This window comes from Leucopleurus acutus, assembly GCF_964270905.1.
Source record: "Leucopleurus acutus genome assembly, chromosome: 19".
Lineage (NCBI taxonomy): Eukaryota > Metazoa > Chordata > Mammalia > Artiodactyla > Delphinidae > Leucopleurus > Leucopleurus acutus.
In genome coordinates this window covers 18,430,226-18,571,145 of record NC_139161.1, presented here as the reverse complement: position 1 = coordinate 18,571,145, position 140,920 = coordinate 18,430,226, and the positions used below count along the sequence as shown (strand labels likewise).

At 47.9% G+C, this 140,920-nt stretch overlaps 3 protein-coding genes across 7 annotated transcripts; 1 reads left to right on the top strand and 2 right to left on the bottom strand.

Annotated features, from left to right (window-relative positions):
* The first annotated feature begins 31,533 nt into the window (after positions 1-31,533).
* On the top strand, positions 31,534-60,022 carry DHX8 (DEAH-box helicase 8). The gene is made up of 23 exons (XM_082860487.1): positions 31,534-31,756; positions 36,073-36,158; positions 36,660-36,732; positions 37,149-37,234; positions 37,921-38,030; positions 38,418-38,759; positions 39,139-39,283; positions 39,377-39,580; positions 40,272-40,359; positions 42,174-42,271; positions 43,233-43,380; positions 44,398-44,579; positions 45,757-45,951; positions 46,257-46,442; positions 46,568-46,778; positions 47,325-47,506; positions 49,737-49,877; positions 52,904-53,059; positions 55,429-55,566; positions 56,053-56,181; positions 56,360-56,556; positions 57,035-57,214; positions 58,068-60,022. Exons 1-23 carry the CDS (start codon positions 31,609-31,611, stop codon positions 58,285-58,287), a joined length of 3,645 nt encoding a protein of 1,214 aa, XP_082716613.1. The 5' UTR covers positions 31,534-31,608; the 3' UTR covers positions 58,288-60,022.
* Positions 60,023-62,674: 2,652 nt separating this feature from the next.
* ETV4 (ETS variant transcription factor 4) lies at positions 62,675-76,908 on the bottom strand (the record flags this gene model as incomplete). Of its 5 annotated transcripts, XM_082860488.1 has the most annotated exons (13): positions 62,675-62,899; positions 63,194-63,295; positions 63,567-63,739; positions 63,896-63,964; positions 64,125-64,199; positions 66,030-66,307; positions 66,532-66,693; positions 67,167-67,293; positions 68,471-68,524; positions 75,675-75,722; positions 75,944-76,037; positions 76,214-76,356; positions 76,863-76,908. In XM_082860488.1, 13 exons carry the CDS (start codon positions 76,906-76,908, stop codon positions 62,675-62,677), a joined length of 1,596 nt encoding a protein of 531 aa, XP_082716614.1. The 5 variants fall into 5 exon arrangements, with proteins under 5 accessions (XP_082716614.1, XP_082716615.1, XP_082716617.1 ...); XM_082860489.1 differs by lacking the exon at positions 76,863-76,908 and having other exon boundaries at positions 66,532-66,699; positions 76,214-76,273; XM_082860491.1 differs by lacking the exon at positions 76,863-76,908 and having other exon boundaries at positions 64,140-64,199; positions 76,214-76,273.
* A 35,300-nt stretch (positions 76,909-112,208) lies between these two features.
* Positions 112,209-112,580, bottom strand: LOC309975617 (V-type proton ATPase subunit e 1-like; the record flags this gene model as incomplete). The annotated part of the gene is made up of 1 exon (XM_082860794.1): positions 112,209-112,580. The coding sequence occupies one exon, from the start codon at positions 112,578-112,580 to the stop codon at positions 112,209-112,211; it is 372 nt and encodes a 123-aa protein (XP_082716920.1).
* Between the last annotated feature and the right edge of the window lie 28,340 nt (positions 112,581-140,920).

The following is a 140,920-nucleotide window of genomic DNA, read 5'->3' as shown; positions in this document are numbered from 1 at the left end:
GACACCAAGTATGAGTGTACAGGTTGCCCACTGCACAATCCCAGGGGCACCATTCACATGGTGGTTAAATATGTGGGTTCTGAAACCAGACTACCTGAGTTCAAATGCCAGCTGGAAGACCTTGGAACTGTTGCTTATCTTCTGTGTACCTCAGTTTCCTCATTTGTAAAATGGGAGTAGTAATAGTCATATATTCATAATAATAATAATGTAAGAATAATCTCATAGGGTTATTCTTAGGATTGAATGAATTAATATATTTAGAATTTAGGGACTTCCCTGGTAGTGCAGTGGTTAAGAATCCGCCTGCCAATGCAAGGGACATGGGTTCAAGCCCTGGTCTGGGAAGATCTCACATGCCATGGAGTAACTAAGCCTGTGAGCCACAGCTACTAAGCCTGCGCTCTAGAGCGTGTGAGCCACAACTACTGATTCCACGTGCCACAACTACTGAAGCCCGCATGCCTAGAGCCTGTGCTCCACAACAAGAGAAGCCACCGCGGTGAAAATCCCGTGCACCGCAACGAGGAGTGGCCCCCACTCACCACAACTAGAGAAAGCCCGCACGCAGCAACGAAGACCCAATGCAACCAAAAGAAAAAAAAAAATTTAGAACAGTGCCTGGTACACGGTAAATGTTCAATTAATGTTGGGTGATTATTATTCTTTGAGATCTAACTTCCCTATCCACTAGGACGGAGGTTCTACTCTAAGATCAGGTTCTACTCCCTGATCTTGACCAGAGATGCCAGGATGCCTGCTCTCCCTGAGGCTTAACTTTTCCTGGTCCCACCTGTAATCGTATTGTAAACTCCCCTGTTGCTTGAGGTTGCCTGAGTTGGTTTTTGTAATCTGCAACCGAGTCTTAATAACTAAGACTGTGAGAAAAGACTCACCTGCATGAAACAACAGGATAATAATCCAAAATATGGATAATACAAAAGGGATTTCAATGAAGTGTGAGATGGCTTGGCTTAGAAAGTCCATGAATGCCACAGACAATGCCTAATCACAACTGAATGAAATTGCAGTTCAAACCACATCATGAAATAAATGGAATGCTGCTAGCTAGGATCTCATTCTCTAAGAAAACAGGCAGGACAAACAATCAGGACCAGTCTAGACACATGCCTGAAAAGTCAAGGGAAGAGACACTCTCCCTCAAAATCACCCCTACTGGCATCTGAAATTCCATCCTTAGAGATCCAGGCCTTTGTGTTGCAGGGAGTCTTCTTTGAAAATATGAATGTCCCTGGGAAGGGTCACTCAGAAAACTTGCTACACCGTACTGAGCATGTGTTTATTAAGTGGCTTCCTCCTTCATTTCCCTACCCGCAGCTGCAAATGGTGGCAGCCACAGAGAGCCGGAAGACGATGGCGGGGCAGGGTGTTGCAGAACAGACTCTCGCTCCAAAGAATTGCTGATGGTCTCATCAACCACATGTCTGCAGAGAGAGCGGTGGCCCTTAAGGGACTGGAAAGAATGTTCTGATTTGTTTCTGTCCTGCATGGTGAACAGCGGGAAAGATTGTAACTGTTCTCTTTGCCAAGGACAAATCTGATCTGACTGCTCTGAGGTGGAGGTGGGGAGGAGGGCTGGCTTTTGGCTCCCAGGAATGGTTGTTCATCAACCATTTCCTAAGTCAGTGGTTCTCAAATTTTGCTGCATATTACAATCACTTGGGAAGCTTTAAAAACTCTCAATATCCAGGTCACACCCCAGACCAATTAAATCAGAATGTCTGGGGGTAGTTGCCAGGCATCACAAATTCTTAAAGACCCCTCTCCCAGGGGGTTCCAAGGTATAGCCAAGTTTGGGAACCTGTCCAAAGTATTTAGTGTGTGAGGCACCTTACATAGCAGGTGAGAACTCGGTTCCTGCCCTTCAGGCATAATACTTTATTGTATTAAATCTGATTTAAAAGAAAAATTTTTTTCTGTGGGTGTAAAGTTCTAGAATTTTTTGTCAATATAATTCACATAACATAAAATTCACCTTTTTAAAGCACATAATTAAGTGGCTTTTAGTATATTTGCAAAGCTGTGCAACCATCACCACTAATTCCAGAACATTTTCATCATTCCCCAAAGAAACCCCATACCCATTAGTAGTTATTCCTCATTTATTCCTTTCCCGACCCCCCAGCAAACATGAATCTAGTCTCTGTCTCTGTGTATTTGTCTATTCTTGACATTTCATATAAATGGAATTACACAACATGTGGCCTTTTGTGTCAGGTTTATTTCTTTTTATTTTTTTAAGTTTTATTTTTTTTTTTGGTTGCGTTGGGTCTTCGTTGCTGCACGCAGGCTTTCTCTGGTTGCGGCAAGCGGGGGCTACTCTTCGTTGCGGTGCGCTGGCTTCTCATTGAGGTGGCTTCTCTTGTGGTGGAGCATGGGCTCCAGGCACATGGGTTTCAGTAGTGCAGCATGTGGGCTCAGCAGTTGTGGCATAAGGGCTTAGTTACTCCACAGCATGTGGGATCTTCCCAGACCAGGGATCGAACCTGTGTCCCCTGCATTGGCAGGCAGATTCTTAACCACCGCGCCACCAGAGAAATCTCTTGGTTTATTTCACTTGCTTAATGTTTTTGGGACTCATCCCTGTTGTAGCATGTATCACTACTTTATTCCTTTTTAAAAGCTGAATAATATTCCACTGTGTGGATGTACCACATTTCATTTATCCGGACATATACTTTCGTTCTCTTGGGCATATACCTAAGAGTGGAATTACTGGGTCATATGGTAACTCTATTTTTAATTTTTATGTTTAACTTTCTAAGGAACTGCCAGACTGTTCTCCAAAGTGGCTGTACCCTTTTACATTCCCATCAGCAATGTATGAGGGTTCCAATTTCTCCACCTCCTCACCAACAATTTTATTATTTGTCTTTTTGATCATAGCCATCCTAGTGAATAGTTATATGAATTTTAACACATATATAGATTTATATAACCACCACCACAATCAGGATACAGGATTGTTCCATCACTCCAAAAAGTTCCCTGTACTATCCCTTTATTCCACTCCTCTCCATACTTAACCCTTGGCAACCACTGATCGGTTCTCTCTCCCTATAGTTTTATCATCTGAGAATGTTATATAAATGACATCTACAGCATGGAACTTTGTGAGACTGGCTTCTTTCACTCAGTATAAACCCCTTTGAGATTCATCCAGGTTGTGTATGCCAAAAGTTTGTTCCTTTTTATTGTTGAGTAATATTCCATTGTCTGGATGGACTTGGTTTATTTATTCATTCAACCATTAAAAGACATTTGGGCTATTTCCAGTTTTTGGCAATTATGAACAGAGATGCTATAAATACACATATGCAGGTTTTTGTGTGGACATAAATATTCGTTTCTCCAGGGTACGTGCCCAGGAGTGGGACTACTGGGTCAATGTATATATGTTTAACTTAATAAGAAACTGACAAGCTATTTTCCAGAGTGGATGTTTCATTTTGCATCCTCACCAGCAATGTATGAGGGTTCCAGTTGTTCTACATCATTGCCAGAATTTGGTATTGTCAGTAGCTTTAATTTTAGTCATTCTAATAGGTAGGTAGTGATATCTCATTATAATTTAAATTTGCATTTCCCTAATGACTAATGATACTAAACAGCTTTTCATGTGATTATTTGGCATCCTTATATCCTCTTTGGTGAAGCATTGTTCATGTCGTTTACTCATTTTTTTTTTTTTTTTGGCGGTACGCGGGCCCCTCCCTGTTGTGGCCTCTCCCGTTGCGGAGCACAGGCTCCGGACGCGCAGGCTCAGCGGCCATGGCTCACGGGCCCAGCTGCTCCGCGGCATGTGGGATCCCCCCCGGACCGGGGCACGAACCCGCGTCCCCTGAATCGGCAGGCAGACTCTCAACCACTGCGCCACCAGGCAAGCCCCCTACTCATTGTTTAATTGAGTTGCCTATTTTCTTTTTTTCAGTTATAACAGTTTATATTATATTCTGAATACAAATCCTGTGTTGGGTATGTGATACGTAAATATTTTCTCCCAGTCTGTAGCTGAGACAGTACTTTTTTTTTTCTTTTTAGATGATGTTTTTATTTTTTAAAAATATTTATTTATTTGTTCATTTATTTATTTTGGCTGTGCTAGGTCTTAGTTGCGGCATGTGGAGTTTTTAGTTGCAGCATGTGGACTTTTAGTTGCAGATGCATGCAGGATCTAGTTCCCCCCCCAGGGATCGAACCCAGGACCCCTGCATTGAGAATGTGGAATCTTACCCACTGGACCACTAGGGAAGTCCCAGTACTTTTTTTTTAGATAGTATAACTGTTATTTTATTTTAATTTATTTTATTTGGCTGCACTGCATGGCATGTGGGATGTGGTATCTTAGTTCCCTCTCCAGGGACCGAACCCGTGCCCCCTGCAGTGAGCGTGGATTCTTAACCACTGAACTGCCAGGGAAGTCCTGAGACACAGTACTTTTTGTACATGTGTCTGACTAGAGAAAGGAATGGAACTGATATTTATTGAGTACCTACTGTGTGCTAGACATCATACTGGGTTCCTGGAGGAACAGGGGTATGAGTGAGACAGAGTCCCAGAGGTGGGTGTGGAGAGGTGAAGTTTGAACCACAAGCAAAGTCTGAGCCACTTGAGGGCACAGGGTGAGGCAGAAGAAGGAAATTGTAGTACTGAATGGTTAAAAGTGAAGGTTCTGAAGTCACTCTTTGGTTCTAGCTGCACCATTTGTCACCTGTGTAACCTTGGGCAGGTTACTAAGCTTCTTCATACCTCGGTTTCTTTATTTGAAAAATTAGGACAGTAATAGTGTCTACTTCAAAGGGTTGGGGGGAACTAAATGACATGTTGCAGGTGGTACGTGGTACACTCTCCATCAAGGTTATTGCTATTTCTTTTCGTAGCAGTCTTGTTCTGCGGCAATCAGTGAACTCCCTGGAGGAAGTGTCGTTTGAGCTTAGCCTCAAGGACGGGAAGGATTTCCGGAAGCTGAGATCGGGGCGGTAAGGAGGTAGAAGCCACTCTGGAACCACAGACTTTGTCTCAAAGCTTATATTTCTTGCCTCTTCCTCGTTCCATCCCTCCCTCTTCAGCCTGTAATCTCTTCTCCTGCAGGGTCTCTTTCTTTCCTTTCCCGACCTCCTCCTTTTTCCTTCTCACCCACTGGAGGCCTCCCTCTGGTGTCCTTGGCCTCCCAAGCTCGCTGACTGCTGGGTTAGGAGGTGCTGCTCTGGGGCTGCAAGGCCACCAGTGGCCCCTCGATGGGGACTCGGTGCCTGGTTCCAAAAGGAGGCCGGAGGCAGCATGGAGGATTCTTCCCCTGAAGCAAATGCCTCTGCTCAGGGAGAGATGGATTTAGTGCTGGGTCACCTTCCGTACAAATTATTGAGTCGTTTTCTGGGTGGACATCAGGCCTATGTTGGGACAACAGCTGTACCAGCTCCAGCTTGTTCAGTGAATAATTTACTGCCGGGGAATGGGAGCTCAATGAGCCAGGAGGCATATTTTGTGTGAACTTTGGGACACCTCTGACAGCCATTTGTATAATTTGTCCGGGAAGATCCTAAAGCTATCTGAATTCTAATGTTTTGTCTGCCGCACTGACCCTTGGATCCCTTTTATTCACATGGTTGGCTTTGATTTATATTTATTTTATTGTTTTGCTTTCTCTTCTGAGCTCATGACTGGAGTAGTGGTGAGTGTGGAAAATGGCTGTGTGTGAGGAATTATGTTCACGGGTGTCCCTATTCAAAGGAACCACCCAGCAGTCGTGTGGGTTTTCTCTGCTTTTGTTTAGAAGGAACCCATACTTGACTTATACCTCTGCTGTTACCATTTTTGGAATTCCTAAGAATTTATGAACAAGGAGACATCATTTTGTACTGGGCCCTGAAAATTATGTATCTGGTCCTGTGTGTGTGCCATGGTTCTTGATGCTGAACTTGAGTGACCCTCCAAGGCCATTCTGTCCCTTCTCCTGCCTCCTGGACCATCCTGAAATCCTGACTGTCGAAGACCTTCAGGGAGGCTATGGCAACTCTCTCTAAGAATCTTACAACCCTACCAGCAAAGATACCTTAAAACACACACAGAGATAAAGAAGTTGTTTTAAAATAAGTAATATATGGATTTATATCAAAATTCAAAAGGTATAGAAGGGGTACTGCTGTTTTCCCCTAGTTTTCTTGTTCTCCTTCTGCAGAAGCATGAGTTACCCATCTCTGGCCACCTTCCCAAGACAGTCTATGAACATATATGCACATATCTCCATATTTCTTTTTCTTTACCAGATGGTGGGATAACTTATACACTGTTTTGAACCTTCTTCTTTTCACCTAACTCTGCATCTTGGAAATAATTCCAAACCATCATATAAATTTGCCTTATTATTTTTTGGATGATGATTTCCCATTGTTTGGGTTTTCTATAATTTACTTAACAAGTCCCCTGTTGATGGACACTTAGGTTGTTTCTGAACTTTTGCTTCTATAAACAATGTTCTCAGAATAGGTTTGCCAGAGTTAGCATATTGAAATACAGGCTTTCCAGTTAAATTTCTTAAAAACAAATTTTTTTTTAAGAAATATTTTTGGCCATGCCACGCAGCATGTGGGATCTTAGTTCACTGACCAGGGATTGAACCCACGCCTCCTGCAGTGGAAGCGCAGAGTCTTAACCACTGGGCAACCAGGGAAGTCCCTCCAGTTAAATTTCAATTTCAGATGAACAGTGAACAATTTTTTAGTGTAAGGATATCCCATACTTCTTGGTTTTTTTAGTTTATTTTTTTATCGAAGTATAGTTGATTTACAATGTTGTATTAATTTCTTTTTTTTTAATTTTAATTTTATTTTTTGGCTGCGTTGTGTCTTCGTTGCTTCACGGGCTTTTTCTAGTTGCGGCGAGCGGGGGCTACTCTTCATTTCGGTGCGCGGGCTTCTCATTGTGGTGGCTCCTCTTGTTGCAGAGCACGGGCTGTAGGCACGCAGGCTTCAGTAGTTGCAGCACGCTGGCTCAGTAGTTGTGGCACAAGGGCTTAGTTGCTCCCCGGCATGTGGGATCTGTCCAGACCAGGGATCGAACCTGTGTCCTCTGCATTGGCAGACAATTCTTAACCACTGCGCCACCAGGGAAGTCCTACAATGTTGTATTAATTTCTGCCGTACAGCAAAGTGACTCATTTATACAAATATATACATTCTTTTTTATATTCTTTTCCATTATAGTTTATCCCAGGATATGGATATAGTTCCCTGTGTTATCTACTAACCCCAAACTCCCAGTCCATTCCTCCCCGGGAACATAGTTATACTAAATAATAGTTCAGTGTTTATCTGAAATTCAAATTTATCTGGGTAGCCTGTATTTTATTTGGCAACCCTATCCTAGAACAATGCGTAGCATATAGTAGATGCTCAGTAAAGATTTATTGGGTGAATGGATAAATGTTTCCTCTCTGGAACGAAAGCTCATGAGGGCAGCTATTTTGGCATGTTTCCTGCTGTATCTGCAATGTTTAATATTTATTTGCTCAACACATGGACAAGTGCTACAGTGAATGTCCTTGTGAATGCTTCATTTGGCCCATGAGAGAATATATTTGTAGGGTAAATTCATTCGTTTAAAAGTCCGATTCTGCCAAATTGCCCTCCACAGGCCTCTGATACCTCTTGGCTGGCTTGTCTAATTGTATTCCTGCTCATCACCTAAAGTCATTTAACCTTTGGGGAACTTCCCCCTTGAGGCTGCCTTAAATGGGGGTCAGAAAGGAATTAAAAGTGCTACCCCATTATACCACCCCTTTATGCCTCCTCCATCAATTCATGCCAAGAAATGATGAATTTTAGATGCAAATGGCAGGAGATAACATCTGGCCCTCAGGGCCCCCCTGGCTGTCTTGTCCCCGGAAGCACTGGGGGAGCTCGTGGGCCCTGCCAGCTCCCGGTGATGGATAGGTCATGTTGCTTGGGCTGTCCCAGAGGTGCTTTCAGGTTCGTGGTCCACCTGCCTCCCAGTCTTCCAATCTGTCACTGACACAGGACAATTTAATCATTGTAATGAGGCTGTCACAGTGCACATGCTGCCACCCCTGGCGGGAATGCCTGTTACACTTCCTCCCCCATCAGCCTGAGCACATGTGGTCTCTGTTTGCCAACCACCAAGATCTGGGAGGATCTGAGGTTCCATGCAGCAGAGGGACAGAGTGAACTAGGAATGGCCTTTTTTTTTTTTAAAATAAATTTATTTATTTATTTACTTACTTATTTCTTTATTGGCTGCGTTGGGTCTTCCGTTGCTGCGCATGGGCTTTCTCTAGTTGCGGCGAGCACGGGCTTCTCATTGCGGTGGCTTCTCTTATTGTGGAGCATGGGCTCTAGGCACGTGGGTTTCAGTAGTTGTGACACACGGGCTCTAGAGCGCAGGCTCAGTAGTTGTGGTGCACTGGCTTAGTTGCTCCGTGGCCTGTGGAGTCTTCCCGGGCCAGGGCTCGAACCCATGTCCCCTGCATTGGTAGGAGGATTCTTAACCACTGCGCCACCAGGGAAGTCCCAGGAATGGCCTCTTGAACTAGGACTCCGGGTGCTTGGATCTGGGTCTTTATTTCACCACTTCCTGTATATTGGCAGGGTGACCTTGGACAAGTTTCTTAACCTCTCTGAGCATCAGTTTCCTCTGCAGTAAAAAAGGGGCTAATAACTGCTACCTACTACCTCAAGGGTTTGTCATGAAATTCAAATCAATACTTTATGGGGGAAGGGGTGTGGAAATTGTGAAGTGTTCTATAAATATAAACTATTTTGAGGTTGAGAGTGTGGACAGCAGACGGTCTTGAGTGGTTTCTGAGTTATTATTATTATTATATTTTTATCAGCGTGGCTTCAAAAAATCTATCCAGGAGGGCTTAAAGGACAACCACGTGGAAGGTGGGAGTGGGGGCTTGCCCTTTAGAAAAAATTGTAAACAGTCGATATCAATCAACAGTCCGTATCAAAGCCAGGGATCAGGGCTGGCTGGTTACAGAAACGGGCGAAGCCTCTCTAAGCCGCCCCTTGGTGACCCCACTGTCTCCTCCCAGGGCAGGGAACTGGGGTGTCTGCTCCCTTGGCTTCTTGGGTTTTTCTACCTAGAAGACTCTTTCCAAGATTGTTCATCAGGCAGACAATAGCGACTCCACCAGCTTCTAGAAAACTACCATTTTGGGCTTCTTCCAAGTTCTCACCTTGGCACCTCTTGATCCATGGTGGATGGGAGTTCCTGCAATTTAAGAATCAAAGCCAATTTCTCAGCTCTCCCGGTAAGTGCAAGACAGCCTTCCCAGAAGTGGCTGGGGAGCAGAGGAAGTGCTGAGCCCTGGGGCGAGGGAGGCTGGATCATTCTTACACCACAATGAGTGTCAGGGCTATTGAAGTGAAGGCCCTGATCCACCCTGTCCCTGCTGTCAGCTCTTGGTCTGTGGCTCGGAACTCCTCTTTTTCCTCTGAAGTAAAAAGAAAGGTGGCAAATCACAGTGTGTGTGTGGGGGCGGGGGGGGGCGGCGGTGGAGAGAGATGCAAAAGGCATTACTGACCTGGCCCCTTACCTCTAGGACCAGTGAGCTTTGTTCTGGTGTGAAATGCCAGTGAGCTGCAAATGAAGAATAACTTCCAACATCTACTTCCAGTGTAAATTACCTCCAAAAAAATCTTCTTACACCTTTGTAGAGAAGCTGCCCTTGTAGAGATGGCTTTCTTTGCCAGTTGTTGGGTCTGACAGCTTCACACCCAGAGATGGGAAATACACAAGAATGAAAGTGGGTTTGTCTAGGCTGCTTGGGGGGTGGGGGGAATTCCCTAGGTGGAGAAAACAAATAGAACCAAGCAAAGCAGATCAAAACACAGCTTATCTCACACTGTTCCGCACCTGGGGGCAGATAAATTCTAAGCTGGCAACGGGGTGGGGGGTGGGGGGGTGGGGGTGGGGGTGGGGGTGGGGGGGACAGAGAAGTGAGAGGTGGCTGGCTCTTGGATTCGGGGGTGGTAGGGGGTAGGGTGGGGTGTGGTGTGAATCTAGTTATAACCAGTAGGGCACATTGCCCTGGGTGCCTCCCCTCCCACCAGTAAAAGAGTGGAAATGCATGTTGCAGAGGAAGTCTCCAAAGTTTAGAGAGGACTGATGGGCTCCTGGCCAGGAGGGTGGTGGCACACGAGTGTTTCCTCACCTGTATTCTCACTTCCCTGGGTGTTTCAGATTAGAAAGCTGGACATGTCCCTTTCAGGGTTCTGTCCCAGGCACAGGAAAAATGGGCCAGCGGAAGAAGGAAGTGAAAGCCTTCCCATCTCCTATCTCCATTCCCAGACCCAGTGTCCCAGGACTCCTGTGCCCAGCTAGTGTGGAAGTTTGGGAACCTGTGGATTTTTCCACAGAGTGTCAGTTCCCTTCTGCTTGGCTTTTAGCTCCACTGGCCTCCTTTCTGTTCCTGGAAGCCACCTTTCTGTCTTAGGGCCTATGCATCTGCTTTGCTCCCTGCCACGTTCTTGGAGAGACCTTCCCCTTCAGCTCAAAAGTCTCATCCTCAAGGAGGCTTCTCCAACACTTCTGGGATCTGGAACATAAGGTCCAGTGGGCAGGGATCCCTCAGTCAGGTTGTGCTCATTGATTTATCTCCAGCACCCAGCACAGTGCCTGGCCTGTCGTAGATGCTCATATATTTCGTTTGAAAGAACATTGAATGAATTATCCACCCTGCTTTGTATTTCCCATAGCCTGTTGCTGTCAAACGCCATCCTGTTCACTCATTTGTCTGTTTCCTTGTTTGTTGTCTGTCTCTCTGGCTAGATTAGAACCTCTGGGAGGGCAGGGACATTTCTGTCTTGTTTTCCAATGTCTATCATCAATGCCTGAATGACTGCCTGACACATAAAGGGTTCTAGATAAGCATTTGTTTAATGAATCCACAGGGGATCATGTTTTTCACAGACAAATGTGTCTGAATTAAAGACAACACCCTCCTTAGAAAAAAGGAGGAAAATTCTGAAGCACAGACAGACTGGGGTTGTGTTAAGACTGTTTCCACCATTCCAGAATCATTTCCTGTACTGAAGTGTGGGTTGTACGATTTCCTTGACAAACATTAAAAAAATTTAGCTTATATATCTATTGATCACCTACTGTGTGCCAGGCAGTATGCTAGGAACGTTCACATATGTTGTGCCTCAATAGAGAAATTCTGTCCAATAGACTAATATCACTTAAAATTTTGCTTCTTTTTAAGAAGTACAGAAACAGGGACTTCCGTGGCAGTCCAGTGGTTAAGACTCTGTGCTCCCAGTGCAGGCAGACACGGGTTAGCTCCCTGGTCAGGGAATTAAGATCCCGCATGCAGCAGGAGAAACAAACAAACAAAATAAACATCCATTTTATTGAGGGTTCTGGTTTATTGGTTCTTTATTGTTTGCTAGGCATTCAATGCCCTGGAGGATCACCTCCCAATCTATTGATACCTTTCCAAGTATCTGTCCCACTGCTTCCCTTAAGGTAGGCCAAGACCCAGCAAATTCAAAGTGCTCACAATTCTTGCTCTTTCCATCCTGTCTCCTGCATTTGCCTGTTCTGTTCCTGTCCCTGGGTTATTCCTTTTCTCATCTCCATGAGTAAGTTTTCTTACTTATCATTCAATGTCCACCTCCTCCAGGAAGCCTTCCCTTATATCACCTTGGATTTATGGTAGGGCATGCCTTGTCTTTCCCCTCTCAGTTATGTTAATGAGGTGACTTTTGGATGGCACCTAAGGATGGGGGCTGGTTGCCAAAAAGACCAACTAGGTGATCAGAGGGCTGGAACTTTCAGTCTCTCCCACCCCAACCTCGGGAGACAGGAGAGGGGCTGGAGTTTGAGTTCAATCACCAATGGCTGATGACTTAATCAATCATGTCTACATAGGGAAGCCTCTGTAAAAACACCAAAGGACTGAAGATTCAGAGAGGGTGGTGTGCTCAGAGAGCATGTCCTTCCCACCTGCCTTCCTCTATGCTCTCTCACCTGGCTGTTCCTGAGTTATATCCTTCTACAATAAATCTGTAATCTAGTAAGTAATATGTTTCTCAGAGTTCTGAGAGCCGTTCTAGCAAATTAATCAAACCCAAGGAGGGGGTCATTGGTACCTCTGATCCATAGCCGGTTGGTCAGAAGCACAGGTGACAACCTGGACTTGTAATTGGCAAGTGGGGTGGGGGGCAGACTTTTAGGACTGAGCCCTTAACCTGTGGGGTCTGACGCTGTCTCCAGATAGATAATGTCAGAATTGAATTCAATTGCAGGACTGCCAGCTGGTGTCAGAGAATTGCTCGACGGTGTGGGGAAAATAACCACCCATTGTAATTGGGTGCTGAATCCTAACCGCAATGTCTTTTGGAGGGACACAGTTCAACTCCGAACAACTGTCTTAACCTTTGTGATGTAAGCGCATCACTAGGACTGGCTTCCCTAGTACAGGAATAGACATTCCTTGGTATACTGGGGAGGGCGGGGGATTGGTTCCAGGACCTGCCAAGGATATCAAAATCTGAGTGGCTCGGGGCTTCCCTGGTGCCGCAGTGGTTAAGAATCCGCCTGCCAATGCAGGGGACACGGGTTCGAGCCCTGCCCCGGGAAGATCCCACATGCTGCGGAGCAACTAAGTCCATGTGCCACAACTTCTGAGCCTGTGCTCAAGAGCCCGCAAGCCACAACTACTGAGCCCATGTGACACAACTACTGAAGCCTGTGTGCCTAGAGCCTGTGCTCTGCAACAAGAGAAGCCACGACAATGAGAAGCCCGCGCACCGCAACGAAGAGTAGCCCCTGCTCGCCGCAACTAGAGAAAGCCTGTGTGCAGCAACGAAGACCCAATGCAGCCAGAAATAAAAACAAACAAATAAATAAATTAAAAAAAAAATCTGAGTGGCTCAAGTCTCTTATATAAAATAGTATAATACTGTACCTTGATAAACTAGAGTGTTTGGGAGTAGAGGAGGTTCTGAATAGTGGAGTTTTCTGGTTAAAGGAGGGTTACATTGTCCTGGTCCTGGTGATTCTAGAATAGTATAGTAAAGGTGTTTGGATTTTTCTTTTCTTTTTTTTTTTGGCCACGCCACGAGGCTTGCAAGATCTTAGTTCCCTGACCAGGGATTGAACCTGGGCCCTCATCAGTGAAAACGCTGAGTCCTAACCACTGGACCGCCAGGGAATTCTCTTGGTCGTATCTTGATTCAGGATCAACAGCAGTAGCAATGATGACTCTTGGCCAGCAATGATTGACATGTACAGCAAATGTACACAGGTGATTTGGGCCAAAACCAATTCTGCACCAAAGACTATGTCCGGACTTTACATTTGGGAAGAACTAAATATTGGCTTGTTCTGCTTTTGTAACTTTCACTTAGAAGGGAAGTACTGAAACAAACAAAATTCAGTTAAAGATCCAGGTTAGATTGCATCTGGTCAAAACAGATTTTATTGTACATTTGGATTATTATACTTTGATATTACACAACTTTGAATTACTAATAGTAAGTGACTGACATATATCATACTATCACACATGTCATACTATGTGCTAGGTACTATCCTGAGCTGTTTACATTCATTAACTCATTTAATCCTCACAACAATCCTATATAGGTACTTTGGTTATCTCCATTCTACAGATGAAAAAACTGAGCCTCAGAGAGGTTAAGTGACTTGTCCAAGGTTACACAGCTAGGAGATGACAGGATCAGAATTTGAATCCAGTTTCCAGAATTTGAATCCAGGCTCTACATTACGTTTTTCTGCCCATGGTGATACTTGTCCTGGTTTGCCTAGGACTTTTTGGATTTGGCACCAAAAATTCCACCTCCTGGGAACCCCTTCAGTCCCAGGCCACCCAGGATAGCTGGTCACCTTACTTCTGGCTCTCAAACATAGCTTTCCAAGGTCAGCTATTTTTTAGTAGAGCCATAATTACCTCTACCTGTGTGCCATTCAGTTCACTGATCGCTAATAAGATAGAGGGGTTATGAAAATGACCTTGTCAAGCTCTTGCTATTGAAGTAAAGTGGATAATATATGGAGAAAATCTGTGGAGAGGACAAAACAGGAGCCAAGGGAAATATTTCCAGATCAACGATAAATAATGACTGAGAGAGAATGGGATGGGCGAAGAGCTGGCTGTGACTGAGGCCAGGACACGGTTGGAAATACCTAAAATAATGAAGGTGACAATGGGGATGGTGGTGTTTCTCAACACCTGTTGAGTGCCTTGTGCCAGGTTCTGTGCTAATCACTTTACCGCTGTTACCTCATTTAGTCCTAACGGCAACCCAGTGAGATAGGCACTACTATTCTCCAACTTTACAGATGACAAAATTGAGGCCCAAAGAAGTTACATTAGGAGTGAAGCAGGTGGCTTCTGGGTGAGAAAGACGATGTGGACCTTGGCCTGTTCTTGGTTCAAAAGGTTTTTCAAAATATTTCCTACTTGGAATTTTTCCAGAATCTCTGAGGACAAAGCATTTTTTCCAGACCTGTATTCTGCTCAGATTCAAACTGGAAAACAGGAAAAGGACTGGTCCCTTTCGCTCACCAGATACTTCCCTGCAATCAGAAAACTCATACATGCAGAACTTGCCACTCATCTGTGGTTTTTCTGAGTTGGCCAGAGTCAGGCATCTCCTATGTGACTTGAGCAGACAACTGGGTGTTAAAGAGTGACTGATGAGGTCTGCGTGCCGCAGGAGAAGCTGCGGGGATGTCTGTGCTGGGACCCTCCTGAAGGGCCACTGCTTTATTTTATATACCTTGATTCATCATTCAACTGTCACCCCTGAGGGCTTGCAATTAATTTTCATTTGTCCTGGTCCTCTAAAAGAGGGTTACAAATGGCTCTCCTTCTGGTGTCCTACAAAGAATCTTTCCTTTTAAAATAGTACCCCGTTAATAGAGAGAAAAGATCTCTGTGGAGATGGGTAATACATGAAGGACTTTTTGCTTTGTTCTGAGGAGGGAGTGGCCCTAATTTGCCAAATCCCAGTGGCTGCCCTTGATTCTGCTTTCAGATAGAATGCATTAAAAAAAGGAGTAGGGACTGCCCTCGTGGCGTAGTGGTTAAGAATCCGCCTGCCAATGCAGGGGACACAGGATCGAGCCCTGGTCCAGGAAGATCCCACATGCCATGGAGCAACTAAGCCTGGGTGCCACAACTACTGACCCTGCGTTCTATAGCCCGCGAGCCACAACTACTGAAGTCCGTGTCCCTAGATCCCGTGCTCTGCAACAAGAGAAGCCACTGCGATGAGAAGCCTGCGCACCACAGAGAAGAGTAGCCCCCGCTCGCCACAACTAGAGAAAGCCTGCATTCAGTAACGAAGACTCAAAGCAGTCAAAAATAAATAAATTTAAAAAAGGCAGCTGTGCAAATTTGACAGATAATCACTAACAAAAGAATTGTTAAAAAAAAAAAAGGGGTAGGGCGGACTTTCCTGGCGGTCCAGTGGTTAAGACTCTACGCTTCCAGTGCAGGGGGCGTGGGTCCCATCCCTGATGGGGGAAATAAGATCCCACATGCTGCGCGGTGTAGCCAAAAAAAAAATAATAATAGTAAAAATAAAATAAAAATAAAATGTCTTAAAAAAAAAGAAGCAAAATGGTAAAAAAAAAAAAAGGAGTAGGGCAATGCAACTAGAGATTATCATACTAAGTGAAATAAGTCAGAAAGAGAAAGACAAATACCATATTGTATCACTTACATGTGAAATCTAAAATATGGCACAAATGAACCTATCTACAAAACAGGAAGAGACTCACTCACAGACATAGACAACAGACTTATAGTTGCCAAGCGGGAGAGGGGTGGTGGAGGGAAGGACTGGGAGTGCGGGATTAGCAGATGTAAACTATTACATGTAGGATCGATAAACAACAAGGTCCTACTGTATAGCACAGAGAACTATATTCAGTATCCTATGATAAACCATAATGGAAAGGAATTTTTTCTTTTTTTAACAGAGAGGTCTTTTATTTATTTATTTATTTTTGGCTGTGTTGGGTCTTCGTTGCTGTGCACGGGCTTTCTCTAGTTGCGGCGAGCGGAGGCTACTCTTCGCTGTGGTGCGTGGGCTTCTCATTGCGGTGGCTTGTTTTTGTTGCGGAGCACAGGCTCTAGGTGTGCGGGCTTCAGCAGTTGCAGCACTCGGGCTCAGTAGTTGTGGCTCGCGGGCTCTAGAGCACAGGCTCAGTAATTGTGGTGCATGGGCTTAGTTGCTCCGTGGCATCTTCCCGGACCAGGGCTCGAACCCACGTCCCTCTGCATTGGCAGGCGGATTCTTAACCACTGCGCCACCAGGGAAGTCCGGAAAAGAATATTTAAAAAAAAGAATGTGTGTATGTGTATGACTGAGTCACTTTGCTGTACAGCAGAGATTGCCACAACATTGTAAATCAACTCTACTTCAGTAAAAAAAGTAAAACAAAACAAACAAAAAAAAGGAGTAGGGGGATTCCCTGGTGGCACAGTGGTTGAGAGTCTGCCTGCCGATGCAGGGGACACGGGTTCGTGCCCCGGTGAGGGAAGATCCCACATGCCACGGAGAGGCTAGGCCTGTAAGCCATGGCTGCTGAGCCTGCGCGTCCGTAGCCTGTGCTCCGCAACAGGAGAGGCCACAACAATGAGAGACCTGCGTACCGCAAAAAAAAAAAAAGGAGTAGGGTGTTTGTTTTTGTGTTATTTTCTTGTTACCATATGCTTTAAAAAAAATAATAAATCCTGATTTAACAGATGTGCAAAGTGTGATTTAGTCAATCAGGTTGAATGGAAGGGTAGCTGTCTGCATGCATTCTGTTTTTTAAAAATTTTGATAAAATGTACATAACAAAATTTTCCAGTTCAGTGGCGTTAAGTACATTCACATTGTTGTGCAACAGTCACCTCCATCTATCCACATCTTTCAAAATTGAAACTCTGTATCCTTTAAACAATAACTCCCCATTTTTCACCTCCCACCTTTCTTTTTTTTTTTTTTGCGGTACGCGGGCCTCTCACTGTTGTGGCCTCTCCCGTTGCGGAGCACAGGCTCCAGACACGCAGGCTCAGCGGCCATGGCTCACGGGCCCAGCCGCTCTGCGGCATGTGGGATCTTCCCAGACCGGGGCACGAACCCGTGTCCCCTGCATCGGCAGGCGGACTCTCAACCACTGCGCCACCAGGGAAGGCCCCCACCTTTCTTTTGATAGTATGTGTTAGGATGGTCAGAAGAAGCATTAAAAATATGAATTTTTCTCCCTTAACTGACCCAGCTTTCTGCTCATCACTGTTTCTCAGAAGAAATGATTATACAACCACATGAATCATCTGCCTTAAACATTTCCCCTTTACAGCTGTGGGCAGGGACGGGGCCTTGGAGTCACAATTCCCTGAGGCCTATTAAGTTCAACTGGTAAGCTCCCTGGGTAATTAACAGTCCAGATAATAGTCAAATGGGACAGATGCTGGGCTGACATTATTTTGAAGAATGATTAGGGAATGGAATTTTTTTTTAAAAGTTAAAAAAAATTTAAACATAATAGATGCTCAATTATGAAAATTTCAAGCTTCATGGAAGGGTATAAAGAGAACATTAATTGTTCCTCCTTAGTTCTCTCTCCTGTTACTTGTGCTGCTTTCTGGATTAAATATGTAGAAAAGCATATGTTTTCAAGTATGTGTATATCCATCTGTATCATCTATTAATTTTTTTCTGGTTCTAAAAATGTGTTTGTTGTATCATCTATTCTTTAAGAAAGACCAATGGAATATTATTGTTCTTACAGCTCTGCCCCTTCACAACTGCCCTGTCTTCCCAGTACGGATGACTCATTTCCCTGGTGATGGGCATGAGGGTTGTTTGTAGTTTTTCACTAAGCAGTGTGGCAATGAACATTCTCATGCATTTAGTCATATAGTTTGCATACTTATGTGCACATGTCTATAGGATAAATTCCTAGAAACAAGATGTAAAAATTGGATGGCTATTGCCAACTACTGAAAGCTAAAAATTTAGGACAACTGTTGACCTCTTGAGAAGCTTGGTCAGTCCCTCGTGACTCTATATGCTGAAGAGATGCCCACCCAGTAAGTCAGTTAGGACCATCCAACTGAGGAAGATGCCGTGTGGTCGTAGCACCTGCATAATTTCAGGCGGGGTACTCCTAGCACTGAAAAGTTTCATCCTCGTTGTAAGTGGTCAATTTAGCTTTCTGATTTCTAAGTCAGTCTCTTGATGACTTTGGTGAATATCAATAAATTCTCTGGAGACTGCTCACCGATCTAAGGGGACCAATGCAATTTACAATTTATTTTCTTCCCTTGAGGTTTGAGATGATCAACCAAAGGGTAGCTGCACTGCTGAAGCATTTAGCCCCTACTGCTCAGTTGCTCTGCTGGATTGCTGGCTCGAAGGACCAAAATGCCCAGAGCTGCTCTGAGACCTGGGATAGGTCTGAGTTCTCATTTTCCCGAAAGCCCACGGGGATCCCAGGTTGATCTTGGCTGACCTGGAAGAATCTGCCCTAAGAAACTTTTATCTTCCTATGGGAATTATTCTATTTATTTCCTCAAGATTGGTCTGATTGGAATCTAGCCAGGATCTCTGATTGTCCAAGGCAGATCTGAGTTAGAGATTCTCACCCAACTGATTCTGCCTGGCAGAGGAACTGAAGCCTCTGGGGAGTCTGTGACAGATGTCTCCTAGCGGGTGTAGGAAGAGCTTTGGCAACTTCAGCTGAAGGAGAGTCCCCAAGTGACAGCAACGCCTCTGCCCCAATTTACATTTTGATCTAATTTCTGCATGTGATTTCTGAACTGATAGTCTTCTGGTGACAGGGAATAAAGCAATGACAGGCCTCAATCATCTTGCATGTGCTCAGCAGGAGAAATCATGTTTTCTGCTGCTAGGATTGTCTACTAACAGAAGGGCAGGATTTTCACCTCCACACGACTTAGGCAATGGAATGTCCTCCTGCCTCCTTGAATTAGCTTCACATGCCATTGAAAGTAGCAAAAAGGGATTGGGGCTGTGTGTATGGTCCATAAATCATTCGCTAGCTCCTGCGGTATTTTTTTTTTTTCCTTGAGCAATTTTTTTGTGTGTGTGTGCTCAAGGCATAGATTTCTGAAACAGATTGCTTGAGTAGCAAAACCTTTCAATGCAAGATCTAATTGTTTCTAGGGCCAGTAAACACTGCCTTAAGAACTTTCTTCAGGGCTGGCAGGCCTGAGAAGTGCCTCTCTCATGCAGTGGGGATCTAAGGTCTCCGAACTTGCAATACGTGAGTTCATGATGGGGTTAGAAATGTTCACAGTTGCAGATGTAGCTTCGTGTCGTGTAGTGCAGAGCAAGACAACCCAAGTTTAAGTGATTCCTCTGCCCGGGAAGAGTCACTTCATGCCTCTGAACCACATGTGTTCATTCCTCAAATGTTCACTGAGCATCAGTAGCACATGGAATCAATGAATGAATTTACTGAGCACCCACTATGCCCCTGGCACCGTGGTAGGTGTCTTTTTTCAGTTTTCCTCTCTAAAATGTAGGTAATACTGCACCTGCTCTCTATTCCTCCAGGGTTACTGTTGGACTCAAAACAAGATAACGTGTGGGAAAATACTTTGGAAGCAGCAAACCATGTAGAGCCCCGTTACCTTTACCTTTATTTCAGATTTTCTACTTCCTCTGTTTTCCCTTCCTATCCTTCCAAGTCTTGGGAGTTTGCCTGGGTGTGGCTTCAAGGGGCTGATAATTCACCGTGCCACCCAAGTCCAGTGTAGACACAGAGCTGGGAGTGTAGCATTTCCTTCCGAACCCATGCCCTTAGGCACATGTGTCATCTTGAAATCTACATCAGTGGGAACACCAGCTTCCCACACCCTGTGGGAGATGAGTTTGAATATGTGTGTGAATCATGTAAAGTTGAAGAGTTGGGTTCCGTGCCTTTGTGCTGTGCTGTCCCTTCCCACATTGTCAGAGACAAGATCTGAGTGATCAGGTGAACTTGATCTGTAGCAAAAAGAGCATGGGCTCAGGAGTCAGACCCTCCAATCCTGGCTTCTGCTCTGCCAGTTACTAATTGTATAGATGGCTTGACCCAGCTTAGGCAAAAAGGGAATCTAGTGGAAGGATCCTAAGACGTCAAGAATCAGGGATAACTGAAGTCAGGGACTTAAATGCCTCCAGGACACTTTTCTCTCTGGATTTTTTTTTTTCTCCCTACATGTTGGCTTTATTCTTTTAGCTCAGTGCTTTCCCCAGAGAGGGGATCATGGCTTCTGGTAGCTCTTGTGTCTTATGGATCATAACTTTACCATTAGAGTAGGCCTGGTCTCTTCCTTCAATTCCAGTGTCAAAAATTCTGGAGAAGAAATCTGATTGGCCTGGCTTGGGTCATGTGTCAGGTCCTAGACCAGTCAACTTTGACAAGGGGAGGGGCAGGAAGGGTCATGTAACAGAGACAAAACCATTCCCAGAGATTAGGAAATTCACTGTGAGTCTGATAGCTAACCTATTTATACAGTTACTTCATCTCTCTGAGCCTCAGTTTTCTAATATGTAAATGAGACTAATAATATGGTCCAGTGCCACAATGAGGTATACAGCTCTCACATTTTGACACCTTCACATTGCCCTTAGATTTAGCTAGCAGCAGGGGCTGAAAAATAATGAGATAAATCAGAAAACCTTTAATTTATTAATACAAAGAAATCTGGTGACATGCAATACTTACTTTCACGTATCAAAATATGTAAAGCAGAGACTTTTAAACTTAAATTTATTTCCTAGGCAAGACCTAAATTCTGGAATTCAGTATCTAATTAAACAATACCTTTAAAAATGGTAAATGAGGGACTTCCCTGGTGGTGCAGTGGTTAAGAATCCGCCTGCCAACACAGGGGACACAGGTTTGAGCCCTGGTCCAGGAAGATCCCACATGCTGCGGAGCAACTAAGCCCCTGAGCCACAACTACTGAAGCCCACGTGCTCTAGGACCTGTGCTTTGCAACAAGAGAAGCCACTGCAATGAGAAGTCCACGTACCACAACGAAGAGTAGCCCCCACTTGCCACAACTAGAGAAAGCCCGCGTACAGCAACGAAGACCCAATGCAGCCAAAAATAAATAAATAAATTTATTTTAAAAAACGGTAAATGAAACTGTGTGAATAATAAAAGATGCAAACCAATCTAAAGAGTATTATTACAGAACTGACAAAAAGACAAAAAACACTAGTGTAGGCATAAAAGAACATAATTGAACGTGAAATTTTTCTGTTTTACATAAACCAGGTTAAAACTAATAAAGGGAAAGGTAAAATGTAGAAAATTAAATGAATAGCTTTTTAAAATAAGTCAAAAATTCAAAACTGTATTAAACAAATACATTAATAATATATATCATTATATATACAACTTTTAACATACAAGAGTGTGTGCAATTAATGTCTGTCTTTTATATTTATACCCAAAGCTGAATGATACCCAAAGATCATGTTCCCATGTGCTGTGGAGGAAGAAAGGTCTCCTTTGAGCTGGGATAATAACTTGAGCATCAGACGGCTTTTTGATCACAAACCCAGCTGAAATTTACAGGTAGCTGTGAATGACTAGGTGAGGCAAATGGGGGCAATATGGTTCTTGGAAAGAATTGAAGGGTATAGTTCAAGGCTTAAACCACCCCTGCTCAAATTTTCTTCTAAAAAGCAGCAGAAATTAGAGGCCCCATCATTTGAGACCTGGCCAAATTGCCTTGCTGCCTGTCTCCCCACTTCCCTGTTTCTTGCAGTTCCTACCTACCTCCTGCGGTTGTGATGATGATGATTAAAGTATCTAGCCATGTGCCTATGTAGGTACTCAAAGCATAATGATTCTCTTTTACATACGGCTCAAAAAAAAATCTTTAAAAAATCATAGGTACATAAAAAGGTTGGCTATAGACATTCATTGTAAGAGCAGGTCACATGGCTCAAATATTGACCACAGCACCCTCTGATTTGTTTGAAATTTGCTGAGAGGATGCCTTAGTGATTTTTCATCTGATTTGAGCAAGCTCAATTTGAAAAATATCTCAGTATTCTAAAGGCTTCTTGGTCTATAAAGAATCAGGCAGGCAAGAGCATGTTTGGATGAAGATTCACATTTCATCCATGAAACTATATAAAATGCTTATATTTTATCTAGTATTACACAGACACATGATATAATTATACTACATGGTATGCCAAAAGCTCAGAATAGCAGAACACTTATTTAAATTATAGTTTAGAATTTCTCAAATCACTACCTTTTCCTAAGAAGTCCATGTCCTCATGACATTGTCAGCCCAATTTAAAAAATAAGCAGGAAATCTAGTTTATCATTTGAATGCGCAGTCTCCATCATACAGCAGAACATCTAGCCATGTGGCTTTCGGCAAACCACTTGATCTCTTCAACTTGAAAAACATTTTCATGCCTACCACGTGCAAGGCTTTGGGATGGACTTCTGTGGGATGACTCAGGCATGCCTTTGAGGAGAAGGGCATGCTGGGTAGGGACTTTCAGTAGAAGTTAAGTACAGAATCTGCAATAGTTCTGGAAGTAGACGGCGTATGAAGGAGGGGGGGCTAGCAAGTGGTTTGGTCTGGTGGAAGCATAGGGGACAGGTAGACGTGCAGGGGAAGCTAAGGTTGTTGGGGAGCTGTTAATTGGATAGAAGGCTCATAAGGAAGGCAGGCGTCGCAGATCTGGAGCCTGGATGACCTGGAGAACAGGATGCCTTTTAAGCAACATTAGGGAAGATGGCAGTGTTAGTTTGGGGAAACCAAAAGAAGGATGCTTTTGGTTTTAAATATACTGAGCTTAGGATCCTACTTGGTTATCCAGCTGGAGCTTCCAATAGGTAACCGAAATAGGGGAGTTGAGTTTGAGAGTTGCAGGGGCTGGAGATAGAGATCTGAGAGTTGCCAGAAGTGATAGTTGGACTTGATTGGATCTGTATTCATTAGGACGTGGGTTCCGCTGATAAAACAGCAACACCCAAATATGGTAGTTAAAACCAGACAGAAGTGTATTTCTTTCTCACGTAATAATTCAGGAGTGGGACCTCCCTGGTGGCGCAGTGGATAAGACTCTACCCTCCCAATGCACAGGGCCCGGGTTCGATCCCTGGTCAGGGAACTAGATCCCACATGCATGCTGCAACTAAGGAGCCAGCGAGCCACAACTAAGACCTGGAGCAACCAAATAAATAAATAAATATAAAAAAAAAAAAAAACGAATTCGGGAGTGAGGAGTCTAGGGCTGGAGTGGTGTCTGTGGGAGGTCAGAGACGTAGGATCCTTCTACCCTTTTGCTCTATGAACCCTAGGGTCATGACCTTGTTCATATGGTCCAATATGACTCAACACTATCACATCTGTACTTCCAGCAGGGCAGGGGGAAAAATGGGAAAAAGACAGGACCTGAAAGTACTATAGGAACAGAACTGGGAGAGTTGCCTACTGATTAGTGCTTTCACTGCCACGGCCGGGTTCAATCCCTGGTCCGGGAACTAAGATCCCGCAAGCTGCGCGGTGCGGCCAAAAAACAAACAAACAAACTATAGGACCAGAGTCCCAGACTTAGCTAGACATGTGGCTGCCCACAATAAAGGTTACATTACTCATCTGCCTTGTAGATAAGTAGCCAATAAGAGGTGAGCAAAAGACACGTGAGCAACTCCTATATCCACCCTACAACATGCTTTGAATATCACTATATCCTTGGATAATGAATGAGAGAGTGCACTGTGGTGAAAGCCAAATTAAGGATGGTCTCCTGAAGGAGGGGTTTCACGATGCTATCCACATGTCAAGGAGTATGAGAATTGAAGACTTTAGGGCAGTGGCCCTTCAACCAGGGTTGGTTTTGCCCCTCAGGGGACATTTGGCAATCTCTGGAGACATTTTTGGTTGTCACGACGGGGGGCAGAGGATACAATTGGCCTCTAGTACGTAGAGGCCAGGGACGCTGCCAAATCACCTATAGTGCATAGGAAAACCCCCCCACCAGCAAGAACGATCTCTGCCCAAAAGGTCAGTAGTGCTGAGGTTGAGAAACCTTGCATTAGGGGATTAGGGAAGTGGTTCCCAAACTTTGCTACACATTAGAATCACCCAGAAGCATTAAAAAATCCTGATGCCCAGGTCACAGCCAGACCAGTGAACTCAGAATATCGTGGAGTGAAACCCAGACATCAGTATTTTAAAAAGATCCCAGATGATTCCAACGTGCAGCAAAATTTGAGAATCACTGGATTAGGAGGTAACTGGTAACTACCTCTCTGAGAGGGGAGTTTCAACAACGACTGGCACAGAGTGGGCTCTCAATACATGTCTGTTGAATGAATGAATACATAAAGAATAACATCATGAGGGTGGAAGCAAATGGTCAGGGGTTGAGGGGATAAGTTGGACAAGGGGGCAGGTGGGAGGAGGGGGAACAGAGAGATTTGAGTACAGTTTACTTTTTGCAGAGCTCTGGTTGTATCAGGAAACAGATAAGGAGAGTAGGTTGAGTGAAAGCAGATAGAGAAAAGATTTCCTTTTTTAAAAAAAATTAATTTATTTTATTTATTTTTATTTTTGGCTGTGTTGTGTCTTCATTGCTGTGCGCGGGCTTCTCATTGCGGCAGCTTCTCTTGTGGAGCACGGGCTCTAGGCGTGCAGGTTTCAGTAGTTGTGGCATGAGGGCTCAGTAGTCATACATTGGGTTAGAGAGAGGAATTTCAGATATTGAGGTCAGGGGAGTAGAACCATTTCAAATAAAGATGGCATCTAATGAATTGATTTGATTACATTATCTCTTAAATCCCTTCTAACTCTAAAACTTCATGAGGAGCTTCCCTGGTGGCGCAGTGGTTGAGAGTCTGCCTGCCGATGCAGGGGACACGGGTTCGTGCCCCGGTCCGGGAAGATCCCACATGCCGCAGAGCGGCTGGGCCCGTGAGCCATGGCCGCTGAGCCTGCGCGTCCAGAGCCTGTGCTCCGCAATGGGAGAGGCCACAACAGTGAGAGGCCCGCGTACCACAAAAAAACAAAACAAAAACTTCATGAGAAGTACAAGTGATTGAAACTTCATTTAAATCCAAATATGCAAGTAGCTGACAGCGTGACCCCAATCAATCCTTGTCAAACGTGAAGTCCCATCAGGTCCAAGTCCATGGGGATAAAACAGGATGGGAATTTCTGCATGTGATCAGTAGGGAGGTTGATCAATCATTATGGGATCTCCATGTCTTGCAAAAATTTTCAGGTAAGTTCTACTCACACCACTATTTGAGAGTTAGGGAAGATCAGAGTCTTTCTGGGTCATGTAAAAGCAAATATATGCAGGGATTCCCTGGCTGTCCAGTGGTTAGGACTCTGCGCTTCCAATGGGGGGACTTCCCTGGTGGCACAGTGGCTAAGACTCCACGCTACCAATGCAGGGGGCACGGGTTCGATCCTTGGTCTGGGAAACAAGATCCCGCAACCTGAGCAACGCGGCCAAAAAAAAAGCAAATATATGACTAAGAAGAAAGAATATCTTTGCCCCACACAAACCTATGTGATAAAGGTTTATCCGCACTTCCCTCCTTCCTCTCCCTCAGCCAATTTGCAGCAAAAGAGGGTAAGATGTTGTTGTGTGGAACAAATGATTTTTTTGAAAGGTGAAACCACAGGTTGGTGTTTATGGAGGACAGGCCAGGGGCGCTACTGAGAGGCAAAGCAGATGCTTATTAGGATTTGTGATCATTACTGAAGCAGGCAGGGAAGCTGGGGCCCTGAACTCTGTCTCTTTCTTCTTGGCCTTGAAAGCAGGAGCCGGCTTCCTAATTGCCCCATATGCTGGTTTTATTTGGTGGCTCAGCTGGGTGTAGTGAACCCTAGGAAGAGATGCATTCATTTTTAGTTACCTCACCAGATTGCTAATTTTCACTCTGGAGGCATCAATCACCATAATGACTATAATCCCAGGACAGAGAGGCAGCTATTTCGGCACCAGGGCAGCAGCTATTGCTACCACCAAAGCTCCTTTGAGGCTCAGGGCCTGGAGAGCCCAGGGAGAAGTCCCTCATGGCTTGCTCTGCCGGGCACTCTCAGATTTGGGATGGAGGGCATGCTGGGAAGTCATCCTTCTTTTCTTGGGGGAAGAAATGGAGTTTGCAAAGGAGCAGTGTCTTTGGAGTTAGTGGCAAGTGTGCAGATTAACACAGACCTTTGGTCCGGAGCTAACTGGGCAGCTGTTTACATGCCTGACCTGCAAACAGAACACCAGCTCCTCTTTTCCTATCAACATACTTCTCGGTTTGCCTTGTTTTTTGCATCTCTCCTGAGGAAAGCCTCAAGTTACTAAAGAACGACCTCAAGCAGAAACCAGAGGCTACAAAAATACCCTGCTCCCAGAGGTCAGGGCTAAGTATCACTAGAGAAAAAAAAAGCTCAGTGTAACTTGTCACGTTGTCACCTAGACTTGTAATATTGACTTAAATTTTTTCTTTCCTTTTCTTTTTTTTAAAGTTTTAAATCCTGCCATATGCTGATCTCCTAATTGGCTTCCTTGCCTTTTTTTTTTTTTTCCCTCTCTTCTCTTTTTTTAAAAAAAAAATTTATTTATTTATTTGGTTGTGCCAGGTCTTAGTTGTAGCAGGCAGGTTCCTTAGTTGTGGCATGCATGTGGGATCTAGTTCCCTGACCAGGGACCGAACCCAGGCCCCCTGAATTGGTAGCGTGGAGTCTTAGCCACTGTGCCACCAGGGAAATCCCCCCAAAATTTCTTTTTAAAGAAAACCAACCTAAATGAAATCTACGAAATATCCACTACATCCCAAAGCAGGGTCACTTAAAGACGATTAACTAATAAATAAATATGTGAAAATTTCTTACCTTTTCCACAGACGATGAGGAGGTAGAGATGGGGGAATAAATTCTCTTAACAAGTTCACATCCTAAGGGTGTCTGGGTGTCTGATTTTTTTTTCTTCCCCTGACATTTTAAAGACAGCCCTTAAAGTGAGAGAGAAAAGAGGAAACTTAACTGTGACAAAAAAGGAAAAGTCTGTTAAGAAGGAATTTTTTTTGCCTAATAATATAAAACTTTGGAGAATTTAGAGCTGAAAGCATCCTTTGTTAATGATGGCAGGTTGATGGCCTAAGAGGAGGGGAAATTTTAGGTCAGGGACATTTGGGGTGAAACTGAGGCTGTGCTTGAGCATCGTAAGATAAGGCAGACAAATAAAGGATTGCAACAGGAGGAACGGCCCTCTGAGATGGCCCTGGCCCCATCTGCCCCCTTCCCTCCCCTGAGCTGACCTCAGAGGACCAGAAGCAAGCGTGCTTTGTTTTTTGTCTTCCAATCACCTGCCCTTATGTTTAGGCAGCAGACAGACCAGACTAATAAACACAGCTCTGCCCCCAGTCACGCATATGGTATTAAGAACATTCTAGTTCTTCCTTGATGGTTTTCTACTGCCTTTCTGACCCCTAATGATCCTTTCTAGAACCTACCACAGTGCCTGTGCACGAAGTAGATGTTCAATACATGTTTGATGAATTGATTCAAATTTGGAGAAGAATTTGGGGGAAAAGAGTAAAAAATGAGGGGTGTTTCACTACTTCACTCTCTCTGGGGTCCTGTCCCTCTCAGCGAGAGCCTCGGATGAAAGGGCTCAGGCCGTTCCTACCAATGATTTTCGGTTGGTTCCCAGAGTCTCCGGTTGGGTCAGGGCCCCAGTGGAGCAGTGAAGTCGGTGCCATTTCTTTCTGAACTCTCCCTGCACTAATAACAATAACAGTTGAGTGGCAGTCACAGGCTTAGAAGCAAATCATTCTGATTTTGCCTTCCAGAGCAGAGCTGTTTCCCCTGAGGTCCCAGCAGAAAAAGTCAGGGCTCTCTTGGTTGCTGCAACACCATTTTTAAAAATTAATTAAATTAAATTAATTAATTATTAATTTTTGGCTGCATTGGGTCTTCGTTGTTGCGCGCAGGCTTTCTCTAGTTGTGGCGAGTGGGGGCTACTCTTCGTTGTGGTGCGCGGGCTTCTCATTGCAGTGGCTTCTCTCTCTCTTTTTTTTAAACAAATTTATTTATTAATTTTTCAATTTTTGGCTGTTTTGGGTCTTCGTTGCTGCGTGTGGGCTTTCTCTAGTTGGGGCGAGTGGGAGCTACTTTTCATTGCGGTGCGCGGGCTTCTCATTGCGGTGGCTTCTCTTGTTGCGGAGCACAGGCTCTAGGCACGCGGGCTTCAGCAGTTGTGGCACGCGGGCTCAGTAGTTGTGGCTCGCGGGCTCTAGAGCGCAGGCTCAGCCATTGCGACGCACAGGCTTAGCTGCTCTGAGGCATGTGGGATCTTCCTGGACCAGGTATCAAACCCGTGTCCCCTGCATTGACAGGCAGATTCTTAACCACTGTGCCACCAGGGAAGGCTTACCATTTTGTTTTGGTGACAGGAAGTCCTGTGGTTTTTCTCACCAACTTCCCTGAGGATGCCATCTTTCAGCTACACACATGTAGATTATTTCTGCTTTCCATCCATCCAATCTAGGGCTGCCAAGAGGTTCAAGACTTTCTTCTCTGCTTCCTACTTTCCCCCAAGCCCCAAGTTCTTACCCCAATGCCAGAAGCTGGGACCAGTCTCTGGGACAAAACAGAAATAATGTGGGAATTGTGGGTAGGGTTGAACACATACATCAATCTAGGAACAGGCATAAAAGCAAAGCCCTTGTTATTACAGGAGGGCAGTGGGAAATTATTTCTTATCCATCATGGGTGGTGGTAGTGATTAAGCATAAGCTATTTGTTTCAGTCTTTTATTTTATTTATTTATTTATTTATTTATTTTGGCCTCACCATGCAGCATGTGGGATCTTAGTTCCCCGACCAGGGATGGAACCTGTACCCCCTGCAGTGGAAGCTTGGAGTCTTAACCACTGGACCACCAGGGAAGTCCCTCGATATTTGAAATATTGTTTTGTGAAGGTAGATTATTTAATGGGAACTATCAACAGCTGTATTAAAGGGGCCACATGGAGGCTGTCCAAGGTAAGCAATATAATAATAACAGGCAATTAATTACATCTGGTTTAATATTTAAAAACATATCCAAAGGACAATGAGAATGAATTCACTTTTTTTTTTTTTTTTGGCTGTGCCGCTCCACTTGTGGGATCCTTGTTCTCCGACCAGGGACTGAACCCAGGCTCTCGGCAGTGAAAGTGCTGAGTCCTAACCACTGGACCGCCAGGGAATTCCCAGAATGAATTCACTTTAAAAACTTATTTTAATTTTATTTTTTATTGAGGTATAGTTGATGTACATTATTATATGTTTCAGGTGTACAACATAGTGATTCACAATTTTTAGTGGTTATACTCCATTTATAGTTATTATAAAATATTGGCTATATTTCCTGTGCTCTAAATATATCCTTGTAAGAATGAACTCACCTTTTAAAAAAATTTTTTATTGGAGTATAGTTGATTTACAATGTTGTGTTAGTTTCAGGTGTACAGCAAAGAGAATCAATTATACATATATCTGCTCTTTTTTAGATTCTTTTCTCATATAGACCATTAAAAAGTATTGAGTAGAGTTCCCTGTGCTATACAGTGGGTCCTTATTAGTTATCAATTTTATAGTAGTGTGTATATGTCAATCCCAATCTCCCAATTTATCCCTCCCCGCCATGAACTCACTTTTGAACTGCATTTGGTTCAATGTCTTTCATGGGGAGAGAGAGGAGCATTCTACATGCATCTGTGTTTGGGCTGTCAATTTATCAGTATCTATGCATTTGTTGTTTTCCTTTGGCTTCAAAAAAAAAAAATCGCTTGGTATTACAGAATATATGTGTATTGAATAAAAAAACTTTGACTTCCGAAAACGTGTACTTAATGGCATATGCAAATAAAATGTAGTCAGTTTTGCTGTTAATATTTACTATTGAGATGTGTGTTCAATAATTCCCAAATAATTCAAAGAGTTCTTATAGTACTGCTACCAATACTACATGTTATAGTTCTATAGTTCTTTTTCCCACAGAGCTTTTAAAACAAAACAAACTCCACGTTTTTTTCCCCATCCAGTTAAATATTGGAGGAAAGCAGAGCATTAATTTATATATATTTTGAAAGGCAAAGAAGCACAAAGAAAAGAATTCAATGGAATAAGCCCCAGGTATCGTAACTCCAGGCTGGCAAGTTGAGCTCACTGAATCAAGGGCAGGATTTTCCATCCCATTCATGGGGGAAAGGAGGAAGAGAAAGGGGGAGTGGGAAGAATGCAGAGGGTACAGTACTAATTCCTTAGGAACGTGGAAACATGGAGCTCTTGGAAGCAGTGAGAGCTACTGCTCTGGGGTTTTCTCCCTCTGCTATTCTTTAGTCCACGGTGAGGTGTTGGAGGAACAGAGTTCAAAGGTGCAGCAGTGTAATGTAGCCTGAAGCCAGAAGCAAAAGGGTCTGATTTAATCCCTTTTGATCAGACAGCCACTCACTTGGGGGTGCCTCTGTTTCCTCATTCATCACGCAGAGCAGTGTAGTGTGGGAAAATCCTCACGTCTGTCACATAGGAAAAGGGGGCCTGAAGCAGAAGCTGGGAGACCTGAGCTTATCGACTTTGGGTTCACAGCACAGCTGATATTTGGGGGAACAAGTTCTGAGAGGACTGAGGGTATGAGCATCCGGAAAAGCGGGGGTTGAGAAGTGGTTTTCACAAGAGCTGAGCCAGGTGGCTCTCTGGGGTCTCAGACTGAGGAGATCTACGCTTGACAGACTTTACGGTGACCATTGTCTCAGCTTTGGGATTATAGCAACTGCCATTTGTAGTGTGTTTACTACGAGTCAGGCTCCTTGTACAGTTATCTCATTTGATCATCACCTAAACCTAGTTAGAGCAACATCATCCCAGTTTACAGATGAGAAAACTAAGCCCCAAGAGATTAATTGGCCCAAGGTCACTCACCTAGATAGTGGAAGTATCAGTTTCTTCGTCTGTAAAATGAGTTAATGACAGAACTAGACTCCATCGCCTGCTGGTTTGTTACAGAATCGCTTGAGATAGTCATGACCCAAGCGGAAGCAAAGCCCCAGGAATATAGGGATCGGCTGTAAAGAGAATCTTGCCTTTTCCATACTTGAATTCGGGTACCTTTTTCAAGGCTTCTAAAGCGCGGTTCGTTGGGGTGGAGGGGAGTTCGATGGGGGGAGGTCGCGACCCCCTTTCCCCAGATCCCCTTGCGCAGGCCCCGGTCGCCCTCTGCCGACGTAGGGCGGAAGCGCGTGGAGAATGAACGTTTCCGAGCCTGAGAGCGGGCCACGAACCTCGTTGGCCTGTAGAGGGCGCCCCCCTGTGTGCAGAGTAACCCACTCAGCCGTCCCTTCCTTAAGCACTTCCTGTCTGATCTCTATGGTCCATCCGATAACGCCAAGAGAAGCTCCTGGAGATATCAATTTACCGTAAACAAAATCGAAGTGCGCTGACCCGGAAGAGGAAGCTGGAGCGGGGCGGGAGTAACTCGGAAGGCCGGCAGTGAGGGGGCCCGGCGGGTACAGTAGCTCCGAAGGCTGGCAGTGAGGGGCGCGGGGCAAATCGTAGCCATGGCGGTGGCCGTGGCTACGGCGGCAGCCGTACCCGGAACAGAGCTGGGCCCCGCGGAAGAACTAGCCAAACTCGAGTATCTGTCTTTAGTGTCGAAGGTTTGCACTGAGCTGGACAATCACTTGGGGATCAACGACAAGGATCTGGGTGAGTCCGCGGAGGTCTCTGCGCCATCTGGGGTTTGGGCTTGAGGGAAGGGGAAGGAGAAAGGGGATTGATGGACCGAGTGTGTGGGTCCGTGTGAGTCTATGTCTTTGTCAGAGACTTGGCCCAGGCAACCTGCGGCAGTGGCCTCCTCTTGAGAGCCCTCCGGGCTGAGCTGTTAGAAACCATTTCCCAGAGCTGTCGGTGAAACCTGGAGCGGCCATCGCTTTGGTTTTTTTTTTCAGCCACAGACAATTAAACAGCGTTAACAACAACAGCGTAGAGCCACATGATGATGATGATGATGTTCATGGCAGACACTTACTGGGTTCTCATTACATGCCAGATATTATGCTCAGCGTTTTACTTACATTATCTTATTGGTTTTCATACCACTCTGTGAGATAGTATCTGTTTATAGTTTAAGAAAACAAGGCTCCAAGTAATTAAGTAACACCCCTCAAGATCACATATCAAATGTGAGCGAGCCTGGTCTGAATCCAGGTCTTTTGTAGTCTGTGGCTTTAACTGTGCTCTTAACCATTCATGCTTATACTATCTCTCAAGCACCAATGTCTAGTGTCTGTCATACATTAGACGTCTTGGGACAAACTGTATACAGGGAGAACCCAAACTGAGAAAATGGAAAAGACTGGGGTCCTACAGCTTAAGGCCACAGGCAGGTGGAGTCCTTATGAAAGCAGAGGGATGGATGGGGTCGAGAGCATGAGTGGAGGGATTTTTTGACAGGTACAGGGATGCTTCATCCATTTTAAAAGGAAGGAGGACAGAATATGGTTGTAGATGCAGATGGATTTAGGGACTGGTGGTAGGGAGATGAGGGAGAGAGTTCCAATGTGACTGTTCTGTTTTCTAAATGAAGATGAAGTCATCAATTGGAGGGATGGAAGGGAAGGGACACATGCATGACAAAGAGGGGTCAGGGAAGTTAGATGTGTGATCTTGGGTAAGATGTAATTTCTGTGAAGCTGTGTTTCTCATCTGTGAAATAGGTATGATACTGTATTCTTCACAGGGTTAGTATACAGCACCTGTATATTTTAGTTCACTTTTCTCTTGCCTCCCATCAAGATGTACCTATCCTGTATCATTTTTCCTCAGTCTTCTCTTTTAGATAATAATGAGGTGATATTCTCGTCAGTTTGCTATCTCTCTGGGTAATATGTTCCTTCATTCAGCAAACCTTTGTTGAGCTAGGGGCTTAGGAATACAGTAGAGAACAAGGTAGATTCCCTCGGTCAGTGCGCTTACATTGTTTCTCTCTCCCTCTCTTTTGAACTACAGTGTACTAATGCCTTAGCCTCTTTTAGAGGAAACAAAAAGTTATTGAGACCAAAACTGCCTCGCCCCCACCTTCGAGGGCCACTTGCAAGTCCAAGTTGTCAGGTGCAATAGATCTGAGGTTCCACCGACCCCCTCCTTGGGTTTGATTAATTTACTGGAGTGGCTCACAGAACTCAGAGAAACGTTTTACTAACTGGTTTATTATATTTATTTATTCATTTATGGCTGCGTTGGGTCTTTTGTTGCTGCTCCTGGGCTTTCCCTAGTTGTGGCGAGCAGGGGCTACTCTTGGTTGTGGTGCGTGGGCTTCTCACTGCGGTGGCTTCTCTTGTTGTAGAGCATGGGCTCTAGGCGTGCGGGCTTCAGTAGTTGTGGCACAAGGGCTCAGTAGTTGTGGCTCGCAGGCTTCAGAGTGCAGGGTCAGTAGTTGTGGCGCACGGGTTTAGTTGCTCCACAGTATGTGGGATCTTCCCGGGCCAGGGATCGAACCTGTGTCCCCTGCATTGGCAGGCAGATTCTTATCCACTGTACCACCAGGGAAGTCCCTAACTGGTTTGTTATAAAAAGATATAACTCAGGAACAGCTAAATAGAAGGTATGTGGCAAGGAGAGAGGAGCTTGCATGCTCTCTGAGTGCCCCACACTCCCCGAATCTCCATGTTGTTCACCATCCTGGAAGCTGTTCAAACCCTGTCCTTTTGGGTGTTTATAGAGGCCTCACTGTATAGGCACAGTTGATTAAATCATTGGCCATTGATGACTGAACTCAATCTCCAGCCCCTCTCCCCTCCCCAGAGATCAGGTTGGGGCTGAAAGTTCCAGCCCTCTAATCTCCTGATTGGTTTCCCTGGCAACTAGCCCTCATCCTAGTTACCTAGGGGCTTTCCTAAGGTTATCTCAGGAACATAAAAAAAAGAAAACTTACTCTCTGCACTTAGGAAATTCCAAGGGTTTTAGGAGCTCCATGCCAGGAATGGAGACCAAATATATATTTCTTCTTATAAATCACAGTATTACACTGTTAAACCCAGAATTACAAAAACAGTAACATTAAAAATACTAATATTGGAAAAGTGTGATAAACAATATTGTTTTGATGAAACTAAATTGCCAGAGTTGGTTTTAATAACAAAAAGGTATATATTTACTTCTTTTGTGTTTTATTTGTTGACTTGATTCTTTTGATTTTGACCTTGATGTATTATCATTTAAATCAGTCTCATTGTTTTTCCTGTTTTCAACAATGAGCTTGTTTTTAATTACTGATCCAGTTTTTGGTACTTAAGTTAATTTAATGATGTCCTCATATAATTCTGAAAATTAAAAAACAAAATCCTCATTAATGACGGCTGCAGTACGAATATGCTGCTGGCTGCTTTAGGCTTGGCTCTTTTGAGCATTGTATGACTAGCACCATGTGACTTAGTTCTCCCTCCACATTTCTCTAAAGAATTTGGGCTCTGAAATCAGATTTCTGGATTCCAGTCCTGGCTCCACCAATTATTATTGGGTAATTCACTGTCTCGAACCCTCAGCCTCCTCAGCTGTAAAATAGGGACAATAATGGTACCTACCTATGAGGGTCATTGTGAGAACCATGGGGATAACCCATGTGAAACACTTAGCGTAGTGCCTGGCATGTAGTAGATGTTTGAAAAGTCTTAACCATTGATGTTGTTATTAACTTGTTACTTAAAAAAAGCTGATGGCATCTGGCTTTCACTTAATGTCATAAAAAAGGTAAAGGCAAATTTCAGCATGGAAATGGTATGGTGTTACTAGTTTATAAGTTAGCTAGCCAGATCTTCCATGTTATTATTATTTTTTAAGGATTAACATCCAAATGAAGGGAATTTGCTGGCGGTCCAGTGGTTAGGACTCCATGCTTTCACTGCGGAGGATACGGGTTCAATCCCTGGTCGGGGAACTAAGATCCCGTAAGCGGAGTGGTGCGGCAAAAAAAAAAAAAAAAGAAAGAAATCCAAATGAAATCATTAAAATTTTCATGTGGAACTTACAGTGTGAGGCTTATTATCTCAGCCTATCATAATGCACTTTTCTCCTGAAAGTCTCGTAATTAATAAATAGTTCTAGGGCTTTCCTGGTGGTGCAGTCCCGATGCAGGGGACACGAGTTCGTGCCCCGGTCCGGGAAGATCCCACATGCCGCGGAGCGGCTGGGCCTGTGGGCCACAGCCACTGGGCCTGTGTACCGCAAATAAAATAAATAAATAAATAGTTCTAATATTAGAAATTTCAAAACGAAACCGGTTTGTAGAGCAAAATCTGTGGGAGAGGGGCAAGTGAGTCTTTCACCGACTCTGATATTGTACCATCCAGCAGCTGCCTGGCCCTCATATATAGATCAGGTGTGTCCTTTCAGAAACTGTAGAAAGCATCCTATTTGTGCGTGTGTCCATGTGTGCGTGCATGTACACATGCACATGGGCTCATGCTCTTGGACGTGGTTGCCTCTAGAATCTATATGGTGGAGTACATATCTAGCAGTTTCATGAAGAGAGTACAGTGATCTGGGAGAAGGAGGTCTTTCTCCCTTAAATACACTCAAGGGCCTGATGAGCCATTTCTTGTTTTTACTTATGAAAATTAACTAGACTATACATGGCTAATCTTGGTAGTCTAAATTCTTTCTTTACCGTTACTGAATGGTGGTCGTCGGTTTTTATGACTGTTGGATAACCCAACTGGTTTTATTTATTTGTTTATTTATTTATTTTTTGCCGTACACGGGCCTCCCACTGCTGTGGCCTCTCCCGCAACGGAGCACAGGCTCCGAACACGCAGGCCCAGTGGCTGTGGCCCACAGGCCCAGCCGCTCCGCGGCACGCGGGATCCTCCTGGACCGGGGCACGAACCCGCGTCCCCTGCATCGGCAGGCGGACCCCCAACCACTGCGCCACCAGGGAAGCCCTGGTTTTATTTTTAACATACTTGAAACTGATTTCTTGCTCAAGTCTCCATTCTTCTTCTTGTAATCCCTTTTCTCATTTGCAGCTGAATTTGTCATCAGTCTTGCTGAGAAAAATACCACCTTTGATACTTTTAAGTCTTCACTGGTCAAAAATGGTGCAGAATTCACGGTATGTGTATGTAGAGAACCCTGTTTCGTTTCAATGTCACTGTTGGATTTAAATTTTGATAGTACATGCCAATCAAGTAAGCCATTAAGTGTGATGTTTTCATGCCACTAAGCAGTGGTTATGTAACCGAATTACCTGTGACACCTTTCTAGGAAAATGGGGCAGGATTTCCATTATTAAGTCCTTACGGGTGTTTACATTCTTGTTCTGTGAATCGGGAAGTGAAAAGCAAGAATCTAGGTTTGAGAGGTAGTTCTAAACCATGGGAAATAAAATGGTTGATGGGAACTAAATTACTTCCCCCCAAAGAGTCCTAAATATTAGCTTTCTCTGAGGCTATGTTACTAGGTTCGTGCCATATTAGGTTGACACTGTATGCTTCATTTGTCCCAGTTAGCTAAATTCAGGTGCATAACCACCCTTTTCTAAAGGACACCCCTTTTCTTAGTGTTTTTAAGCACTGATCCAGGAGCTGACAATTTTTGTTGTTTCTTTTCAAAGGATTCTCTTATTAGTAACTTGCTGCGTCTCATACAAACCATGCGGCCTCCAGCGAAGCCTTCCACAAGCAAAGGTGAGCAGAGCTCCTAGCCAAGCTTCATCTCCAGAATAGTTTAGATTGTAAGCGTCCTGTAAATTGCATTTATTTCCCTTGCAGCAGCTGCTGAGCAAGTAAATGTTCTAGTAAAATTTTCAAGTGACTTAAGACAAAATTAAAATGATAAGACATAACCAATCAAATGAATGCTGAATCATACTCCCCACTGCCACGCCAGGACAGTTTGTTAAGGGTTTTGTAATCAGTGTTTTTTTGGTTTTTTTTTTGGAAAATTGAATTACGTTTATAGTAATGTATGTGAGTAATATGTAGAAAAATGTTCTGTTTTTAGTTTGATGCAAATCTAATGTTGAAGTTCTTTTGTTAACCACTAAGAGTATTAAATATATCTTTTTTTTTTTTAACCCCTTCATGCGCTTTAATGAAACAAGATCCAGTTGTTAAACCCAAAACTGAAAAAGAAAAGCTGAAGGAACTCTTTCCAGTCCTTTGCCAACCAGACAACCCTTCAGTTCGGGTACTGTTATCATGAGAGCATGAGGATGAGGGTGTCTGCTGTAACTGCATTTTCCCCCCTCCTCACCCCTTTTCTTTGTCTCATTAGTTATTAATTTTAAGTTTGTCTACACTGTAACATATTTTTCAAAGTGTAAGTGGTCACTCCCTGAGCACATACTGTTGTATAGAATAGTGTTAAAGGGTTCAGAGAACCATATTTTAGGGAAATGAGATTGGGAATTATGGAAAGCAGTGACTGGGGATCTGGAACAAGTATGAAACAACTTAAGGTTCTGGAACAGATGCCTGATGTGTGAAATTAGATTTTGACATCTAATTTTAGATGTCATTTAATTTTTCTGACATTTAATTTTTCTAATTTTAGAAAAAAATTTGACATCTATTTTCTGTTTATAGTCATCATTTTCATGCTTTCACGGGAGGGGTGATATCTAATTGCCTTCCATAGGCTTGTATTAAGGACAAGGGGGATTTGCCAAGTGTAGAAATGATTTCCAGGAACCTTTGCTCATACCTTCTTCCTCTCTCTCAAATTGTGTTGGAAATCTCTGTCCTCTCTGCTTCTTTACATAAGTGTTCAGAAATGTAGGGGGTGTTAGATTTGTAGATGTACCTGAAGTACAGATTCTTGAGTGACTTTTCTTGTCCCCTCTTCTCCTAACTTGGCTGCCTCTGCCCTTGTAGACCATGCTGGATGAGGATGATGTGAAAGTCGCTGTGGATGTCCTGAAAGAACTGGAGGCCTTGATGCCCAGCGCAGCAGGCCAGGAGAAGCACAGAGATGCTGAGCACCGGTTTGTCCCTAGCGTCCTGTCCTTTGGAAGTTTAGGATATGGTGATAGTTGAATTCTGGACCAGCCAAGCAAAATTTGGGGCAAGTTTACAGAATCTAGACTGGCCACGTACCATACTGTTGCATCTATTTTCATTGCTCCCTGTCGAGAATGTTTATGCAGCAAATGCTGAGGTGTTCAGAAGATAGAAATCCAGGTTGAAAGAGGATGAATATGTTTGTGGCCTCCTTTATTGGCCTGCAGGGATGTCATAGTTATTGAAACTCTGGTTCAGTTCAGCATTTAGTGGGTACCTGCCATGTACATGGCACTGTGCTGGGTGCTTGGGAAGGCAAAGATGGAATTGGGCTGGTTTCTTTTTCAGACAGGTATTTGTTGATTTGTTAGGGACAAGACAAAGAAGAAGAAGCGGAGCCGAGAGCGAGACCGCGAGCGAGACCGAGACCGCAATAGAGACCATAAGCGGAGACACCGGTCCCGCTCTCGATCACGTTCCCGGACCCGGGAGAGGAATAAGGGGAAGTCTAGATATCGGTCCAGGAGCAGAAGTCAGAGTCCCCCCAGGGACCGGAAAGACCGAGACAAGTATGGGGAGAGGAATCTGGACAGATGGCGGGATAAGCACGTGGACCGCCCTCCCCCAGAAGAGCCCGCCATCGGGGACGTTTACAACGGCAAAGTTACCAGCATCATGCAGTTTGGATGCTTTGTGCAGCTGGAGGGGCTGAGGTAATGGCTGGTACTCTGCTTTCACACTACTGAAGGACAGAATTTCTTTTATCACGGGATTTTCGCATTCTAAAAAATTACTGTATCAGATTGTTAGAAATTGACTTTTTATTTGAAATGTCATAGAGCCATTTATTCCTTCCTCTGCCTTCGGGAGGTCTGCCCTTTTGCTGGTTGAGACAGATGAGAATTTGTTGCCCCCTGGCCCCCAGCTTTTTCTCTGGGAGGCTGGTAATCCTATTTTATTGTTTGGCCACCTTCTTGGAACTTTCCTCTTGAGTTTAAGACCATTTCCCTTTGTTCATTTCCAACAAGCGTGGAAATCGGTTGGGGAAAAAGTATTTTAGGCATGTTCCAGACGTGTGTGACTCTCCCTCAGGAAGCGGTGGGAAGGCCTGGTGCACATCTCTGAGCTCCGCCGGGAAGGCCGTGTGGCCAATGTGGCTGATGTGGTGAGCAAAGGCCAGAGGGTCAAGGTCAAAGTGCTGTCCTTCACTGGGACCAAGACCAGCTTGAGCATGAAGGTAGGTGAGATATCCAGCCAGTTTCCACAACTGATGGCCAGGGAAACATAAGAGGACGGCAGGTAGGCTATGTCCCTTGTTTTTGTGCCTTAGGATGTGGATCAAGAGACTGGAGAAGATCTAAACCCAAATCGACGACGGAACCTTGTTGGGGAGACCAACGAGGAGACCTCTATGAGGAATCCGGATAGACCCACCCACCTCTCCCTCGTCAGTGCCCCTGAAGTAGAGGACGACTCGCTGGAGCGCAAGCGCCTTACCCGCATTTCTGACCCGGAGAAGTGGGAGATCAAGCAGGTTGGGGCCGTTTGCTCTTACGGCCACGTAGTCATTCGGCAGGTAGCATGGTGTTTAGGAGTGCGGGCCCTGGAGCATGATGGCTTGGGTGACTTTAGGCCACTTGCTAGCTTGTGGTCCTGAGCCAGGTTACACTACCTTTTTGTGCCTCCACGCCCCCATCTGTAAAACAGGGCCAGTGGTGACATTGTGGGGATTAAACGAGTTAGTAGAAGTGAAGCTCTTAGGTTAGTGCCTTCCTGTGTTATGTGTTATATAAATGTTCATTCTTGTTTTCATCATTAGTCAGTAAACATAAAAGCGCTGTTGGCCAGGCCACTGTGCAGATGCTAGGGCTATGAGGACCTATCGTGGTTCCTACCCTTGAGGATCTCTCCTCCAGGGGAGGAGATAGATTGAAACAAATAACTGGGAAGACTTACATATTACATAATAAGGGGTGTGCAGAATGCTGTGGAGTCAAGGGAGGGAGCAGATAACACCCTGGGGATGAGACCGTTGAGCTGTGCTTTTGGGGGCATGTTGTCGTGCCCCCCTAGGGATGGGATATATGGTGTTCAAGGCCCTGCAGTCCTGGATCAGCAGAGGAAAAAACCTTGGTTTCCTACGTGAAATCTCTGTATTAACTCTCCTACCAAAGAAGAGTTTTGATCTAGCAGGTGACAAATGCTTCCTTTTATCCTTTGGCTAGATGATTGCTGCCAATGTCCTTTCCAAAGAAGAGTTTCCAGACTTTGATGAAGAGACTGGCATTCTCCCTAAAGTGGATGATGAAGAAGGTAACCAACCACTTAGATGGAGCAGGATGATGGGTTGGGAGGACAGTTGGCAAGTTGAGCGGTGGATAGGGTTTATTTGTAGTTTAACCCAGTGCTTAAACTCATTTGTTCCTTGGGTCTCACCACTCATCTCTCAAAGGAAAAGGGTCTCCTTACGATGGAAGCAAAAAACTTCATTTTTCTGATAAATGTGTATATATTGTTACATTTGTTGCTTATAATCAGTTTTTAGGATATAAAAAGTCATAATTGTATTTTGCGGAGTGAATTTGATCTCACATTTTTAGTAATTGTTCTGTAAACCCTGGATCTGCCTAGATTACCTCTGAGTTGCCCTGGAATAATTTTTGACTTAGCCCGTAGGCAATTTTTTAAAATGGTGAAATAAATTCCTTAATAAAGTGTGTATAGTTTATATAACAATAACAAATGAACATCTGCGTATATAGTTATATAGTTTATATAACAATAACAAATGATCATCTGTGTACCTACCACCCAGTTAAGTAGAACTTTACCTACCAATACCTTTGAAACCCATACATGCCACTCTGATTAGATCTTCCTCCTTCCTCCTTTGGGCAACCACCATTCTAAATTTTGCGTTAATTATTTCCTATTTTCCTTTAGCATTTTACTATCTACTATATATCTATCCCTAAACATTGTATTGTTCAGTTTGTCTGTTTTTGAACTTCTTTTTTTTTTTTTTTGAGTCACCGTCATTCTTTCCATATTTATCTATGTTGATTTTTTAAAAATTTATTTATTTATTTTTGGCTGTGTTGGGTCTTTGTTGCTGCGCACGGGCTTTCTCTAGTTGTGGCAAGTGGGGGCTACTCTTCGTTGCAGTGCGCAGGCTTCTCATTGTGGTGGCTTCTCTTGTTGTGGAGCATGGGCTCTAGGCGTGTGGGCTTCAGTAGTTGTGGCATGCGGGCTCAGTAGTTGTGACTCACGGGTTCTAGAGCACAGGCTCAGTAGTTGTGGCACACAGACTTAGTTGCTCCGTGGCATGTGGGATCTTCCTGGACCAGGGCTTGAACCTGTGTCCCTTGCATTGGCTGGCGGATTCTTAACCACTGTGCCACCAGGGAAGTCCCTCTATGTTGATTTTTATAGTTATTTTTCACTCGTTTTCATTGCTGTAGAGTTTTTCTGTATATAAATTTACCATTATTTACTCATTTTACTTTTTGATGGGCATATAGGCTGTCTTCTCGGTTTTTTTGTTTACCTTTATGAATAGTTCTATTATGAAGTTCCTGTGTTTGTCTCTTAATTCACATATGCAAGACCGTCTCTTTTTCCTAAACATGTAGGAGGAGAATTTCTGGGTGGTAGGAAATGTGTGTATTCAACTTTACCAGGGAGTCCACATTGTTTTCTAAAGTTTTTGTACCAAGTTACACTTCTACCATAAGTGTAAGTGAGTCTCTGTTACTCCACATCCTTGTCAGCATTTGGTATTGTCCATTTGTCCAACTAAAATTTTTCTCCCTAATCTATTGTGGGTTAGGAGTTATTCCATATGAAGTTGGATGGCAAATGCCTTAGTGCCATTTAGAGTGTCAGACAGCGTTTTTCCACAGGCTTAACTTCTTTTGAAGAAAGCTCTGATCAGTTCTTGGGCTGGGGCACAGATGCCCTAGAAATGGCTGGTGGAGGGGGAAGCAGACACCTGCATTACAGTTTTGACCTTGGGAGCTATCTTTGATAAAGATTGCTGATGCTTGTGGAAATGTATTGTTTTGGTGAAAACGATGAGTCATTTCTCTCTTTTTTTTTGGCTGATTCTTCTTTTGGGGGACTTTTAGATGAGGACCTTGAGATTGAACTGGTTGAGGAAGAGCCTCCATTCCTGAGAGGGCACACCAAGCAAAGCATGGACATGAGCCCTATCAAAATTGTTAAGGTGAGAAACACTGAGACTCTAACCTGGACGTGTCAAGTGAACTTCTTTTCCTAAAGTGGCAATTCAGTTTTTCAGAGCAGGTTACTAGATCTGAGTAAGCAGAATTCAGGCCTCGGGAGGTAGTAGTGACTGTTGGTCGGGGTCCAGAATATTTTTGTTTTAGAGGAAGATTGACTTGGCTTTGTTGTTTTTGCCTTTTAAATTCTTATACTCTCATTTTAGTGTGTTTTGGGAGGAAGCAGAGGTAAATATGAATGCTGGATCTACCATCACTGCCTTTGCCCAGGCTTTAGGGCTTGAGTCATTACCTTGCAGATTCAAGGGCAATTTTGAAGGGTTCACTTGAGCAATTGGGCCCCCCAGTAGAAAGCTTGTGACATGCAGTGTGAGGAGAAGAATTCACTGAATAATTATGATAAAATTTTAGGTTTGGAAAAGGGTATCTTAAAGATCTCCCAGCCCAGCTGATGCTTGTAATCCGCCCATGTATCCTTCTTCAGTGTTCCTCCCACGTGGTCTTCTCATGTCTGCTTGAAAATGTTGGTGAATTCACCAGCCCTTGAGGAGACCCATTCCATCCCCAGATGGATCTGATCAATAGTTCTTCTTTAGGTAGACCTGAATATGTTTTATTGAGGCATCTCACTGGTCTCAATTTTAGTTCTCAGGACCATACAGAAGAATTCTTATCCATTTCTTACATGTCCATTCTCTTGGGGTTCCCATCTTCAAGCCCCAAATCCCTAATTTCTTCAGTGATTTATCATTGTCCTTGTTCATTTTCTCTGAATATAGTACAGTTTATCCATTTCTTTCATGCAATCTGGTGTGTTAATATGAACTTTCTTCTGGGTGGGCCTCTTTTTAGATTTGAGTGGCTTAACATCTGAATTTTATTTCCTGGATATTTAATGCATGCTGAGATCCCATTCTGATGTTGCTTTGTCCTCTGTTGCACTAGAACCCGGATGGTTCCCTCTCCCAAGCAGCAATGATGCAGAGTGCCCTCGCCAAAGAAAGGCGGGAACTCAAGCAGGCCCAGCGGGAAGCAGAGATGGATTCTATTCCCATGGGACTCAACAAACATTGGGTTGATCCTCTGCCTGATGGTAGGACTCTGGACTTTTCAAAAAAAAAAAATCTGAACTTTCACATACACAGGGAGAAGGCACTGCCAGTACATAACTAAAGATTTAGCCTTGGCTTTGGTGATTTAGTTTTTCCCTTCAGTTAGAGCACGTTTTTGGTTTGTTTTTTAAATGTTTTCGTAACCGTGGTCAAATCATTAGACTGGCTGTTTTCTTCTGAGTAACTTAAAAACTTTTATTCCAAAGATAATACAGCTTTGAAACTTCTCTTTTCATATAAATCTTTGTGTAGTAAATATTAACTGACTGCTGGATACAGTCATAACAAATACTTACTGTTTGTGTTAGGTACCTGGGTATACAACTGTGAAGGAAGCAGACAGGATCCCTGCTCTCTGAGGCTCACATTTTAGTGGGGAAAATGGATATTAACCAAATACTACCAAATTACTGACCAAATCACGATGAGTGCTACATAGATAAGAAGTACAGGTAGTATAGTTGGCTGTGGTGGGTCATTTCCCTGGGAAGGTGGAGACCCGAAGGATAAATAGGACTTAGTCTGTCAAAGGGGCTGGCGTGGGGATTGGGGAATATGTTCCAGGCTGAGGAATAGCCTGTGCTGAGGCTGTGATGTGGGAAAGAACTGTGTAGCTGGAATAGAGAGAATGATGGGCAGAGAGGTGGGGGGTGAGTTGTGGCTGCCAGGAATTTGGAGATGGCATTAGGAATTAGGGCTCAATCCTAAAGTTCACGGGGAAATGGTGCAAAGTTCTACGCAGGGAAGTGGCAAGATCAGAGTTGCATTTCCAAAGGATTATTGAGGGTGCCCTACAAAATGGATTGGATGGGGCAAGAGTAGACGCATGTGGTGAATTAGGAGGCTTTTATAATAGTTCAGAGGAGAGAGATGGTGGCTTCAAGACAGAGATAGCAGAGAGGAGGGATGTACTGGAGAAATGTGATTTGTTGAGTGTGGGGGGAGAGGGCAGCGAGGTAGCATGAGGATGATACTAAGTCGCCTGTTTTCCTTTGCAGCGGAAGGCAGGCAGATTGCTGCCAACATGAGGGGTATTGGGATGATGCCCAATGACATTCCCGAGTGGAAGAAGCATGCCTTTGGGGGCAACAAAGCTTCTTATGGAAAAAAGACCCAGATGTCAATCATTGAACAGAGAGAGAGCCTGCCCATCTACAAACTGAAGGAGCAGCTGGTCCAGGTGAGAAGCCCTTTATGATGTGTTGGTGGGGAAGTCAGGGTGTTTTCTAAAAAGAGGATGACATGTTTTAATTGAAATTAGCACATTTGAAGTGGCTTTTCCGAAGGTGATAGGAAAAAAGCATTTCCAAGTACTTAAAAAATATGTATATATTAGTCCACACATTTTTTTTTTTCCTATGAGGAAATAAATCTGTTTGAACTAGGGATCCCTAGAGCAAGTGGACAGAGTATTGTGTTGCACAGACAAATAGCTCTGGACAATAAGCATAATCGGGATGCTTGACTTGACATTGAGGCAAATCTTTGCTTCAGATACTTATTTCCATTTTCTGGAGATCTGATTTAAGACCACTAAACCTTCCTGAGGCAACTGAGTTCACTAGTTTCCAGGGAATCCTTTCAATGACATCTTATACATATACAATGAAGTACAAATATATGTGAAAACACAGATATTATATGTTTTATATGACCTGTATGTGTTTCTAAATGACAGCGTATTATATGTACTGCTCTGTGTTTAGTTTTTTCCCCTTAGTGATATAGCGCAGCATTGTTCCCTTTTTTTTTAAGGTGCTTTGTTATGTGGATGTGCTCTGACTTATTTAACTAGTCCTGTGTTAATAGACATGTATAGGTTGATAGATGTCCTTTGCTGTTATAAATAGTGTAGAAATCAGGTGACTTTAGGGGGTAAAGTGACTTTATAGATTTGGGAATGGCAGTAGAAAGGAACATTGTATTTAACTTTTTTATTTACTACTGAATTCTTTAACCATGTTTGTGTAACACTTAAAAAATACATGTACGTATATAAAATATTAGGTCTATCTGGATAGTTATGCTTTTAGCATCATCTTTGTGTTTTTATGAACTTAAGGAAACCAATAAATTAAAAAAAATTTGAGTCAGTTAAAAAGAAAATTCTCATAAAGTTTAAAGTTTTTAATTTGTCATACATGCGATTAAAATAAGAAAGAGCATTGCTCATAGAAAATCACTGTTAGCATTTGTTTCTATGCGTCATTGAAAATAATTTAAGCTCCGATTATCATCTTTCGTGTGTATACTACTGTTTCCCCTTCTTCTCCTTTAGTGTTAGAGCCTAATCAGTTGCTTTACTCCAAAATGTGTGGCAGATTTTAATGACCGTGTTTATGTTTGGCTGTCTTCAGGCTGTCCATGACAATCAGATTCTGATTGTTATCGGAGAGACAGGGTCTGGGAAGACAACGCAGATCACCCAGTACCTGGCAGAGGCGGGCTACACTTCCAGGGGCAAGATTGGGTGTACCCAGCCCAGAAGAGTTGCGGCCATGTCAGTGGCCAAAAGAGTGTCAGAGGAGTTTGGTTGTTGCTTAGGCCAAGAGGTAAGTGGTTGGCGAAGCTATGCCGAAAATGCCTGAAGAAAGTGTAAAGGCCCAGATCTCTGTCTCTAAAATGGGAGCAATTCTACCTTTTTCAGGTTTCTCCTGAGAGAGAGGGTTCTCATGGTCATCACTGATCTGTTCAGGATCAAGTCCAAGGCAGATTTTACTTTGAGGAAATCATTGTACATCTTGGTCAAATTCTGTCTGTTAAGATTATGGGTAATAGCCTGGGCTAAAATCTTGCCTGGAGATTGCAAAAAGGAGAGGTTTGTGTCTTAAGGTTTTCAGCTTCTGTTCTGCTTTAGGTGGGCTACACCATTCGATTTGAGGACTGCACCAGCCCCGAAACAGTTATCAAGTACATGACGGACGGGATGTTGCTCCGAGAGTGCCTGATTGACCCCGACCTCACTCAGTATGCAATCATCATGTTGGACGAGGCGCACGAGAGAACAATTCACACTGATGTGCTCTTTGGATTGTTGAAAAAGGTAACTAGGTGCTCTTCGGTAACCTTTATTCTACCTGTTGGGAACTGAATTCTGGGAATTGGATTTGAGTACCTGTGCCTCTTTGGGCAGTCCTTTTTCGTCAGCTACATTGCATTTCCCTTTAGACGGTTCAGAAACGGCAGGACATGAAGCTGATTGTCACCTCAGCCACCTTGGATGCGGTGAAGTTTTCTCAGTACTTCTATGAGGCTCCCATCTTCACCATCCCAGGTCGAACATACCCAGTAGAAATATTGTATACAAAGGAACCTGAAACCGATTATCTGGATGCCAGCTTGATCACTGTCATGCAGATCCACTTAACAGAGCCACCAGGTAGGGGGGAAGAGCATTTTTTCCTCTTAGACCAAGTCCTAATGTAGGTATTTTTGCTCATCTTTTAAAAAATGCCTTTCAGGGACTTCCCTGGCAGTCCAGTGGTTAGGACTCCACGCTTCCACTGCCGGGGGCCCGGGTTCAATCCTTAGCCAGGGAACTCAGATCCTGGAAGCCTCGTGATACGGCCAAAACAAACAAAAAAACCAAAAAAAACCATCCTGTAGTTTAGACGTTTAAAAAAATGCCTTTTAAATGTTGGTCTGTCTGTAAGTCTCAGGCTTGTATGTTTGAAATGGTGGTGATGAAAATATAAATAATGGTGTGTAGGGTTTAAATGCATCTATTTAAATATAGACACAAATTTTAAAAAATTAAAAAAACCAAAAACAAACAAATGAATAAACATGGATAGATGAAAACCTCTTGATTTGTTAGAGGTCAGAATATGAGTGTGTTTTCCATCGTTTGGAGTTTGGTGAATGTCACTGTGGCCTTTGTATAGGGCACACACACAGAAAGTCAATGCTTCTGTTCTCCTCTTAGGTGATATCCTGGTCTTCCTGACTGGTCAGGAAGAGATCGATACTGCTTGTGAGATCCTGTACGAAAGAATGAAATCCCTGGGACCCGATGTTCCAGAGTTGATTATCCTTCCAGTGTACTCTGCTCTTCCCAGTGAGATGCAGACCCGAATCTTCGACCCAGCTCCACCTGGCAGCAGAAAGGTAACACAGGCTCTTGTGCTCTGAAACCATGTGCTGTATGCAGCTGGCCCTAACGGGGATTGCTTAAGGTGTATGTGAGTCTTGTTTATTATGTTTTAGAAAGTGGTCCAGCCAGTTTGTTAAGGAATGAGGGTCTTGTATGTGATCCTGCTCTTCTTCCTCTCTTTTCCTTCATTCGACAGATATTTTTTTGAGCATCTACCAGGCTTTGGGGTAGACACCAGGGCTGCAGTCTGAGGACAGGCTTCTATCTGCTGTGGGACATCCACCGGTAGACAGGCCTTTAACATATAAGTGTGAACGTGCTGCTGGTGTGCTGGATGCCCAGTGGGGGAGCACCCAACTCAGTGTTCTTACAGGAAGTGAGGATCTAAGCTAGTCCTGAAGAACACGTGGATGTTCATCTAGACGAGAAAGGCAGGAGAACATGCATTCTGCGTAGACAGAACAGGCTGTGATAGCCGAGGGGTGAGAGAGAGTGGCCATTTCAGGGAGCTGTGTAGTTCCAGCAGCTGGAATTGACTGAGTGTGTGTATTGAGGCAGTGGGAAAGGGGACAGATGGATTTTAAAATAATAGTTTTACTGAGATATAATTTACATACCGTACAATTGTCCCTTTAAAGCATACAATTCAGTACACTTTAGTATGGTCACAGAATTTTTTTAGTATATTCACAGGATTGTGCAGCCATTAATTACCATTATTAATCATTAACCAATCACCATTTATCACTACTGTTAATTTTTAGAACAATTTCATCACCCCTCAAAGAAACCCTGCACGCTTTAGCAGTCATCCCCCATCCAGCCCTCTGCTCAGCCCCTGGGAACCACTAATCCACTTTCTGTCTCCGGATTCACCTGTTCTGGACATTTCATCATTTCATATAAATGGAATCACATAATATGTGGTCCTTGCGGACTAGCTTCTTTTACTTGTAGCATGTATAAACACTTCATTTCTTTTTATTGCTGAATAATATTCTGTTGTAGAACAGAGTGTACCACATTTTGTTTATTCATTCATCAGTTGATGGACATTTGGATTGTTTCCACATTTTAGCTATTATGAATAATGCTGGTATGAACATTTGTTTACAAGTTTTAGTGTGGACATGTGTTTTCATTTCTCTTGAGTATATACCTAGGAATGGAAGACAGATGGATTTTCTTTTTTAATTGAAATGTAGTTCATGTACAACATTATGTTAGTTTCAGGGGCACTACAAAGTGATTTGACATTTGCATATATTGTGAAATGACCACCACAATGAATCTAGTAACCATCTGGAAGATAGAAGGATTTGAATAACATTAAAGAGTTAGAATGGTCAAGACATAGTGGATGCCTGGAGGTTTAGGGAAGGGCAGAGGGGAGAAGTCAGGAATGACTACCAGTTTCTGGCTTGGGCAGCTGGATGGAAGATGGTGCTGGGGAGGGAAACGAGGAGGAGCAGGTTTGGTGGGAAGACAGTGATTCCTCCTCTGTTCTGTTCCTGGTGATGACACTTCTCTCCGGGAGGGCTTCTGCAGCTCTCTGCAGGTAGAAGCGTTTCAGGGCCGGTAAGATGCTGGCATGGGGTGAGATGTTTTGGTGCCTCCTAACAATGATTTTTCTGAGCATTTGTGTTTTATTATCTGAACCTCTGGGTGGAAGAACAGTGGCAGTGCCATACTGAGACCAATAATCTTCTAGATCACATATACTGCTGCATACACACAAACTGTGAAATTCCTCTGCTGCCTTATAGTTCATTTCATGATCAGAAAAAAAATCTCCCTCTTGTTCCACATACACAAACAGCCCATTTTGTAGTCCAGATGTCCCCGTGGGGGAAGAAAAATCTCATTTTGCACTGGCACATGTGATGCCAGGAAATCTCTGCCTTCCCAGCGTGCTAGAAAATTAAAATTGTAGTAATCAACGTTGGATCTAGAAAATGAGATATGTAACCATTTGCACCAAATGAAATTGGCTTTGGTTGGCCACTGCTTTTTCCTACTCCACTTCTCTCAGGTGCCGCTCCCTCCTCAACCTAGCCCTTAAGAGGAAGGCACCTCCCCTTCTGCCCATTTGAGGCCAAACTGAGGTTAAGTGCTCTCTAATCATCTAGAGAGAGGGAGAGCCACACAATCCCTTTGGGAAGGTGTCTGAGTTCAGAAGTCTCCTCTCACACCTCTGGGCTGAGCCTGGGCGGCTCAATCCAGCTGTGTCCTTCTTGCCTGCAGGTCGTGATTGCCACCAACATTGCAGAGACATCACTGACTATTGACGGCATTTACTATGTGGTGGACCCTGGATTCGTGAAGCAGAAAGTTTACAATTCTAAGACCGGGATCGACCAGCTCGTGGTAACTCCTATTTCTCAGGTATGGCAGCTTTTCTGAAAATCCTGGTTAGGGCTTTTCTGAAATTCTTTATGGTTTTGTATTTTGAATTTTATTGTTTTAAGATGCTGGCTGCTTTCTTGAGATAAGGGAGATTTTGTGTTGTTTGTTTTTAATCTCCAGAATTGTGTGTCAACATTAAAAAGCCCCATAAAACTGGAACTTAAAAAAAAAAAGAAATTGAATCCTAGCACCCTAGATGATCTAATATAAGTGGTAAGAACATATATTTTAAAGTATTGCACTTAGCCACAGATATCTGAGATAGTAATAATTCATGAGATGATAATATGTTTCTTTGGTAATTATGGAATAATCTCCTACCTAAATTATATTTAAAAATGAATAGCCTGATCATCCCTTTTGAAGGCAGTTTGGCCACAATGTATCCGAAATGTAAAAGTTCATTTCTTTAACCTAACAGTTCTGCTTCTAGAAGTATATCTGAAAGTTAGAAATGATTGAACACATATCCAAAGGTAATGGACAAGGATGTTCACTGAAGCATTGTTTATATTGGAGGGAACCTGGAAAAATTCTAAATGAGCTCCAAAAGGGAAGTAGTTTAATAAAATATGGTAAATTCATTCCATAGAATGTTATGTGACATTAACGTGGTGTGTATCTATATTTAATGGCATAAGCATAACTCTGATATAGCGTTTGAAAAAAGTGAGCTACAAAATAGCATGAGTAGTATAATCCAATTTTTGTTTAAAAATGTGTGTGCTTGTGCACAGTGTATGTAAACGTGCCTGCAACTGAAAGCATGTTGGCGAAATGTTAGCCAGGGTTATTTCTTGGTGGTACTGCTGGTTACTGTGCTGATGGGTAAAGCACATTTTCTTCCCTGTACTCTTATATATTGTCCTTTTTTAAAAAAATTTTTTTTATAGGGGTATAGTTGTTTTACAATGTTGTGTTAGTTTCTAGTGTACAGCAAAGTGAAGAAGAGTTCCCTGTGCTATACAGCAGGTTCTTACTAGTTATCTATTTTATATATATTATCTTAATATTCTGTAAGAGGTATGTATTACTTTCATAATTTATAATACCGTAAAGCTGTTTTCATTTTGAAACTTTAGTAATAATAGCTAAGACTTGCAGGGTACTTCCTAAGTGCCAGGCACTGTCCCAGCTACTTTCACGTACATGAGCTCATTGTATTCTCAGTTGATCCTTTGTTGTAGATGTTATTATTATCCTCATTTCACAAATGAGACCGACAACCAGAGGGGTTATGTGACTTTCCTGTTACACAGCTGGTGGAGCCAGGATTTAAACCAGGGCAGTCTGGCCCCAGCATGTGTACTCTGTACAGTTCTCCTGGGGGTGATACGTGCAACTTGCAGTGATGGAGAAATTATTTATTATTATCTGCTCTCCCTGATTTGGAGAGACACCTGTAGAATGCTGTGGAGTCTGCCACGGTGTGTGATTGCTGCCTGCCTTTGCGTGGGTAGTGACCTTTCATGTTCCATCCTTTGGTTTGGAGCTGGCATAGGAATTTCTAAGTCCTGATACTATTTATAAGACAGGTGGTTTTGTCAGAAAACAGCCCTCTTCAGATTGCTATTCACTGTTTCCTAGCAACTTAGGGCTAACCTACTTTTTTTTTTTTTTTTTGGTACGTGGGCCTCTCACTGTCGTGGCCTCTCCCATTGCAGAGCACAGGCTCCGGACGCGCAGGCTCAGCGGCCATGGCTCACGGGCCCAGCCGCTCCATGGCATGTGGGATCTTCCCGGACCGGGGCACGAACCCGTGTCCCCTGCATCGGCAGGCGGACTCTCAACCACTGCGCCACCAGGGAAGCCCTACATTTTTTTTTTTAATTTCAAAAATTAGCGCCCTTCTCCCAGGGCGAGATTACATTACATTATTTTGGAAGTTACCCATAGTCCTACTACCACCAATCACTGTCATCATTTTGATGTTTTTCTTGCCCATCTTTTTTCATGTTTGTTTCAGGTTGCAATTCTAGTAGTGTAGTAAGTATGCGGTTTTTAATTAAGTATTTAATTTTCCTGATTATTAAGGTGATATATGTTCATTGTTGGATATTTGATGAAGAAAATAGAACTCATCTACAAGCCTACCATTAGAATTAGCCACAGTTAACATTTTAAGGTATTTTTTCCCTAGTTTTTTACTTCTGGTAGTTTGTATATTTGCATTAAGATTAAAAAATAAATAAAATTAGTATTATATTGTTTGGCAACTTGCTTTTTCACCTCTATGAGTGAACATTTCCTCCTGTCATTGAGCATCTTAAACTGAATTTTTAAAACAGCTGCAGACTCATTCACTGGTATGATTAACATTATATTTATTCAGTTCACTTACATTTGGTCATCACTGTGGAGGGTGGGTTTTGTCATTTTGTTTTATGCTTTCTCATTTATGATGTGCCACACTATTTTGTGTTTTTTTAAATATTTTTAATTTTATTTTATTTTTTGCCTGTGTTGGGTCTTCATTGCTGCGCGAGGGCTTTCTCTAGTTGCAGTGAGCGGGGGCTACTCTTCGTTGTGGTGCGTGTGCTTCTCATTGCGGTGGCTTGTCTTGTTGCAGAGCACAGGCTCTAGGCGCATGGGCTCAGTAGTTGTGGCGCTCGGGCTTAGTTGCTCTGCGGCATGTGGGATCTTCCCAGACCAGGGATCGAACCCGTGTCCCCTGCATTGGCAGGTGGATTCTTAACCACTGCGCCACCAAGGAAGCCCCTGCCACACTATTTTGAAGGTATATTTCTGTGATCTTTACCATATTTCTTCTATTCACTTGCTTGTATTTGGCCTCACTTGAACAAACTTTCCTGAAATGCTGAGTGTTGGAGAGGGGATGATAAGAGCGTTGGTAGGTAGTCTTGGAAATGACCCTAAAGGAAGTGAAGTAAACCCCATTTTAGGTTTTGCCTGTTGCTGAGTGCCCCTCTTTTAACAGATTTCCTGGGTAAAGCTGTTAAGCAATGTTTAACAGATATGTTACTTTTATATGCCCACTCCTCTAGGCTCAGGCAAAGCAACGCGCTGGCAGAGCTGGGAGAACAGGCCCAGGAAAGTGTTACAGGCTGTACACAGAACGTGCCTACCGAGATGAAATGCTGACCACCAACGTGCCGGAAATCCAGAGAACCAACTTAGCAAGCACAGTGCTCTCACTCAAGGTAGAAATCACTGTCTTGTTAGAATGCTTTGGTAGAACAGTCCAATCCTATGGCCTTAGTAAATGAATCTCAGTTTTATGAACCTTGTTAAATACTTCAGTAACCTCATGGAACCATTCCCTTTGAGTGGAATGCAAACGGCTGTGATAACAGCCTCTCTGCTGCGGGGCTGGGGCTAAATTGGCATGTGTGCTGTGACATTTTTTTCTTGCCATCGTAACCAGCAGGGTATTTGGTTATAAAAGGTTTTAGCTGGGAGCATTTTCAAACAGGATATTAGGAAAACTCGAATCAGTGCCAAACTGTGGACAAACTCACTTCCCTCAACCCTTTAACTTTCAGATCCAATTCTGTTCTTTTAGAACAGAAGCAAAACCCCCAATCCAAAAAGGGGAACTGTTAGTACAGATTTCAGCCTGGCCCCCTGGGGACTTGGTTTTCATTCTGAATCATTGCTCTTCCTCTCTCAGTCCCCTGTGAGGACCTTCCTTGTCTTTTGGCAGGAGGAGCTGCATGAGTAATTTCCTAGATGATGGGACCCCCGCCCCCCACCCCCCAACACTGATGCTGCGCTGGAGCCCTAGCACTTCACTGATGCAGAGTGCTCTGTTGTCATTTATTATTCATTCCCTGTAAGAGAGGCTAAAACAGAGCTTCAGAAAAAAAAACCTGCTCCAGTCTCTGGAGTGAGAACAGAGAGGCATCTGTGGCTCAAACTTCTCCTCTGAGCTGTGTGTCCTTGGCAAATTTATCTGCTCGGCCTTCTGCCCTCTATTCTCTCAAAAGCGGGGGCTGTTAATAGTCTCTCCTGTGAACATAAAGGAGATAATGCAGGTAAGGGCACTGGGCACAGTGCTTACTGATTGCTAACATAATTCCTTGTAGTTCTTATACAATAAGAATTTATTGAACACCCGCTGTGTTTATGGTCACCATCACTTTATGGGAAAGAAACAGAAAGCTTAGGTCCTGCCACATCTCCCTTTATACACACTGAATAGTGCATCATTCACTTGTTTCTCTTAGTCATCAGATTTGGTAACAAATGTATCGAACACGCGCTCTGTGCCAGGCAGATTGCAGGTGGTTTTGTGACCACCTGTCTCACCATTGTGAACTCTGAGAGCAGGGACCATGTCTTAGTCACCTTTATATCCCTGACACCTAACATGGTACAAGGCACTTCCTAGGTGCACAGGAGAAATGATGTATGCAAGAGACAGGGCAAGCTGGTTGTTGTCTTTTTTAATTATGATAAAATACACAATACATTATCACTGTAATCTTTTTAAAATGTCCAGTTCAGTGGCATTAAGTACATTCACAGTGTTGTGTAGCCACACAGCCATCACCACTGTCCATTTCCAGAACTTTTTGATCATCCCAAATCGAAACTCTGTACCCATTTAACTAAACTATCCCTTTTCCCCTCCCTTCTGCCCCTGGTAACCATTATTCTACTGTCTGTGTCCATGAATCTGCCTATTCTAGGTACCTCAGATAAATGGAATCATAAAATATTTGTCCTTTTGATCTGGCTTATTTTACTTAGTATGATGTTTTCAAGGTTCATCATGTTGTAGCATGTGTTAAAATTTCATTTTTAAAGGTGAATAATATTCCATTGTATGTATATACAGTGTTTCGTTTATCCATTCATCTATTGATGGACGTTTGGCTGGTTTCTACCTTTTAGCTATTGTGAATAATGCTGCTGTGAACTTAACGTACAAGTATTTGTCTGAGTCCCTGCTTTCAGTTCTTTTGGGTCTATATCTAGAAGTGGAGTTCCTGGATCATTTCATAATTCTCTGTTTAAGTTATTGGTGAATCACCAAATTGTTTTCCTCAGCAGCTGCACCATTTTACATTCCCACCAGCAACATATGAGGATTCCTAGTTCTCCATATCTTGCCAACACTTGTTATTTTCTTTCTTTTTTTTTTCTTTCTTAAATTATAGCTATAGCCATCCTAGTGGGTATGAAGTGGTATCTCATTGTGGTTTTGATTTGCATTTCCCTAATTACTAGTTATATTGAGCATCTTTTCATGTGCTTGTTGGCCATTTTTATATCTTCTTTGGAGAAATGTCTACCTTTGCCCATTTTTAAATTTTTATCTTTTTGTCGTCAAGCTGTACATACTGTCATTCTGAGAGAGTGTTTTTTAAAGTTTCCTGAGAAAGTATATGCTTTCTATCAGTCTTGAGTTTTGTGTGGCGCATTCCTGGAGATTCCTGCTGATCCTGCTAGTGGCTTCCTAATTGCAGTCGAAGATATAAGAGAGAAGGTGACAAGTAGTCTCCCTCCATGTTAACACTGGTGAGGCTGACCTTCCCATCACACACATTCTTCTCTTCTGTTCTAGGCCATGGGCATCAATGACCTGCTGTCCTTTGACTTTATGGATGCCCCGCCAATGGAAACCTTGATCACAGCCATGGAGCAGCTATACACGTTGGGGGCCCTGGACGACGAGGGCCTACTTACTCGCCTGGGCCGCAGGGTAGGGGACAGAACCTAACTTCTGGTGTTTTGGGGAAGGTTCCCTGGCTAACCTTCCATACTCTGTTCTGTTTAAAAGATTAAACTCTGAGGCCCTGGATAAGCTTTGAGTAGAATTCTACATGCCTGTTTTTAACCTGGATTTTCTGCTGTCACTTAAAACTCTTTCTTCTTTACAGAAAAAGAAATTCTATTCAGTTAATCTTACCTCATGATATATTATTGAGTTTAGCCTTAATTTGAAAAGATGTCTGCAAAATTCCCACCTATCCCAATGGTAGTTATATTCTTGGTCACATACATTTTGTTGGGTTTATTTGGGAAATTAAAAATAAAAAAGTCTTCTGTTAGAGCCAGGCATCCCACACCATAGTGCTTAGGTAAACCTCCTGTGGTCTGTTACCCACTCTGACCAGTGTTTTTACACTAGCAACCCCAGATGGGTCTTCCCCAGGGATGCAATTGTAGTTTCTTCTTCTCCCTCTAGATGGCAGAGTTCCCCCTGGAGCCAATGCTGTGCAAAATGCTGATCATGTCTGTGCATCTAGGCTGCAGTGAGGAAATGCTGACCATTGTGTCCATGCTGTCTGTGCAGAACGTCTTCTACAGGCCCAAGGTAGGGAGTTCAGGCCCACATTCAGATAGGGGTCAGGTGAAGTTGGGTGAAATCAGCCTGTTGCCACCACAGTGCTTAATGTGGACACTTGATGGGGCCGCAGAGGGCTCCCCAGCACTGCTGGATGTTCAGTTAGTAGCTGTGGGGTGGAAAATGATCCTCTCCTCACTGCTTGCAGGATAAACAAGCCCTTGCAGATCAGAAGAAGGCCAAATTCCACCAGACCGAAGGGGACCACCTCACCCTGCTGGCCGTGTACAACTCCTGGAAGAACAATAAGTTCTCCAACCCATGGTGCTATGAGAACTTTATCCAGGCTCGTTCTCTGCGCCGGGCCCAGGACATTCGCAAGCAGATGTTGGGCATAATGGACAGGTAACACCCGGTGACTTCTCATGTTCAAGTTGAACCTCCTTGAATGCCGTGTCTGTTTGTCTCTGTACGAACCTGTGAAGCTGTAGGCACCTGTCCTCTTGCTCCTCACATAACTCTTTTCCTCCAGCTTTTCCGTCTTTGTTGTACTCCTCCCCAGGTAAGGATGTGGCTGAGAATCACTTCAGAAAGTTCCTAAGAGGGAGATGATATATTAGTTGTTGACAATGCTCTTTGTTTACAAGCGTCTGCAACATTATTAGTTGGGTTGAATTACAACCTAAGCAAAGTGTCTGGCTCTTATGGCATCCATCGTGCCCGCTGTGTAGAGCTGCCCCTGGAAGGGCTGGAAGCAGGGTCCTGGTGCCAACTCTGGGGACCCTAAGAAGGATGTGTTGGGTACCATCATTCCAGAAGATAGAACCTCTGAAAGCAGAATAGTCTCACACCTTTGTCCTCTCTTGATTTATTCTCCTGCTAGACACAAGCTGGATGTGGTCTCCTGTGGTAAGTCCACAGTCCGAGTGCAGAAGGCCATCTGCAGTGGATTCTTCCGGAACGCTGCCAAGAAAGACCCACAGGAGGGTTACCGGACACTGATCGACCAGCAGGTGGTCTACATCCATCCTTCCAGTGCTCTCTTCAACAGACAGCCCGAATGGTAGGTGGGCAGAGAGAACTTGTGGATCTGCTGGCTTTTGTGTTTGTATCCTCACCCACCCCCAGCACTTCCTATTCCAATATTGCTCATATTTCTAGAGAAGCAGGAGCCTGAATTAGACACAATATCAGCCCCTTTTTATTTATTATTTATTTATTTATTTTTAGTTTTATTTTTTTGGCCGCACTGTGCAGCACGTGGGATCTTAGTTCCCTGACCAGGGATTGAACCCGCACCCCCTGCAGTGGAAGCGCAGAGTCTTAACCGCTGGACCACCAGGGAAGTCCCGAGGCCCTTTTTAGAGAAAATCATGGGGGTAAGAGCTAGGAAGGATCTTAGAGATTATCTAGTGAAGTGGTTAAAAAAAAATTTTTTTTCAAGTAGTATTTAAAAAAAAAATTGGAATCTTACCCACCCTAACATAAAACCAATTAAAAACCACGGTGCCACCATGGTGGTAGAAGAGGGCTGGAGATGTAGAGCCTTGCCTGCTTGGCTTTCCCCATCCCCTTGTGGCAGCCTCTGAGGTCCTCTTCAGGGCCCTAGAGTTCTATGGATACAGCCCAGAAAACCACCCATTTCACAGAGCAGGAATCCGAGGTCCAGAGAAGGGATGTGATTGGCTCCGTGTCATTTAAATCGTTGGAACTGGCAGTTCTCTGTGGTTAGAGGTGTGCAGGCTCCTCAGTATTGGGGTGTGGCTATCATAAACAGAGACTGCAGTCTCCTCAGGGGTCAGGCAGGAGAGGTAGGAGGGTCAAATGCAAGCTCAGCTGAGGCCCACCAGGGACCAGGGTGCCGTGGAGCCAGGCCTGTATCGGAGGCTTGAGCCCTCTCTCTGTACCCCGCTCAGGGTGGTGTACCACGAGCTGGTGCTGACCACGAAGGAGTACATGCGTGAGGTCACCACCATTGACCCCCGGTGGCTCGTGGAGTTTGCTCCAGCCTTCTTCAAGGTCTCTGACCCGACCAAGCTAAGCAAGCAGAAGAAGCAGCAACGACTTGAACCCTTGTACAACCGCTATGAGGAACCCAACGCCTGGAGAATATCCCGAGCCTTCCGGCGGCGCTGAGAGGCAAGAGTCTGTTTGTCTCTTCTGCAGCAGTGGGCCAGGGCTTGGCCTCGCTCTTATTGATGAAAAGCTGATCCTGAGGATACAGCTGTCCAGTGACTGACTGTCTTAACTGGGCATTTCCTAAACTTGTCTCTCATTTCTTCCCTGGTGGTAAAATAGAAACAGGGATTTACGCCTGGTTTGATCAGAGCCTCCAAGCCCCACCACCCCAAGGCACTCAGCCAGGGCTCACAGCCAACATGGGAGCACAGTGCATCATCTCCAAGACAGGGGAAACTTCCGCAGCCCTCGGATGGGAAAGGGGAGTCATGAGCATCTGGTACCTGGACTCAGTGAGGGCCCTGATGCCCTAGCTGGTACTCTGGAGGAGGGAGCCACAGAGCTCGCTGAAAGTGTTGGCCCCGCTTCCTGCCCCTGTCCAGCCCCTGTACTTTTTGCTTAACCTCCTGCAAATATTTATTTTCTTAAGGAAACAAAATTGGTTTTCTGTGGCTGTTTCTTGTAGCTGAAAGGTTAGTGTTGGCCTGGGCTGAGGGTGGGGAGGGTTAGTATCTGTGGCTTCAGTGGAGAGTCCCCTGAAACCAGAGCCTGGGGCCTCTTTGGGCTGGGAGGTGGCGCACAGCCGGACCTCCAGTCTTATCTCTCAGCACCGGCGCTGGTCCGGCTCTGCGTGGACCGCCCCGTGATTAACCACATCCACTGCACGGGCGCTCCACTTTGGGCGCCTGAGTGGTTGCAGATGCCGCATATTGAATACAGAAGGCTCTCCCTGGCTCCCTTTCCCGCCTGCCATGCTCACAACATGCAGCGTGTCCTATTTCCTTTTGAAACATGTAAGTAGTGACACAACCTTCAGTTTATTTTGGTTTTATTTTTATCCTCCTGAGGTCTGACAAAGGGTTTTTTTGGTCAAAGCCTCCCTTCCTCCCCCCCAAACTGAAAATCAGCAGAGCACCTCTCAGAGCCTGATTTGTGCTGCCTAGGGTCTGTGCTCCTGGCCTCGTGCTTGGTGGTTTTCTCCTAGCATTTGCTGGGGAATGGCCACCTCCAAGTGCCCTCCTCACATTTCCTGAGAAGCCTCTGGGCTTGGACTTGGGAGAACATCAGGCAGATGCTGCTGGGCCAGGCTGTGGAACTTTTGGGAAGTTGGTCTTGTAGAGATGCCCCCGGGGGATTGGGGACATCCTGTGTTATGGTCCGCACTGCTTCCTACCTCCTCACACCAGTAAGTAATGATGTAAATACTAGAACTACTATACAGTGGTACGCTGGACACTGAAAGAGACCATATGACATATCAGGATATAAAGGACTGTGGGCTGTCATTGAGCAGCAAACCAGCCACCCTGAAGACACAATTCAGAAACAACCCAGCAGAATCTGCTGACTGTAGGTCCCCGCCCCTTTACTGAGCTGAGTGAGCGCCTACGATTCTGAGTGTGCCTCTCAGGAAGCCCAGGCCAGCAGTTAAGGGCAGGGGATCTTTACGTGCTGACCTTCAAGGTATTATAGGGAGAGGTAGTGCAGGGACGGACCGAGGACAGTGAAGTGGAAGCAGGGGCTGAGTACCCAGCTCGCCTGTCTTAATTCCAGCCCAGGTCTCTCCAGTTTAGGAACAAACTCTGGGCTTGGCAGCCCACCTGTCCCAGCTGGGTGACCAGCACTGACGGCATTCGCACCTCTGAAGTCATCGCCCCCAAGGAAGGAGGTTTGGGTTTTAAGCTGAAGTTGAAAGGGGATGTTTAACAGGCCAAGGGTGAGAGACAGCAGGCTGGTCATCTTTCTGGGTTAGGTGAGCAAAAAGAAGGACCCCAGCTCTGTGGGTGTTCCTTGAACATCTCCCCGAAGAGCCGGGGTCATGTCTCTGCTGTGACAACATGGCTGGGGTCTGACCTTCTGACTGTCCACCAGGAAACAGCATGTAGGCAGTATTGCTGAGCCTGCCCAGAGGGAGAAGGGGGCTCCCAGCCAGATTGGGAAGGACTCGCCTGCTGCTCCTACACAGTGGGGCCCCTGTTTCTCTTCCTTGAACCAGTATTTCCCGAGATTGAGTGACAGCCCAGGAGAGGATGTGGGTCTCACGCAGGGAGTTGGAGTCTTCTCGGTTGTTAAGAGTATGCTGTTTACCCCACCCCTGTGGGAGCCTAGCTCAGGAGTCTCCTGCCCCTGCACATGTGCCGAGTCTTGTACTTGTCTGTGTGTCGGGGGACCATCCCCACGGGCTACATGTCAGCTCTCCTGCTGGGTCACATGCCTTGGTCCAGGGTTCACCTTCATCCATTCTGGAGCACGATTTGGTTTTGGCTGTCTCTCCTTCAGACAGAGAATTCTCTCCAGTGGTCGTGGTTGTGATCTGGTAGCTGTCTCCACTCGGAGCAGTGCCCTCCAAGTGTAAGGATTTGAACAAGAGTTGTGAGGAGTGTCTCGTTAACGCGCATTTCAGAGGGCAGAGGTCACGTGTCTCAGCCTGTGGAGACCTTTCCAGGACACTGCTTCTCACCTAAATTCCTGTCTCTCCTCATGTGCGCCTACTGGGGACCTCAGGGTTTCCACTTGACTTTACACCTCTTCCCACCATGATACCCTGGCTTTCATGTACAATTAAATCATATATTTTTAAAAACTTGTTTCTTAAAATTTTCTGTCTCTTGCTCTAAATTATGAAAATCAGCATTGTTTTCTGTTTCTGGGGAAAAAAATAACATTGCTTTTTATTTGTGGGTAGGGTTCGAGTGGCATCCCTTTCTGCCATCTTGGCGTAAGCACTGGGCAGGGGCTGAGGGTGAAGCATTAACGGGGTTGGGCCGGCCCTGCCTCAGCGCAGCTGTGGTTCCCTGCAGTTCTGATGTACCTGGATGGAGAGCACCCGTTTTCACCTGAGCCTGGCTCCTAGGAAGCTGCTTACACAGGGGCTGGGTCTAGAACTGCCCATCCTGCCCTTCCCTTACGCACAGCCACCCCGTTGTCATATCTACTGTTACACTGCCTCTCTAGGTGTCACTTTTGCAGCCTGGCCTTTCCCCGAACCCCAAAAACTCGGCCCAGGGTTCTGGTTTCCCCCAAATTTGGGCAAGGAGAATCCATGCTGTTTCTCCTTCCCTTTTCCTGCGAAGGTCTGGCCTGTTCTTCCTCCACTAGCCAGGACCCAGGGCTCGGGGCTGCTCCAGCCTCCCTGTACCCTCCTGCCTGGGTGCCTTGCTTCTCTCCCTGCTCTCCAGATCCTCTCCACACAAACTCTGTCCTCACCTTCAGCAAAAACAGCAACCTGGAGCCACGGCGGGAGGGGACACACAGTTGGGGTATACATGGGTAGCATGGTCATGGGAGCAACTGTGATCACAGAAACCACAGGCCAAACTCTGCCTGAAGAAGCCCCAGGAGGCCCTCAAAGCTCTACTAGGCTCCCACCTCCCTCATCCTGGACAGGGAGATGGCTGCAGGTGGCCAGCGGGCACTAGGCCAGATCACAAAGTACCCTTTGTCCATTATTTCAGACAGTCCTCACACGATAATCCTGGGAGGGGGAAAGAGCAGGTATCACTGAGCCCACTTTCCAGAGGAAAAAGTCAGAGGTCAATTGTTTTTTCCTAAACCCATAAGGGAAGTTAAGTGTCAGGGCCAGGCCCCAAACTCAGGTCACGTGCCCCTAAGGCCAGAGCTCTTTCCAGCCCCAGGTCCTTCTCCCATGGCAGCAAAGAGGACAAAGGAGAACTCACAGGAGACGCAGGGGCCTTTATTAGGGTCTGGCAGATGTAGTGGAGATGGAGGTGAAATCCCAGGCCTGGGCCTAGGAAAAGGCAGAGGAGAGGCAGAGGGCCCTGGGAGCAGAGCCCAGCCATCCCTCCTCCACCTGGCAAGCCCTCCCCCATCCCAGGTTCCTCACTCCAGCTTCCCCGACTCTAGGAACAAAGAGCACCAAGAACTGCCAAGTAGGACCCTCCAGGGCCACAGCTTGGAGCAGAGTGCAGGATGCAGCCTGCCGTCTCCCCAGCATGGGAGATCGGGGGAGCTCAATGTCTCCCTCTCCGCCAGGATGAAGTGGGGAAGCTCCTTCTCTGTTTCCCCCAGAACAGAACAAACTCTTGTTCTCTGTGATGGGGGAGAGGGAGTGGGGCTTGGCCTCTAAGCAGGACCTAGGAAGAGGCCAGAGGTGGAGTCCCCGGAGGAGTTTCCTAGACACCACCTTCACACTCGCAGTGTCTCCACTTTCCCTTCCCATCAACTCTGGGGAGCAGCTCAGAGTCTGGGCTGGAGTGACTGATGGGCAGAGGGGATCTGCTCCAAAGACATCTGTGGGTTTCAGAGTGGGAGTTTCCCTGACACCAAATTCAGCTCTATGTACACAGGGCAGCACCCCCGGCAGCAGGGGAGCAGCTGCTAGGGGCTAGTAAGAGTAGCCACCCTTGGGGCCAAAGGGCTGGGCGGGGCCAGCCAGCTCTGGGAGGTAGGCGGGGCTCTCGTCCAAGTGGGACAAAGGGACTGTGTCCTCCTCACTGACGGGCCGGTCAAACTCAGCCTTGAGGGTTGGACGCTGATTGTCCGGGAAGGCCAGAGAGAAGAGGGCCTCGGGCTCGCACACAAACTTATACACGTAACGCTCGCCAGCCACCTGTGGGAAGAGAGGGCTGGGTCAGTGTTGGGGTGGGCACATTTCTCCTCCAGCTGGTTCTTCTAAGAAGCTCCTGTTCTCTAATCTCAACCTCTCCACGCTTTAGGCTTTTCCATTACTATTTTTATGTGTCACTGTTTGGGGAGAGGGAAATCTTGGGATTGTCCACAGTTTGACTTCTCTGACTGGTTCACTGTCTGCTCCTTCAAACCTGCGAGAATGCTCTCCTGCCCCCATCACCTTCCCAGCTCCACTGCCCCCCCACCCCCTTGTCCTTGGACCCCTAAGCCCGACCTTCTGCATGATGCCTTTCTCGTAGTAGTATCGGAGTGAGCGGCTCAGTTTGTCGTAATTCATGGCTGGCCGGTTCTTCTGGATGCCCCAGAGCCTGGCGACCTGGGGACAGGAGACAGAGTTTGGGGATGGCGATGGCAGCTCAGCGGAGGAAATAATGGGGCGCAGGTCAGAAAGAGTACTTGAGATTCTTGGTGCAAATGCTCAGCTGGCCCTGCAGCTAAGCCCCAGCCCACAGACCCTGGTTTGGCAGGAATTCAGGTTAAATAAAGCAACGGTGCTGGTGAAGGCACATGCCACCAGTTCCCAGGTCCTCTCATCTCCAGGCCCCAAAGTCGTTGGGAGGAGGGGTGGGGACATCTGAGAGGCCCACCTCCTCAGGCTCAATTAGTTTGAACTCCATCCCCCGGCCGGTCCAGGCAATGAAGTGGGCATTTGTCGGGTCATCCAGCAGGGCCACCAGAAACTGCCACAGCTGCAAGGCACCCCGGCGCTGGTAGGGCGGCCCCTCTCTGAAGGCTCCCACCCCTTCCTGCTTGATGTCTCCTGGGGAACACAGGAAACAGGCGGTGGAGGGCTTGTGCCCCCTGGTCCCCCAAGCAACCCGGTCCCCTCTCCCCAGGGGTCTCTCCAGGCCCTTTCTCATGAAATGTGATGTGATTCCTGGGGGGCACAGAGGGCATGAAAGGTCACTTCTCTGACCTTCAAATTTCTCAGGGACGACGCAGACATCATCTGGGAATGGTCGCAGAGGTTTCTCATAGCCATAGCCTTGAGGAGGAAGTTGCAGGGATCACTCAGATCTGGGGGTTCACTGATACGAGACCCCAGAGAGTCCAGAGGGACTCCTGGCCAGGAGCCCCTCCCCCAAGGCACGACTCCCTCCTCCAAACTTGGAGGGCTTGGCAGGGGAGGTAGGAGGCTGCCTTACCCATGGTCCCGTCACCTGGAGAGGGCCCGGAGAAACCCTCTGCGTGAAGGTACATTGAAGCATACCCAGGGACGTCTGGGGGGGAAGAAAGAAAAAAGGGCGATGTTATAGGTAGCTGGGGTAGGGGCGGCAGTCCTGCACACATTCAAGAACTTCTTCTGCCAGCCTGCCTTCCGGTTCTTTTCCAAGAGGCCTGCCTACCACCAAATCCTAGGGGAAGTTCCCCCCAGAGGGAGTGAGAAGCCGGAAGCCCTCAACTTGAGGGCGGGGCCAGAGGGCCTGGATGGCAGCAGCTGGGGCTGGGCAAAGCTGCTCCACAAGGCCCAGGATTCCAGGGAGCAGCTGTTTCCTGTGAGTTTATGGGGAGGAGGAGGGTAGAGATGAACCTCCGGGGAAAGGGTTCAGTGTCCCAGCCTAAGATTCCCTTGGAATGGGCTGACGTCCGGTCAGCAGGGCAGGTTCCAGCCCAGTGCGGGTGTGAGGGAGGGAGGGAGAGAGGGAGGAAAGGAGTGGGGGTGGGGCGGGGGGGAGAGAGAGAACACGCATGCATCTATTTGTGGAAGAGGCAGTGGGCACACGGGTCTGTGTGTTTTCAGGTCTGACGGCAGACAGTCCACTCTATTTCATTCCATTCCACGGAATTGACACCTCCCCGCCCCACCTGGAGGCGGCCCCGGTGCAAAGCCAGCCCTTCAAGTGCCAGCCCCTTCCCGCCCTACCCCCACCACTCCCACCTATGAATGAGATGGTGAAACCCGACACCTCCGGGAGGAGGCGGGAGGGTGGGCTCATTCATGCCTCCATTTTGTGAATGGAATTCCTGACTCCATTCAGAGAAAGCTGAAGGGGGAGGGGCAGGAGTTCAAGGGCATGTAACACGATCTCCTCCGGTCTACATCCTTTGAAGGTCGGCGGCAAGAGCGTCTCCCTCCTCCTTCCTCCATCTCACTGCCGGGCACGGCTCAGGCTTAGGGCCCGGGCTTGAGGAGAGGTGGGTGCACCCTTCTGGTTCTTGCTGGGACAGCCTGGAGGATTTGGGGCTCACCCCCCTGCCCCGAAAAGACTGGGCACCAGGAAAAGAGAAATTCAAAAGCTCTGGCCAACTCTGAGCCTACCCTAATCTCTGAATTTATTTTTTCTAATGCAAGTTTGCAGATAAACTCAAATTTGGAGCTGGTAGCAATGTTAACAGGAGACAAGGTTTTCTGGGCCTTTCCTGGGCGCATGGGGTTTTGAGCTGTAGCTGTTTTTGAACACAGCAGCTGAGTGCATCTCACTCCTGTCAACAGCCAGGTGGAACTAGAATTTAAAGCAGTCCCTACTTCCGGTCTGGGCAGGATGGCCCGTCCTTCCAACCTGGAGGCTCGGAACAGGATGTGAAAACCACATGTGAACCCCGCCTTCCAACTGGGAACTGTGAACCTGGCTAGTTTCAAGTTCAAGTTTCTCCTCATTAAAATCCCTTTGTATTTTTAAGCTTCTGTGGGGACAGGGACCAATGGCACGTCCTATTCATCTTTGTGTCCTCCAACTGCACACACTCATGCTCCTGGCACAGTACTTAAATCTCAGTAGGTAATTAAACCCCCAAGCACCTGCTAAATAGAAATAGGAAGAAATGCCTTAACTTTCCTATCAAGTCACAAGCTACCTGAGGGCAAGGACCTGCACATGTCACTTATCTCTTATCTGAATATAAGTTTGCTGATTGAAAAGTGACAGTTCTTTTGAATCTATGAAAAGAAGTGGTAGGTGGGTGGGTTGAATGTATGAACTGGTAAATGGATGGGAAGGTAAAAAAAACTTGTGGGGAGACATTCTAGGTTTAATGGAACTGATCACATGCCACCCCACCCAGCAATCCCACCAAAACCCCTCCATCTCCTTCCCGGGAGCATCTCTTACCTGAGTCGTAGGAGAAGTCCATCTGCTCCTGTTTGATCACTACCCCCGCCCCTGGGTACCTGTGCCCATTGATTCCACCCTGGCCCACTGCCGGCTGGCCGGGCTGGCCGGCCTGTTCATACAGGGGGTCAAGGTATTCCCGCTTGAAGCTCTGCTGGGGGTAGGGTGGGCAGGGCTCCGACAGCTGGTGTTGGTAGGGGGCTGGGAGAGGTTCCCGGCCCCCTCCCTGAGAGGGTGTGAAGGAGTGGCAGATATCCAGGGGCTGCTGGAAGACAGAGCTGGATGTGGTTGGATGGAGAAGGAAGAAAAGAGAATATTAAACGAAGCCCTCCTTGTGCCTGCTGCTCCCAGAGCTCACAGAGTGGGCTCGGGGCGGGGGGGGGGGGGGATGTCAATATCCCTTCCTCCCTACCTCCCCCCATGCCAGGTTTCTTAAGGGCAGCGAAGAACACTCAGGGATTGAGAAAAAAGTGGTGAGACCTGGTTCTCCTTGTCACCTTACCTATGCTCCCCGAGGTACCCATGGCCAGGGTGGGGCTGGGAGGTGCCAGAAGATCTCAGGAAACTCCGTTGTTCTGCCCGGGGAAAGGGTTGCAGGGGCGACTGTCCGGGGGCACCAGGGGCGGGGGACTTGATGACGATTTGTCTAGGGGGGTCATAGGCACTGGAGGTGAGGGGGAGACAGGGGTGAGGGGGCAGAGAAGCTGGGCGAGCATCTCTGAACGCTTCACTCCCTGGGAAGTCAGGTCACAGGGATTATGGGAGAAGAGTAGAGGGTGCCGGGAAAGGAACAGCATGAGCCAGACTCAGCCCCAAATGAACTTTTTCTTCTCCTTTCTTAATCCTGAAGCTGGGTGTAATCTTTAGAACACCTCTCCCCAGCCCAGAGCAGCTGGGCTGGGTCAGACAGCAGCTTCTCCAGTGGAAACACTCTGCCTGGGTCTTAACACACATCCCTTGAACCCGCTGCTGCATTTTTCATCCTAACTACTCAGGAAATCCTGAGCTACATTACTGCACTACAGGAGCTCGGAAATCCTTTCTGTGTCTAACCTGCATCTCAACTGCTGCCATTGCTCACAGGTGCCCACCCCCACCCTCCATCCAACCCTTCCCCAGGGCGGGGCTGGGGCTCACCTGGAATAAAGGCACTGCTCGCCATGATGGTAGGAGAGGGACGGCTTCCTGCTGCAAGGCAGGGCCCGCTCTGTGCGGGGACTCTGGGGTTCCTTCTTGATCCTGGTCGTGGGGCTGTGGAAAGCTACTGTGGGGGTCGGGAGAGGCAGAGCAAGGCCAGAGAGTGTCACAGGAGAGGCAGGAAGAGCTTCGGACACCTTCTGCTCTTTAAGGATCAGCTGGGTGCCAGTACAGCCTCTTCCCCCTTCTCTGGATCTCCGTTGTCAGACACTTCTAAGAACAGTTTGGCTGTTTACATTATGTGTAGCTTTATACCTCAGGCTAATGTCCCATAGGAACCAAAGAAACTGTCTGAAGTTCAACATTTAACGCAATCCCCCCACCCCCCAAACACCTTTCTAGGGGTGAGCACCTCCAACGAAAGGCCTCTGGTTTTCCTGACTGCCCTGTAAAATTCCAAGGGAGAAAAGTGTTTTCTTCTTTGGGGCTATGAAGAATCTTTCTTTTTCTGGTTAAGGTTGGACATTAGCCCACTTGCCTGTCAGCTGACTAGCATCATACACATGCTCCTAATTATCTGAGAAGAACATTGGCCTTTCCTGTGGCCCCTGCTGGGTTCGCCAACTCCAGCCACCAGGCTGAGCAGCAGAGTTGGTTCCGAGGCAGTGAATGTGAGAGAGTCAAAACCTGCAATCGCCGGTTCTGTTGTCGATCATTTGTGCCCTGTTTTCATTTCATTGAAGATAGTTGAGAGCAAAGTATCTGACATTAAAGCAGGGTTTCTCAACAGTAGCACTAGTGACATTTGGGCCAGATAATTCCTTGTCATGCGGGCTATCCTGAGCATTGTAGGATGTTATCGGCATCCCTGGCCTCTACCCACTAGATGCCAATAGCACCCCACCCTCAGGTGTGACAACCCCAAATGTCAACTAACATTGCCACATGTCTCCTGGGGGGCAAAATCGCCCCCAGTTGCATGAAAGTAACTTAGAATGGTAGAACTGGACCCTGCTGCACTGGTCCAAGCCCCTCGTTTCAGAAGTAAGGAAATGGAGGATCACAGAGATGAAATGTCTGCTCCAAGGTCACACAGCTAGGATGGGCAAGCCCCGATTTGAAGCAAGGTCTTCATCTCCCAGTTATTACTTGGTCTTTGAGTCCAAACCCAAGAATGGGGAGCCCTGCCCTTCACCCTCTTCTAGAGGACAGAACAAGTTGATCTTTTGGGATTCTCTATCCCTATGACTCATTTCCTGCCCTCCCCTACTCCCCATTCCCTCTACCCAGGGCCCTCTACTCACAGTTTTCTGAATGGAAATCAGGAACAAACTGCTCATCACTGTCCGGTACCTGAGCTGCAGAGAGAGGCCAGAGGTGAGTCTGGGGTGGGGGCCCTGGATGGCAGCCCCTGGCAGACACCATTATTGCAGCCCTGCAGATTAGCACCAGCCCGAAGCAGGGAAACAGCTTTCCTAGGACTGAAGGCAACTCCACCCCAGGTCCTAGCGACCTCCATCTCTGGGTTCCATTAACACCCTGGAGGGAAGGCTGCAAGTTCTCAGAACCCGTCTGAGCAGATTCCAGAGTTTTGTCCTAGGTGCTCTGTCTTTTTTTCCCTCCACTTTTATGAGTGAAGACAGCCCTGCGCCTCAGTTTACAAAGCTCCCTCAAAGCTCCCAGCAGAGTCACATCTGGGGTGGGCGGGTACTATAAGGAGGAGATTCTGTGGACTTAGAATCACATGGGAAGATTCTGAATCTGGGCTGGACCCAGGAATCTGCCTTTTATAGAACCTCCCGGGTGAAAGGTAGAAATCTAGAGCCTGGTAAAGGAGATGGAAGGGAAGAAAGAGAATGGTTCAAGAGAGGTGATAAGAGGATGACAATGGGAGAGGAGGCTGGGGACACTGGCAGGTCAGGTGCCTGATCGCTCTGATGGGCAACTAGGAGAGAGAGAAGGGTTCCCAAGCTTGGAGCTCTGAGGAGCACTCCCAGGGTGCCAGCGTGGGTAGAGTTGAGTTTGGGGATTAGGCAGGAAAACTAAAATAGAACAACAGCTCATCCATGGCCTCCAGACTGGATATCCGGGCTTTGATTTCTAGTTCTTATCCTGGGCTCACTAACTCCTTCAGGTGGGTTACAGCTCAGCACCTCTCCTGACCCCAGAGTCTTTGCCCACTTTTTGCCCCTCTCTCAGGAATAAATAGATCACAGCAGGAAGGGGAAGGGTAGACACCGAGAGGGACTTCCTATCAATCTGGGAAGAGACTGGCTTGAAGATGAAGCAATGGAACCCGTGGAGAGGGGTCTTTTGTTCCCTGGAGACTGCTCTCAGATTGGACAATAGGAAAACTCATGGATAAAATGACCGGAGAGTTGAGAATGGCTGGTAAGGGTGTGGGATACGAGGAGATGGCTGGAGATCACGGCCACTCGTCCTAGTCTATACAGGACACACCCCAGTCTCTATGGCTTCCCTCCTGGGCCAAGGCTCCATCGTTTCTTCCTTGGATTTCAGCCACGACATGTTATCAGAACTCCCAACATCTACTCTCCCCAAAACTGTCAGAGGGATCTTTTTACAACAGAAATCCGATCACTTCTCTCCCTTGCTTAAAGCATGAACCCCAAACTCTTGCCCTTGGCCTCTGTGGCGCCCAAGTTTCTGGCTCTTGCTTACCTCTCTCATCTGCCTATCCTTGCCTGTTACTCTCCAGAGCTCTGGTCTCCTTTTGGGTCCTCAAACTTGACCAGCTTGAACCCTCTTCCCCACATCTTTGCCTGTTTTTTTCTGGCCTTTGAAGTGTTAGCTCACTTTGCTATCTCAGAGGCTTTCTCTGACCACCCAAACCAAAGTGGTCCCTCCTGGCTCTCGATCGCATCCCTGTTTTATTTTTTCCCTAGCACATATGACAACCTGAACTTACTAATTTACGCACATGTAACTTATGTGTAATTTATTGTCCATCTCCTCTACCAGAAAGTTAACCTTGCTGAGGGCAGGGGCTTTGTCTGTCTTATTTGTCTGACTCCCCAGCACTCCTCAAACAAGGTCTCGTTCAGAAGAGACACTCAATGCATTATTTGTCAACTATATGAATAAACTACAATGACGCCTTGTCCTCAGGCCGGTGAGAGCCAGCAACATGGGCCTGGGAGCAAGAACTGAAGAGATCCTAACCAATCAGCCCTTCCCTCCCCTTTAGGGCTCCCCCTCTCCACCACCAGGTAACATTAGAGGCAGGTCCCCTGAAAAGCACATCTCACAAGGGATGCTTTAGGCTGTGATCAATCGCTTGGCAAGTGGATTCTTCACCAACTTACTTTAAATATCAGAGGTGTCAAGTGCTTTAAAATACACATTTATGTGGGATGGGGGGGAGGGATAAATCGAGAGCATGGGATTAACAGATGTACACTACCATATATAAAATAAACAAGGATTTACGGTATAGCACAGGGAACTATATTCAATATCTTGTAATAAACTATAATGGAAAGGAATAAAAAAAGAATATAGGTATACACATATATACATGTCTAACCAAATCACTTTGCTGCACACCTGAAACTAACACAATATTGTAAATCAACGATACTTCAATAAAAAAATAAATAAAATAAAATAAAATATACGTTTGTAGGTAGGTGACTTCCTGACAGAGGGAACCCAATGGCTGAGGGGTTTAAGAATCAGGAACCACTAGCAGCTAAAGAACTTATGAAAGAAAAGTAAGCATAGAACCATCCTAAAGTGATCAGATAGATCACCAGGGCATGAAATCCCGTGGCAAAAACAAATCAACCAAAAAACCACACAGCACATCTTTTCAGGAGCGTGACTAGGGCACAAAGGCAACCATTCCCAAACTGGGCCCAGTCAAGAATTCCCGGGCATTGTTAACAACGGATTCCCAGTCCCCTCCTCTGGACAGTCACATTCCACAGGCCCGGGGTGGGGGCCAGGCAACTGTATTTTAACGCATGCCCCTGGTAGCTCTTAAGAAGAGGCAGGTTTGGAAAACTGGATAAAGGGAAGGGTGCAAAACCTGCTCAGCTGCCCAGGGGTGCAAGGCCCAAGCCCATCCCTGCTGTGCCCTCTGGCCCACCCACAGACAAGACCCCCAGAGTGGCAGGAGGGGGGTGATAAGAGCAAGATGGACAATATTTCCCTCCCTGCCCATCCCTGCTGTGCCCTCTGGCCCACCCACAGACAGGACCCCCAGAATGGCAGGAGGGGGGGTGATAAGAGCAAGATGGACAATATTTCCCTCCCTGCCCATCCCTGCTGTGCCCTCTGTCCCACCCACAGGCAAGACCCCCAGAGTGGCAGGAGGGGGGTGATAAGAGCAAGATGGACAATGTTTCCCTCCCTGCCACCTGGGCAAGGAGGGTTCCAAGGGTGGAGGAGGTGCAGAACACGGGGGAGGCTGACGTACATAGGTCTGCTTCTGGGGCTACATTAACTGCCGGTTTCCACGGAGGTAACGGGCTGGGGGCCTCTCCTGCTGGCGTCACAGACCAGGTCACGTGACGCTAGAGAGCCCTGGGGTCATCTTGTCTTTCCTCTTGCCTCAGGCCTGAAGGTTGGACCAGAACCCCCAGTCCCCCCAGCAGTCCCAGAGGAGCCCCCCCCCGGCCCCAGCACACTGACCACACCTCAAAAGAGGTGGCACTATCCTCATCCCAGGGCCATGGGAAGTCAGCCCAGGCAAGAAGGGGCTGTGGTGGGAACCCCAGTCCCTGCCCGGCCCCTCTCCGGAACACCGGCTTCTCCCAAAGGGGCAGGACAGGGCTTCAGTCGCACAGAGACTGTCAAGGATGGGAATAGGAACAGTAACGTGGAGCCTCTCATTCCTGGACAGCAGGAGAATTTCTAATACCGTGTTTGGTCTTGAGTGTCAGCCGCTCTGTATTTGTTGAGCTGGCTGAGCTCCGGCTGCCAAGCCAGTGTGCCAGGGTCTGCCCTCAACTCCATCCTGGCACCAAGGTGGAGTTCACCTGCCTGGGGACATGGCAGATGATTAAGGAGGGGACGGGAAATGTGCCAAGCCAGCACGATACCCAGAAAGAGAGAATTTTAGGGAACATCCCTCTAGTGGGGGGCAGGGGTCAGTAGAAGAGAAGGGGCTTAGGGGCCTCCCAAGCTGGGCTCCAGGAGAGCTGGGAGGTGAAAACCACCAAGTAGCTAAGCCCACCCCAGGCAAACCACCCACCTATATGATACATGCCCCATCACCTTCTCCCCCTCCTAGGGTACAATTACAGGGTGATGGGGTCCTTAAGGAGCCCCAGGGGGAAGGGGGACCATTCCCCGGAGCTTCTGCTCCATTGTGTCACCACTGGCCTCATCTCTCACCCTTACCCCGCCCCCACCCTGGCAGTGTGCTGGAAGGAACCAGTTCTCTATCTATGGAGGGGACATTTGTCCCCAAGAGCCTTCTGGAAAGGGAGGAGACAGAAAGATGTAGAAGGAGGCATTGTAGCTAGGAAAGACTGGGAGAGGGGATTAACCCCATATCGCCCCACATACAGACTGCAGCACCAGTGTGCACACACGCAGATTCACACACCCTGATGCCTCTTACTTCACGCCAGCACACGGATGAAACACATCCTCTCTGCATACCCTTCCCACACAGGTTCTCTTTTTGGACTTAAAAATACGATAAGGGAAAACCAAGGGGCAAGGGAGCTGAAGACCTTGGAGGAAGACTTGGGAGCAATGATTCTTATGGCAAGGGGAGCACAGACCCACCCCTCTGAGAATCTCGTAAAAGCTACGGATCATTCTCTCCCTAGAAAAATTCACATTCCTTTGTGTAGGGTGTACCGCCAACAATTTTATACACATATCAGAGGGCGCAAGGACCCCTGCCACCTGTCCACAGAGCTTTTGGGAATCCACCGACGCTGTTATGGACCCCCGCCTCATACAAAGGACATACATGACCCAGAGTCAATGTTCCTTACCGCCAAAGAGACCAACGTCATTGTCTCTGAGGGTTCCTGTGGGCTCCCGACAAGCCCGGAAAGGAACCCTCGTCCAGAAGCGGCACATCTTTAACCACAGCCAGACACAGCTTGGGCTCAGCCTGTCTGAGCCTGGGTTTCCCCGCAGTAGCCTGATTATTTCTCCAGCAACTGAGCAGATCCCAGGCACCCCGAAAACAGACACACCTTCTTAGTCTCACTTCACCCCCACCCTCTCCATCTAGAAAACCTCCAACCCAAAGATGTCTGAGCTGCCTCGACAGAGCCCCCCTCCCCCTCCCCCTCAATGTTGCACGGACACCAGACGCCGCACCCAGAACCGCCTCCGCCAGCATCCAGCCTGGTGTTCCCCCGAAATCTTCACAGCCTCACCCACACTTCAAGGACCCACTGCGTCTCTCCACATTGGGGCTTTAGGGGGAAATCAAGCTGAGGGAGGATGGGCTCTGGCCTCCAGTCCCACGCGCCCCACCACTGGCAAGTTTCCAAAGGAGCTAGTCCCTCCCTGCCACCCCAAAACTCCCTCTGGGCTGCAGGGGTCACTGACCTGGTGGGAAGAGGCAGGAGAGGAGGCTGGGGCGCTGCTGGGATGGTGCAGGGGGACAGGGCCCCGGCAGCTGCATCTGTCTCCGCAGAGAGAGCGAGAAGGAGCGATCGGCCTCAGCATCCCCCCCTCACGCCTGGCCATCCATCGCCAGCTGGGAACCTGAGCTGCTCCCTCAGAAGGAAGGACAGGGAACCAAGGAGACCCCAGCGGCCCCCCCCCACCTCCGTCTTGCGATCCCCACCCCCACCTCCCCACCCACTGGATTTAAATGTACAGGGACTTCCAGGGCAGCAGCAGGAAGCACACACACTGGCTGTCACACTGACACATGCAGATAGACACAAGTACAATTTCTAGACCCCCACCGCCAAGGGGTGGGGCTTCCAAGGTTGAGAGCAGATGAGAACGTTTTCCTCCCCTTCCCATTCCAAACCCAGCTGCTTCCAAAATGCCACCCTCTGAGCCTACCCCTAGATCACAGCCCCGGGAGCTGCCCGCCTGGGGAGCCTAGGGACCCTCAGCTGACAGACGAGGAGCCTGGCAAGCCAGACAGAAATCAGGCTTTGGGAAAGGAAGTCTTTGAGAGACGGTGGAAACCGACACCGCTGCGTCCTTCAGCTCCAGCCCAGCTCCGAAACCTCGAGCGGAAGATGGGAGGACTGGGCATAGCTCTGCATGTAACTCGCAGCTGGGCACACAGGGCTTGCAGAATCGGGGAAGACAAGATGTGCACAATCTCCCCCAGAAGCCCCAGATCCCTCCAGCACCCACGAGGCCGTTGAGCCTCGAATTCCACAAAATGTCTTGAGCGCTTGCTCTATGCTAAACAGTCTGTTAGCGCACGTATTTGGGGGACACCACAGTCGTCAAGGCAGATCTAGTCTCACCTAGTCAGGGGTCTTTCTCTTCTACCCCAAGGTGTTAAAGATGGCTCTAGAGGAGCTGCGTTTGAGTTTAAAAAAATCGTCCAAGATACCCAGGTGGAGGGAAGGGGAGATCCCAAAGAAGAGAAAAGCCCTCAAGAAGGGGTTCCTAGTGCTGTAGTTTCTTGGTTTTCAGTGTTACACTGGAGGGACCCTCAGATGGGGGTGTTAACCCTTCCCTCTCAGAGACTGTCTAAACACCATAAGCCTCCTACCTGCAGCCCCACCGGCGACACCCTCAGGCCCCACCCAAACACACCAAGGAATCCAACCAGGAGACCCCCCCCCACCCCCAACACACCTCGCTACCCGGAGGAGGCCTCGCTATTGACCCCACCCCTCCAGCTCAGAGCGCACCCCACCCCAGCCCCCAGCAAACTGGAGGGGCAATTTGCCTGGGGAGGGAGGTAGTCAAGAGGGAAGGAGGCGGGAGGATCAGTTGCCATTAGAATTACAATCAAGGCTGTTTGAGGGAGAAGCCCTGGGCTGCTTTGCCAAAGTGAGGCAAAAAAGAATTATTTAAACTTTGCAGTTCTTTTGGCTCAAACAGTAAATTGTTTGGCGCTGCGGGCTGGGAAGAAGAGAAACCAAGGGTGTAACAATGAATGTTTTGGCAATTCCAGAAAGGAAGTAACAAATGAATCTCTACTTCTCCTCCTCCAGTTTCTTAAACTCCCGACTCCCGCAACACCCCAACCTACACCTCGGCCTGGCGGCTGGTGCCAAACAAACTTTGCAAATGAAAATTTCAACCAGGAAAACGGGCCTGGGGCCAAGTTCCATTCAAATAGGCAAATACCCCACACAATGGTCTGATTCATCCGCAGGCCTAGTTACACAAGCCTGGCTCAGGGCAGAGAAAATAAATATCAATATAAGTAACCACGCTGGGAGCTGGAAAGAGTGGAGGGGCAGGGGACGTGGGGAAGGGGCCTTGCAGAGGCCCTTGAGGGTGAGGAGAGAGGAAGCGGGCTAGGTTGGAATAGTTGGGGTAGAGAGCATCCCCCACCCCAATAATAGTAAAGTTCACAAAACCACTCACCTTCAGCAAGCCACGTCTCCTGGAAGTGACTTAGATCCTGGAATAGATCTGAGGGGTGAATAATGGAATTGGAGAAGGTGAGCTGGAGGTGCTCGTGAGAGAGCGGGAGCCCTAGCGAGCCGGATGACCTCCCCCTTGGGGGTACTGGCGGATAATGACCAGAGTCCCTTGGAGGGCGAGTCCTTTTGGGAAAAGGGCGGGGGCTCCAGGGTCAGCCCTCGGGGTGTGTGAGGTGGGGAGGGTAGCGGTTTGTCGCTCTGTCTCTTTACCTTCGGAGTCGGGGAGCGGCAGGGAGCCCGGGTCCATGAGCTTCCCCTGCGGGACCATCAGCGCTTCGCGCAAGCTCCCATTTCCGGGAGATTTCTGCGGAGAAGGGGAAGAATGCCCCCGAGTCACCCTGAGGCAGCCTGGTCTGGGGGGCGGGGCTGGGGTCCCGGGGTGACTCCGGGGCGGGCAGCCCTGGACCCCGTTGGGGCCGCTGGGTGGGTAGGGGCGGGGTGCAGGGAGGGGGCGGGCGTGGAGGCCGGCGCGGCGCTCACGCTGCAGAAGGTGTAGGGCACTTGCTGGTCCAAGTATTCGCCTTTCATCCTCCGCTCCATCCGGCCGCTCCCTCCGGCCACACGGCCCGGGCCCCGCGCGGGGGCAGAGACCTGGGGGCGGGGGAGCTGCGTTTGCACACCTTCTGGGGGAAGGCAGCGAGGTGGGGGTGGGGAAGGGCGACCAGGAGGGGCAGTCGCGAGGCTCTGGGTCCGACGGCAAAACTTCTCCGACTCACTTAGGCGATGGGGAGGTTTCCGCCTGCCGAGCCTAGCGCCGCCACCACTCCCCTCCCGCCAAAGGAGGTCCCACCTGCTCCTGGGAGCCGGGCTCGCCGTTTCGGCTGCTTTCTGCAGCCCTGCTTTGCCCAGGCTCAGTTACATAAGACACGTGTGTGTGTGTGTGTGTGTGTGTGTGTGTGTGTGTGTGTGTGTTCGCTCTCTCGCGCGTGTGCGCTGGCGCGCGGAGGAGCGGGCGAGGAGAGCACCATTCGCACACCCACAACTCTGGCGCCCCCTCCAACCCTGAATCCCAGCGTCTCCCACCCCTTGCCCTGGAATCTGCGGAGGCGGCTGTGAGAGTGTGGTGCGTGTTGGAGGCGAGGCTGGGAATCGCAGACATTCTCCCTCCCTCTCCCTCCCGCAGCCTCACCTGAGGCCCGGGCGTCTGTGCTGGAGCAGCGGGGGGTCCCGAGCATACCCCGGGACCCCACTGAGGGCCGTGGGGCTAGGCCGGAGCGAGGCGGCCCCGGCCCCGGGTCCCCCGCGCACCGGCTTGTTTTCCGGGCGCCGCCGACAGTTGTGAGCCCGGGGGAGCCGCTGATTGGTGCATTTCCGTCGCCTCGGCCTCGGCTCTCTCTCCCCCCACCCCGTTCCCTTTGTTTCATTGACTTTTGTGAATGAAACCCCAGGGCCCGGCTCGCCCGCCAATCCCGAGACTCGCCCGGCCGAGCCGGAGGGGCGGAGTTTCCCAGCCGCGGGGGCCAATCAGAACGCAGGGGCTGGCTCCCGGCTTCATTCACCGCTTGGGCTCCCATTCATAAAAAAATAAACTCCTCGCGGCCGCAGTTCATTCATAAATAGCTGAGAGAAAACGGGGGCAGTCGAGGACCCTACGGCTCCTCTGCGGGACTCGTCTGTGGCCCTGAGGCTCGGCTAGCACCTCCGGCTGGCGTCTGCACACCTCTGTGCATCTGCGTGTACGTGGGAGTGTGAATATATCTATGTGTGCGCCCTGGGGGGAAGCGAGCGGACTTCCATGCCCAGAGGAACAATAATAAAGAGCATTTATGAAGCGCTCTGCTTCCACGTGCTCATTTCACTCCCATAAGCTGGCGAAGGGGTTCTATTTTTTCCATTTTACAGAGACTGAAAATGAAAACTCAGAGAGGGGCAGTGGCTTTGCGGAGGTCACTCCGTCGGCGCCGCTGGGGTTTGCAGCCCGCAATCCCCTATGTTCTCCTGTACAGCCCTCTGAGGCCACAATTAAATGAATTAAAGCTATGTGACAACAACTGATACACAGTAGGCCCTCAATAAATGTAAGCTGGCACGGAATCCAGACTTTTTCTCAAGGGTCTGTTTTCTACAGAGCTGTTCTGTGACCCACTTTCTATTGATTGCAGCAGAAACTAGAGGCCCGGCATGGACCTCTGAAAATGCAGTTCTCTCTCCGCCATCTTTCTTCTTATCCTGAGAGCAAACACAAGGTATGAGGGAGCAAAAGTCCCAAGGGATCTGATGATCTGGGGGCAGGACTGCTGTCAGTTCTAGCCAAAAGCTACTCATAGTCTGTCACCTCATTCATTTACCAATTCATTCAATAAATATTTATTGTGCCAGACACAGTGCTAGGTGCCAGGTAGGCAGCTGTGACCAAGATAGACACTTGGTGTGCTGTGCTGCTTAGGCTGGAGCCATGGAGGCACACGGGACATGACATCCCCCAGGTCTTTTTTTTTTGTTTCCTGAGATAATCTGGGTCTACAGTCTATGCCCTCCTTTGAGGAGAGCCTGATTTTGTTTCCTGCCTGTTTGTGATAAACACAAGAGAGTGACCAAACCTCAGGCCTGTTTTCAAAATTCATCTAATCTAACACCCCCACTTTACAGATGAGGCTGTCGAGCTTCAGAGAAGGAAATGATACATGCAAGCTCTTTCAGTTGTCAGGATCAGAGCTAGAACACCAAACCTCTAACACCTGTTTAGGGCTCCTTTCAGGAGATCATCCTGGACAAATGAAAATAAACTTCCCTCTCTTCTCTGCCGAAATATTTAAGACTCATGCTTATTGCCTCTCTTCTCCAGGAAGCCTTCCAGAGATCCTGAATCAGTTCCGTAAAGACCCTACAACATTCTTGCCTATATCTCTGTTGTCAAGTCTTTTTCTGCCTCGTGGTCATCCGATTGTATGGAGAGCTTTCCAGGGCCTGGAAAAGATCTCATTTGCCTCTTTAAGTCTTCCCCAGCTTACTTCAAGCTTATGAGGGTCCCAGGAAATAGTTGTTTAGTGAGTACGTACAATAAAGACCAAACTAATCGAGCTTAGCAAGGAACCCTCCCCAAGCAAGGAGAGACAAGCCCAAGCAAATCTCAGCTTTAAGCTGGATGGGACCAGTTTAGGGAGGAGCTTGTGTCTCTGAGCCAAGAGAAGTGGGGGAGGAGGAAAGGCAGCTTCCAGGAAGGCAGCTCTGATGTAGTTTCCATGACAATGAAGAAGATTCTGGTGGGTCCTGGAGAGGGCACTCCAGTCTGGGGCTCTCTTTGGGGTGCCCCTCTGGTTCTGAGTTCTTCATTTTTCTGGAGGCCCCCTGGCTCCCTGGAGAGTAAGTGCTTCCTTTTCATTCCTCATCCAGGGTCGTGGCTGAGGGGCCCTCCTCCTCCGGCTGTGCCCTCCTCCTCCTCAGCAGGCTGGCTGAGTCGCCACTGCTGTCACCTGGCCTCTGATTCAACATCCAGGCTCAGAGTGAAACAGGAGGGGAGGGGGCAGGGCACAGCCTTTAAAAAAACAACATAGCCATAGGCTATGATGAAAGCTGGTTAGAACCAACTAGGTCCAAGATGGCAGAATATTTGACTTCCAGTGGACCTCGAGCCTCAGTATACGCTCATTGTAACACATCAGCAAGCTAAATGACACACCCACAGGCGCCATGACAGTTCCAAGGCTGACCTTAAAGACCAAAAAGTGGGCGGTGGCCCAATTCCTGGAAATCTCCACCCCTTCCCCAAAATAGTTGGAATAATCCTCCCACTCATTAGCCTATGAAATTACTCAGCCCATGAAAACTAACCACGCCACATTTTGAGGCCACTCTTGCCTTCTGAGATGGCCCACACTCTGTCTGTGGAGTGTGTTTCTCCCAAGGCCGCTCTCGCCTTCTGTCTGTGGAGTGCATCTCTCTCTAAATAAATCCACTTCTTACCTATCACTTTGTCTCTCACTGAATTCTTTCTGGGATGAGACATCAAGAACGTGAGCTTCATTAAGTCCTGAGACCAGGTGTGTGATCTCAATTGAAATACTGTGGGTTCATAATTCAAAAAGAGTCATGTACTACAATGTTCATTGCAGCTCTATTTACAGTAACCAGGACATGGAAGCAACCTAAGTGTCCATCGACAGATGAATGGATAAAGAAGATGTGGCACAAATATACAGTGGAATATTACTCAGCCATGAAAAGAAACGAAATTGAGATATTTGTAGTGAGGTGGATGGACCTAGAGTCTGTCATACAGAGTGAAGTAAGTCAGAAAGAGAAAAACAAATACCATATGCTAACACATATATATGGAATCTAAAAAAAAAAAAAGGTTCTGATGAACCTAGGGGCGGGGACGCAGAGGCAGAGAATAGACTTGAGGACACAGAGGCGGTAAGGGTAAGCTGGGACGAAGTGAGAGAGTAGCACTGACATATATACACTACCAGATGTAAAATAGATAGCTAGTGGGAATCAGCTGCATCACACAGGGAGATCAGCTGGGTGCTTTGTGAACACCTAGAGGGGTGGGACAGGGAGGGTGGGAGGGAGATGTGAGAGGGAGGGGATATGGGGATATAGGTATACATATAGTTGATTCACTTGGTTATACAGCAGAAACTAACACACCATTGTAAAGCAATTAGACACCAATAAAGATGTTAAAAAAAAAAAAAAAAGACCGTGGGTTTGGGACTTCGCTGGTGGCGCAGTGGTTAAGAATCCGCCTGCTGGGGCTTCCCTGGTGGCGCAGTGGTTGGGAGTCTGCCTGCCGATGCAGGGGACACGGGTTCACGCCCCGGTCCGGGAAGATCCCACATGCCGCGGAGCAGCTGGGCCAGTGAGCCATGGCCGCTGAGCCTGCGCGTCCGGAGCCTGTGCTCCGCAACGGGAGAGGCCACAACAATGAGAGGCCCATGTACAGCAAAAAAAAAAAAAAAAAAAAAAAAAAAAAAGAATCCGCCTGCTAATGCAGGGGACACGGGTTCGAGCCCTGGTCCGGGAAGATCCCACATGCCGTGGAGCAATGAAACCCATGCGCCACAACTACTGAGCCTGCGCTCTAGAGCCCGTGAGCCACAACTACTGAGCCTGTGTGCCACAACTACTGAAGCCCGCGCGCCTAGAGCCTCCTGCAACAAGAGAAGCCCCCGCTCGCCGCAACTAGAGAAAGCCAGTGCAGCAGTGAAGACCCAATGCAGCCATAAATAAATGAATGAATGAAAGAATGAATGAAGAAATAAATTTATTAAAAGAAAAAAAAAAAGATCATGGGTTCAAGTCCCAATCTGGGTTTCATGGTTTTAAGAGCAGTGACATCTCCAGGGGGAACATTTGAGCTTCTTCGAGGTCTTGAGGTAGTTGGGGAGAGGAAGGAATAGAGGGGCTGGAAATCACGTTTTACTGAGGAGAGGGTCCAGAGCTTTTTTCTGTTGGCAATCACATCACAATAACCAATATTTACTGAGAACTTCCATGTGACATGCCCTGCTGCAAAGACTTGGCCTGTATTTACTCACGCAGCCTTCACAGCAGTCCTGTGGGGAGTCATCTTCATTTTACAGACGAGGAAACTGAGGCCTTGGAAACACACATCTACCCCAAGGATCTGCTCAACAGACTGAGGACTCCCCAGACCTACTCATGGGCCCAAAGACTACATTTGAGTGAATACACAGCAGGAGGGATGGAGAACACGCTTGAGCCAGAGAGTATACACGGACACATCCAGATTAAGGAAGCTCACAGTCCCCTCCTGGACACAGCTTAACGGAGGACACATACAACATACTCCCTGACACCCCCAAACACACCTCTGGTTGGGGGCTGTGCAGGTTAATGCTTCCTTCTCTCTGGAATATTGGGGCTGGACTCTGACTTTGTTTCCTAGGAGTCTAAGTTATAAAATGTAAATGTGGATTTTAGATATGCAAATGTCCAACAAAGGCAGCTTGGGACTTGTCTGAGAGCTGGAAGTTCCAAGCACTGGGATGAGGAGGGAGACACCTGGATTAGACCTGAAGGGCCCAGGAGCCATCAGAGAAGCAGGCTTTCCTAGGTGGCCTTTCAGAATGGAGCGGTGGATGCTGGGTGACCTGCCCAGTGCGACTATTCGGGGAAGACAGAAATGCCTTCGGAGGCTTGGCTTCCTCAGTGTCTGGAAGAGCTGAGTCTCAGAGGCTTAAAGGGCAGTATTTAGAAGGTAACCCAGCTTAATAGTAAGGCCAGATGGATGGATAAACAGGGTCAGGAGGTAACCTGTGACGCTTTAGTGTCTCCCAAACTGGAGCTGTCACCAGGGGGGAATGAACCAGAGAATATAGGGTCAGGGCCTATTTTCTGGTGGGGGTGGGAGAACATGGGGTCTTCGCCATGGGCCGGTGGGTCACCAAGAAAAGAGTGCCACTCTTGGATTTCGTTTCGTCCTTGTCTCACAGTCCCACTCTTTCACACTGCTTCCTCTAAACGGCAGGGCTTCTCAGCCCAGGGTCCATGGGTAACGCTGCCTCTCACTGCTGTGGCCTCTCCCGTTGCAGAGCACAGCCTCCGGACGCACAGGCTCAGTGGCCATGGCTCACGGGCCCAGCCGCTCCACGGCATGTAGGATCTTCCCAGACCGGGGCACGAACCCATGTCCCCTGCATCGGCAGGCGGACTCTCAACCACTGTGCCACCAGGGAAGCCCAGATAAGGCTATATCTTGAAACCAGCTGTCTGCTTCGGTGTGTGCAGACGTGTATGCATATGGCTGAGGAAAGGGTCCAGAGCTTTTATCGGAACCATCACAGATGGGTCTATGATCCCCCATCTCCCCAGGTTAAGAACCACCGCCCTAATGTCTTTTATCCTAGATGTCTTTACAAACATCTTGTCAATATATATGATCTTAAAAGTGGTTGGAAAGAGCACTTTTGGAGACTCTGCTTGGGAGGGGGTGGAGCAATTGCTCCCCTTGTTCTCTCCACCTTCTACTTAGTGGGAGACCTCTCGAGAGCCCCACAGAAAAGGGGGCGGGCCCTCCCTCCAGCCATTTGGCTGGGAGCACGTCGTCCGGCTGGAGGAAATGTAGGGGTAAAGCAGATGTCTTGCGCAGCTCCGGAGGGCACCCTGGTAGAGGAGAGCTGTCTCAGGAGAAAAGGCCTAAAAATGAGGCCATGGGTGGAAACCGGGCCTCTCTTTCCCTTGGGTTTTTTAGGGGTGGGATGTACTCAGGAAACCTGGGAGAAACAAGAGGAGGTGATCACCACAGCCTGACTCTTGTGGGATCTCGTACAGCAGAGAGAGGCCACAGTCAGGAATCTGAGACGGGAGGTTCTGCTTTCCCCGAGAGACCCTCATCTGGGTGTGAGATTCTCAGGAGTAGAGGGACAGACACAGTGACCTCCTTGGGCCAGGCCAATCCCTGGGAGGGGCTGATTTTAGGACTCCTCCTTTGGGAGTCACCTTTTGGGGAACCGTATAAGAACTGGTCAGACACCCACTGAGGAACATTTCAATATTTTTAAACGGGCTAAATAAATGTGTCCTCCTTTCATCTGGGATATTGTCATGGGAGGAAAGTTTGCGCCTAACGCTGGGAAGAGTCTGGGAGGTCAAAGTGTGCCCCTGAGGAAAGTCACTTTTATTTTTAGAAGGTGCTGATGACTTCAGCTTTTCCTCTCAGGACTCTCCCAGATGCCAAGTCTTCCTTGTCTTGCTCTGTCTCTTCCCCTATTAGTTTAGATTTCAACCTTCAGCCTTTAGACGAAGCAGCCCAGCTCAAGAACAGGCCCTCCCTGAAAGCTGTAGGATGGAACAGGACCTTTTTTTCCCTTTCGAATTTTTTCCCTTTCTGTCAAAGAGAGACAAATGGACAAATGTCAGCAGCCTGAAGGATGAGAGTGGAATCGGTGCCAGTTGGGCAGAATCCAGGATGATCCCCTTTTTAATTAAGTGCGGATTTGAATTATGAGGGGCCGTAGCTCCTGATGGGCAGGGCACTGCCAAGGGGAGGCAATTTCTCTCCTTGAAGATTAAATGCCGTTCATTCCACTTAGTCTCTCCCCAGTTCTCTGAGAGCGTCTGTATTTGCTCTTGTCATCACGAGTAACGCCCCAGCTGGCTAAGGCAGAGGCAGGGAACCCAGAGCCGGCAGAAGCCCGGGAGCTTGACTTCTCCTGGACTCTTTTTGGAGGAAATAGTGGTGGCGGTGGGGATTCCTGGTTTTATTTCTGAGTGGTTTTTTTTTCAAATCAGAAACTCTTCTGACTCCCCCTGAGGCATCTTAAGGGCTTCCCTGCAACTGGGGAAGCGCTGTTGTAGATTTACTTCTCCTGTTGATTCTCAGCTATCCCTGCTGGCGACCCCAGTCCAGATTTATCTGGTAATTTACAGCCACAGTTGTTAATTTACGATCTGGGCCCATGGAACCCAGAGCCCAGGAAACGATGCTCGCCCTGGGTGAAGGCGTTGCTTTCTTTTCACTCCGTGGGGACCAAGCCCCTGGGTGGAGAGAGGATGGCAGAAAGGAAGGATGTTAGGGGGAGGCATGTGGAGAGGACACAGAACCTCACCAGATGGGGCCCAGGCATTCTGGATCCCAATCTGAGTTTCCAAAATATGGTATTTTCACGTGTGCTTACGTGCTTTGCATTTTATTGTATTCCTAAGCATTTTCAGATACGTTATCTAATTACCTCTTCCCAGCATTCTTCAAAGCAGGTATTTTTAGCTCCATTTTGTAGTTGAGTACTTTAAAGTTCAGAGAGCAACTGGTCTTCTGTCACCGAAGGGTGGGGAGTGGGGGGGGATGGGAGAGTGGACCAAACTCCCACCTCCTGATTCCCTGTTCAGGCTCCACCCAGCTCCAGGGGCAGCCGCTTCTGAGAGACCCGTAGAGACAAAAACATATTGTTCTTACCAGCCTGATCCCCAGTCCTCTGATATCCTGACCCACCTGACCCTTCCCTCCCTGACATTTCCTTTTTATGCTCTTTTTTTCCCCCTACAAGACCCACTTTCCTGTTAATACCTGTTAGGGTCTTGTTAATTGTGTATCTTCTTAGCGGGTAGTTCGGCATTTTCTTAAATTGCATATCAGACATGAAAGTCTCCCACAAAGGGAAAACTAATGCAGGGGGAAGCATTTTGCTCCCTAGAAATTGAGAATGTAAAGTATATTTAATTAAAATGATAAATCTGATTTTCAGTTTTGTTTTTACTACCGCTAAAACGAATCTATTTTATGCATGTTTGCAGGAGGCTGCAGGCCATCACATCAGAGAATATTAGAGCTGCGAGGCACCTGGAGATCTTTCTGGGCCAAACCTTTCATTTTATAGACAAAGAAACTGAATCTTGATTGGGGAAGGGACCCCTGAAGTTCCAGTGATGTGTGAGGGGTTGGTTCTTCATGGCCCCACCTTCTTTCTTAATTTACTGGTGTATCTCAAGGGCAGGAATCTTCTGGCTGTGCTCCTCTCTCTTTAAATGTCTCCCCGCATCCACTGTGCAAACTCCTGCTGGGAGGGGCTTGGCCTCTGGAGCCCCTGCCCCCACCTCGCCAGTTGGTACCGACCACTTCTCTACCCAGTTCTGTCCCTCTGGCTTTCCTGGCTTCCCAGGCTGGATTCTTATTCTCAGGATCATTTGGTGTGATTTTAAATTGTGTTTGATTCTCTGTAATATTCTCTCTGCCTCCTCAAGGTAGTAACCAGACCTTTGTTTTTCTTGTCCCGGTTGCCCCCAGGGTTGTGTCTGCAGAGTTGAAAACAGAAGCTGTTGAATTCACATTTTCTGTTGTTTTTGTTTAAAACAATGTTGTAAATGTTGCAAACCATTATTTATTTGAATAGGTAAGACATGCATTTGGTACAAAGTTCAAAAGTCGTATAATGCTCTCTGGTGAAATTTTACAGTCTCTCCCCTGGCAACCCATTTTACCTTACTAGAGGCAGCCGAGATGACATGTTCAATTTCTTGTGCCTTCTTGGTGAGACAAACAGTACACATATACACAACAATGGCAGACTCACACACATACCTGAATCTCCTCTCCTTTGTTTATACAAATGGCGTAGACTTGTGAACACAGGGGCATGAAAGTGCCAAGAGTCAAAGAAACTTCATCCTGACACAGCCTGGCCCCACCAGAGAACAAATAGTTCAATAAACTGAACTAGAACTTCTAGAGGTTGTTATATGTACTGTTAAGATGGTTTTGCCCATCTCCGCCACCTCCCATACAATTAAAAACAACATAAACCATAGAATAAATGAGAGGAAATCCAGACAAGATTGGATTTTCATCATGATTACCAATACCAAAGTATTGCAAAGGAAAAAAGAAAAAATCGGTGCCTCTGTTTTGCCCTAAGCACAATCTGTGTCTGACTACTTGGCAAGGGTTTTGAGACAAATATCCTGGTTGTGCCTCTGACTGGCTCTGTGATCTGGGTGAGTCAATGAATCTCTCGGAGCCTCAGTTTCCTTATATGTACAATGGGGACAATAAGATCTACCTTGGCTCAGGTCTAGGGATAATGGGTAGAAAATGCCGAGTTAACAAGAACAAGCCCCTTTGCAATCTCTCTCTGTAAATGTTTGTGCAAGATCTCTCTGGCTGCCCCCTTCCCCCGGTGCACCCTCACTTCATGGCCTGCTCCATCTAGGCCTCTCTGGCTCCCAGTGTATGGGCTGATGTTCCCCTATTTCCCCTCCATCTCCTCCACACTGCTGTCCTGGGAAGCCTCCACAGCTGCCTGGCCGTGGATCTGGGTGTGCCAGTTTACAGGCGGTGACCTTTCTCATCTACTGGTTATTGGTGACCAGTTTCATCTGGATTCTAGGGGAAGAGGCTTTGAGGTCCCCAGGGTCTAGTCTGCAGTGGCTGTTGGGATGCTATGCTTCCAGGGACAAGGGGTTCCGCCTCCTTTGGCAGAGAAATGGGGATCCAGTTAAGAGGCAGGAGATCAGAGGAAGGGGAATTGTGTGTGTGTGTGTGTGTGTGTGTGTGTGTGTACATACACAAGTTATAATAGTCACTGCTTCACTTCTTATTTCCAAGAAGTCAGAAGGCTGCAGTAATTTCTTCAGAATGAGTCCTCCCAACTCCACCCCGCCCTGTGACTCCCAATTGTCTGTAGGATGCAATCCCAGCTCCTAAACCTGGTCTCCACAATGTTCACACTCCCCAGTCCCACGCTTAATACCCAAGTTCATCAACCCGGGGACACATATTGTCTTTTTTTTTTTTGCGGTACGCGGGCCTCTCACCGCTGTGGCCTCTTCCTGTTGCGGAGCACAGGCTCCGGACGTGCAGGCTCAGCGGCCATGGCTCACGGGCCCAGCCGCTCCATGGCATGCGGGATCTTCCCGGACCGGGGCATGAACCCGCGTCCCCTGCATTGGCAGGCGGACTCTCAACCACTGCACCACCAGGGAAGCCCCTCTTTTTTTTTTTAACAGGTTTTTTTTTTTTTGAATTTTATTTTATTTATTTTTGTACACAGCAGGTTCTTATTAGTTATCCATTTTATACATATTAGTATATATATGTCAATCCCAATCTCCCAGTTCATCCCACCACCACCCCTGCTTTCCCCCCTTGGTGTCCATACCTTTGCTCTCTACATCTGTGTCTCTATTTCTGCCCTGCAAACCGGTTCATCTGTACCATTTTCTAGGTTCCACAAATATGCATTAACATAGGATATTTGTTTTTCCCTTTCTGACTTACTTCACTCTGTATGACAGTCTCTAGATCCATCCTCGTCTCTGCGAATTGGGACACATATTTTCTTTTGGGCTTCTGTGCCTTCGCAAATGCTACTTCTTCAACCTGAAACCCTTTTTTTCCTCCCCTACGGATGAAACCTCACAAGGCCCAGATGAAATGCTTCCTCTCCACTTTCCCAGGCAGAGGGCCCTCCGTCAAATCCTGCAGGACACTCAGAGCACACCTCTCTTGGAGGGAGACCTGGTCTCCCGCGTTGTTGGCATGAGCATACTCAGCTCTCTCCCCTTGTGGTAGAAGCGTGGAGTCCTAACCACTGGACCACCAGGGAATTCTGCCCCTGCGCGCCCGCTCCCCCTGCCGTTGCTACTTTCTAGCTCTGTGACTTTGGAAAAGTTACTTAGCTTCTCTGAGCCCCACATGTGTGTGATATGGAATAAGTGAGTAACACATGTAAAACTGTTGGCTTGGCACATGGTGAGGGCTAAAAGAAAGATTTGCTCTTGTTTTTTGGCTGTCACTTACTATGTATTCCCATCTCCCAGCACAGTGCCTGGCATGTAGCAGTTGCTCAATAAATGAATAAAATGGATTCATTAATTAATCAGTTACGTTCTCCTACCTCCCCCCACCTCAGCTCCAGAGATGCTGCTGTTTCTCCAAGTCTGGGACCCAAGATGTAGCATTAGTCTGGTGCTTCCTCTGGAAGGCAGGGCTCCCAGCATTCCACATAAACTGACACCTGTCCCCAACCCCACTCCACCCCAGAGAGCGGGCAGCAGAGGGCATCCTGAAGCAGCAGTCACCAAACGAAAGTGTGAACACTTGTCCAGAATGTCCTGCCTCCAGATGTGGAGAAATCGGAGCTTCGCCACCAGCATTCCTCACCTTTTCACTTTCCCTTCTTTGGCTCTAGCTACAATCTCTATTATCTGGAACCAGGAATCCTCAATTGGGACTCTCTGCCTCCTTGCCCTGCTCCTCAGAATAGGGGTGTCTGGACTAAGCCTCGTATCTCCTTTTCTCAGTCTCTTGAGGTCACTGACACAATGAAGTAGCACTAGACAGAGAATCAGAGGGTTTCAACTGCCATTCCTGGCTGTGTGACCTTGGGCAAGTCACTTAACCTCTCTGAATCTCCGGGTTGTGGTATGAAAATGTAGAGATGGGTGAGACTCAGTCATGTAAAGTTGCACGGAGATTATTCTGGTGGTTCCCCTTCCCTGCCACGGCTGCCTGCCCTCGGAGACTGACAAGGCAGGGTCAGAGCCTAGGGTCTCTAGAGTTTGAGATCCTGAGGGGACCAGGGAAGAGGGGTGGACCAGAGCCACCACCATTACCCTTGCCACGGAAAAGTGGGTGACTTGGAGGGCATGGGCAGATACCCTCCTACCAGGGGGCCCCATGGGACAAGGCACCACGACTGTGGCTTGGGACTGCCATGTTTCTCCCTTCACGTGCAGTTGCTGCAGTTGGGTTTGGGCAAAAAGCACACCGCCTCCCCCACTGTTTGAGCAGAGAAAGTAAGCTTCACAGCTCCTGGGGGGCGGGGTGCCAAGTCACCCAGGCCCCCTCCTTCCGCCCCAGGGAAATCACACTCATATCAGTGTGGTTCTGGAATCTCCATCCTCAGCAGAGAGCAGCAGAGACCACATGAGGGCCTGACATGCCAAATTGGGTGAGAGGGGCCCGGCTCAGAAGGACCTCAAGGAAAAGCCACTGCTGAGCTGAGCGGGAGCTCAGAGCCTCTTCAGACCGTAACTGGGGTTGGGGAAGCCCCCCTCTGGGAAAGGCTTCCCCACCCTCGTGTTGACATATACCTCCCCCATATTGCCTTTGGTGCCTCGAACTTGAGTTATGAAACATGTTCTCATTATAACATTTCACTGCCGCTCCCACCCACCTCCCTGACTAGATGGGAAGCTTCTGGAAGGTGGAGGCCTGTTCTACACCTTCCTGGACAAACCCCTTCCATCATTACCCACTTACCTTCTTCCTTCCTTCACAGATATTTATTGAGCACTGATGTAGGTGCCAGGGACACAGCTCGGATGCCTGAGGCTCATTCTTTTGGGGTGTCAGCTGCTAAATCTCCCAGTTTGGTCTCCCAGGCTCTCCAAGGTAAAATTTCCCCCTACTCTATCCCAGAAGGGGACAGTGGGTCCAGCCTGGTAAGGAGGAGCCACAAACTGCATGCTTGCAAAGGAAGCCAATTCCCTCTTTCTTCCTCCCCACAGTACCGGGGTGATGGTCCCGCGGAAAATTCACAGGCAGGATCTGGAATCTCAGCGGGGGAGCAAGCCCAGGCTCCCTTCAGGGGAATCCCTGCCGGCCAGACGAAGCCTGAGCCCTGGGAGACAAGTTCAAGGCCACTGGTGTGTGCAGGCCTGGGCAAGGTCAGGGCCAAGTGGAGCCTCTCTTTCTCTCACACTGGCTTAGAATTTCTCACTCAGCTCTGTGGAGGGCCGGCTGTAGACATCAGGCCTGGGACCGCAGAGCCAAGATTCCAAAGAGAAAATTCCAAGGCAAATATCTCAGGAGTTTTTAGTTTTCCCACTTTCCACAATCCCTTTCACCACCACCCCTAGAATCTTCTAATTTAGCCTCATGCTTACCAGCCTCCTGCTGCTGGTCCTGATATCCCCGAAGCCTGGAATACCCTCTCCCCGGCCCCATGCCTGAATCCTACCCCCTTCAATGCCGGCTCCAATGCCACCTCCTCCGAGAAGTCTCCCCTGATCCTCCCAGTGAGCATGTGTCTCTCTGTCCTTGGAACACCCAAGTTCAAGCTGTGGTTAGGACTTTGGCTTCTGAAATCAGACAAGACTGGATTCATAGGCTGCTGGCTCTGCCCCTTCCCAGCTGGGTGACCTCAGGCAAGTTCCCCCTCCTCACTGAGCTTGTGTGTTCCCATCTATAATAAGGGGATAATGACAGTACCTCTCTTCCGCACAGTGTTTTTGAGAGCATTAAGTGATTTTATACAGGCTTAGAATAGTGCCTGGTACCAAGTAAGTTCTCAATAAATGTTAGCTATTTGTATTTTACTTATAACATTCTCCCCGTAGCAGAGAATCTTCTCTACCAGAGGGTGAGCTCAACCCACAGAAGGACCCCATGAATATGTGTTGAATGAATGAATGAACAAATGGGGAGGGGCAGGGCCAGCACTGCAGGTGTGAGCTTTCAAAAGAGTTGCTGTCAGTTCTGCTCAAGATGGTCTCCTGGGGTTGACCCTGACAGTGACCCTTCCCCCCTTGGTCCCGAGGAAATGCCACCCAGGCACAAGGTCTTCTGTTCATCTCTGTGATTCTCGGTTGTTCTTAAAGGCAAGTTTCCCAAGTGTCTCAGGCTGCCTGGCCTCCTCCATGTGGATGCAGAAGGAAGGTGGGAGCACAAAGCACGCTGGCTGAACCCCTTCTTCATAGGTGGTGGAGGGCGGGTCAGGGCCAACCCCAGTGGCGCTGTGGCCGAGCCCTGCCATGGGAGGAGAAGCTGCCACTTCTCGCCCCGTGGGCTCAAGTCCAGAGTCCACAGTGATGGGCAGGGCTCCCCCGTGAGGATTCTCAAACCTGCTTCTCCAACTTGTTCTGAAGAAGTCAGCTTTCAGGAAGGTGAGAGCATGATGTATTGGGAGCTCCTCTTCTCCTTGTGCGGGTGTCCCCTTCCCACACCCTGGAGAGGTCTGGAAGGCAGCAGGGAACTGGAGCCAGACGGCCATGCCACATGGAAGCAAACCCCAAAGCCCCTGCCTCTTTGTCACCTCTCAGTTCCACTTCCTGGCTCTCCTGACTCGGGGAGGATACACCTCCAAAGGTCCTTCTTAGCCCCCTGGACGGGGTTCCAGCCGGGAAGATGGGTCGTGGGCTGCCTCTGCCCCTGACTTTCCCAGAGATACTTGGTCCCCTCCCTTGGCTGCCCAACCTTCCACGTGGACTCCTACTATCAGTGAATTAGGTCTTCCGTCTACACTTTAGAGCAAGGCTTGGTGGACTTTTTCTGTAAAGGACCAGACAGTAAATATTGTAGGCTTGTTCAGTCATACCGTCTCACTTGCAACTACTCAGTTCTTCCACTGCAGCACAAAAGCAACCAAAGACAACACCTAAACAAATGAGCATGACTATGTCCCAATAAGGTTATTCATCGAACTTATCCTAAAATTTAAATTTCTTATATTTTCCATATGTCATAAAATATTATTTTTCTTTTGATTTTTTCCCAATCATTGAAAAAGGTAAGAACGCTTTGGAGCTTACAGGCCTTACAAAAACAGGCAGTGGGACCAACGTGGCCCATGGGCCATAGTTTTCAAAGCTTTGCTTTAGAGGTACTGGTCTTTCCATGTCTCTCAAGAGAGCATCCTCTGGCTGTAAACTCAGCTCCAGGGGCTGTGCAAAGCAGGTAGGTGTCTTTCATTCAGCATCAGCAGACTGTTCCAGGGCCTGGGCTGAGAATCAAAGGGGCACAGAAAAGGAGTGAGGCACCCAGCCTGCCCTCAAGGAACTTCTCATCCAGTAGCAGGGCGGGTGTCCAAGACAAGTCCAAGGAAGATTCTGATACACGGTCAGGGACAATTGGCATCATGAAAGAGACCTTACCTTGTCTGCGAATAAATAAGTTCTCTGCAGAATGTAAATTGGTGCAGCCACTATGGAGAACAGTATGGGGGTTCCTTAAAAACTAAAAATAGAGTTACCATATAATCCATCAATCTCACTCCTGGGCATATATTCAGAGAAAACCATAATTTGAAAAGATACATGTACCCCAATGTTCATTGCAGCACTATTTACAATAGTCAAGGCATGAAAGCAACCTTAATGTCCATCGACAGAGGAATGGATAAAGAAGATGTGGTGTGTGTGTATATATATATATATACACATATATATATATGGGTATATATATAATGGAATATTACTCAGCCATAAAAAAGAATGAAATAATGCCATTTGCAGCAACATGGATGGACCTAGAGATTATCATACTAAGTGAAGTAAGTCAGACAAAGACGTATCATATATCATTTATATGTGGAATCTAAAAAAATTATACAAATGAACTTATTTACAAAACAGAAACAGGCTCACAGACTTAGAAAACAAATTTATGATTACCAAAGGGGAAAGGTGGGGGGGAGGGATAAATTGAGAGGTTGGGATTAACATATACACACTGTTTTATTTTATTTTAATTTTTTTTTACATCTTTATTGGAGTATAGTTGCTTTACAATGTTGTGTTAGTTTCTGCTTTATAACAAAGTGAATCTGCTATACATATACATATATCCCCATATCCCCTCCCTCTTGCGTCTCCCTCCCACCCTCCCTATCCCACCCTTCTAGGGGGTCACAAAGCACCGAGCTGATCTCCCTGTGCTATGAAGCTGCTTCCCACTAGCTATCTATTTTACATTTGGTAGTGTATATATGTCAATACTACTCTTTCACTTCGTCCCAGCTTCCCCTTCCCACCCGTGTCCTCAAGTCTGTTCTCTACGTCTGAGTCTTTATCCCTGCCCTGTCACTAGATTCATCAGTACCATTTTTTTTAGATTCCATATATATGCGTTAGCATATGGTATTTGTTTTTCTTTTTTTGACTTACTTCACTCTGCATGACAGACTCTAGGTCCATCCACCTTACTACAAATAACTCAATTTCGTTCCTTTTTATGCCTGGGTAATATTCCATTGTGTATATGTGCCACATCTTCTTCATCCATTCATCTGTCGATGGACATTTAGGTTGCTTCCATGTCCTGGCTATTGTAAATAGTGCTGTAATGAACATTGTACACACTATTTTATATAAAATAATCAGTAAGGACCTATTGTATAGCACAGGGAACTCTACTCAATAGTTTGTATACGTGAAAAGAATCTGAAAAAGAACAGATATATGTATGTGTATAACTGAATCACTTTGCTGTACACCTGAAACTAACACAACATTGTAAGTCAACTCTACTCCAGTAATAAAAAAAAGAGTTCTCTGCAACTTGAGTTGAGAAAGTTGAAGGAGAGTAATGGTCTCCCTGGGAGAACAAATGTGGCAGGAAAGATTTCATGGAGGAAATGGCATTAGGGACAGACTTGAAGAAATCAGAACTCCAGGACTGACCTTCACCCCTAGTCTCCCTCTGGTGAAAGGCAGCCTTCTGACTTTTGCATGAAAACACTGAGGACACATAGGTGCTCTCCATGCCCCGCCCCGTAATGCCATTACTAGACGGTGGGCTCCTCAGGGCAGGGGCAGGGGCCTGACTCATTTCTGAGCCTCTGGAACCCCAAGAACATGGTTTTTTTTTTGGCACAAAGTTTATTTTGGTAAATGCTTGCTAAGATTGAACTGAAGTTGGGGTTGGGGGAGAGGATGAAAAAGATTTCTGATGGAAATTGGACCCAATAAATTGGATTGTTTTCTCTATTTTAGCCACCTCCCCAGACCCCAGAAAGACATTTCCCAAGGAATGTGCCAGCTGACTTGGGCACAACCTTAGAGTTTCTTAGAAGGGGCTTATGGAGGGGGAGGGGCGTTAAAGCAGTTCTGACCGATCAGACCTTGGACAGAAGGAGGGAGGGACCCTCAGGAGTAGCTCATCTGTGATCCTGTCCCAAGGCCTATACCCCCCACTTCTTGCCACATAAGATGCAATGCCATCCAACCCAGACAGATGGCAGAGGCATTACTGCAGGGCAGATGAAAGCACAGGCCAGGGAGCCTTACTCATTTTCTCTGCTACCAATAAGTTATAGGACTTGAGCAAGTGAATCTCTCTTTCCCTTGGTTTCCTCATCAGTAAATCAAGGGCAATAAGAGTACCTACTCCAGGGAGCTGGTGTGATGATAGATTGCGTCAATATAGGGGAGCACAGTGTCAGACTGTCCTTAAGGATTCAACAAATGCTCGTTCTTGCTACCAGATGTCACCTCGGCACCCTGCCCTGGGTCCAGCCAGTATCTCAAGGGTCCTGATTGTCAGGACCATCCCTGAGTCTGATCTAAATCCCTCCTGCTGTAGATGGACCCCAGCTTCCTTGACAGCCTTCCAGGACAGGGACGCACTCTGTGCTCAGTGCTCCCTCACCTCACGCTGCTCCTCTAATCTCAGCTCCTTCCCTTTCTCCCTTCCCTTGGGATTATCATAAACTCCCCAGAGCTAGCTAGCCAGCAGGCTTGGCTGGGCCCCCGTCTGCAGCCAGGTTCCCAGCCCCACACACTAACTTCTGAGAAAGCTGCTTCTCATCAAATCCTACCACCAAAAAGACTCCCCTCTTAGGTATTCCTGCCAACTCCGTTTTATAATCTCCGTGCCGGGGAGGGAGAACAGTATAGGCACTTTGTGTGCAGGAAGGAAGCAATTAAATTATTAGCACTTTGAGAAATTAAACGACATAACTTATGGCAGAATAAGTTTAGCAAAAAAAAAAAAAAAAACCCTTGTAATGTGAGAAAACAATTAAAAAGAATTATATAAGGTTAGGCTCCCTCCTTTATTGCAATAGAGTTAGCAGTTCATTGATTAGCGTCTTGTTATAATGTAGCAGGATGGTGCAGGCTGCTACGGAGGCAGCAATACTCAGGAAGCGAGACGCTTAGCTGGGTCCTGCAAGAAGACACAGAGGAGGGGCTGAAAGCTTTTCCTGGAGAGGAATGGGGGAAGGGAGAATGGGGTCAGGGGAGGATCACCAGAGCAGCTCTTGCTTCTCCCGGCTCCTTCTGCTTTGGTAGAACTTGCCACATTCAGCCTGCCTAGACCCTGTGCCAGCAATTTTGCTCCTAGGTATTCATCCCAGCGAAATGTTCACACGGCTCCATAAGGGGACATCCGTGAGGATGATCCCTGAGGCACCCTGTGTGTCCTTTGTTGGAACAGTGGAAAGGTAAAAAGGGCTGGATGTGCCACGGAGCAGCAGCAAGGAGCAACAGACCGCATGCACCCAGAACCACGTGGCTAGATCTTGAAAACTTAGGAGTAAAAAAGAACACATGACTGCTACCCGCATCACGTGGAGGGAGCTCCCAGACAAGTTGAACAAAAGAAGCAAGACATGAAAGACGTGAAAGAGGCCCCGCTGTATGATTCAATTTAGATGAAGTTCAAGAACAAGCTAACTATGGGGCTTCCCTGGTGGCGCAGTGGTTGAGAGTCCGCCTGCCGATGCAGGGGACACGGGTTCGTGCCCCGGTCCGGGAAGATCCCACATGCCACGGAGCGGCTGGGCCTGTGAGCCATGGCCGCTGAGCCTGTGCGTCCGGAGCCTGTGCTCCGCAACGGGAGAGGCCGCGGCAGTGAGAGGCCCGCGTACCGCAAAAAAAAAAAAAAAAAAAAAAAAAAACAAGCTAACTAACTGGGTGGTGACAGAAGCTGGAGTAGTGGTTACCCCTGGCAGCAGAAGGGGGAAGGGAAGAGTTTATTAACGGGGAAGAGGCACAGGGGAAGCTTTCTAGGGTACTGGAAATGTGTTATCTTTTGATCTAGGTGGTGATTACACAGGTTGTATTTATAGATAAAAAACTGAGTTTTAGACTTAAGCACACATACTTTGCTGTATACATGTTATCCCTCAACAGGGAGTACAGAGCAAAAAATGTTGCCCAGGGAAAAAAGTAGGAAACATGGAGATATGACACAATACCATTTATGTAAATAAAACCCTGCATGCACGTGAAACAACACTGCCCATCCTGCAAGAATTCAGCAAACAGAAAGATAGCCACTATCATTTGGACATAGGCAATGGGGATAAAAGAGAATGAATGAATGAATGAATGAAACCAAGAATAGGGTCCTGAAAAGGCTAATTACGAAAATAGGTCATGAATGGAGAGTATGGTTAACTTAAGCCTCTGCCTCTGAGGTAGAAGTTTGTAGAAAATCACTAGTTAATTAATCAGGAGGTCTTTGGGCTGGATGTGGGATGTGTGGGGTGTTGGGGCATTTTGATCTGAGGGGTGAGTGTAGAATCAGTCACCGACGCCTGCCAGGGGCTCAGGGAGGCACCTGTCTCATGTTTCTATACGTCTCTGCTGTTTGCCAAGTGACACCATCATGCCCACTGCCTGAGAGGACCTCATATGGTGGGCAGATCCCCGGGGTGGGTTGACTGGGGCCAGCCCATCTGCACTTAGCCCAGACCTCCCACTCCCAGCTGAGCCCCCAGCAGGTTTCTTAACCTCTCTGGATCTCAACTTCCTTATCTGTTACATGGATGTTAAAAAGAAGGTCCAAGGTGAGGGTGTGGAGCAGGGCTCAGCAAACATTTTTCATTTGTTTTTTTTTTGTCGGGGCCATGTGGCTTGTGGGATCTTAGTTCCCGGACCAGGGATTGAACCTGGGCCCCAGTAGTGAAAGCACCGAGTCCTAACCACTAGACCGCCAGGGAACTCCCTCAGCAAACTTTTTATGTAAAAAGGCAGATAGTAAATACTTTCCGCTTTGTAGCCCATAAGGTCTTGGTCACAGCTACTCCAGAAGCAGTCATAGATATAAATGAATGTGCACGGCTGTGTTCAAATAAAACTTTATTTATGGACACTCAAATTGAAGTATCACATGATTTTCATGTGTCACAAAATATCATTCTTTTGCTTTTTTTCCCAAACCACTTAAAAATGTGACAATGATTCTTAGCTTGCAGGCTGTACACAAACAGGTGTCGGGAGCGAGGGCGGATTTGGCCCACGGGCGGTAGTTTAATGAGCCCTGGACTAGAGCAGTGAGTGAGCTGGAGCAGGGCTTGGCACATAGCAAATGCTCAAGAAAGTTTAGCTATTACCGTTCTTACCCCCACTGTACGGCGAGAAAGCAGAGATGTGGAGAGGCAAAGTGGCTTCCCAGGGTCACTGCGGAGTTAGTGGCAGAGCTGGGACACCGACCCAGATCTCCTGAGTCTCCATTCAGGGTGGTGGTTTCAACCCACTTAGAAAAATGCTCAAAGAGGGAAGAGTCTGGTGGTATCTATGTCCCCTTTTCCAGGGCCCGCTACTTGCAGCAAGAAGTCTGGCTTCAGTCTGGGTGGCTAGTTTTTCTGCTGAATCAGAGAACGCCTTGCATCCATGGAGTGCATTTTTACCCTTCAAAGCCCTTGGTCATCCTTAGTCTAAACGAAGTGACAAACGCTACTCTGCGCTCCTGTTTCCTAGGCTTCTTTTGTCCTATGGCGTCAGTGTGATGAATTTGTTGATGTGGATATGCCATTAGGGGGCATCAAAGTGAACTTCTGATTCCATTTACATAAAGTTCAAAAGCAGGCAAAGCTAATCTGTGCTGTTAGAAGCCAGGAGAGTGGTTACCCTGGGCAGCAGGCACGTGGGGGCCTCTGGGGTTCAGGAAATGTTCTGCCTCTTGATCTGAGGATGATCTTTGTGAAAAGCCATCGAACCTATACTTATGACCTGGGCACGTTTCTGGGCAGATGTTCTACTCCAATAAACTGTACAGAAAATAGCTCCAAAAGCATCTTGGGAAAAACAGCGAAATTTTGGTAAGTCTAGTTGCGGGAACGGGAAGGCATTGCTGATGTCACCCAAGCCTTATTGCTCTGCTGGGGCAGAGAAGGACACTACTGATGAGACCGGAAGTTCACCAGCCCATATGCACCTTTCACCTTAACATATAAGGTGCTGGTCTTGGTTCCCTGGGGCACAGAAAATGTGTGAGTATATATGTGAGAGTGTGTAGTGTGTGTGCAAGTGTGGGTGGGTGTGCTTGTGAGTGTGAGTATGTGAGACATGTGTGTGTGAGCACCACTTAAACATGGGCCCCAGAAGGTTTCCTCTCCCTTTGGAGTTTGGATGTGGGACCTGGGCAGGGGTGTGTATACGCATACTGAGCGTGTGCCGCGCGTGGAGGTTCTGGGACTCATCTCCCTGGTGTGAGTGCTTGGCCCATACCGCTGCTATTCCTCCTGTGGATAGCCGTTCTGTGTTTTTTATAATGCACAGATTTTGTAATGCTGCAGGTTTATGCAGAGAAAACGGCTTCTGGTAACTGGCTGACCCTTTTAGCCATTGTTCATGTGGGTGGATCTCAGGCCCTCTGTTTGTTTCTGGAGGGTTTGCTGGAATTCTCTCTGAGATGCGCTGAGCTTCCTGCCTAGGAGAAGAAATTGATTTAATTTATTTAATTCAGATGATTAAATTCTCTCATTCACAGGGAGCAAAACACAGATTTTGCATTACAGGAGGCTGAAGGAGAGAGGGAGGGATGGAGAAGATTGAAACATGGTGATTCCAGCTAGAGCTGGAAGAGAACTTCTCTCCCTTGGAAGGAGCTTCACATTTGTACCAAAAGGATTGGTCTTTGGGGCCTTTCTGTGAAAAAGAGCTGATGTCGTTGACCAGATTTGAGGAAGAACATTCCTGTCCTCCCACCAATACCACCCTTTAGGACTCCTCCGGACCGACGTCCCCTAGTCCCTGCCTTCAGCTGCAGACCATAACTCCATCCCTGCTTAACTCCCTTTCCCTCCCTTGAACTTGACTTTTCTAGTTCCAAGGGCACGCCATGCCCCTGCATGTTTCTCTCTACTGCCTGGAACATCCTCCTTCACCCTCAGCCCACTTGGTGAACCCTAATTTGTCCCTAACTCAGCTCAGATGTGGTGTTTTATGAGATGCTTTTCCATCTCCTCTCCCTTGCAAATATCTCGACTCTGGTGCTTACCACACATAGCTGTAATTCTTTGCACATGTGTTTTTCTCCCACATTGGGCCACAAGTTACTCCTGAGTAGAGACCCTGTCTTGTTCATCTCTGAATCACCGGATGCCAGGGCAATGCTTGCCTCAGAGAGATGCTGGGTGAATAGAAGCTTCCTGAATGAATGAATAGGCACACAAGTGGGGGGTGGGGAACTGAACGAAGTCCACAGGTCTCAAATGCAAACACACAGACATGTACATGGCTGGGCAAAGGCACACTCCCCACCCCTCACTCGCTGAGTTGAGTTGTATCAGTCAATTCTATTTTTTTTTTTTGGCCTCGTCACATGGCATGTGGGATCTTAGTTCTCCGACCAGGGATCAAACCCACGCTCCCTGCATTGGAAGTGCAGAGTCTTAACCACTGGACCGCCAGGAAGTCCCGTGTCAGTCAATTTTTGTTTTTCACATGGCAGTTGGCTTTCAGAAGGGTTCTGGGTAGTAGCGGCTGTCCTTTCAGACAAGGTCTACCTGAGTCTAAAACAGCACAAGATGAGGGTGAAAGGTGGGACTGGAGGGGCATTCCGATGTGGGGCAAGACCAAGTCGGGAGACTTGGTGCCCTGGGAACCTGGCCGGAACTGGGCCGCTCTGCTCGCAGTCACAGGCTGGGGTGGGAAGGTTTGTGGGGGAAAGGGTTAGATCAGTGACCCAGAATAGAGAAGGATCAAAGGCTGCCTGGACAGATGCTATCTCTCCATGGATGAGTGTCCCCGCAGGCACTGGCTGCTTCTCTGCACTCAGGTGCCTGCTCGCCACGGAAGCTCTAGTGAGAACACATACGAGCACCTGGCACGGAAAACGAATGAATGAAAGAATTCATTGTCTGAATTGGGCACGAGATTTTACTTCCTTGGGACTCATGTTTTCTCACCTGGAAATTGAGGGTGTGGAACTACGGGAGCCTTTCCAGCTCTGCTCTTGCCGCACTCTCCTCTGTGTTGATTAGTGGCCCATGCACTGCACAGACATAAATAATCATACACTGACATTAAATATTAATGTTGCCTTCTCCCTCTCGGTACCCTCTTGGGCTCTCAGCACAGGAGGATGGAGACCCTGGAGGCAGACAAGGGAAGGTTTCAATTTTTGAGTTGGCCACTAGCTAATTGTGTGATTTAGGGCAGGTTCTTTTAGAAGCTGCTGGTTCCTCCTTGAAGTAGGGATACTACATAGTCTACTGATCTCTCAGAGATGTGAGCATGAAGCGAGATAATATATTCGAAAGGGTTTTGCAACCTGTCCGTGTTACTAAGGTGGCGTTCTTTATGATGATCCCGCACAGTGGGGTCTCAGTAAACGCTCACAAAATGAAGGAGTTTCTGGGTTTGCCTCTATCTTTAGTCAAGCTCTGCTATGTATGTGTGTGTGTGTGTGTGTGTGTATGTGTGTGTTTAAGGGCCTTAACCCCCATGCTGCCGGGAGCTTGAAGCAGCACAGCCAGAAGTTCTCCATCCTCCTTAAAGCCCAGCAACTAAGTGCTGCAACTTTGTTCCCCCCATAAGTCAACAGAACCAGTGGGGATGGGGAAACAAAGGAGCCCTTAGCAGGTAGGAGCAAGCCGGCTCAGTCTCCGTGCAAGTCACCACCAATAAAACCTAATCAATGCAACCCCTTTTAAGTTGGTTGGATCAGTGACCCAGAAAATAGCTCCCCTGCAGAAAAGGAAATGATAGTCAATAAACTGAGACGTCGATGGGAAAAATCTATTAAAGAGAGTGAGATATCAGGAGACCTCTGGTGTTAACGGAGACCCTTTGGAACGGAGCCACGGACAGAGAGTGGGTTTTTAACCCTCTCGAGGCCGGAGTTGTCTCTGCCCCAACTCAGCTTCCGGTGCTTTGCTCGGCCCTGCATCTCCCCAAATGGTATAGAGGAGCCCATGATGTGATGAGTGCTGTGTGCTGCTTGGCCATTCAGTGTTCCCTCCTAGATGGTCGGCAGGTGGGGCTGGTTCGAGGGTCTGTCTGGGGGGCTGCCCTAGAGACGATCCCTCTCTGGCCCACAGGGAAAGGAGCTGGGGGTCTCTGCTCCTTCAGTTATAACGGCTGTTCTGACCTGGGTGTGTGGAACCAGATGCCTCACCCTGGGTCGGATGTGCTGCCACCACCCTGCCAATTAACAAAGCTTCTCTCCTCTGGAGTTTACCAGGAAACGCAAGCTGTCCCCGAGAAACCGTTCCGCGATAAGGTCAAGTGTTCTCCTGGCCTGCACACGGCGTCAGCGACTCTTCAAGCTCCCCGTGATCAAGTAGGGCAGGGGATGAGGGACTCGTGGTGGGTTTCAGGGTAAAGCTGTGTTGAATCCAGAAAATTGTGGGAGCACATGGGCAGGTGGGTAGCTCTCAGAATGGGGTGTACAGGTTCCGGGATTGCTGGATAGCCCACCCCTGGCCCTTGTCCTGTGCGCATCATGACCACTGGCGCTGAGCTGTGAGGACTGTGTCTGTGTGTGCAGGTGCTGTTCAGGCGTCTTGGAATGAAGGCTGCTGTTAAGGAAAATCACCATTGTATCACGCTCAACAGACAGTGACGATGTCTAAGATGAAGGACATTTGGATATGCTGCTCTACTGTGAATAAATAGGAAAGTGTTGGAGTTAGTTTAAAGGGGGGTTTGTTGATGTGGAATTGGGAGGAACTAGAGGGGGCCAGCTTGGGGACAGAGAGTTATGGGAGTAAGACCTTAGCTGTACTCTTCCTCCTCTCATTTGCCTTGGGACAGAGACTTTTGCTGGTTAAATTTGTGTCCAGTCACTACACCGCATCCTTTATGTTATTATGATTGTTATTGCTGTTGTTTAATCTTTGAGTTTTACAGTCTTCTTCTTTGTTTTTTTTGTGGCCATGCCGCGCGGCATGTGGGCAGTGGAAGCGCGGAGCCTTAACGGACGACTGGACCACCAGGGAAGCCCTTACAGTCTTCTTTTGGAAGTAGAGTCATACAGCCATAGTATTTATGCCATCCCGGTGTTAGCGGGCTCTAGGGGAGATATTGACAGTGGCTTGGTCCATCTGGGACATGTCCATGGGTGGGTTTTTGTACCCCAAGGGGCCAAAAAGCCCACAAGAATAAGATAAGATTACTGGATGAGACAATTACAGACAAATATCTCCAGGCTGGGGTTAAAGGTCATTCTAAATATAACTTCTTGTTTTTTAAACTTAAGTATAGTTGGTTTACAATGTTGTGTTAATTTCAGGTGTACAGCAAAGTGATTCAGTTTTATATATATATATATATATATATATATATATATATATATATAAAATATTCTTTTTCAGATTCTATTTCCTTACAGATTATTACAAGATATTGAGTATAGTTCCCTGTGCTATACAGTAGGTCCTTGTTGGTTATTTATTTTATTAAATATAGTATTTAGAAACCATGATCTGGGTGCTAGGGGTGCTCATTGCTATTGGGGTGTCACTGTTCCCAGCCCTCTCAGTGGGGAGAGTTAGGGAGTGCATGTACATCCACATTTTCGATTATAGGCATACCTCAGAGATATTTCAGGTTTAGTTCCAGACCACTGCAATACAGTGAATATTGCAATTAAAAAAAAAAAGGATCTGGGGCTTCCCTGGTGGCGCAGTGGTTGAGAGTCCGCCTGCCGATGCAGGGGACGCAGGTTCGTGCCCCGGTCCGGGAAGATCTCACATGCTGCCGAGTGGCTGGGCCCGTGAGCCATGGCCGCTGAGCCTGTGTGTCCGGAGCCTGTGCTCTGCAATGGGAGAGGCCACAACAGTGAGAGGCCTGTGTACCGCAAAAAAAAAAAAAAAAAAAAAAAAAAGGATCTGGAGGTTTCTTTTTTTAAAGATAATTTAAAACAGGGGTCAACAAAGTACAACCTTTAGGCCAAATGTGGCCTGTTGTTTTTGTGAATAAAGTTTTGTTGGAACACAGCCGCGTAGCTCTCTCCTTCCATCTTTCCTGATGATAATCACATTACTTGAGAGGTGTCAGCTGTCATGGTGGTTACGTTTGGTGGGGATTGTGAAAGATTTTTTTTTAATATTTATTTATTTGGCTGCTGGGTCTTAGTTGCGGCACGTGGGATCCGCGTTGTAGCATGCGGGATTTTTTTTTTTCCCTTGCGTGCACGGGCTCTTCTTTGCGGCGTGCATCAGAGCATGTGGGCTCAGTAGTGGAGGCGCATGGGCTTAGTTGCCCCGGGGCATGTGGGATCTTCATTCCCGGACCAGGGGTTGAACCCATGTCCTCCTCTGTATTGGAAGACAGATTCTTAACCACTGGACCACCAGGGAAGTCCCCTGTGAAACATGTTCTAATGTGTTTGAGGAGGTAACTGGTTAGCAACTCTATGAGGATAACATTTTTGGATCTGGGCTTATTTTGCTCCTAGGGTGCAGGAATGTCAGGAAGGGAATCACTTTTCCTGAGAATATGAGAACCAGATGGGTCTCTGTCTTCATTTGCCACCTCAGGTTGGTCACGGCCTCTGGGAGGTGGTGGTGAGGTTTCCACTAGTGGTGACAGAATAAATTGACAAACTGTTGTGGACACATGATTTGAGTTATTGGTTCCTCTGAGTCATGGGTTCATGCCTTTGTTAGGATCTGGAGGTTTTCTTTGGCACTTAAGGGAACATTCTGGAAGCTTCTGATGTGCCCCATTTGCTTGGTGAGCCCAGAGCCTTGGGTGAGGTTTCATCTATTCCCATTCTTGGAGCAGGGCAGGGCTGTTCCTTAGATACCTTGCTCCCTCCTCCCCTTCAACTCAGTGACTCCCCATCTTAAGAGGCCTGTGACTATGGAGTCTGAAATATCTGAGACAAATTAGCTACCCACATTGCCTGAGCTTTGGAGTCCGGTGGTCTTTGACTTTCAGGGTAATCTCTTTCTAACTGTGTGACTTTGGTCAAGTCACTTCACCTCTCTGAGCCCCGGTCTCCTCATCTGTAAAATGAAAGCCAATTATATCTTCCTCACAGCGTTATTTTCAGGATCAAACAAGACGATGTTTGTAGGACACAGTATTTACCACAGTAACTGGCACATAGTAGGAGCTTGGAAATGGTAATTCCTTTCCCTATCTAAGACAGGATCATATTTACAACGAGTGTCCCATGTTACAAACTGTAAGAGACATTTTTGGAAACAGAGCCCCGTTGATAAGAATATGTCTCTGTTACAGGAGGAGGGTGGGGTGGGGTTCAAGCTTTGACCACAAGGGCGCCAAATTGAGGTCTCCGCTGGGAGTTATGTGTTTCTGCCACAAGGTGGCAGTGTTGGCAAACGCACAACATCCCATGCGTTGCAGAGAGGCCCAAGCCAGAAGAATTTTACCTCCAATTTAAATTATTTTAAGAACGGGAGTGCTTTTAGAGATCACCTAATCCCATGATTGGACACCTTGGGAAACGAAGGCCCAGAGAGGGGAAGAGCTATCCCCCAAGATCACAGAGCAAGTCAGTGGTAGAGCTGGGTTCACAATTGATCTAGGATTCCTGACTTGATTCATTCGACACACCTTTGCCATCCTGCTCTTTCCCATCACGTTCTTTGCCTCAGGGTGAGGGGTCGGTGGGGCGGGGGAATTATGAGGGCTTCAGAGCCCTTAGTTCAGTCTTAGCATCTCTGTTTTCAGAGGCACCAACAGGAGCCCCCCCAAAGATTTATATAATCACCGGAAGTAAACAGAGAGATCCCAGAGTCCCCAAGATCTTAACTGCATATCCCTCACCTCACTTACCGTTAGTTAGTATCCTAGTGACAAAGGCAATCAGAAAACCATTTCTCCTCCCCTCCCCCTGCGATAGTTTGGTCTTTTGTTAAATCCAGGGTGAATGGATGGCCCAGCTCTGGTTTCCCACTTTTTCACAGGAAGGACCCCAGTCTAGCTGTATTTGTCACAGCTCGACATGCAGTTTATTTGGCTTCTGCTCTGTGCTAGGAACCAGGTGAGTGCTGACGGCCCCACCCTCACTGGGTGATGCTGGTAGATGATGGTTACATCTCCCAACTCACAGCTAGGGAAGCAGAGGCTCAGAGAGGAGAAGTAACTCACCCAGGGTCACACAGGATTTGCAGATTCTGAGCTTCTGCTCTTTCTAGGCTGGTCCAGCAGGGGCGGGGTGGTGGTGGATGGAGATGGCCCACCTTTGGGATTTGCGTCCTCATACCAGGTGCTTTGTCCTGCCATGGAAGATCCCTGAGCGGTAGGTTCTGTGCGCAGACTCCTTCCCTCCTCCCATCTCGCCCCCTCCCTACTGCAGCTTCTCACGGGTTCCTTTCCAGAGCACTCACTGGCTGAATAGGTTGCTAGTGGAAATGTGGTTTTCAAATTTGGGAAACCTCCATTAAGTCCTTTTATTTAAGGAGGATGTCATTATCACGCCTCCCCGAGGACTATTAGGGTTCTATTAGGCAAGGCCGCAGACTTCCTAGGTACTGTCTGGGGTCTGATTCCTGGGCAGGAAAATGCAAGACAGGAAGAAGGGGAGGCAGGAGGGGGAGAGAGAACAGGGGATGTGGAGGGGCTGGAGGAGAAGGAAGAAAGGAGGCGAAAGAGTGAATTAAGGCAGGAGTGAGGACTGAGAGAGACATGCAAGGGCATGCGCGCCCTTTGCTCCCTGAGGTGTGGGGAGAGGGCAGAGACCCTGGACCTCTGGGCCACGTGCTAGTTCAGAGGGTTGAAGATTAAACTGGAGGGGAGATGCCCACCCCTCCTTCTTTCACCCTTTGGAGCAGACAACACAGGCCTTCCTGTCTTCCAGCTGCCAGTCCCGCCTCAGGGATCCAGGTTCAGACTTGGGGTGGGGACCCTCTGTGAGGGAGAGAGGAAGAAGATGCCCAGGGAAGGTACTTCTGGAAACTGTGTCTGGGCTCAGGGCGTTGGCCTTCCTGATGACTCCGGTGAACACACTTTTCCTATTCTCTGCCCTTCTCTCTAGAAAGCAAGCTTGAGAAAAGCAGGACCTTCTCTCTGCTCTTGGCTGTCTTCTGGGCTCCTAGAGCAGTGCCAGGCACATAGTAGGTGTTTGCTAAATGTTTGTGGGATGAATAATGAACAATGGATGAAGAAATAATTCCACAGATTCCTATCCTCTCCCTCGTAGAGCTTAAAACAGCCTTCCAGTTCGAATGGATCTTCTCCCTGTTCTCAGCAAAGGCAGTGATCACACACACACACACACACACACACACACACACACACACACACACACACATGGGATTCTGGGTTTAGGGAAGGTCACGAATCACATGGTAAGCCACTGACACTGGCTTGGCCACAAGAGACAAAAAAAAAAAAAAAAAAAATCCTCTCCTGGGACTTGCCTGTTAGGGGGTTACCAGCAACAGACTGGAAGCAGTTTTAACCTCTGGGCAGGAAGGCTGCTGCTCTTCGGACAAACATCCTGGCTGGGAAATCCCCTGGCCCGGGTGGGTCCCTGGGGCCTGGCAGCCTTGCTCCATGCCATCCTGGCCTCTGCAGACCTTCCCCTGGCTCCCAGCTTGAGGCCAGGCACCCCCCTCCACCCTCAGGAGCCCGGGGAGAGCTAGCTCAGGCCCCTGGAGCTCCTGTGCAGAAGTGATTAATGAGGCAGACAAGTCTTTCTTCCCCAGCTGTGTCAACACGCCCCAGGCCTCCTGGAAGTGGCCCTGTTAGCTGCAGGTATGGGAAGCAGCCCCAGGCCTCCTTTACGCCTGTTCTCCCCTCACCAGGGGCTCCCTTTAGGGCCCTGGGCCTCCCACTGGGCCATCAGAGTCCTGATGGTGGTGGTGGTGATGATGATGATTTTATGATGCTACAGCACTTGATATTTGCAGAAGGCGTGGCCCTACTTTCCCTCAGCTCCTCTTTCCAGCTGCCAGAGCCAGTGGCTTGTGTGTGACTGCGTTTGGGTCACAGGGAGCAATTGAACTATAGCTGCCGGAGCTCAGGCCACCTCCTCTGTGAAGCCTTCCTTGATCACCCTGGCAGGCTTTGTGCATATCCCCATCCTCCAGTCACTGCCGGGTGTTTTCACTGCGTGGGGAGCACATCTGTTTCCCTCACTGCTTCCTTAAGGGAGGAGACGGTGTGTTTTTCTGGGTCTTATTCATTTTGTACCTGCAGCCCTCTTCCCCCACATCCCCATTCTCACAGCAGCCTAGCACAACGCTTGGCATGTGCTAGGATAAATACTTATTGAATGAACAAATGACCTTTAGATCTGGAAAGATTTGAAATTCCAGGGCTTTGGTCTGTCTGTGGTTCTGAGTTCCTTGTGTTCGAGCTGGTTCAGATCCGCCTATGACCACACATCCTGCCTCTGGCCCCAGCTTGTCCTCATGGGGCTCTTAGTGGTTGCCACCCAAGGAACTCTGATAGAGCAGCAGATCGTGAACTTGTGTTGTGGGGGTGGGGTGGGGGGGTGGGGGAGTAGTGAGGTTGGAGTGGGGAGGTCAGGAAGCTAGAAAGAGTCATATGATTGTAAAAAAAGTAAACCTAGGGCTTCCCTGGTGGCGCAGTGGTTGAGAGTCCGTCTGTCGATGCAGGAGACACGGGGTTCATGCCCTGGTCCAGGAAGATCCCACATGCCACGGAGCGGCTGGGCCCGTGAGCCATGGCCGCTGAGCCTGCGCGTCTGGAGCCTGTGCTCCACAACGGGGGAAGCCACAACAGTGAGAGGCCTGTGTACTGCAAAAAAAAAAAAAAAAAAAAGAAAAAAGAAACCTGAAATTTTGGAATAATTTTATTTTTTAAAAATTTATCATTATTATTATTTTTTGGCTGTGTTGGGTCTTCATTGCTGCACGCGGGCTTTCTCTAGTTGTGGTGAGCTGGGGTTATGCTTCGTTGCGGTGCGTGGGCTTCTCATTGCAGCAGCTTCTCTTGTTGCGGAGCACGGGCTCTAGGCGTGTGGGCTTCAGTAGTTGTGGCACGTGGGCTCAGCAGTTATGGCGCACGGGCTTACTTGCTTTGCAGCATGTGAGATCTTCCTGGACCAGGGATCAAACCCATGTCCCCTGCATTGGCAGGCAGATTCTTAACCCCTGGGCCACCAGGGAAGTCCCTTGGAATAATTGTAGATTAATAGAAAAGTTGCAACGATAGTACAGAGTCCCGTACACCCTTTAGCCCAGTTTCCCCTCATGTTAACATCTTATTTAACCAAGGTACTTTAATTAAAACTGAGAGATTCACATGGGTACCTTACTAGTAATTAAACTCCCGTCTTTATTTGTATTTCACCGGTTTTTCCATCAATGTCCTTTTTCTGTTCCAGGCTCTAATCCTGGATCTCACGTTGTATTTAGCCCACATGATTTGGAAGATGATGTTTTATTTAAAACTTCATGCGTGTCGCTCTCTTCTTCATAATCCATCTGGGTTGATTTTACGTGAGAATAAAGCTTCTCCCAGCCAAATTTTCCGGTAAACAATTGTCACTGTGTTGTTTCTCGTGGCTTCCTGGCGATTCTGCACACTGCCGTGGGTCTTTGGGGAGTGAAGCATGATCCCAAGAGGACAGTCTCACGGCGCCTTCTGGATACACAGTATTAAAATCTGCTGACTGCAGTTCTGATATGAACAAGAAACAGGGATCATTGGGCTGATCTAGGGCTGGGGACAGCAGAGGGGTGGGTGAGAAAGGATGGATGTGAGGGTATTTGGGGGAGGTCTGGGGAGAAGAGGGATCTTGGGGTGGTAGCCGGGCGTTTCCTGAGAGGCAGGGACATGATGTTTGATCTGTGAGTAGATGTGTCCTGGGTTCCTCTGGCTCATTGGTCCTCCGCCTGTGTCTCTCTCTCTTTTCTATCTTTTCACATGGGTATCTATTCGCAGCATCACAGTTGGTCTTGGTTTTGCTTGCATTCCTGGTCAGCTGGAATAATTAGAGTTAAGAAGCGAACATTACTCTCGCTTTGAGGAAGACAGGATCTTCCTGTTTGGAGGCCCGAAGGACTGGGGCCGGTGGCAGGGAAGCAGAATGCAGGCGGGGTGATGGGTCAGTTAAGGCCCCTGCTCTTCGCCCCCCCACCCCCCACCCCAGACCCACTCTCCTTCTGCTGCAGGTCTCTGTCCAGTGTCTGCTGATGTCATTTCCTTGCTTCTGGTTTCTAAGTCTCACTGCTTCAAGTGATAGACAGGCTGGTGGGGCTGTGGGAGGGTGTGGGAGGGAAGGCATTTGAAGTTTGGTTTTGGAACTCTGGCTCCTTTTGAAAGAATAGCCAGTGACTTCCGGGAGAGCCCTCTACAGGCTGGCTGTTCCGGTCAGGGCCTGGGTGGAGGTGGGAGGAGGGGTAGTGGATGGAAAACCCCTCCCTGGCTGGGTGGGCCTGAGGCCAGAGGGCCAGTCCACACCCTCAGGCTTCCACCCCATGGCTCCCAAGGCCTCGTACTTTTTGGAAGGAGGAGAGCCCTGGGTACAGGGCTCCCCGGGGCCTGCAGACACCAGTGCATTAAGGGGTCAACTCTTCTCATCTCCGTGTGGAGGGAGCCAGGGTGCGTGTTGGGGAACAGGGAGAATTTCCCACCATCTCCATCATTCTCTGCCATGAATCCACTTCCGGGTCCGTATGTGATCATCTCAAAGGTCCATAGTAGGTGGTCAGTGCCTTAAGAACCCTTGAATGGTTGAAACCTCATCATTTCCCACCTCCAGTTGTCCCCCCATTTCAGACCATGTCAGCTGGTTTAGAAAGGAACACAGGTTTACTGTGCTAGGTGTGTTTCGGGGTGCTTGCCTGCCCATCTCATTGCAGACTCTGTAGGAAGTGCTGGCTTTATAAGTGGAAGGGGCGTTCATTCACGTGAACCCTTGCTGGAGGCAAACATCCTGTTCGAGTCATTAGCTTCCCAGAACTTCTCAAGGCACCATCCACCTCCTCACCTCTCATGAATTCCTCAGGCCTCTTCCCACCAGCCCATGGAAACAGATGTGATAGTCCGTGGATTTAGTGGAGATGCAGATTTTGAAGTTGCTCTTACTAGAGACGCCAATGACCTCTTCGTCTTCAGGCTACGGTTTGGTTCTCGTCTTCATGTCCTCACCGCTCTGCTGCACAGAACCGTTTCTCTTCCTTTTGTCTATCAGCTCTCCTGGTCCCCTGGATATCACTCTTTCCTGCTCCCGGATCTCCTCGCTGGTCCCTGGTCTCCCTCATCTCTTTCCACTCGTCCTCTGCCAGCCTCTCATCTTCAGCTCTCTTTTTCCCTAGACCCTCCCTCTGGCCCAGCTCACCTGAGATCTCCACACAGCATATCTCCAGCCTAAACGTCCCCTTGAGCCCATCACATCTCATTTGGTGATTTCATCTGCATATCTTCCATCTACTCAGAGTCAACAAGTCCTAAACGGAGCACATCCTCTGTTCCCCGATTTGCCCCTCCTCCCACATTCCCCTGTTTTGTTTGCTGTACATAATCATCTAAAACAGAAACCTGGAAATCAACAGAGATTCCTCCCTCTCCCTCATCCTTCACGTCTCCTTAGTCACCAAGTGGTGTAGCTTCTCATCAGAAATCTCTTTAACTCCGTCCCTGCTCTCCCTCCCCGCCATCGCTGTCTTGGTTCACGCCTTTATCATTTCTCCCTTGGATTATTGCACAACATCCCAACTGACTTTTCTACCTCCAGATACTTCCAACTTCAGTCCCTCCTCTCCTTAGCTGCCAGCATTCTCTTTCTAAAAACAGATCCAAAATGCCATTTTCTGCCTAAAAGCTTCCAATGGTTTCCCACTGCCAAGAGAATAAGATCCAAATTTTTATCTTAGCACACAGGGCCTTTCGTGGTCTACGTCGAGTTTATCTTACCATCTACCTCTCCCACCACTGACCCTGCTGCACGCTTTGCCCCGCCATCCATGCCTCTCCCCATCTCCAATCATGCTGCCTTTTTTCACACTCTGCCTTTGCACGTACAGATTTGCTAGGGACGGAAGGCTTGTGTCCCCCCAAAATTCATGTTGAAATCTGAATCCCCAGTCTGATGGTGTTTAGAGTTGGGGCCATGGGGAGGTGATTAGGTCATGAGGACAGATCCCTTATGATCAGATTAGTGCCCTTATAAAATGAGACCCCATAGAGCTCCCTCGCCCCTTCTGCCATGGAAGGACATGGTGATAAGAGACATTTATGAACCAGGAAGTGGGCCCTCAGCAGACACCAAATCTGCCAGCACCCTAATGTTGGACTTCCCAGCCTCCAGAACCATGAGAAACACATTTCTGTTTATAAACCCACCCACCTGCTCTATTTTTGTTATAGCAGAGGCTGAACAAACTAAGACAAGGTCCTTGTCTGAAAAGTCTTAGTCCGTCTGGCACGATTCTACTTGGATAGAATTCAAGGCCCTGCTCTGCAAAACCTCCCCTAACCGTCAGCTAAATATCAATAGTTGTCCCCTCTAAATTCCCACAATCCTCTGTCTCTAAAGAGCACATGTCACTTCATTTTGCATTTATTTTTCTATGTCTGTCTGAGTCTACCGGATCTTGAGGCCAAGGATCGATGCAAACTGGTGTATATAGAATGGATAAACAACAAGGTCCTACTGGAAAGCACAGGGAACTATATTCAATATCCTGTGATAAACCATAATGGAAAAGAATATGATAAAGAATATATATATATATATATATGTATAACTGAGTCACTTTGCTGCACAGCAGTAATTAACACAACATTGTAATTCAACTATACTTCAATAAAAAATAGATTTTTTTCCATAGAAAGCAGAAAAAGAATTCATTCCAAAAGAGGGCAGAAATAAGAAATTCATCCTGAAAATATACTTTGGTATAATTCTGGTGGGACAGATTTTCCCTCTGAGCCTGTTCTCTTACTGACGGCCCCACTGGAGTCTTATTGTCATGTAACAGTTTTTAAACACTTCTCTGATTCTCCTGTTGTGAGCAGGCAGGAACCATCTTCACATCCACACTTTCCAAGGAGAGAGTAACGTTATTTCTCAGAAGAACAGCACTTTCTAGCTTGGAAGAGTACATAAACATTTTATAGAGGCAGCACAGTTTAGATTCAATAGATACATCATTCATCAAAGTGTAAAAAATGTGATAGGAAAAAACACTGCCTTGTAGAATAAGATATTCAAATGTGGTGGGAACGTTTAAGGCAGCTGACGGCCAACGTGGGCGAGGCAAGGAAGGTGGTCTGCGTATGGAGGTGCTTTTGCATCCAGAGGAGTTCTCTTCGTGACCTCAGCGACTGAGCACTGGCGAGCAGGTCTTCTTCCTCGAGGCCAATGATGCTCGAGGTACCAGATGGTTTCATTTTTCAACTGTGGTCCAAAGAGATGGTTGAGTTGGGCCAGAATTGCAATCAGCCAAAAGAGATAGCAGCAAACGGAACAGGTCACCAACGTGGTGATGCTAACTCCCCGGTTGGGACACTTTGGGATGAACCAGGGCATCAGGAAGCCGACGAAGCCCCAGAACACGCTCATCACGATGAGAGGCACGGTGAGGCCAGTATATGCCATGATTTCTGTGGGAGGCACCAGCCTCTGCCCTGCTGCCTCGCTTTGGTCCCACCCCAAAAAATAGATTAAAAAAAAAAAAAAAGCTTGCTAAACTCTTCCCAGGTATACGGTAGCATCAGATTTTCCAAGAGACAGGGAACCAGGATCTGTGGAGTCCCTTGGTTCTGAGTTGCTGACCAGCATGGAGCTCTCAGCACATGTGGTATGAGAGTGATCTCAAGCCAGATTCACGTGGGTATGTTGATCTCTGCAGGCCTGACCTCTTCTCCCTGGGGTTTGTAGTCCAGAAAGGGACCCTCTGTGACAGGCCCAGGTCTAGGATGAGGGGAGTAGGCACTTGCTATAGGCCCAAAAAACCCAGTAATCAAGAGAAATGAAATTTAACACAATATTCAAAAAAAATCAGTAAACTACAGCCCATGGGCTGGCTGCCTGCTTTTTATTTTATTTTATTTATTAAGTTTTTAAACATAAGTTGTTTTTTTTTTCACTTATGATTTTGGTAAAGACTTAAAAAAATTATTTATCTATTATTTTTGGCTGCTCTGGGTCTTAGTTGTGACATGCGGGATCTAGTTTTCCAACCAGGGATCGAACCCTGGCCCGCTGCACTGGGAGAGTGGAGTCTTACCCACTGGACCACCAGGGAAGTCCTTAAGTCCTTGCCTGCTTTTTTTTTTTTTTTTTAACATCTTTATTGGAGTATAATTGCTTTACGGTGGTGTTTTAGTTTCTGCTTTATAGCAAAGTGAATCGGCTATACATATACATATATTCCCATATCCCCTCCCTCTTGCGTCTCCCTCCCATCCTCCTTGTCCCACCGCTCTAGGGGGTCACAAAGCACTGAGCTGATCTCCCTGTGCTCTGCGGCTGCTTCCCACTAGCTATCTATTTTACATCTGGTAGTGTATATATGTCCATGCCACTCTCTCACTTCGTCCCAGCTTACCCTTCCCCCTCCCTGTGTCCTCAAGTCCATTCTCTACGTCTCTGTCTTTATTCCTGTCCTGCCCCTAGGTTCTTCAGAACCATTTTTTTTTTTTTTTAGATTTCATATATATGTGTTAGCATACGGTATTTGTTTTTCTCTTTCTGACTTACTTCACTCTGTATGACAGACTCTAGGTCCATCCACCTCACTACAAATAACTCAATTTCGTGTCTTTTTATGGCTGAGTAATATTCCATTGTACATATGTGTCACATCTTCTTTATCCACTCATCTGTCGATGGACACTTAGGTTGCTTCCATGACCTGGCTATTATAAATAGAGCTGCAATGAACATTGTGGTACATGACTTTTTTTTGTGTGTGTGTGTGTGTGTGGGGTATGCGGGCCTCTCACTGCTGTGGCCTCTCCTGTTGCGGAGCACAGGCTCTGGACGCGCAGGCTCAGCGGCCATGGCTCACGGGCTCAGCCGCTCCGCGGCATGTGGGATCTTCCCAGACCGGGGCACGAACCCGTGTCCCCTGCATCGGCAGGCGGACTCCCAACCACTGCGCCATCAGGGAAGCCTTGTTTGTGGATTTTTTGATGATACCTGCCTGCTTTTTAAAATAAAGTTTTATTGGAACCAGGGCTGGGCTAAGGAGGATGAGGTGGGGGACTGAGAACAAGTTTGGATCTTGTCTTTATTCGAAAAATTTGTATTTTGTTCATCATGAATTTTTGCATTAATTTTGATTAAAATACTGCATTCAAATATTATCTATCTTGATTTCTGAGGTTTGGGGCACCCCCCTTACCTTCTGTGCCCCAGGAAGTGCCTCACTGATCTTCCAGAGTTTCCCCCAGTGTCCTGAAGACTCTGGGTCCCAAGACAGGCAGCTGTAGGTCACTGTCAGGCCCCCAGGGCTCACTTCCCCTGGGTCCCTGGCTGACCACAGCCCCAGCCAGCCTGTATGAAGGAGCTGAGGGCCTGGACACCTTCTCTCCTTTGGGGATTGTGGCATGAGGATTTTCTTTGGATTCCTTAGGAAGTTAGGTCTCCCCTGGCCCACTGACATTTGATTATTGAACAGCTCCTATCTGCCAGCCACTGGGGGTAACAGAACTGAGATTCTAAATGTCTTTTAAACCCTGCCCTCCAGCCCCTTTGCCCTGCCTGATCCGCCCCTGTCCTCTCTTCTGACTGGTCCCTCTCCTCTAACCTCACCACTTTGCACCCTAGCTTCCACAGCACCACCAGGGTCACCCGGACAAGGTGCACATCTGACCTCAGTGTTCCCCGGATAAACTCTCCAGTGCCCTGGGCATAAGTCCCAACACCCTAAACAAACCCTGCTCCTGGGCCAGCCCAGCCCTTGAATCCCATCTATGTTCCAGGCTCACCAGACTCCTGGGGATGTTGCTGTATGTGTCTTTCCTTCTTTCTTGCTCCTCTGTCTTTGCACATATGGTTCCTTCCCCTTGGATGCCTTGTCCCCTGAACCAGCCCAAGGGTCTTCTCCTATTATGCTCTGATTCTCCTCTGTTTACCTCAGTTACCCCATTCATTCCTCTGCAATGTGGTTATTTATTTATAGGGCTGTGCCCACACCCCTCCCCCACCCACCCCCACCAAACTGTGAGCTCTTGGAGGTCAGGTCATGACCATTTTGTATCCCCTCCCCTCCTGCAGCGCCCCAGCCCCACACCCGCAGTACAAGGCCTGGCAGAAAATAGGCTCTGAGTGAATGAACGAATGCGTGAATGGAGAGGACATAGTCTTGTTTGCCCCTCTAGGATTTGCTACGCTCGCAGCAAGGTTTTGAGCAGAGCCCTCAGCCCTGGCTTCATTCTAGAGCTCACAGCATCAGATTTGGAAGTCAGGGGTTCCTGGTGCCCCAGCAGTAGGGAGGTCAAATGAGAAGACACTTCAGGAGAGCTGGGCCACTCCAGGGGAGGAAATGAAAACTAAATTGAATTAATTAGGGGTCGTATTGAACCCTGCTTCTTGAATGTGCTGAAGTCTGATTAAACAAACAACAAAAAAGATTAAATCGCTTAGTTACTTTTTTTTTTTTTTTTGGTAAGAGAAAAAAGAAGAAAACAAAATGTTGATTTAAGATGCGGCCCAGGGCTGGGGGCCCAGGGGAAACCTGGTGAAGGCTCCTGTTGTTTGGGGTCGGAGGTCGCGGGAGCAACGCTGCCTGGGGATCCAGCTCAAGGTTCTGGAGTGATGGAAAAACCTGGCCTGACGCTTTTCCTCAGCGGACCCTTAACTCGCTAACAGGAACCAGCTGAGCGAACACAAACAGAGGTGCTGTGCCGGCACCGATCCCAGCTTCCTCTGAAATTTCCAGGCCTCTTTTTTCCTGTCGGATTCCAGACAGATGAAATTTTCCTGGCCCCAGCCCTGCTCCTGGCAGCATCTCCCCTCTGAATCACCATAAATCAGGGCTGGGGGCGAGTGATGGGATTTTCCTGATTGACAAGCCGCTACCCTGATAAAATGGGGGTTCCGTTTCCTAGGCTGAAAATAGCTCTGGGGGTGCTGTCCTGAGTCCTCCGCATCCCAAATCCCTGTAGGTATCTGCTTTGGATTTTAAATATTCATATCTGTCTGTGATTATGATTTCATCGAGAAGGGCTGTGGACGTGCAGATGTGAACTGCTGGGGGCCGCGGTGGTCGTAAGCGACACCATTGTTCGTGGGGTCACTTGCGGGGGGGGGACGTGCTGTACATTCCTCAGAGCCTCCATCATACACGGAGTCCCCAATTAATTTCAATACAAACACCGGATCTGGCCTCTCCTGCGCCTTTGCAGCCATAACACATGAGGTCATGCTGCTTTGGTTAACCGGAGGAGTTTTGGGGCGAGGTGGGGGGGGGGCCTTCCAAGTCCCTGGGGGATCTGTCCTGCATGGCTCAGGCTGGGCTGTTTACTGCAGGGGGTCCACCTGCACACCCGAACTCTCTTTCTCACCATCCTTTTCTCAGAAACTCTGAAATCTTTTATTCTTTCTTTTCCCAGCCCCTCCAGCTTCATCACAACCACGCCATTGATAACCCACTGTCCCTGCAGTTCTTTGAAAACACCCAGAGCCCCTCACCCTCTGTACTTTTGCTCAAACAGCTTCATCCACACGGGGCATGTTTTTGCCCCTTCATATGGCTCCTTGTTCTTGAAGATTTCCTGAAAGAGTTTCTTCCTCCAGGAAACCTTCCCCATCACTCCATTCAGAGTTAAGTACCACTCTCTCCTCTGTATTCCTATAGCTCACAGATTCTCAAATATGAGCCTGCGTCAGAGTCACCTGGAGGGTTTGTTAAAATACAGATTGCTAGGCCCACCCCCAGTTTCTGAATCAACAGGTCTGGAGAAAGACCTGTGAATTTGTATTTCTAACAAGATCACAGGAGATATTGATGCTGCTCTAGCCCCACGTGAGCACCTCCAGTGATAGAACTTATTCTGCTGTGTTCCTATGACCTGTTTGTAGTTTTCATCTACTGGGAGGGCTGGGACGGTCTTTTTCAGCTCTATAGCCCAATACACAGTGAAGTTGCCCACTGGAGGTTTGTTGATTGAATTGTGGACACAGAACCGACTTGCTGGTCACAGAGCTCAGTGGAGGGGAGGAGGGTGGCAGACAGAGCCTGCCCTTTAAGGACCTGGCTGCTGTTGCGCAGAGGGGGGTGCCCGGGCAAGAGGACTGGTTCGTGGGGGATCTCTGGAGCATGAGTGGTGGTCAGCCCCACTTTCTGCAGGTCTCCCAGAAAGCCTGAAACAGGAGGGTCACTGATTCAGCTGCTGGGCAGAGATGCCAGAGGAGGAATGGGAGTCAGGGTTTCAAGTTGCTTTTCTCCCTTTGAGACCCGGGAACGCCCAGATGATGAAAGGACATGGGGACCCTGTCCCTTTTCTTGAGCACCATCTGAATGCCAGCTCCCGCCACCTCATGCTCCAGCCACATGGCCAGGTGAGATCTCAGCCCCTGCCCCAAACTATGAGGACACATCCTATGCCTTAATCATCTTTGCAGCTGCCCCTTCCCCTTCCACACTTTGAACTGTGTTTCCTATGGTTTCTTCAATGTACTGTTTCTTCCACAGCTCACACCTCTGCTCATGCTGTCGCCCCTGCTCAACAATCCCCTCGTTCCTTCTTTGCTGGTCGAAATCCAACACGTCCATTCTAGGCTGAGTCCAGATGTGCCACCTCCGCTCCGTGCAGGTCAGAGCCTCCTTGGCTCCCCTGGGGTCCCACCCGGTAGCAACATCACGGTCTGTTATATTTGTTCGAATGGGTTTGGTTTCCGCCCCAGATGGGGTATTTGTTCCTCCTCCTCTGTTCTCCCGCCTCTGGCACCCTTCCTGGTTTACAGCGGGTTGCTCAGTCGGGGCCCTTTGAACTGGGTTGTACCTGCTCATCGCGGGGGACGTGTTGGTGAGAGGGATCCGCTTGGGGCATCACTGACTCTTTTTTTTTTTTTTTTGCGGTACGCTGGCCTCTCACTGTTGTGGCCTCTCCCGTTGCGGAGCACAGGCACCGGACGCACAGGCTCAGCGGCCATGGCTCGCGGGCCCAGCCGCTCCGCGGCCTGTGGGATCTTCCCGGACCAGGGCACGAACCCGTGTCCCCTGCATCGGCAGGCGGACTCTCAACCACTGCGCCACCAGGGAAGCCGCATCACTGACTCTTTAAGCGTCAGGGCTTCTTGGCTGAGAAAGGGGTCTTCTCCCCCCAGCTCCCCATTCCAGGGTGGTCCCTGTCTAGCCACACACTCAGCTGAATGGGACAACAGGTTGGTATGGAGGGGGGGCAGTGCCCAGAGATTCCCAAGTCCAGCTGCAGAGAGTTCAAAGCCCGGTTCTGCTTCTTCCCACCTGGGTCAACTTGAGCAAGTTATTTTTGTCATTGAGCCTCAGTTTCTTCTTCTGTAAAATGGGGAGTATAACCCTCCCTTGCCAGGCTGTGGTAAGGAATAAGGAGGATAATGTCTTGCAGGCTTCAGGCACAGGCCTTGGCATGGTTGCCCCTTCTTCTCCACCAGAGCTTCAGAACAGAGACCTTAAACTTTTTCTTTGTAAGTCCCTGCTCCCCTCCGTAATTTTCTAACAGTAACAGAGGAGAGCAGTCTCAGAGGGGAATCCATCAGGGCTGGGAACAAGCTGTTTCACCCCTGCCGATTTCAGCTGGAAAACCAGGCCCTTAGACAGGAGGGAGGAAAAATTATTAAAGGATTAAATCCAGAATAATCCTATAAGCCCCAGGAGGCTCAGAAGGCAATAAGCCACAGACTTAAAGTCTGATCTGTGAAGTTATGGGGGCGGAATCAGCATCGGAAGGTTGGGAGTGGGTTTGAGGTATACAGTGCTGTTAGATCTTTTCTAAAAGGTGGCTTCATTTTCACCGCTCGGACAGTGTTTTTTGTTTGTTTGTTTTTTGTTTTTCCCTCCTCTTGTCATGGTTTTTAATAACAGTGAGCGAGCTGCAGGAGTGGGGGAACTTTAGCTAAAATTCCATAAAAATAAAACTTTAATTAAAGTACACAAGTCATGAAATTCCATCCTTGTAAAGTGAGATGTCTTGGGACTCTGCCCCAAGCAGATCTTGCTCCCTGAGGCCCCGGGTTCACACGGGCTCCTCCTCGGGGGGCCGTGATAGCTGACACTCAGCCTGGACCCTCGTGTTGCCAGCTGAGTGAGGAGGCGTCTCTGGCCCCTCCTCCACAGCTCTCTCCAGTGTCCTGCCCAGAAAGGCCGGGAGGGCCACCGGGCTGGAGTGGGGGCGTTTTATAGGACTGGAGGCAGGCCCCGTGTGTGGGCTTTGGAAGAGACAGAGCACCCTGAGCTTCGGGGGCAGAAAGTGCATTTTTCACATTTTCCCAGGCAGCAAGAAGAGCGTAGGCTTCCCTGGTGGCGTGGCGCAGTGGTTGAGAGTCCGCCTGCCGATGCAGGGGACACGAGTTCGTGCCCCGCTCCGGGAGGATCCCACATGCCGCGGAGCGGCTGGGCCCGTGAGCTATGGCCGCTGGGCCTGCGCCTCCGGAGCCTGTGCTCCGCAACGGGAGGGGCCACAGCGGTGAGAGGGCCGCGTACCGCAAAAAAAAGAAAAAAAAAAAAAAAAAAAAAAAGAAGAGCACAGACCTGACCACTGGAGACCAGGAGTCTTCTTTTCTAGTTTCGATGATGTTACAACGAGCTGGACCACTCAAGCAACTCTCTTTTTGGTGGGCCTGTTTCCCCATCTGTAAAATGAGTCGATTAGATCCAGGGATTTTGCAAAGTGCCCACTGAGGAGACTTAAAGATCTCACAGAACCTTCCTCAGGGCCTCTCTGGGGGCTTCGGTGCTCAAGGCTTCCTCTCCCCCTTGCCACCTTCCCTGACTCCTTTTGTCTGTTTTACAGATTGGGTTTTCTGGTAAGATTTTGTTTGAAACAAAGGGTCCTGAGGCTGAAAATGTTTGAAAACTGCTCAGGACTCGTCTGGTTGGAACAGTGTGCGATCTGCCCTGTAGTGTCTGACTCTGCCTTCCTTCTGGCAGCGAGGTCCTCCGTCCTGCTCTAGGGTATGAGGACCCCTTGCCCTCCCCCCCCATCACCTTCCTTTCTTCTACAGTAAGTCCCCTACATATGAACCTCCAAACTGTGAACTTTCAAAGATGCAAACGTGAGTTCGCATGTCCAATCACGTAAATCAGTTTACGCGTCTGGCGTACGTTGTCACGTGCATGCATCCTCTGCAGTGGTTGTGCTTTTGTGTACTTTACTTACAGTATCGTATAGAACAGCAGTCCCCAACCTTTCCCGCACCAGGGACCGGTTTCATGGAAGACAGTTTTTGCACAGACCTGGGGCGGGGGGGTGGGGGATGGTTCAGGTGGTAACGCGAGCGATGGGGAGTGGCAGATGAAGCTTCGCTCGCTCACCTGCCGCTCACCTCCTGCTGTGCAGCCCGGTTCCTAACAGGCTGCGGACCAGTACCGGTCTGTGGCCCGGGGGTTGGGGACCCCTGATATAGAGTACAGTAGTACAGTATCTTTATTTCAAGCCCAAGATGTCCAGAAGCAAGCGTAAAAGCAGTGGTGATGTAGCTGGTACTGCTAAGAAGCACCAGCTGTTGTACTGCACTACTGTACTTTTCAAGGTACTGTATTAAAAATGTTTTCTTTATTTTTTGTGTTTGTTTGTTTTTTATGTATTATTTGTGTGAAAAGTATTATCATCCTATTACGGTACGGTACTATACAGTGATTGTGTTAGTTGGGTACCTAGGCTAACTTTGTTGGACTTACGAACAAAGTGGAATTACGAACGCGCTCTCGGAATGGAACTCGTTTGTATGTATTTCCTGTATTTTGTTTTCTGAGTCACGGAACTCTTTGAATTGGATGAAGATGACCCATCTTCTCTCCAGAAAAATTCACATAGAAAAAAATACACACACTATGAAAATATAACTGTTTTAGCCTTCAGATCCTTTTGGGAAAGAAAATGTTTTCCTTTGCAAAAATGACTTGATGGGACCTCAGGCCCCAGAGCAGGGCATGAAAGGCCCGAGCTTAACAAAGTGATGACTAACCGCGCTGTAAAAGAAAATAGTTCTGTTTGCAGAGTCTCGCTGCCCTGCAGGTACTGCCTTCCTTTTGCTCTGGGTTGAGCCAGACTGGAAATCAGCCCCTCTCCTCTACTTCTATACCAAAAAATGTGTTGCAGACTTGGCCAAACTTTGAGGACCAGCAAGGTAAAGTAGACGGAAACCCTTGCTGTGTTCAGACTTCTGGTAGCAAGTGATTAAACCGCAATTCAAATTTCTTAAGAAAAAACCCAGGAAAAATGAAATGTGTTGACCCATCTAGCTGGGAAGTTGATGATAGAGCCATGGTCCCACTGAGATGTACAACTCAAGGGGGCGCTGTTCACATTGTGTAGCTCAAGAGAATCCAGGGACTCAAAGGACACTCCCTTCTTGTCCCCCTGTCTCTCTTGGCTTCGCATCTTTTGGTCTTCATTCTCTTTCCTGTAGAGAGGCCTATTCCACACAGTTGGGAAGATGTGGCCCCAGCAGCCCCAGCAGCCCCAGGCCTACCTTGAAGCAGCTCAGTCATCCCCAGTCTCTGGGGCACGGGGTACCTTAGTCGGATTGGACCAGGCCCGGGTCAGGTGCTTAGCCCGGTGGCGGGTGAGCCTGGATACTGTATATGGCAACACTTTCAGAATAATGGAACTGGGGAAAAGAGTCCTCTGTTTTCACCCGATGGTGAAAGAGACACTGGCAGATAAAAAACAAAGACACAACACACGCACAAATAGTATTGAAACAAAACGAATGTCTGCTCTCTACCTGACTGGCCCTTGAGTCTTTAGCCCAGTCTGCAATATACTTGTGTATGAGTGATTTTGTGTGTGTATTGAAGGCACAGAGAGGGGCTGATTTCCATGTCCAGGTCAATCCAGAGTAGAACAAGGGCAGTACCTGCAAGGTGGTGAGACGCTCCACAGACAACTAATTTGGAAGACCATAGAGCCAGTGAAACAGGAAATTCATTATCGAGATGCCAGAATCCTTGGAGGGGCTGGGAGGGGTGCATGGGGGATGGAGTAGGCACTGATTTTATTAGAGCTCAAAGGATCGGGTGTCTTAGCTGACATCCGGATCACACACACGCAAAATATTGCATACGATTCTGAGGACTCAGGATCCCCTGAGTGGAGAGCCCCCATCTCGGACCCTGCCTCCTCTTTCAGAGTTTCCTTCCTTCCTCCACACTTAGTCATGCATTTCCTCTCGTGCAGAAGATTCCAAGGCTGAGGCCTCAATCCCAACACTCAGCCCCACCTAACTCCGCTCCGACGTGACACCTACACTCCCATGGGAATTTTCTGGACTGTTCTCAAAGGACTACTAGGCAAGCCTGTCTTCTGCATTTGTACCATTTTCCTCCCCCCTCAGGATGAGGTAGCAATCCCAAGAGACAAAAAGTCCTGCTCCCCTCTCCTCTCCCGTCTCCACTGCTGAGAACGGATCTTCCTTGATGATGCCATCTCTGGCACACGGGCCTCAGCTAGAATGAGCAGCTCTGGGTCACCCGCTGCAGGCAGCTCATAGCAGGGGAGCTGCCACGACTTGGTTCTGGGCCTCAGCTGCTGCAGGATTTACTGCTACCTGCTTTTTTTGGATCTGACAGATGCAGAAAGGGCTGGAGAAAGGATTTTGAATTTGTCCCAGGGAAATAATTCAAAAGAAGAAAAACGCTCAGGCAGGAAGGTATCCATTGGTATGGTAGTGACCTCAACCAGCAACATCCTAAAAGTCCAGCGATGGGAAGAGCTAACATTTGCCCTGTGGATCATGTGACTCCAAATGCGCCTCACGATTACCTCATGCTCGAGGTACACACTTGGTTTTACCACTCGCCTTACACAAGTTAGCTAAGAATGCCTTCTATTTAGTTATTTATTTAAAAATTTACTTTTTATTTTATATTGGGGTATAGTTGATTTATAATGTTTTGTTAGCTTCAGGTGTACAGCAAAGTGATTCAGTTATACATACACATGTATCCATTCTTTCTCAGATTCTTTTCCCATATAGGTTATTACAGAATATTGAGTAGGGTTCCCTGTGCTATGGTCCTTGTTGATGATCTATTTTATATATAGTAGTGTGTATATGTTAATCCCAAACTCTTAATTTATCCCTTCCCCCCACCTTTCCCCTAAGCTTGTTTTTGAAGTCCAAGTCTCTTTCTGTTTTGTAAATAAGTTCATTTGTATCATCTTTTTAGATTCCACATCATATGACATTTGTCTTTCTCTGTCTGACTTACTTAACCTAAATGTCCATTGACAGAGGAATGGATAAAGAAGATGTGGTACATATATGCGACGGAATATTACTCAGCTGTAAAAAAGAATGAAATAATGCCATTTGCAGCAACATGATGGACCTAGAGATTATCACAGTAAGTGACGTAAGTCAGGAAGTAAGAATGCCTTCTGTTGATTGCTGGTTCGCTTTGTGCTGGAAACTGTGCCAGACAAGCTATGTATATGCTCCCAAATCTTCACCAAGCCCTGTGAGATGGATGTTCTTTTAGGTTTGTTTTTTTTTTGCGGCACGCGGGCCTCTCACTGTTGCGGCCTCTCCAGTTGCGGACCACAGGCTCCGGACGCGCAGGCTCAGCGGCCATGGCTCACGGGCCCAGCCGCTCTGCGGCATGTGGGATCTTCCCGGACCGGGGCACGAACCCGTGTCCCCTGCATCGGCAGGCGGACTCTCAACCACTGCGTCACCAGGGAAGCCCTGGATGTTCTTTTAAAGATGAGGAAACAGGCTCAGAGTGGGTCAGTTATTTCCCCAGAGTCACAGATGTGCTTTTAGGTTGCGTCTGATTATTAGCACTTGTCTCCTGAATGTCATCCCCAGGGGAATGGATGAACTTGACAGCAGGGCATGTGACTCTCCTCTGGCACCGTAGCACTTAGTAAGTATCCAATAAATATTGGCTGTTGTGAAAGAACAGTAACCATCTGTGATTCACAGCTGTTTCTGTAGCACATCCTGGAGTCTTGTACTCGCTCCGGACCATGCCTCAAGTTTCTGGATGGTTAGGAGGGCTGTGGGCAGGGGGTGGGAGCAAAAGGCAGCAAAGCAGAGCTATCTGACTCTCTCATTCTGAGCCCTGTGCTGAGCTTCCGCCTTACCCAGCAGCTTGTATAGACTCCAACCATAGCACTTACCATTATGAAATACCTGTTGTCGTTGTTTTTTTTTCCATACCGTTAAATAACTCAATTCTCAGAGGACATTGACCAGATGTCCTACAAATTTGACTTAATTCTGAAGCTATCTGCCTGGAGATAGCATCAGATCCCCTAGATAAGGTCTTAGTCCTACATGGCTGCCTACCTCTCCAACTCCAGATGTCAATCATAAGTCCTGGTTGTCACTGGTACATGGCTGACTTGCCATAGATTGGAGGTTCCAACCACCCCCTCCGTGGGTTTAATTAATTTGCTAGAGTGGCTCACAGAACTCAGAGAAACATTTCTCTTACTAAATGACTGCTTTGTTATAAGAGGATATAACTCAGGAACAGTTAGATGGAAGAGATGCATAGGGCAAAGTTTGGGGAAAGGGCACGGAGCTTCCATGCTCTCTGAGTGTGCCCCACTCTCCCTGCATCTCCATGCATTCACCAACCCAGAAACTCTCCAAACCCTGACCTTTGGGGATTTTATGGTGGCTTCATTACATAAGCACGATCGGTTAAATCATTGGCCATTGGTGATTGAACTCAATCTCCAGCCCCTCTCCCCGTTCCAGAGGTCAGGGGAAGTGGGATGAAGGTTCTAGCCCTCCAATCACAAGGCTGCTTCCGCTGGGGACCAGCCCTCATCCTTAGGTGACCCAGGGGCTTTTCAAAAATCACTTCATTAATGTAACAAAAGATACATTGATCACTCTCCTCACTTAGGAAATTCCAAGGGTTTTAAGAGCTCCTGGCAGAGAAGGGGATAAAGACCAAATAGATATTTCTTATTATAAATCACAATATCATACCATGTGAGAGTGTCATCATTTATTTATACATCTGTCCCTCTCCTTAGCCGGGAAGTGCCTTAAGGTTTCTGTAACCGCAGCCCCTGGACCAGTGCCTGGCACAGGACAGGCATCCTATAAATGACTGTTGACTAAGCGAGTTAATGAACTGGAGAAGTGTGGGTAGGAGGAAAGATGGGGACAGGACCAGGGATTAGAGGCGCCATAGCCTCTGTGCCGGTCAGTTTTGCTGCAATAATGCTCCATGATGAGGCTTCCCCAAACACTGGCTCACAACACCAATGTTCATCTGTTTCCATACTCGTGAGTCCTGGGGTGGGCTGTCTCGGCTGGGTTCAGCACTCCTGGCTCCAGGCTTACGCTCAGGTGTGCTCCATGTGTTTCTTCATCTTCCTGGACAGCTGCTGTTTGGGACATGTCCTTCTTGTGGTGAACGGCAGGAGCAGAAACTTACGGTGCCCCTTCAGGGTCTGGCTTGGAACTGGCATGTTGCCATTTCTGCTCACATCCCATTGGCTAAAACTAGTCAAATGGCCAAGCCCAACATTATTAAGGTGGAGAAATCTATTCTGCCTATTCTCCCGCCCCAAGGTCACAAGGTAGGTGAGAATGAAGAGCTGAAGGACAATCTACCACAGCCTCCCTTAAGAAAAAGCCCTGAACCTCCTTTATTCCTTGGGGAGAATCTCTAGAAGAGTCCCACAGGCTGGTCCCAGAGTTCTGCCTATGGCCCTGATATTACTTTCCTCTTGGGGTTTATGGCAGAAAGTGATGACTGTCCCCATTATTCACTGCCCCCTTCTTATTTTTTTTTTTTTGGCGATACGCGGGCCTCTCACTGTTGTGGCCTCTCCCGTTGCGGAGCACAGGCTCCGGGGGCGCAGGCTCAACGGCCATGGCTCACGGGCCAGCCGCTCCGCGGCATGTGGGATCCTCCCAGACCGGGGCACGAACCCATGTCCCTGGCATCGGCAGGCAGACTCTCAACCACTGCGCCACCAGGGAAGCCCTGGAACCCCTCTTCTTAATTCTGGGTTTAGTTCAGAGTGACTTGTGTCAACCTTAGGCCATGCCAGGAATCTGGTGATGAAAACAGCAAATAACCTGTGACCCCATATTTCCCAGAGTTGTGGGAATTTGACATTTGTAAACCCCAAAGTCTTACAATTCTTTAATTATACAATATCATTTTCTTCCACAGGTAGGAAGGGAGGGAGGAAACACTAAATGAATATCTACTGTGTGCTAGGTATTTTCCCATTTGCTTTCCCATCTTACATGGTAACAGATGAGACAGCAGAGGCCCAGAGAGGTGAAGGCCCTTGTCCAACACCACACAGCCAGTAAGTGGCAGGGCTGGGATTTGAACTGAGGTCTCTCGGATTTCAAAGCCTGGGCTCTTCTTCCCCAAACAAGAACATGCACAGATGCTCAAGGGTGTTGAGGGGGTGTTTGGTCACAGATACAGGAAGATAGAGAGATTGAATGACAGTGGACTCAGATAATGGAGGTGGGAAATGATGGAGAGGGAAGGTGACAGACAGACTAGCTGATGGAAGAGGGAGGTGAGGGGAGGGTCAAAGGGTTCTGCTTTGACAAGGGATTTTGGATTCCAGGCAGGGAGTTTTTTTCCACACTGCGCCTTGCTGGAAACACCTCACATCCCCACATGCGATGAGCTCATTCTTCTGTTGGCACCGACTCGCATCCCATCTTGGCCCTGGATGGGCCACACCAACATTTCTGCAGGAGGAATAAAGCAATAACAGGATTCTCATTTTTCTCCTTAAAATAATACCTCTCTGTTCTGCCAGCGAGCAGAGAGCTGCGCCTGCCAGCAGTCCTGTGGGAAGCCTGTTCCCAATCCTGCAGGATTAGTCTGATGCTGGCTTCCCAGGAGCCCCCCAGCAGGCAAGGCAGCCCTCAGGCAACCTCGAGCCTCTGGCTGTGGATCCCTGCTGTCTTTCTCAGCCCTGGAGGGTCATTCATTTCCATGTCCCCATCCCTGGCTCTCCAGGGCAAAGGGATGCTGCTCTCACCAGCATAGACCACAGGCTCCCCTAGCTGATGGCTGCCCTGGCATCTCTTCAGGACCTAAGCGATTTCCTACCAGGAAAAGATCATTGGAAAAGTCATTTTGAACAGGAAGAATTTAATTTTTCTGTACCAGGCTTTTTCCTTCTTAAAAGAGAGAGAGAGAGAAACTCATTTACCTAAAGGCTTGAGTGCCTGGAAATTTCTTCCCTGTGTGCACATTACCCACTTCCTGGCTGCAGGGATGGAAGGACTCGGAGGATTTGGAGGATATTAAACAGATTCATAATGGACCCAGCAGTATAAACACGTCTCAAGTGCAGACAGAAGTACCACAATCTCTTCTTTGGTTTAATGTGAAACATACATCGTTTGTGTCTGTGTCCCCATCTTACAAATAAACAAGGTGAGGAGATGGACTCCGAAATTTTCCCCGGGGAGCCAGGTGCCTTCGTTCCTTGTAATTTCCAGGCTTCTCCTGCCCACAAACAACGCAGAAAAGAACGCTTAATGTAGCCTTGCAGATCACTGCCAAAAGGCAGAGCAAATGGGGGAGGCCTGGCCAAATGGTCTGCAGCCATTCCCACCCTTCAGGGTGATGCCACAAGTGGCTGGGGGCTCCAGGGCCCGCAGAGGGTGTTACCAGCCGAATTGACCAGGCGGCTGGGTATATGCTGGCTGGTGCATCAGGAGACATGGATTCAAATCCCACCTCTGCCCCCCACTGCCAGCAGGCTGTCACCCCAGGCAGCTGACGGTACCCCTCTGCCCCAGCTGGGTTTCCTCATCAGTGGGATGAGGTGACAGTCCCAGCCTGTGTATCTCACTGCATGATGGCGGGTCCCCCAGGAGACAAAGGTGGGTCAGCATCCTTGGTTAGGATGTAAGTGATCTTAGGAATGGCCATTTTCCCATTTTTATTCAAAATCAGTATTTCTTACCACCGATTCTCTCAGACCCAGAGGCGGAGGGACGTGTCACTGTCAGAAAGTCTAAACACGTTGAAGCAGGATCATTTTTTTTTAAATTAATTAATTATTAATTTATTTTTTGGGCTGCTTTGGGTCTTCGTTGTGTGGGCTTTCTCTAGTTGTGGAGAGCAGGGGCTAGTCTTCGTTGCTGTGTGCGGGCTTCTCATTGCAGTGGCTTCTCTTGTTGCAGAGCACGGGCTCTAGGCGTGCAGGCTCAGTAGTTGCAGCACGTGGGCTCAGTAGTTGTGGCTTGAGGGCTCTAGAGCGCAGGCTCAGTAGTTGTGGCGCACGGGATTAGTTGCTCCACAGCATGTGGGATCTTCCTGGACCAGGGCTCGAACCCGTGTCCCCTACATTGGCAGGCGGATTCTCAACCACTGCGCCACCAGGGAAGTCCCGAAGCAGGATCGTTGACTCAAGGGCCAAAATGACTAATTTGGCCCCATAACTAGCTCAGTGTGAGGAATACCAGCCAAACCAGTGAGCTGGCTGAACTGACAGGTGGGATCAGTCAAAACGCACTGCCTGGTGGCTCCAGCGGAGGCAGGGCCCACATCTGGCCATAGAAGGAGGATGGCTTAGCCATCGGAAGGATGGACTGTGCGGCCAGCCTGCCTGAGTCTTGCTGGGTGACGTGGGGCAAATTCCCTAATCGTCCTATGTCTCAGGTTCCTCATTTGCCACATGGAAAATAATAGAAGACGCCTCAAAGGGGATTGTGAGTATGAAATGATGTCATATGTGTGAAGAGCTTTGGATAGCGCCCGGCCCCCAGCAAGTGCTCTGCAAGTGTTACCTATTCTTTGTGTCAAGGGAGCTCCTTGGGCATTGACAGTGAAATGTGTCTAGAGAAGAACAGAAATTCTTCAGATGAGGAAACCGAGGTCTGTAAATGGGACATGATCTGCTGAAGGTCACACGAGTTCAACTTGCATTTGATTGATATTTTCCAGGCGCCGAGATCATAGTAACAATCACGTGGTTAACATGTATTGATCCTTTTCTCCATTCCAGGCACAGAGCTAAGCATATCTCATGCTTTAATTAAATCCTCACTGCCACTCTGTGATGAAAACACCCTGAACCCCATTTTACAGATGAGGAACTTGAGGCTCAGAGAGGGAAGGGACTTTGCTGGTAGGTGGGATTAGCTGCACTGGTCGTAGGTCTGGGGTCTTGGAGTCCATGTTCTTCTTCCCCAGAATGCCCATCAGCCCTTCATCCAGGCCCAGGCACTTGGTTCTTGATTCTTGGTCCAGACTCCATCCTTCCTGCGTTGCTTCCTGTGGCTTCTTCCTCTCGATTCCAGGCTCACGAGGGCCTGGGTGCGCTGGCTCACCCGATGTGGAGGCAGGGAGAGGAAGGCTTTGAGCTCAGCCTTCCCCCTGGATCTCCTGTCCAGGTGGGTGTCACTGAGTCTCTCCAAATGTCCTCATTCAGCACTACATATTTCATGGTGCTTGGTGAGTGCTGGGAGCATTTTTCCTCCCCCCAGGGTCTTGGCCATGCTCATGTCTAAGGCTCTAAAGATTCTGTGTTTTCAGACAATAAATTACAAGCCTCTAAGTATCCCAGAGATCTGGGGAGGAAGAAACTCAGCAACACCGAGGCCCGAGGAAGATTTGAACCTGACCCAAGAGTTCCTGGCATCCTGGTTCATCTGTCCCCTAAGGCATCTGCTCTCCCACTTCTCTGACCAGCTGGCGTGTAAATTATCTCCCAATTCTTCCCAAGGAAAATAGAAAAGAGAGGAGTGGGGAATCAGAGAGAGAGAGAGAGAGAGAGAGGAAGGAAATACCAAAACCTGGGGGAGAGAATTATAATCCCTCCTACCTGTGATCACTTTAGAGTTTCGAGCGGTACCTAGCACCTTAGACCAGGCAAAAGGGGCCCCTGACTTGTGTGCTCAGCCTCCTCCAGCCACATCCCTCTCCATGGGCCGAGCAGTGTGCAAGGCCAAGGGGATGCACCCACTAGCACCAATGCCCCCCTTCTACACCATGCTGAGTGTACCTGGGACCCAGGAATGTCTGAGCCTCTCCCAGGATCCACATGGGCTTCTTCCCCAAATCCATCCTCCCCAGACGCCCTCAGAGTGTGGACCTCTAGGTCCATATCTGTTTGCAATGTGTGTATGTACGTGTAGGTTAGAGGTTAGGGCTGGGCGTCCTCCTGCATCTGCACGAAGCCCTCGCTCTGCAGGACGGAGCCGCACTGGGAAGGGAAGGGAATGGGGCACGGGCTGTGGGCTGTAACGGGCTTCCCCGTGCCGTGGTGTTCCAAGTTCTATTCCAAGGAGTCCAGGAACTCTGAATTCAGACCTGGCCTTCCAGATTATGATATTTTCTTAAATATTATCATAGAATATTTGTCAAGTTTGGAGGATAACACATATTTCATCTAAGAGTTTGTTAGACTTGATTTTTTTTTTTTTTTTTTTTTTTTTTGCGATACGCGGGCCTCTCACTGCTGTGACCTCTCCCGTTGCGGAGCACAGGCTCCGGACGCGCAGGCTCAGCGGCCATGGTCCACGGGCCCAGCCGCTCCGCGGCATGTGGGATCTTCCCGGACCAGGGCACGAACCTGCGTCCCCTGCATCGCCAGGCGGACTCTCAACCACTGCGCCACCAGGGAAGCCCTAGACTTGATTTTCAACCCAAGGATTTAGACACACGCAGAGGAGCCCCTATCTGTACTGTGGCCCCAGGCTCTGCCACTGTTAGGGGCGGGCCTGGTTTCCAAAACACCTCTGGTCTCCTCTAAGCCTGTGAGCTGGGTCTGATCATTTTCACTTCCAAATGAAGACTCTGAGGCTCAGGGAGGTTAAGACACTGGCCTGAGTCTGCATAGCTGGAAAATGGCAGAACTTCAAGGTGAAATCAAACCCTCCAACTCCACTGCTGGCTCTTCCTACTGCCTGGACCTCCTTCCTGCCACGGGGAGCCGCTTCTGTTTTGGGACGTGGTGTCTTGCTCCTCTGTGGGGGCCCAGGCTGAGTGGTGAGCCAGGTGGAAGGGGGCACACACAGGCTGGGAATATACTGGACAGACTCACCCCAGCAGAGGGGGCTCTAAACTGGGGTCAACCAAGTAGAGCTCCCACTTAGAAGAAAGAAAAATGAGAACCTTGTCTCCTGTCAGATTGGCAGGTCCCCACAGCTCCTATTTCAAAACCATAACCTCATCACGCTCCCCCTCCGCCCCCCTAAAGCCTCCCCTCTCTCAGCAAACTGAGAGTTTTCCATTGTAGAGGAGGGAAGAAATGCGTCTCTAATCCTCTTTGTTCCATGATTTCATCTCCTTCTCTCTCTCCTCCCTGGGGGCTCCAGGCAAACAGTTGGAGGAGGGAAGGTGGGGCAGGGAGGGGAGCCAACACTTTTTTCACGGTGGTGGTGGGGGAACATTCTGGGCTTTGGGCAGGAGGGAGGGGAGCTGGAAGGGCTCAACCATCCCCTCCCCCAGCCGCCAACCAGAGCTGGAAACCTGGGAGACTTCCAGGAGGCCACCCTCCCCTTCCCTCCGCCCCAGCCCACGCACCACTGATTTCACCTCCTTGACTCTGTCCCCAACGCTCCATCACGAACACGTTCGCTGCGAGCGTAAGTCTCATCGTTCATTCCTCACCGGATTTTGCAACAGCTGCCTAAGTGGCCTCCCAGACTCCAGTGCCGTCTACCTTGGGCCCATCCTCCGCTCAGCTGCCCCAGAGAGCCTCAGAGGCTCCACATCACCCACAGGATAAAGCCCGAGCTCCTAGGTGGTACTCAAAGCCCTGCTGTCCTCCCCCTGCATCCTCTCCAAACTCCGTGGTCACAGTGTCCTACCACATTTTGTTTTCCTAATCATCTACTTACTTCTCACCCACTAAGCCCCTTGAAGGAGGAATCTTCTCCACATCTTTACATTTTTGCTTTTCCAGGCCCTGGCAAACCTCTTGGCCAATCAGCCTTACCCTCCCATTCGGGGAAGCCAGGCAAGCCCTCTACCCCCAAACCCCATCTCTCATTTACCTGCTCCCCATCTTTTTCTGCTGCCCGACGTGACCCCACTGCAGAGCCTTTCTTTTCTTGTTGAAAGATGGCAAGTGACGGAATTCCCTGGCAGTCCAGTGGTTAGGACTCGGTGCTTTCACTGCCAGGGCCCGGGTTCGATCCCTGGTTGGGGAACTATAGATGCCCGCAAGACTTGCTGTGTGGCCAAAAAAAAAAAAAAAAAAAAGATGGCAAATGAACATGCATATCAACTTTTGCTCCCTCCCAAACCCAAATCCCATGAAAACAACGGATTTGGGTTTTTGTTAAAGGCATAAATCCACAAGAACAAGAAGACCAGGAGAGGAAAACAATATGCAACAGAAGAAAACTTAATCTTACACCAGCCCTGGGGAAAGCTGAGAACCCATCTGATTTTCATGCCCTGAATTTCAGGAATGGTGGCCTTGGGGAACCTCTGGATCCTCTGGGGAGATGGGTGAGTGCTCAACTCAGGCGGATGGGTTGGAAGTCTGAGAAACAGTCCCAGGTCCCTCCCACACTCTGAACAGCTGGTGGTGCAGGACTTCTCAGGGTCTTTAAGAAGCTGATGTGCAGTTATATTGAGACCGTCCACAAATGGGATTCATTAGGCAGCATTTTATAAACAGATTTATCTCTGAGACATTTTTTTCCCTCTCACTTTTAAACAGCTTGAGGCAACATAGCTTGGGCAATGCTGTTAAAACTTGCCAGCAGCTGGGAGGTGGGGTGGGAGTGAGACAGGCTGGGACCTGGGACCCTCTGCTGCAATGCTTGCACCTGGACCAAAGCAATAAAATACAAAGAGACAATAAGGGACTAAAAATAACTGTGTGTGTGCTTGGTCAGGGCAAATTCTGGACAACAAGATACAAAAAGACCAAAAAAAACCCAGCTGCCACTTCTGAAGAGTCGGGAGCAAAAGCAGGGTACTGCACATGCCCCCTGCACTCAACACCACCAAAGGGGTGGGCAGACCCCCTGAGCCACCCCTCTGGCCTGACCCCTGGACACACCCCTACCCTCACCTCATGTAAGGAACCAGCTTCCTGGTTCCTTGTTCCTTACAAGCAAGGGAACCTGCTACTTGTTTTCACTCCCCCCTGCTGCAGCAGGGGCCCCAATAAAGCCTTGCCTGAATTTCTTGTCTGGCCTCTAGTCATTGTATTGATTGGGGAAATGCCAAGAACCCTGACCAGTAACAGGAGCACATATCAGAGGTTAGTCCAAGTCACCCTTAGAGCAACCTCTTCACTCAGGCCAATTGAGTCTGATCATTCATTCATTCATTCATTCATCAAATGTTTATTAAATGCCAGTCTGGGCATAGGGTGGACACAAAGATCAATAAGACACAGTTCCCACTTTTGGGGGACTGACCTCCTGGTGGGGAGGTAATCAACTGTCTGTTCCCATTTAGGTAACAGAAGGACCGAGCCCTTTCCCTTCCTCTCTCCAGAACCAACTTCCTCTAGAATATTCAGGGTTCTCCCTTGGGCTCCGGGGTCTTTCAGTTCTCCGTGTATCTTCTCTCTCAGCTCTCACCTGCCTCCACCTCTCTGAACCCGCCCAGTTTTCTCTGGGGCCTCGTTCAACTTGCTGCTGGTCATCAGAGCTCCCCTAACATAGGCTGGTGTGTGTTTTATAGAATTTCACTCCAGGTTTAAGATAATATGGGGTTTCCAGACAGGAAGCCTCTTGAAATGGAAAATCATCTATTGCTAGACCGGGTGTCAGCAAACTTTTTCTGTTAAGGGCCAAATAATAAATATTTTAGGCTCATGGACCAACAAGCAAAATCAAGCATGTTATGTACAGTATGCTTATATAACAGCAGAGAAAGCAAATTTCCATAAATTTTTTATTAATGAAGTTCAATGTATAGTAATAATTGAGTACATTTCTTTGTAACACAGGTCTACTAAGGAGAAGAATGGAATTATTTGGGGGGGGGATATAACATTTTGCTTAGTTGGTTCAAAGTTAGTGTTCCCCATCATCAAACTGACATGATCATCTGTAGAAAACAGTTTTGGCTCACGGGCCTTACAAAGACAGGTGGCAGGTGGATTTGGCCCATGGACCGTAGGTTGTGACCCTTGGGCTAGACGTCCATCAGCCATTCCCTGCCTCTATAACTAGCTTTCAGGTGTAGGCATTGCTCTGTCTTCAAGTTGTCTCCTCCAGACCTTTCCTCCCATCTCCTCTCCACCTACCCTCAGGTCCCCATCCCACAGTGTTTTCTTATTATGCAGAGCATTTAAATCTTGTTAGGCTAAATCTTTCCTATCTATCAGCAAGCTACATCGGGAGCCCAGTCCAGCCTGCTGTCTGTTAGTGCACAGTCTAGGAGCTAAGAATATGTATATATACACATATATCACATACCATGTAATTCACCCATTTAAAGTGTGTATGTCAGTGGTTTTTACTATAGTCCCAGATACGTGCAACCGTCACCACAGTCAATTTTAGAATATTTTCATCACTCCGATAAGAAGCCCCATACCCTTTCACAGTCCCCGCCCCCCACTCCCCATCCTCCTTGTCCTCAGCAATCACTAATTTACTTTCTATCTCTATTAAGAATACTTTTTACATTTTAAAGTGGTTTTTATTTTATTTTATTTATTTACCTTTTTAAAGACGTTTATTATTAATTTATTTATTTTTGGCTGCGTCAGTTCTTAGTTGTGGCACGTGGGATCTTTGCTGAGGCATGTGGGCTCTTCATTGCGGTGTGTGGGCTTCTCTCTAGTTGTGGCGTGTGGGTTTTCTCTTCTCTAGTTGTGGTGTGCAGGCTCCAGGGCGCGTGGACTCTGTAGTCGTGGCGCGTGGGCTCTAGCTGAGACACGTAAGCTCAGTAGTTGAGGCGTGTGGGCTTAGTTGCCCCATGGCATGTGGGATCTTAGTTCCCTGACCAGGGATCAAACCCACGTCCCCTGCATTGGGAGGCGGATTCTTTACTACTGGACCACCAGGGAAGTCCCTAAGGTGCTATTTGGGTTTTTTTGTTTTTTGTTTTTTTGGCTGCGTTGGGTCTTCGTTGCTGTGTGCGGGCTTTCTCTAGTTGCGGAGCATGTGGTTTAGGCGTGCAGACTTCAGTAGTTGTGGCGCGTGGGCTTAGTTGCTCCGCGGCATGTGAGATCTTCCCAGACTAGGGATCGAAACTGTGTCCCCTGCATTGGCAGGCAGATTCTTAACCACTGCACCACCAGGGAAGCCCCCTAAAGTGGTTTTTAAAAAAATCAAAAAAGAAGATTTCGTGACATGTGAAAATTACATGGAATTCAAATTTCAATGTTTGTAAAGTTTTATTGGCACACAGCCACACCCATTTGTTTATGTAATTGTCCAGGGTTGCTTTCTGTGCTAGGAGGGCAGAGTTGAATAGTTGCACCAGCGACTCTGTGGCCCTCAAGCCTACAGTATTTACTATATGGTCCTTGAGAAAAAAGTTTTCTGACCTCTAATGTGGGCTAGGACTTGGGTGGGGGTTAGGGAGGAGGGAGGGGGAAGCTTTTTTCCCCAGCCTAATGCACCCATTAGAAGAGCATTTCTCATCTGCAGAGGAACTGAACTGCTCTCCTGGGCCAGTGGTTCTTAGATTTCTGTGAGGGGACTTTGGTTCCAATGCTGACTCCTGGGCCTTATTCCAGATGGGTCCAGGGCAGGGACAAGGAAGCTGCCTTTTCATCAGCATCTGGTGATTCTGAGGCAGGTGGGCCCCAGAGCACACTGGGAAGCCCAGTCCTTGTGAGTGCACGCTCAGATGGCAGCCCCTCTCATGGAACAAGGATGTTTCCTTCCTGTTCCAGAGGCAGTGACCTTGAGGTGTGAGAAATTCCATAGGCGCCTATGTGTGCAGTGAAACAGGAACCTGGAGGAGGGGGGGTCCTGAGGGAGCACCACCCCCGAGCAGGGGTCCTGAACTTATCTATCTGGTCTCTGGAATGAGCATGTAAAAAGTAACTAAGTGAAGTAACTCAGAAAGAGAAAGACCAATACCATACGATATCACTCATATGTGGAATCTAAAATATGACACAAATCATCGTATCTATGAAACAAAAACAGACTCACAGATATAGAGAACGGACTTGTGGTTGCCATAGGGGAGGGGTTGGGAGTGGGAAGGATTGGGAGTTTGGGATTAGCAGAGGCAAACTATTATATATAGGATGAATAAATAACAAGGTCCTGCTGTATAACACAGAGAACTATAGTCAATATCCTGTGATAAACCAAGATGGAAAAGAATATGAAAAAGAGCAAATACATATGTATAACTGAAGCACTTTCCTGCACAGCAGAAATTAACCCAACATTGTAAATCAACTATACTTCAATAAAATTAAAAACAAATAAATAGAAAAAAAGAGTAAAGGGCCAGATATACTCATTCTCCTGAAGCCTGTACCAGGCAGGCATCGGCCACAGAAGAAGATTCTGATCAAACACTGAGCAGCCTGGCTGGGGGCTGACGTGGAAAGCACTTTGTCAATTCTTGGGGGCCGAGGAGGTGTGGGTGAAACATCATACCTACTCAGGCCTCGAGCAGAGTGGCTGCCTCCCCTGTGCTTCCGGGGGAGAGGGAATCAGTGCTTCAGAGGGACAGACCCAGGCAGGCTCTTTAGAGAGAAACTTCCACCTCTTCTTCCTCTGTGTTAAGAAAAATAACAAATGTACAGAGAAACAGAAAGACTAGTACAACACAACTAGTATCCCGCCACTTGGACCTGACAGCAGTCAGCATTTTGTCACATTCACTTTCTCCCTCTCTTTCTAGATAGGTTTTAAAAAATCATACATTAAAGTTGGGTCTTTGGGTGTACAGTTCTATGAGGTTTTTTTTTTTTTTTTTTTTTTTGCGGTACGCGGGCCTCTCACTGTTGTGGCCTCTCCCGTTGCGGAGCACAGGCTCCGGACGCGCAGGCTCAGCGGCCATGGCTCACGGGCCCAGCCGCTCCGCAGCATGTGGGATCTTCCCAGACCGGGGCACGAACCTGTGTCCCCTGCATCGGCAGGCGGACTCTCAACCACTGCGCCACCAGGGAAGCCCTAAAACAAATTATTAATGAGATATCAGGCATCCTTTTTCTGTCCTCAGTCTTTGAATTGGTGCGTATTTCACACAACACCTCTCGATTCAGACTAGCCGTGTTTCAAGAGCCCATTTGTCACAAGTGGCCAGTGGTACTGCCTTGGACGCTGAGATGCATAACAGTCTCCCTGTGCGCCCATGTGATTGGGCCCCAATTGCCCACTGTGGGCAACATGCTGTGACACACTCTTCAGGAACCCCTTTCTCTTCCCTGCCTCAGTCCCCCTTCCCTACTGGTACTTCCTGGCCTCACTCCCAAATAAACCATTTGCCCTCAAAGCCTCGTTCCAGGGTCAGCTTCTGCGAGAACGAGGCCCCAGAAAGGGGCTTCTTTCATTCTCCACTTCAGTGAAGCCAGGAAGAAAAGAAGGTTTTTTTTTTCGCATTCCGTAGAAAGGATGCTGGGGTTCAGAGCTGGTCTGAGGTTTGCTGACAGTCCCCCAGCAGGCCTGGAACAGAACCAGGTGCAGGAGGTAAATGTTCTCTCCCACCTGCTTCCAACCCCCTGAACTTTTAAAATTTATTTATTTATTTTAAACCAGGAAAACAGCATTCCCCTGGTGGTGGGGAACTTGGTTTGTTTCCTGTCCTGTGTCCCACCTAGCTACCTCGCAGCGTAGACAGTTCTCCTTCCCAAGTTCAGCCAGCCCGGGCTGGCCCTGCCCCGGGGTGAGACCCTGTGGAGGCTGTGGACACAGCCTGAGACACCCTGAGGACCAGCGGCGGCTGGTGGGAGATGGGCTCCCTCGAAAGGCATGATGGGAGAAATGCCCCTGGGTCCCCCCAGCCTCATATATCCAGCAAGAGGAGAAGACCAGATCTCCTGGAAGGGGGGAAAAGAAAGGAAAAAAAAATCTTCCATCTGTTGAGTATTAACCTCTGAACCATTTAACCAAACATTGGCTTCTCTTGTCATTTGATAAGGTGTACCAAGCCAAGGGAGATGAGAAAATTGGGAGGTTATTCTTTTAAATTACATCAGCAGGGGGTTTGTTCTTGCCGCAGAGCTCGGAGGGTCCCGTCTGAGCCATCACATCACCACCAGCACACTCAAGGACAGATTTGAGTGTTTTCCTCTGCCCTGGGCGTTCAGGCATTCACAGGGATTTTTTAAAAAGCAAGAGGGATTTGAAAATAAAGCCCATGCACGGCAGGCTGTCTGCCCTGAGCCAGCACTGCAGCGAGGGTGATTATGGAGGAAGGAATGGTTTGTGTCACCGCCACACAGAAATGTCCGACGGCTTTTCTGCAGAGACAACACCTCTCAGTCTTCCAGAGATTCTGTGTGCAGACTTCCGGAGCTGTCGGGGACCTCCAAGGCCATCCCGCCTGCCCCAGCCTGCCTTGAGTCGAGTTTCTCGGTGGGATGGGCCAGCAAGCAGTCTAGACAGATAGGGACCTCCAGAGCTGGCCAGCCAGCTTCCGCGGGCAGATCTGACCTGTCAAGAGGACATCAGGCCCTGGACAGAAAGGCAGGAGCCCAGCCTTTGGCTCTCGTCTCTGGCCCAGGTCTTCCTCCTGTCCCTCCCGACTGTCGACTCACAGGAGCGCGTTATCTCCCCAGACCCGCCACCCCCCACAAGGCCTCCTGGGAGGTTAGCTGAGCCCTGGAGGGAGTCAGGAGTCTGTCAGGAATGCCTTGTATGACCCTGAACCAGTCCCTTCTCTCTGGGTCTCAGTTTCCCTGTGGATCAAAGGAACTGCATGGACTGGTCTCCAAGGTCTTGTCAACTCTGCCCTATGGTGGTGTTTGTTCATAGGATTCCTCCAATAGGGAGGAAACACATAGTCTCCGTTTCTCCCGGTGACTCGCAGCCCCAGCCAGAAGTCTTCTCTGCCATCTTTTCTAGGCTCATCTCACCGAAGCCTCACTCCTTTTCCTTTCTCTAGCCCTCTCCCCTTGGTTGGCAGAGCCCATGAGGTCTCACCTTTCTCCTACCCTGGACTCACTCCATCTTGTCTCTCTTTTGTCACTTTTTCCCTGGGGAAAGAGAAAGGCAATCCATTGCCCCTAAGCACTCACTAAGCTGGCCCTTTTCCACATATTAGCTCATTTAATTTTCTCAGCAGCTCAGAGCCATGGGTAAGTCTCATCTCAGATGGGGAAACTGAGGCTTAGAAACCATGGCTTGGCCAAGCTCCCACACCAGGAAGAGGCGGAGCCAGGATTCAGACCAGGTGGGTTTGACTGTAAAGGTCAGATTCTCTTCACTACATGACCCTTCTGTGTCACCTAGCCATCTGGGTTCTTCCTGGGTGAGGCTCCAGGCAACCTGAGGACAGAAGGGGCAGAATGGCAGAGTAGGCAAACGTGGGGTCTTGCTTTGAAGACCTAACTCTTTGGCAGACGGGGAAGGGAAGTTCTCAAGTCTCAGAAATCGACTGGGACATGACAGTAATGAATTAGAGCCCTGGGCTCCCTGCATGATTTCACGCCTGTGGCATTCCCCATCTCAGGTCATGGCCAGCTTCACTGACCAGGTTGGCTTACCAGAGAAGCCTCTAGAATGAGTCCCACACAACAGCCCAAATGACACAAGGCCAGGTGCCATCTTTTCCGACACAGAGTAGATCTGTGACCTTGGGCGAGTTCCTCCGACAAGCAGAACTTCGGTTTGCTCATCTGCACGATGGGCATAAGGTCCCCCACCCACCTCAACAGGCAGCAACAGTGAAGAGACTTCATTGGCTCTGATGTAAAATATACCATCTTTCTTATTCTCTCACAGCCCCCATCCCAGGGACACCTGTAGCCCACAGCTGGTAGACATTTGTTGGGTATAAATCAGTCACCATCATTTGGACAGACCTTTGGAATTTACTGAATATTTCCACACCTTATATTCTTTAATTCTCCCAGCAGACCTTTCAGAGGGCAGGGTTGCCCTTTGCCCTTGGCCCCAGTTTACAGGATGGGGAAACTGAGGCTGCTCTTTTTTTTTTTTGTAATGAACTTATTTATTTATTTATCTATGGCTGCGTCGGGTTTTCGTTGCTGCGCGCAGGCTTTCTCTAGTTGCAGCGAGTGGCGGCTTCTCTTGTTGCAGAGCACGGGCTCTAGGCACACGGGCTTCAGTAGATGCAGTACGTGGGCTTAGTAGTTACGGCACGTGGGTCCTAGAACGTGTGGGCTTCAGTGGTTGTGGCGCATGGGCTTCAGTAGTTGTGGCACATGGGCTCAGTAGTTGTGGCGCACGGGCTTGGTTGCTCCGCAGCATGTGGGATCTTCCCGGAGCAGGGCTCGAACCCGTGTCCCCTGCATTGGCAGGCGGCTTCTTAACCGCCGTGCCACCAGGGAAGCCCCTGAGGCTGCTTTTTTATGGCTCCCAGCTGGCTGAGGAGTTGTGGTGACTTTCAGAGCCCTCTGCTGACAGCTCTCTGTCTTCCTGTCATTTACAGAGAGCTAGCCTGTAAGGGCAGCTCAGCAGCCAGCTGCAGCCCAGATGTGGAGGCCTGGCTGGCCATGGAGGAGGTGGGTGGGTGGGGACATCCTCCCATTTCCTCCCCTGAAGACAAATGGTTCAGGGGCCACTGGAGACCCTGCAGGCTGTGGCTGGCTTGGGAGCCTTCCCGGAGCCTCCGTGAGGCGGGCGCTGTGCTCATCTTGAAAACAGTTCCTATACGGAGGTGGTTACTTGGAGGATGAAATCAGGGAGCAGGGGCTCAGCAAGATGCCTGCCCTTCTCCTTATAGCACGACTCTCTTTAAGCTCGCTTAG

Coding starts and splice junctions, on each gene's coding strand:
- DHX8 (XM_082860487.1), top strand. CDS start 31,609: ATGGCGGTGGCCGTGGCTACGGCGGCAGCCGTACCCGGAACAGAGCTG. Junction 39,581..40,271: donor AGAAGTGGGAGATCAAGCAG/GTTGGGGCCGTT, acceptor TCCTTTGGCTAG/ATGATTGCTGCCAATGTCCT. Junction 42,272..43,232: donor GCCCTATCAAAATTGTTAAG/GTGAGAAACACT, acceptor CTGTTGCACTAG/AACCCGGATGGTTCCCTCTC.